The 144,179-nt window shown below is 41.5% G+C and overlaps 2 protein-coding genes, 1 long non-coding RNA gene and 1 pseudogene across 23 annotated transcripts in view; 2 read left to right on the plus strand and 2 right to left on the minus strand.

The window, feature by feature from the left end:
• On the plus strand, window positions 2,635-3,012 carry Gm7283 (predicted gene 7283; annotated as a pseudogene).
• On the plus strand, window positions 8,573-114,953 carry Rmdn2 (regulator of microtubule dynamics 2). Of its 19 annotated transcripts, XM_006524498.3 has the most exons (14): window positions 8,573-8,856; window positions 40,290-41,938; window positions 51,283-51,749; window positions 57,439-58,356; window positions 80,279-80,453; window positions 81,676-81,778; window positions 89,390-89,450; window positions 96,848-96,923; window positions 97,928-98,005; window positions 100,534-100,632; window positions 102,327-102,380; window positions 102,470-102,550; window positions 111,610-111,659; window positions 114,643-114,953. In XM_006524498.3, exons 3-14 carry the CDS (start codon window positions 51,298-51,300, stop codon window positions 114,668-114,670), a joined length of 2,175 nt encoding a protein of 724 aa, XP_006524561.1. In that variant the 5' UTR covers window positions 8,573-8,856; window positions 40,290-41,938; window positions 51,283-51,297; the 3' UTR covers window positions 114,671-114,953. The 19 variants fall into 19 exon arrangements, with proteins under 19 accessions (XP_006524561.1, XP_006524562.1, XP_006524560.1 ...); XM_006524499.3 differs by lacking the exons at window positions 8,573-8,856; window positions 40,290-41,938 and adding an exon at window positions 44,794-44,876; XM_006524497.1 differs by lacking the exons at window positions 8,573-8,856; window positions 40,290-41,938 and adding an exon at window positions 44,876-44,964.
• Window positions 82,514-97,859, minus strand: Gm33006. Of its 2 annotated transcripts, XR_876982.2 has the most exons (4): window positions 97,673-97,859; window positions 85,537-85,682; window positions 82,847-82,973; window positions 82,514-82,723 (listed from the first exon to the last, which is right to left on the minus strand). It is a non-coding gene; the product is annotated as a predicted gene, 33006 (long non-coding RNA). The 2 variants fall into 2 exon arrangements; XR_876981.3 differs by lacking the exon at window positions 85,537-85,682 and having other exon boundaries at window positions 97,673-97,729.
• A 21,963-nt stretch (window positions 114,954-136,916) lies between the features above and the next one.
• Window positions 136,917-144,179, minus strand: part of Cyp1b1 (cytochrome P450, family 1, subfamily b, polypeptide 1) — an 8,122-nt gene continuing 859 nt past the window's right edge. The window contains exons 2-4 of one of the 2 annotated variants that reach the window (NM_001364889.1): window positions 143,246-144,179; window positions 140,288-140,658; window positions 136,917-138,478 (exon numbers count right to left, since the gene is read on the minus strand). The exon at window positions 143,246-144,179 is cut by the window's right edge and continues 110 nt beyond it. In NM_001364889.1, the coding sequence (NP_001351818.1) occupies window positions 138,429-138,478; window positions 140,288-140,658; window positions 143,246-144,179 (1,355 nt within the window). In that variant the 3' untranslated portion in view covers window positions 136,917-138,428. Of the gene's footprint in view, window positions 140,659-143,245 lie in introns of both variants that reach the window. The other variant, NM_009994.2, reaches the window with a different exon arrangement.

Genomic DNA, 144,179 nt, shown 5'->3' on the forward strand with positions numbered 1-144,179 from the left:
TAATCTGACACCAGTAGACTGATATCAAGTAGGCAGCCAGCAAAAAAGGTCTGTCCTGATCCTTCTTGGCCTAGCATGAAGCACCCTTTCCTCTTGGGTAATCAGAGTCTGCAAGGAAGAGGAGAAAGAAAATTACCTTTCCAGATGTTATGACTTGCTTTAGAGGACAACAACCCCAATTCCTGTGACTTGATTTAGGCGAGAGGATTTGGAGACAGTAGAGCAGGAGAGAGTCATAGAGACTGTCCCTCTAAGTCTAAGGCCTCCTAGTGTCCTTCAGTAGTTTATAATCCTCATCATGCCAAAACACCATAACGAGAGGCACTGCTTTCTCAGCCCTAACACTCCTACGTGCCAGGTAGAAAGTGTTCTAGGTATGAATGGTAAAACAAAGAAAAAGAGAGAAAAGCCCACCACTGTGGCTTTTGGAGTCAGTGAGGGTACCCAAGTGGTAGCAAGGAATCTACCAAATAAGCTAATAAGAACTGCCATAGAAAAACAGCAAAGCTTAGATACCAAGAAGGACAGGCTCAGAATAATCTCTGTGGACCAATGAGCAAGGAGCTGATGACATGAGGGGGGCATGTTCTGGCAAGAATTCTCTCAGAAAGAGGGAGAAAGCATCAGGGTGCCCCATCACAGAGGTACATTTGGCTCAACAAACACCAAGAGGCAGTCCTTTCATTGTGAGTTGTCATATCTGAGAGTTTGTTTGTTTGTTTCCTTTAGGGTGCTCCATGATCCTACAACTTAAGGTACATGTAAGTGCTGGCCATGTCTGTGCATATAGACATACAGACATGATAGACAAACAGTCTGGTTTTACAGTGTGCCTCAGAACATGTAAAGAAAAGTAGCCAAAATAAAGTTGTCTGTGGCAAGGCCATTTCTATATTTATGACAATATGATTTATATTGTTTGAAAATATAACTGGATTTCCAGGCTGAACTGCAGGACCCTACTTAATATCTAAAGAGATGGACTGTGGGCATTTGTAACAGAATACACTGACAAACCAGTATATAGCATGAAGTTCTAAATTCCATTTTTGCTCAGACATTCTATTGCTCTAGGATATATTAAAGAGCAAAGGGAAAATACATTACCTGTATTAGGAGTTGAATGAGCCTTTGTGGGTTGACCTGGAGACCCAACACATACTTATAATATTCTCTCTGTAGGGAAAAAAATGAGTTCTGGGTTTGAAATGCTACACTTACAGACCATTTAGAAACCAAAGACTTCCTGTGGTGTCTCTGGTGGGAAAGGGCAGAGAGGGATTAAAGAGCAAAGTCCAGACCCTCTGAAGCTAGAGTATTAGTCGGGAAAGACTGATCATGACAGACAACCGAGACAGAGAGTCTTGGGAGAGCATTGCAACCTGAGCAGCCACTGCTATCCAAACATGTAGCAGGCAAAGCCCAGTTTGTGGAGTGCACTGTGGAACTTCTGTGGAAGTCAGCTGACAAAGATCTGTGAAGAAAGAGCCCCTCAAGTCCCAGGGTACTTTTCTCTTTCTAGGGTATATGCTCTTCTTCCTAGGTGGCCTGAAATGTGTCTGTCTCTAGGATTAATATTGTTGATAGCAGGAATGTAAAGTATGAAAAATCACATTTGAATAACAACATTGGTGACTCAAAATATGATTTGGTATCAAAGCACAAAGCTTGAAAACCAGGCATTGTTCATAGAGAAAACTGGTTGATTTTTTTTTCTTTTTTTTTTTTTTTCTGAGACAGGGTTTTTTCTCTGTGTAGCCCTGGCTGTCCTGGAACTCACTCTGTAGACCAGACTGGCCTTGAACTCAGAAATCCACCTGCCTCTGCCTCCCAAGTGCTGGGATTAAAGGCATGAGCCACCACCACTGCCCACCCTGGCTGAATTCTTTGATCTCCTTCTTTAACATCTGAAAAATTCAGACCTTACCAATAAATGCCTCTCTGGGAAGTAAGAAATGTGAGAGAAAAGATTTTCTCTTTAGCCAAAGGAAGTATCGGAAGAAGATAAAGAGGTGGAAATCCTTAGACAGGAAGCGTCCTTCTTCTCCACTCAACCCAGGCATGCATTGTGTAGGTATGTATGTGCGTATGTGCATGTGCATCTGTGTGTGTGTGTGTGTGTGTGTGTGTGTGTGTGTGTGTGTGTTTGTCTGTGTCTGTGACTTTGTGTGTATGTTCTCTCTCTCTCTCTCTCTCTCTCTCTCTCTCTCTCTCTCTCTCTCTCTCTCTCTGTGTGTGTGTGTGTGTGTGTGTTTCTGTGTATCTGTGACTTTGTGTGTGTGTTTCACTATGTGTGTCTGTGTGTTTTTGTCTGTGTCTGTGTCTTTCTGTGTGTGTGTGTGTGTGTGTTTCTGTGTCTGTGTGTTTGTCTGTGTCTGTGTCTTTGTGTGTATGATTGGGTCTATGGCAGGGGGCAGGGGTCCTGTGTCAATAGCCATTGCTCATGTTAACACCAATGGCCATGTGGATGTCAGGCTATTCTTCATCACCCTCATGTCTCCAGTCCTACCTCTCTTCATAAAACACAAACTGTGAGTTCTGCACTGAGCGGACCTGCCCTGTGATGTCAGGGGGCCCCAAATATGAGTACCGGTGGCAGGATGACCTCGGTGCATGAACCTGCTTAAGGTATGGTCCAGATCTGCAAGAAGATCCTGTGCCGCCTCTTTTGGGTCTTTGTCCATGTCTACATTCATCACTTTGACCGCCTCATTGTGATGGGCGCAGAGGCTCACGTCAACACCTGCTACAAACACTTCTATTACTTTATCACGGAGATGAACCTCATAGACCACAAGGAGCTGGAGCCCTTGAAAGAGATGACAACCAGGATGTGTCACTAACAACCATCAAAATAACCATGCTGTGCTCTCTCCTGCCTTTGGAAGTTTTAGTAAATGCAATGTTGCCTTCTCTGATCCCTTCACAGAACTGGTTCTGACTGCTTGACTAAGAAGTACCCACACTTCCCGTGATATTTGATTTTAATAAAGTATCTGTTGGTGGAGGGAAAAAAATACTGAACTCTGGAAAGCATAGAACTTGCTCATTTCCTAGAATCCAATGTACTATCCAGTTGCTAAACAGAAATATATGCTCTGTGTCTTTTGTTGTTGTTGATGATGTTAGAAAGATAAAATGCACTGAATTTGAGTAGATTTTAATCAGATGTTGAAAATAGAAGTGATTGCAAAGAAACAAAATAGTTTCTCATACATATTTTACAAGTTGGTGAGACACGTCTGTTATTGAGAAAAGTGCTATCAACCAAGGATGTTTGAACTGTAAAGTGAACCCAAAAGGTTCTCTAAAGAAGCAACCTTAGTCCTAGACCCTGTAGTTATTTTCACGTATGTCTGATGCCTTTGGTACTTTAAATGATCACAGTGTTTTCAACAGTATTATCATGAAAGAACAAACACAAAGACTTGGCCTGTGCAATCGCGTGTCTCTACAGAGTTTTGCCATCAAAGATTCATCCATACGAAATGCAGAACAGAATCAATGTCTGTCTGCAGATGATAATTTATATATTCCATTGTAACGAGAGAAGAAATTACTAGACTCCTCAATTTTAAATTGAATTTTATAAATACTTACTACTTGAAATACTTCTTGAAATAGTGAGTATACATGGTTCACATTTGAGCATATGAATTAAGGAACCTGGGCTCCCTGTTCTCTGTTAGTTGAAATGCATGATAAACAAAGTTTGGAGTTCACTGACTTAGAAAATAAAAACACTGCAATATTTTAGTCTGTTGTGCTTTTTAAAGGTTTGAATTTTTTTGAAAGATTTACTTTTAATTTTTTATCTACGTGTGTGTGTGTGTGTGTGTGTGTGTGTGTGTGTGTGTGTGTGAGATCCTCTGTAACTGTGTTAGAGATGGCTATAATCCACACGAACTCTTAAGCTCCAGAAAATCAGGCAAGCTCTTAGCTGCTGATCTATCTCTGTACCCCCAATTTTAAAAAGTTTTATTCCCACCCTCTGTAAATTCTTTCTAATTATGTCCTTCCATATATGTATATACATATATACGAACAGAGAATGTTGATAATTCAAACCATGGAACATGATTCCTCATGGCAAATTAATAAAGTAGTTCCTGGTTGTGATTTAGTTTGCCATACAGTTAACTTTTGAGAAAATGTGTAAATTGATCTCATATGTTTTGCTCACTAACAACAGAATAGTCATCCTGAGTTTTATTCAATTAGGCATGAACCAAAGACCCTCTCAGGGCCCCATGAACTTGAAGTCTTGCACTGTGAATCCTGAAATGAACTAATTGTCACGAGCTGGTTATCAAGGGCCTTTCTACCAATGGCTCCCAGTCAGTGTTCCCAAAGCTCTGCCCTTCCAAGATGCTCTTCATCCCACTTCACGGTCCTGCCTTTACTGAACAATCTTACATTTTCAGCTTTAACGTAAGACCTACTTTTGAAAAAAGTTAGAAACTGCCTTCCCTTACTCCCATTTGCGTTGCCCCTCAGTGCTCCTTTGGTTTAGTGTTATTTGCCAACCCACAAAGGCAGCTCCTTTCTCACAGGAACATGCTTTACCCAGCTCTTTCTATATCCGTGCCACATCACGGTGTTCCCTGACCCACCATGCCTCCACTTGGTTCTTCATATTTCCTGGATTCCCTCCAATAACATCTTTGTTCCTTTCCACCCGCTTAAGGCCAGAAGCTCCCTGGTTCTCTGTACCTGCTGTAGACTCCAAGATTGTGTGCCCAAAGTAGCTGACTAATAAAGTTGTGTTGATGTGAATTACCTAAGAGTTTGGAAGTCAAATACAAGGCTCCATTAGGCCTCTGTACCGTCAGAAATGCACTCCAATAGTAACACTGACATACTAAATAAGCAAATAGCCTCGTCTCCTAAAGACTCCTCCTCTCTGATCTCTTCTTCTCTGCTACTGTCCATTGTTCCTGCTGCTCTGTTCCACTTGGATTGCTACACAATCTAGCAAGTAAAAGATTTAAGTCCAACCCAGCAGAGAACCTTAGAGCCAACCCAGCCCTACACCCCAGCTAAGATACCGGCATGGCCACCCTTGCTGAGCTCCTAACTGTATCTTGCAATCTTCTGCCTCAGAGTACACAACAAGAATACACAGAGAGCCTTGTGAGGATGGGGTTAGACCATAGAGACAGATATTTCCTGAGATCTTAATTAGCCAGCATGGCCATTCAGATTGTATGTCTACATAGGACTGGAATGCTGCCTAAGCAAGGCCTGGGAAAAGAAGGGTAAGACACAGCCCACAGGGATTAGCTTGGAGCTCACAATTTGGAAAGCAAACCAGATTACTGCGAAACAGCTCATGGGTAGTGAGACCTTCCTTCGGGGGACTAAGTTGTACATTATCCAGCAGACCTAGGCTATGTCCATCATTGTATCATAACCGAAGAACAGAAGAATTTGAAACTCAAGCCCATACAAATGAGCTCACGCCATCTTTCCTTCTACATCCCGTTCAGTACTTGTATTCTTGGCTCTGTGCTGGCCTGGTGTTTTAACATGGCTAGATGTTTTGCAGTTTCCAAGGAACTTTATCATGCACAATCAGATTTTGATTCTCAAAATGCCCTGTGCCAAGCAATGATTCGTGTACACATCATACAAAGAAATTGGGAAAACTCAGAGAAATTCTGCAACAAGCCCACACGCCTTTAGAAGATAGATCCTCACACTGTCACACTTTAAGTCCATGTGACCCACTAAATGATGTTGTATTTTAGTGTCCTTTGACTGGAGGCAGTGCTCTGCTTTGTTTGACTTAATTGGGAGCAGCCTTGGGAAGCTTAATTGTTCCTATATGTTCTGAAGCAAGAAGGTGGCCATCTGCTAGGCTGAAGATGGAGCTGAAAAATAAATCTAAGATCCCAGGAGCTTGCTGCTGATTGGTCCATAAAACATGTACCTACTTGCAACTGTTAAAGAAAATGGTGAGAATCCATTTTGCTTTTGTCATAGGAACCTACTGGCTTTTCTGAGTGGAAACCCAACAGACACATCCAGTTCTTTGCTTCTTTGACAACAGGTTAAAAACAAATTCAGACCCTAGCAGCAGAAAATTTTCCTTTGAATATGTGCCTATAACAAGAGAGAACAGTTAGAATCAAACATCTAGTCAACAGAGAAAAGGAAGGTCCTAGGACTGGGAAAGAAAGCAGAAGAGAGGAAGCATCTTGCTCTGCCTCGCACAGAAAGGCATAGACCACGGAATGCTTGCTGAACTCCTTAGAGGATGCTGTGATGGAGGGAAATTCCTTCAGAATCAAACTGACTGGTTGGGGGCAGTGAGTGTGGATTCTTGTCTCTAGTCTTGTTTGTAAACTTTTTCTGTCTGCCAACACTTTCAGACAGATTATTTCTAATAAGGGTCTCATACTTGTTGGGGAAAAAACTAAAAGGGTCCCTGGAGTCTCTGGGTGGGTGATGTGGCCTGAAACCAAGTGTGCAAAATAAAAGGAGCAGGAATCAGGATTTGGGGTTATTTGCTGATGGAGCAGGATTAGGGATGAAGGGTGGAAGAAAGAAGATATGAGGTGGCAGAATGTTGGGTGCAATGGTGCAAGATCTCTCAAGACTCTATGATGTCATTACTTCTAGAGATGGTTGAAAAGTCGTAGAACCTCACAAGGTGCTTAGGTTTATCCAGCTCAAGGGAGACAAAACGGCATCTATGAGTGCAAGGATGGGTGGGATGCTGTCTCATCAGGGAGATCCCGTATCCCTGAAAGGCAAGCATGTCTCTTTGACATCTACATCCCACAGTTAATGACTTAAGGCAGTTTTGGGGAGGAGATTGTATCAGGCATCTTTTCTGTCCTTCCCTGTTCTGCTCCAAAGAACAGATTTGGACACTGTGGTCTTTGGAGGTTCCCCAGGTGGTCTGTGGTTTGGTGGCCAAATGCAATGGGTAAGTTTTGTTCAAAGAGTATTTTCTACTTGAAATTCAAATTTTCTCTCCACAAAAGAAAACAGAAATGGAGACTTGAAAGTTACAACCACAAAGATAGCCACATACTAGGCAAACACTTCAAATGGTGACTGGAGTGGAGGGGAGGGCAGTGCAAGCAGAAACTTAGAGGTGGGTGGTCCAAGGGATTCCTTTAATGTGGTTGACAGTCTGAAGCCTCTACTTGGAATGAAGTTGAGCCAGACACCGGACAATCAAAGGGCAATCAGAGATCCGACCGCTCTAAGAGTCTCCAAAACAGGTATTTGTAACTAATATTCCAACTAAGAAAAACATCTCAACACTAAACAAGCAATTTCATTACTCCCCATAACTGAGGAATGTCCTGGCTATATCATCCTTATATCCAATTTTATTTCTAGGAGTATAAATACTTGGCTTTGAAGTTTTATGCCAAGTCATAATTTAGGGAGTGATTTGGGGAAAGACTTTCCAGAAAATCTGGTCTCAGAAAAGGTCTTTTTGAAAGATCTTCATTAATCTTCATCAGAGTACATGTTTCCTAACTTTAATATATATATATATATATGTATATATATATATATATATATATATATATATATATATATATATATATAGTCAAGCCATTGGTTCAGAACAAGACAAGAGTATAAAGCATTCATTCAGATTTCAAATATGTGGTGTTAACAGTTTAATGTTTTTGCATTTGTATTCTTTATTCTTTGGCAATGACATGCCTGTATAATATAGATTCATTTCATCTTCCCAAGTCATTAAAAAAAAAGAGATAAAAAGAAAGAAAAAAAGAAAATGAGTTTAACAAGCAGGGCATGAAGGGGAAGAAGACCATCAACAAAACTACGTAAAAACACAATTCCCGACCCCTCAGAACTGAGGTGTATGAGACCAAGCAGCAACAACCGAAGAACCTGAGGGAGAAGATACAGCCCAGAAACATCTTACAAGCCACCGACTCCGTACACTACAAACAAAACACGTGCCTGAAAGGAGAGGATCGTACTCTTCATGAAGACCCAGTTAAGTGCATTGAAAAATAGCTAATAAGACTCCAATCTGGTGGGGGAAGATGGCTTCCCTATGTGGCTGTCCACTTAGACACACAGATGACAGTAGACTGAAAAACAAGGCCCCGGAATGTGGCCACATTCTAATCTCTAGAACCCATGACTGCACTGCCTAAGGGATTCAGCAAATGCAGTTAGTTAAGACTTCTGAGATGAATTATTCAGGTAGGCCTCACACGATCATTAAGAGACCTTGTAGCAGAGGTCAGAAAACTCAGACTCAGACAGGAGAGAGGACAGCAGAAAGCAGAGGGCTGAAGTGATACGGTTAGATGGTGGAGGAGCTTGAGCCAAGAGCTCAGACAGCACCTGGAAACCGATCAAGCAAGGAAATTGGTTCTCCCGAGATGCTTCTAGAGGGAGGCTATTTTTGCCAATGCCTGGATTTTAGCCCAGCACACCCACTTCAATCTTCTGACCTTATGCACTGCGAAGGTAATAAAGCTGCATTTTAAGCCATTAAGTTTGTGTGATTTGTTACAGCCGTCACAGGAAACCATTACCATAGAAACCACCTTCTCCACAGCCCCTTTCCTCTGTGTTTCTGACTAGATGGTACCAGAAGAGGAACACAGACAGGATTCAAGATAGTGGAACCAGGGTTATTGTTCTCTGAAGCTCTATGAGAAGATGAGGTCCCATCGGGGATGGCCCTACCCTCCGCACTGTGTCTAGCTTTTCTTCTACTAGTCCCAGTGATGGACAGCAACCCATGGGAAGTGCTTGCCTGTGGACCGGAGAGGCAAAACTTCCTGTGGATTCCACACATACCCCACCCGCTAGACTCACTTCGGCTGTGGTCAATGGGATTCTGAGGTACCAAAGTTTTTTCTATCCTGTCTTCTTGAGATGAATAGTCAGACTTTCTTGAAGTGGTTGTATCAAGTTTGCAATGAGTATGTTTCCGTTATTGCATAATCTCAACAACACCTGGTATACACTGATTCTTAATTGTGCCCAGTCTGTAAGCTAGGTGCTGGTATCTCCTTATGACTTTAACTTGCATTTCCCTGGTGAGTAATGAGGTTGGCGTCTTTTAATAGTTAGTGATTGTCTAGTTTTCCTTGTTTGTGAGATAACATCATTACTCACTTCCCCTTTTCCTCATTGATTCATTGTTCTTTATATATTCTGTATGTCTGTCCTTCACCAATTAAACATATTTCAAATATTCCAGTGAATGGGTTGCCTTCCCAGAATCTTTAAAGAGAATGAATGGTTCTGTGGCCTGGGGATGTAGTTAGATGCAATCAGTGGTAAAGGGCTTGCCTAGCATACACAAAGCCCTGTGTTCAGTCTCTAGTGCTGGCAGGGAGGTTCCCCAAAGTTTAATATTGTCAAATTTATCATTCTCTTTTTTAAAAGATTAGTGCTTATCACCTCTCTCTCTCTCTCTCTCTCTCTCTCTCTCTCTATCTCTATCTCTCTCTCTCTCCCACACACTCCCACCACCTCAGCCAAAAGCAACTCTCTTGATCTCTTGCTCCAGCTCCTTACTCTCTCTTGCCCCATTCCCCTCCCTGCTCTCTCCACATGCTCATGATCAGCCTCTACTCCTCTTTTCTTCTCTCTCTCTCTCTCTCTCTCTCTCTCTCTCTCTCTCTCTCTCCCTCTCTCTCTCTCTCCTATCTCTGTTTCTACTAATCTCTGAATCCCCCTCCCAATGTCCTGAACAAAGTCTATTCTATACTTTATAAAAAAAAAAATTGTTTATGGCAGCATTTTTCCTACCAGGAAAGTAGGAACAGGGGTGGAGGCAAAAGTTGGAAATTTCCCAAATGTCTATCCACAGAAGAAATAAAATATGCAGGCTTATTAGAAGAAGACAACATACCACAAACAGGTTCCATGCGTGGATGAGTCTTGCAAAGATACTCTAAGTTAAAAAAATATATATTTATCAAAATTCAGTTACTCCGAGTTAAGTAATGTGTTTTAAAATATAATAGTAGAGGTGTTCATCTTGCAAGGAGAAAGAGGGGGCTATTCTCATAAAATGTTAGGATTGGAGTTACCTTCAGAGGAGACAGGAAATGGGGTGGGGTCTCTCAATACTGCTGCTACTCTGTCATTTGACCCAAGAGGTGTTTGCTCAGCTAGTTTTTTTTTTAATTCTTTGAAATTACCATGTGCTTTCAATAACCACTAATACCTGACCTATTTTTCCAATAAAACATGTTAAGAGGTATTTATTAGTCATCTCAGTATAAAAAGGTTTTGCATTCTCTAGGGAAAGCTGTTCTCATATCATATGTTAAAAGCTCAGACTCCAGACCCCACACACCCTGGAGAATTTGAAATGTTCAGGGCAGAGCTGGAGGATCCTCTACCTTTCTCTACAGCATCTCTCTAGAGTGCTCAGCCTTCAGCAGGAATCAGTGTGGTAAAATTCATGGCGCCCACTGCCCTCTTGTGGCCAGTTTTACTACCCACAGGGAGAAGAACAAGGGAACACACATCTGTCCTGGAGCAAGTGGTCTGGCTGGTTTGGGCTGTCTCCTAGGACTTGCTTAGCTAGGCTAGATACCAAAATGTGCCACCTAGAACCCACTAAATTGTTTTTTGTCAGAGTTCCAAGCTTGTTAGCCTGGCTTCTCTTCTGGAAGCATGCTTGCTTCCTTCTGACGATGATCACATCACAGATAGTAGACCCCATCTGCTCCAACGCTCCTACTGCTTGGCTCTCCCTGCCCAGGCAGATCCCACAGTTTAGATTCTGCCTCCCCTTCTGGATCCACCGCATACTGTCTCTCCACTAGCTGCTCTCTTTTTCTACCTAAACCAATATCGATGGCCTGATCAGCCACCTGGGCTGAGGCCCTCCTCTTCTGATCCTGTCCTTTGGAACCCGTGTAGGGAGGACTGCTAATCAGATGAAACTCAAATGCTGCAGAGAGACGATGCCCTCAGATAGAGCCAGCTCTGAATCCAGGACGATGTTGGACATGCTCACTCCTTACTGTCCGCCCTTCCCTCCCATACGCACCCCATTTTATAATTTCATTTTCATTCTTTCTCCCGACCCCCTGTCAGTTTTCAGTCCTAATGAGAAGCCCAGGATAGGCAGATTCACTGAGAAAGCTCACATAGTGGATATCACGTTAAGGAAATATTCAAACCAGATCTCACGGGCAGAGTCCGCATATGTAAGGTCTCCACACATTCACCTGCCTCTGTCCACAGCCCAGAGGCCACTTGAATTCTGAACTTAAACCCCTACTGTTATACCTGGGTATTGACTTCAGGTCAACTAGTCCCTGTAGTTCCTCCCCAAGAGGCCCTTAAAAGACAGTGTAGTATAATGATTCAAATTAGTTTTGTAATGAGAATTGAATTGGAATCTATGCTTGCTGATGAAAGACTAGATGGCCGTAGGCTCCCAATCGAACTGTTTATGAATCTCAGTCTCCTCATCTGGGAAACTGGAAGACTATTTTACTCCGAGATTGCGTTAAGGTAGAGATGAAACTCATGTTTATTGTATTTCACATACATAAGAGTAACCGAGTGAATATTGTTACCGCTCATTATGAAGTCTGGACCTTGTAGACCTCAGATGACTATATCTCATGGATAAAGTCCTTTGTAGATCTATACTTGTTCCCAATACTTTTCTGAGTAGTCAGCTCCCTGGGAACTCTCTTGGGAGGGCTCAGATTTGACACTGTGCTCCAATGTGATACCACTGAATACATTCTCCTTCAAGGCTGGCACAGTTCTGCCCTTGAGGCTAGGAACTGGCCTGGAGCCTACAAAGCTCAGTGCTTCTCCTAAGTCCTTATTGATCTTCAGCCGCCTATCAACCAGTGAGCAACACTCACCCTTCCTCTGCTGGATCCTGTCCTTCCTCAACCCCATCTTACTTTCCCCTGCCAAGATCATGACTGTCAACCCATCCATTCAGGGTTGCTCAGTCTGGACCAGAGAACACTACGTCTTCAGTGCTGAGAATTGAACCTGGAGTCTCACAAACATTAGGCAAGGGCTCGAACACGGAACTCTATTCCCAGCCCTACTTTTCTAACCAGGAGTCAGAGTGAGTGTCATCTGCTTTAAGCACGGTGATTTAATACCTCCAAGAAACTGGGCAGGCTGGAGGACTGTGGAGGATGCTACCCTACAGCTCATCACTTGGCCGTCAGTATTATTTCCCAGCTAAAGACAGTTAAGAATGTATTTAAAAACAAAACAAACAAACAAACTCCGTCTCCTACCATGAAAACAAAATAGAGACACCCCAAGACCTATGCTTCTATACTCCCTACTCAGAGACTCCAGAGAGCAAACCTTACCACCTCACCCTTGGGTACCATTACTTTTCCATATTATTTAACTTCCTCAAATCCAGCTGCCCCAAAAGCTCAAAGACTCCATCTTTCATCTTGTTGCATCCCTAAATACTTGCTCTTCTTTTGTCAGGATGTCGCATGAACTCAAGTTCTAGACAGCCCTTTCAGTCACTCATCTCTGAGAACCCCATGTATGTATGGTAGACATGCCAACAACTTCTGGTTCTGAACAACTTCTGTTCTCTTGTTATTCAACCTTTTGTTGCTCTGAAGAGCCCTACATAGATGGAGAAAGAGTTCCCTTTTCCTACAAGAATGGTCAGGTTCAGAGAAACAAGCCAACAGGCATGTGCTGTAGAGCTCTGTCAACAACTCCTCTGTGCTCTGTCAGAGTCAGCAGCCTCGGCCCCTGCCCTCAACTCTGCTTTCCTGACTTAGTGATCCCTCTGCCTCACTCCTCAGTCTCTGTGGTGAGGAACTCCTGACTCATGTTGGACTGTCTAGAGTCAACAGTTATAGAGCTGCTGAAATAGCCCATTCCTCGGGATGACAACATTGAGTCAAATTCATATCCCGAACGTTTGCTAGACTAATTGGTAAGGGTTTCTTAAATCCTCTCTCTGCGCTCCAGGACAAAGAGCTGGGAGCATTGCTGAGGACGTTGTGCTTTATGTTCAATGACAAAATAAAAACTCTTATCTATTTTTGGACAGTGATAATCAGACAGCCTGAGTTCTAGGCTAAGATCTGCTTCTCCTGGCCATATGACCTTGGTAAAAATTATGTTCTGAAAGTTTCCTACCTACCAACCAAGAGGGCTGGGTTGGATGACCTGCTTTGATAGGTTAATACCCTGCTCACCAGCATGCAAGAGGGTTGGACTTAGTCATTTGGTGTCACTGTCCCTTTGAGAAGGCCTCCAGTCATTCAGATAATACCATCCTCCTTATCCATCAGTAAGCCTTACTTGTTTAATACACAAACTCCATAAATGACTTGCTTAAGGACACAAAACGAGTCATTTTCAGAGGCCTAAACAGCGACTTATGCCTCCCTGCCATTTTCCTTCCATTAAGACAGGAGGACAGAAACGATTCCTGCCATATTCCCCCTCCACTAACATTGTTTATTGTTAAAACAGTGAGCAGGTCTTATGCCTGGGCGGTTCTTGTGCCTTGTGTCCTTACCTGAGCAAACAAAATAAAAGTTTCATGCGAGCAGTATAACAGACCTCAAACTTAACCAATCAGGAACTGCCATCTAAGCTCTGCTAGGGACTTCCTGCCTGACCATACCCAGATAAATCAAATGCCTGACTGCAGACAGTCAAGTGATCTCTCTTCTTTGTCTCCCAGTTCAGGGACTCTCTGAATCACTTCCCAACTCCCAACGCCTTTGATGTCCAAATACTCTCTGTGAAGTCTACTTAGTCTGAAGCTTTGAACAGAAGGCTTTTTTCCTCTATGTTAAGCTTCCCGTTAACTGAAATATTACATTTCAAAGGGAAGTATACTTAAATGCATGGACCATCATCATTCAACACTTGCTTTTAGCCTGCATGAGAGAACATTTACAAACTGAGAAACTATCGGCTCCTCCCTCCCCCCACTTTTAAAAAAAGGGGGGCTTTATTATCAAGACATGGCTAACAGACCATTTGGAGACTGGAGAGATAAATAGTATGTATCAGAGTTTTATTTAAGAATCAGTGTTTTCCATCCAAGACTTACTGGCTACCCCCCCCCCAAATTAATGTAGGCTCAGCCCTGAGTCACATTCTCAAGGCTACCTCCAGAAAAAACACTGAGAGCAAATGTCTTTTCTCAAGGCAACATTATCTTATCTTTGACTTTGTTTCCTTATTCAAGGAGAGATCAAATAGCCTGTGTACTGTTAGAAGCAACATAGTAATCATAACTTCCATATATCTTTGTGAAAAGAAATTTGAGATTTTCTAAGAGCTCTGCCCAGGAAGTTTTTTCTTATTGTGCTTAATTACATCACCGTAATTTTCATTCACAGGGCCAGTTTGTCTGGGAAAGTCCTGAATACCCTATCCAGGTAGAAGAAGACCCAAAGGTTCCCCTAAGCCCCTGTGGATGGAGTAGAGGAACATGGGCTGTAGACGGGTAGAAAGGGCTAGAAACCAGAATATGCATGTGGTTGGGACAGAAAAGGAATGTCTAGACCTTGAAACTGAAAGTCACAGAGCTGACCACAAACATGAGCAGTTGAAGCCAGAACGTAAGCCTACAGACAGGAACAGAAGTAAGGACTGGTGGGCAGAAAACCCCGAGTCATTAGAAGCAGATGAGCACACAGCACGATGCTTAACCCTCCTGAAGGGCTCTCAACTCACTCTCAGGGCAGGACAGAAAGTGAAAGGGCGAAAAGAGTAATCCAGACTCAACTGTTAACACAACTGTCTTAGGGTTTTTCTGCTGTGAACAGACACCATAACGGAGACAGCTCTTATGAGGACATTTAATTGGGGCTTGCTTACAGCTTCAGAGGTTCAATCCATTATCACCAAGGTGGGAATATGGCATGCATGGTGCAGGAGGAATTGAGAGTTCTATATCTTCATCTGAAAGCTGCTAACAGAATACTGGCTTCTAGGCAGCTAGGATGAGGGTCTTAAAGCCCACACCTACAGTGACACATCTACTCCAACAGGGTCATACCTTCTAATAGTGTCACTCCCCGGGCAGAGCATATACAGAGCATCACACCAATAGAGAGAGGCTGCAAAACTGCAAACCCTGAGCTATTTCTAATGGTTATTTAATATCCTCTATTGTTTACTATGACATTTGCTTAAAAATTAATAAAGATGCACAGTGACAGCTGTATATATTAATAGCTGGATACTGATATTATTCTAAAGGCTCATCTTGTGCTACAGGAAGTATTTTGTTTTGTTGAAGGATGTTTTGGTATGTCTCTAAGGCTAAAATAAAAACATAGTAATCTAGCTTTGATAAAAATCAAAGCACAGTATCCGTAGTGATATAGAGGGCAGATTGGTCATCCCATATATGCCTCTTTAGCATAAGGCTCGTTAGAGCTGATGGTAAGAAGACACCCCTGCCTATTCTCCTTCTGGCTAAGGGTAGGGCACTGATTTACAACCAAAAGATGTTCTACTTCCCTCCCACTGGTCCTGACAGCAGTTAACCACTGAAGACAGCCTCAGTCCCTCCTTCTGGGCAGGTACCAGAGGAACCCACAGAAGTGAGCTTTACTAAATTGCCTTCATCTGCCTTCCCATAATTGCCTGCTTCTAGAGATAGAAGTCATTTTGTTATAGGTGGGTAAGGGTCTGTGGCTAGTGTTTCCAAGTTCTTGGCCTCTTAATCAAAGAAGTTAAATAAAGGCTAAAAGGTTCGTAAAGGTAGCAAGGAAACTCCATTCAAAGGGAAGCAACAGTACAGAGCAAGAAGGAAGGAATACAGTCAAGATTGACAGATGGCCCCACGTGAGCAAAGGTGCACAATGGGCCATGATAACCATCTGGGAACTCATCTCCTGATCTAGTCACCCACTGTATTAACTTCTTGTGTCATTCTTGTATAAAATACCTGATAAGAACAAAAATAAGAAAGAAACTCTATTTGGCTCACAGTTCGAGGCTACAGTCCATCACAGTGGGTGGTCAAGGTGGCAGGAGCTTGAGGCAGCTGTCCCCAGGGCATTGTCAGTAAGCAAGTAGACACATAAGCTTGTACTGTTTGCTTTCACCCTTCTATTCAGTTTGGGACCTCGGGCCATGGACTTGCACCTCCATTTAAGTGTGGGTACTCCTAATTCAGGTAACCTAGTCTAGACAGTCCTTCACAGATATGCCCAAAGGCTTGTTTCCATGGTGACTCTAAGTTCCATCAACTTGACAAAATTAACCATCATATTCGTTAAAGACTCAACGTCCCAACATCATCACACTGGGTTAGAACTTTAACATATGGGGGCTGGTGAGATGGTTCTGTGAATTAAAGTCACTTAGCACCAAGCCTGACAAACTGATCCAATTCCCAGGACCCATGTGTTGGAAGGACCAAACTATCCCCACAAATTATCCTCTCACCTATACATACACATCATAGCATTCATATGTGTACACACACACACACATACACACACATACACACAAATAAGCTTTTAAAAAACTAAAGAACTTCAACATATATATGAGGCATAAACACATAATCAACTTTCAATGCTCTGACTTGGGAGATTTTAAAAATTAAAGTTCCTTATTCAAAAAAAAAAAAAAAAGCATGCTATGCCCCAGTGCCTTTCCCTACAGCATTATCAAGAATGCTTTGTCCAATGGCCTTAGCATCCTAACCCTCAAGCGCTGATCTCTGGAAGAGCTGTCTCAACAGCTTACTCTTTTCTCCATCACTCTTTCCACTAATCCACTTCTCTAACCTTGCTAAAAGGCTCTTCGAGCCACAAAGTTTTAACACAAACCACAAACTGTATGAGAATTTCTACTTCAAAGAGTATAAAATAAAAATATCTTGCATACACCTTCCTATCTAGATAGTCAACATATAAAAATAAGCGTTAGACTGAAACTAAAAGTCAGGTTGATATTACTGGCCATAATATCGCTTTAAAAACCCCTCAGTGCAAGAGGTCTCTTGATGCAGTTGCTATTAATGTGTTAAAATATTGCATGAAATGTAGGGGGAGGAGCTGATGCTAAAATCTGTTTCTCTAATTGGTTCTTGATTTGGTCGATAAAGAAGGAGAAAGTCAATTGCTGGGCGAAAGGAAAAAGATGGGACTTCCAGGTCCCAGGAGGAGGAAGAGCAGATGCAGGAAGAGAGGATGTCTTCAGAGCAGGCTTTGGAATGAGAAGAATGCCATAATCACGTAAGGCCCCCGGGCAACCAGAATTGGTAGCCTCCATTACCTGAGAACGGCTCGTATAGGTTAGCTGATAAGTCTGGGTCTAGAGGTTTCTGTGCCCAGAAATTGTGTTACCTGGAAAGTTTGGTTTTTTTTGTTTTTTGTTTTGTTTTGTTTTGTTTTGTTTTGTTTTGTTTTGTTTTGTAACATTTTTTTATTAGGTATTTTCCTCGTTTACATTTCCAATGCTATCCCAAAAGTCCCCCATCCCACCCCCACAATGAAGTGGTCTAGTGTTTTTCTTCCAAGGAGCTAAGGTGTGTAGGAGAAAGAGAGAAGACAGATCAGCTGGTGGCGGCTTGAAGAAGCTAGCTATGAGGAATAAAGAAAAGCCAAAAAAAAAAAAAAAATGACTGGTGGAGTTCAGACAGCAGCTCCCAGTTCCCAGGTTGAGGGATGGTTGCGTTCAATCTGGAGCTAAACCAGGAGTGTGGATGGAGCTCCTGGGAAGGTAGTAATGTGTTTTTTGGCTTTTTTGGTTTTTTTGTTTTGTTTTGTTTTGTTTTGTTTTGAGTCCTAACTTTGGACTTTTCTTTTCTTTCTTTCCTTCTTTTTTTTATTAGACATTTTCTTTATTTACATTTCAAATGCTATCCTGAAAGTTCCCTATACCCTCCCCACCAACCCTGCTCTGCTACCCACCCACTCCCACCTCTTGGTCCTAGCATTCCCCTGTACTGGAGCATATAAAGTTTGCAAGACCAAGGGGCCTCTCAAATGATGGCCGACTAGGCCATCTTCTGCTACATATGCAGCTAGAGACACGAGCTGTGGGAGTACTGGTTAGTTCATATTGTTCCACCTATAGGGTTGCAGACCCCTTCAGCTCCTTGGGTACTTTCTCTAGCTCCTCCATTGGGGGCCCTGTGTTCCATCCATTAGCTGACTGTGAGCATCCACTTCTCTGTTTGCCAGTCACTGGCGTAGCTTCACACAAGACAGCTGTATCAGGGTCCTTTCAGCAAAAACTTGCTGGAGTATGCAATAGCATCTGCATTTAGTGGCTGTTTATGGGATGGATCCCCAGGTGGGGTAGTCTCTGGATGGTCCATCCTTTCATCTTAGCTCCAAACTTTGTCTCTGTAACTCCTTCCATGCGTGTTTTGTTCCCTGTTCTAAGGAGGAATGAAGTATCCACACATTGGTCTTCCTTCTTCTTGATTTTCTTGTGTTTTGCAGATTGTATCTTGGGTATTCTAAGTTTCTGGGCTAATATCCACTTATCAGTGAGTGCATATCAAGTGATTTATTTTGTGATTGGGTTACCTCACTCAGGATGATATCCTCCGGATACATCCATTTGCCCAAGAATTTCATAAATTCATTGTTTTTAATAGCTGAGTAGGTAGGTGTGTTTTTTAAAATTACACTCAACAATGAAAGTTGAAAGCCATTATTGTAAAATGATAACACATTCTTTGTATACTTTCAACTCATTATTATTTATATCAGAGATCCACATCTGTATGGATCTTGTTCATCCCACTTGAGGTTGCCAACTCCCATTTGGTCAGTGTGCAGATGTTGTTGGCTAATTAACCCAAACCATCCCCAACTGCCTCACTCATTTTGCTGAGAGACCAAATCTTTTGGATTCAGACTCCATCTTAGAGAACCAGACCTGAGACTGAACTCGAGTTAACTAACAAACTGACACCCAGCACCAGTTTCCAGGTTAGTCCTCAGCAAATCTGCACCTCCATGTTACAAGCCTGCCCCTGACACTTCACTTCTTCACAACCGCCCACCGGGAGAAAAGCAGATGTTAAGTTTATGGTTTGGTTTCCAGCACCAGACATAATAGCACCCAATCAGATGTATACCAGGCTAGATACCCCATTCTTGCCTCTATAAATGCTTGCCTGAAACTGGGCTTGGTGCCCCCTCCCGTTCTGCATCAGAGCCAGTGGTATGGCCTAAGTTCAGCTTGAATAGAGACACTAATGCAATCACACTGGAATCAGCTCCTGGGGGATCTTTCGGGATTAATGCTTCCTGGACCAACGTTGCTACCCTTGAGGTCAGAAAGGCAGATGCCTGGTTCCCGAGCTTCTCTTGTGCTGCAAATGGCTAGACATCCTACTTCTGACCAAAATGTTGGAGGCATAAATGTTATGTTATCTTCTGAGGCATTTTCTCTTTTTTGACAACCGGCCCCACATTCCTTCTCCCTGTTGTTTGAGTAAAACAAGCAATAGACAAAAGGCCAACAAAGAAATATTATAGAAGGAAGCAATCTGTCCTGTAGCATCTCTTACCGACCCTGGAGCTTGCACATGTGGCTAGACCAGCTGGCCAACAAGCCCCAGGGATGTATCTGCCTCTTCTCCCATCTCAGTGCTTGGATTATAGGCATGTGTCCCCATGCTCAGCTTTCTAAATTTTAACTTAACCTTTAACACAGGTGCTAAGGATAAAACTCAGGTCTCATGTTTGCACAGCAACAACTTTACCTACAGAACCACATCCCCAACCCATCTTGCCTCTTTTTCAATTAATTTGTTTTAATTCATTGAAAATATTCCTTGTTGATATGTCATGGTGTTAATTTTCTCCTCCAGATAAAAAATGTTCAGAGTTCATCCATTTTGAGAGCATACGGTCAAACAAAGTTAACAGACAGAAAAAGTAACCTCTTCCCTCTCAACCTTGGCCATTCTTAAGAAACCCATTCCTTCCAGCATTGTTAGATAGCTAACTTGATACTAATGGGCTTAGGGGACCTGGAAACTAGATTCCTTCCATCATAGTCAACAGCCTATAGAAAGGAGAACTGGAATGACAAGATTTTAATTACTCAGAAGACTGTGGCTGAGTCATATTTCTGCCTCTGGAGGGACATGTGGATCCCAGACTACCCGGAAGGCTGTTAATGGATAACCTTCTAAACAGGATCTATGGAACCCTAAACTGCATAAGATTATTATTATAGAGCAGGAGGCTTTCTGATGAGGAACAATGAAAAACCATTTTATGACATGCATCACTGAGATAGTCTTGGAAAAGTCATTTCCATCAGACCTATTTAAATCACTCAAAATGGACAAAGATCCTAAGGTGAGGTTATTGTCTCTCTATATAATAGAATACTGTATATAGCCTATGGGAGATATAGACTAAGGCAATGGTCTCTCTTTTCACCTCTTAAGAATGTATGCTCCTTTGCTCTGCAGTAGACTGTGCATTGTTTCTCTCCTGCTCTGTACATTTTTTGTGTGTGTGTCATATGGATTCTTTTACAGAGGTCACAAAGGAAGAAAGAGAAAGGAGTCTGGAGGAGGACCCTGGTGACATCTTTGGTGTTTCTATTTAGCTCTACTGGGTTTCTTTCATCTTCGCCATGAGAGGGTATAGACGACTCCTTGCCGTGTCAGGAACATAGTCTCCTCTGTTCCTCTATAATCGGGAGCTCCCTTGAGACATGCACAGTACCAGGCTGTGGGATCACCTCCACTCGCCTAGGTTTTGAGACTACATGTCCTGGGTCACTTTTTCTTGCTCAAATTATACTCTGCTTCCTGCTCCCTCTGTACTAACTGAAATACAGTTTTCAGGAAGAGATGACTGTGCTTATGAAGCCTTTTTCAAATATACCTTGTCGTGGTGGTCTTATCCAATTTGATTACTAGTGTAAAACTTAATCGGAAGGCTGCATGTTGTTATTTACCATAACCGTTTTGCCTGTACTTTCTCCTTTCAGGTACACAGTATGTACATTCCTATGTGTCTCTGGCTTAGAATTTGATTCACTGTTGTCATATAGTGAGATAAGTTCATTTTCTACATAGGACTGAGGAGGTGATGCCAGACCCTAATAGGGGCTTCCTTTGTTTTGAGTCACTTGTTTTGCATGGTGTACCAGAAGGAGAATTTGGATCCCCTTATGACAGTTATCCTGCAGTACATTTCCAGTAAGATCTGTGTGCAGCTCCTTCTCCTAGATAGTTCGTTCTGAGAGTTAGTTCAACCTCTCCATATCCTTGTAGGAGGTAATGTTCCTGCGCCATGGGTCACAGAGAAAAGTGGAAAGAACACATGGAGAACTTGGCTCCCACCAGCAAAAGTAATGCATGCTGTTCTTGATATCTAGCCTGGAGAGTAAACTGGGTTCACTCAATGGTGGTTTCATAAGGCTCAAGAAATGACAGATTTTCTATAGGCTCCTTATATTCTTCCTCTTCTATATGAATAACTCCCTCTTCAATTCTTCCTGATTTACCTCTTGGTATATTCTTTATATTGAGGTCAGATTTTATCCCTAACTTTAAAAATAAACCATGTGACCTCAGGACAGGAGAGAATAATTGGTCTGGAAAAGGAACTGTCAGTTACAACCAGGTTTATTGTGGGAATGACTGGGCAAATGGTTAATAACACCCTATGTCCCAACTTCCTTTGCCTTAAGAGAAGGCCCAGAAATTAGATCAAGCAACAATAGTTCTCAAAACTGATATAGAACTCCTCATTTAAGAGACTGTGCCTTCTCTGATCCCCCTCCTGATAAGTCAGAAGTGGCATCTTCAGCCATTGCCACCTATGAATTAGGCCCAGCATCTCCATATTCCTTTCTAACACTTGGACATGTCTCCTTCAAGAAGTTGATAGGAACTTGAAGCTATTGAGCCCAACAGCCATTATTCAAGAATATAAGCAAATCAAGTAGAACTCACATAGCTTCTCTGATAATTATGAGAAATATGAAGAGTTTTAGGTTTTTTTTTCACATCCCTCACAGAATTTTGAAGGATGCCACTGCTAGTATGGGGCAGACACTACCTCTGTGAAAAAGGGTGTGACTCAGGTCTAGACTATTTGTATATATAGTGCATACACACACACACACACACACACACACTATAAACCCTAAGTATTCCCAATAGGACCTGAAATAATACCAGCAAATTCCATGATAGGGAATTACAACACCCAATTCAGGATGAGAGTGGGCTATTGAAGTCTCCCACTATTATTGTGTGAGGTGCAATATGTGCTTTGAGCTTTAGTAAAGTTTCTTTTATGAATGTGGGTGTCCTTTCATTTGGAGTATAGATATTCAGAATTGAGAGATCTTCTTAGTAGATTTTTCCTTTGATGAGTAGGAAGTGTCCTTCCTTATCTTTTTTGATAACTTTTGGTTTAAAGTCGATTTTATTTGATATTAGAATAGCCACTCCAGCTTTTTTCTTGAGACCATTTGCTTGGAAAATTGTTTTCCAGCCCTTTACTCTGAGGTAATGTCTGTCTTTGACACTGAGGTGTGTTTCATGTATGCAACAAAATGTTGGGTCCTCATCTAGAAACTGCCATATCTGGGGATCCATCCCATAATCAGCTTCCAAACGCTGACACCATGGCATACACTAGCAAGATTTTGCTGAAAGGACCCAGATACAGCTGTCTCTTGTGAGGCTATGACGGGGCCTAGCAAACACAGAAGTGGATGCTCACAGTCAGCTATTGGATGGATCGCAGGGCCCCCAATGGAGAAGCTAGAGAAAGTAACCAAGGAGCTAAAGGGATCCGCAACCCTATAGGTGGAACAATATGAACTAACCAGTACCCCCCAGAGCTTGTGTCTCTAGCTGCATATGTACCAGAAGATGGACTAGTCAGCCATCAGTGGAAAGAGAGGCCCATTGGTCGTGCAAACTTTATATGCTTCAGTACAGGGGAACGCCAGGGCCAAGGAGTGGGAGTGGGAGGGTGGGGGTGTGGGTGGAGGAGCGTGTGGGGGACTTTTGGGATAGCATTGGAAATGTAAATGAAATAAATACATAATTAAAAAAAAAGTTGGGTCCTGTTTACATATCCAGTCTGTTAGTGTATGTCTTTTTATTGGAGAATTGAGTCCATTGATGTTAAGAGATATTAAGGAATAGTGATTGTTCCTTCCTGTTATTTTTGATGTTATTAGGTTTGTGTAGCTATCCTCTTTTGGGTTTGTTGAAAGAAGATTACTTTCTTGCTTTTTCTAGGGTGTAGTTTTCCTCCTTGTGTTGGCATTTTCCATCTATTATCTTTTGTAGGGCTGGATTTTGTGTGAATTTGTTTTGTCATGGAATATCTTGGTTTCTCCATCTATGGTGATTGAGGAGGTTTTGCTGGGTATAGTAGCCTGGGCTGGCATTTATGTTCTCTTAGGATCTGTATAACAACCTCCCAGGATCGTCTAGCTTTCATAGTCTCTGGTGAGAAGTCTGGTGTAATTCTGATAGGTCTGCCTTTATATGTTATATGTTACTTTACCTTTTTCCCTTACTGCTTTTAATATTCTTTGTTTTATGCATTTGGTGTTTTAATTATTATGTGACAGGAGCACTTTCTTTTCTGGTCCAATCTATTTGGAGTTCTGTAGTCTTCTTGTATGTTCATGGGCATCTCTTTCTTTAGGTTAGGGAAGTTTTCTTCTATAATTTTCTGAAGATATTTACTGGCCCTTTAAGTTGGGAATCTTCACTCTCTTCTATACCTATTATCCTTAGGTTTGGTCTTCTCATTGTGTCCTGGATTTCCTGGATGTTATGGGTTAGGAGCTTTTTGCATTTTTCATTTTCTTTGACTATTATGACAATGGTATCTTCTGCATCTAAGATTCTCAATTCTATCTTTTGTATTCTCTTGGGGTGATGCTTTCATCTATGACTCCTGATCTCTTGCCTAGGTTTTCTATCTCCAGGGTTGTCTCCCTTTGTGATTTCTTTGTTTATATTTCCATTTTTAGATCCTGGATGGTTTTGTTCAATTCCTTCACCTGTTTGGTTGTGTTTTCCTGCAATTCTTTAAGGGATTTTTGTGTTTCCTCTTTACAGGCTTCTAACTGTTTACCTGTGTTCTCCTGTATTTCTTTAAGGGAATTGTTTATGTCCTTCTTAAAGCCCTTTATCATCATCATGAGATGTGATTTTTAAATCATAATCTTGCTCTTCTGCTGTGTTGAGGTATCCAGAGCTCACTGTGGTGGGAGAACTCATTTCTGATAATGCCAAGTAGCCTTCGTTTCTGTTGCTTATGTTCTTGCCCTTGCCTCTCGCCATCTGGTTATCTGTGGTGTTAGCTGGTCTTGTTGTCTCTGACTGTGGCTTGTCCCTCCTGCAAGCCTGTGTGTCACTACTCTTGGGAGACCAGTTCTCTCCAGGAAAAATTTGGGTATGGAAGCTGTGGCACAGGGTCAGTTCTGGGGTGCAGATGGAAACTTGAAATATCCTGTCCCCTGCTGTTCATTGTTTCCTGTGTCCTGATGGCTCTGGGTGGTCCCTCTTGGGCCAGGAATTTGAGCATAAGTTGTGGTCTTACCTGTGCTCACAGGTGTGTGGGCACTCCTGGGGAACCAGCTCTCTCCCAATGGTATTTGAGTATGGAACTGCTGTGGCACAGGATCAGCTCCCAGAGCATTCAGAAACCAGAAAGATCCTGTCCCAGGCTGCTCCTTTGTTCCTGTGTCCTGAGGGCTCCCAGGGAGATCCCTCAGAACAGAAGTGGTGGTCTTACCTGTGCTCACAGGCATGCCCACATTCCTGGGAGACCATCTCTCTCCTGGCAGAGTTTAGGTATGGATTGCTATGGCACAGCATCAGCTCCTGGTGCAGACAGAAACCAGAAGCAGGGCAAACAATTCTTTGGCCAATCAAATTCAAGTTCTGCAGACCCTTCTAACACCCATCACTATAAAACAGGTTAGTATTGACTTTACATTCCCAGATACAGCTTTATGACTAAGCCTCTGTTTGTAATGACAAAATTTTCCTTTTCTGGGAACAAAAACAACAGAGTCCTCTTGACTCCAGCCTCCAACTTCAGAGGTACCACACCAAACAGGCTTTCTAAATTGTATGTTACTAAACATCAAGGTACAGTCCTGGAAGTCCTCACCCTGGCTTTGGGTCAAGCCCATTATTAACCTGCTTTTGATAATTATCAAAACAGCCTGACCTGGGGGCCCAAGAATGGCTCAATTGCACAAGGACAATAGCAGTTATAGAAGAACCTCATGAATTAATTCTGGGTTCTCCTTGTTCGTTCTTCATACTAAATAACCCCTGTTAGAGTCCAAAGGATCCATTGATTTAGAGATGTTCTTCTTATATTTTACCAAGCTGTGTTACTTAACAGTGCTGAGCTATCTTTATATTGATGGTATAACATCAACACTGATACTTGATTGCCTACTTCCAACAGAGAACACTCAGGGGAAGATCATTCACAATTACCCCCATATGATTAATTTTGTTCATTATAGTAAAGAAGACTTACAAGATAAGGATGTTTTTTTTTTGATAAATCAAATGTATTTGGCTCACTGGTGGCCATTCCTATGTGAAAGCTGGGGGACATGAGATGTTTCTCTTAAGAGCATGCTAGATACCTATTCTCTGCCTCCCCAAACCTCAAAACAGCTGGTTGAGTTCATAGTCTTAACTCATGCTTTGAAACTTTGCCAGGGGAAATTGTATACGATATATACCAACCCTAAGTATGTCATCCCAGTACTGTCCACACTGCCACAATCTGGCAAGAGAGACATCGCCTTAATGTTGACATCATTTCCATCAGAGGTAGGCCTCTGGCTCTAGCCTCATTGAAAGCAATACATTTACCAGCTGCAACAGCAAGAGTTCATTGTAGGTGCCAAGAAACAGAGACACATAAGGAAATAAGGGAATAGATACAACAGCAAAGTAAATCTCCTGGTTCAGTCATGTGTTACATTAATTCCCATCTCATCTCGCTTGTCCAATGTATACACCAAAAGAAATTACCTGGGCCTTAACCTAAGGGTGGAAATAAGAACCAGATGGGTGACTTCAATCAGAAAACCCTTCTCCTTTCCCAATCTACTGAAAACCAGTAAGAGATTACATGATTTCTGCTGTCTAAGCCAATGCCAATTGTACGAAATGTGTAAACAGGTGTTCTGTAGCAAAGAACTTTATACAACCGATCAGATTTCAAAACCAGTGCTCTCTGTGCAGTTAATAATCCCTAAGAATCTAAAATGTTCCTCTGTTGCTGGCTCCAGTCCACCATACGCTGGTGAAGATTAGCAAAGTTTATATATAAGTGCTGCTTTGTCAGATTTAAATCCAGGTCTTTACTGATACTCACATGTAAGAGGCATTCTCTATAGCGTCTGAAATCCCTGTTTCCTGACTTAATTTGGGGGGTCTCAACTCTTAACCATGGGGTGGGGGTTAGCAGCTAGTTAGATAGGACAGGACAGAGAGACCTGAAAGCTGAACTCCCTACCTCCTAGTCAGAAGCCTGTAGAGCAAAGGACTGGAACAACAGGTTTATAGAAACTGAGTGGCATTGCTAGCTCTAGATGGTATGTTATTTTGTGCTTCCCAGAGGGCTACTACTGGATCACTATAAACTTGAGTTCCATGGTGCCCTAAACCGCATAGGATTATTGTAGACCAGGAGGATTTCTGGCAAAAAAACAAAAGACATACCGTCTTACGGGTAGGTCTCACCAAGGAGCCTGTAAGCATCAGTCCAAATAGATTCACTGATCACCTGGACAGGACAGAGAGGTTTTTTTAAAGTTGTTTGTTACAGAGAACCTAAACATAGTCCACAATATACACAGAGGAATAGCAACAGGTAACCACAACATACCAGTGAGAGAGTACAATATGGTAGCTTCTTGCTTCCGTCTCACTGGACTGGGGAGCACGGAGAGGAAAAGAAAAAGGATAACACTGAAGTGGCTGCTTAAGGGTTCTTTGGAAAGTCAGTTCTATGGTTATTGTTAGGGCAAACACGTGAAGGAATGTTTAGCTGAAGCAGATGTAGGAGAAAAGATGTTCTGTTAAAACAAACTTATGAAAGAACATGTGATGGAAGATTCCTTGTTAACAATACACACACACGTATGTATGTATGTATGTATGTATGTATGTATGTATGTATATTGTTAACAGCAGACATCATAGTCTTCCTCAGAGTTCTGAGGTACTGTGGTAAGCACATGGTAGGTGTTTGATGGCAATCACAGGTCATTAGATTTGAAACAAACTTGTTTAAGTCATGTGCATCACTCTTCATCCCTATACTCCATGAAGGTCCCAGGAATCACATTATCCAATATAAAATTTTTCATAAAAAAAAATCAGAGCGTGTCATACGAATGATATTCTGTAGGATGGGTATGGGTTTCCAACTCTTTCTCACCAGCATAAGAAAATGCCTGACTAAAAACAGTTTAAGATGGGGAGGATTTGTATGGCCCATCGTTTCACTGGTTTGCTCAGTTCTTGGCTTTGTTGATTCCGGGTATATGGTAAGACAGAATATCATGGTTGCAGGGCTGTGTGTAGAATCTTCTTCACTTGATGGTGGACTAGAGGCAGACACAGGGAGAGAGTGCCCCAAGATGGCACGTCCCTGAGAACCACGCTACATCCTATCTGCTAAGATGTCCACTACCCTAGAAAGTGTGCCACCAGCTGAGTGCCAAGCATGCAAACCATGAGTATTTGGGAGACATTCAAACCATAACACTGTGACTCTAAATGTGAGGATGACTTAAAATAAGAGATTAAAATAAACTTCAGCAGTTATGTTACCTCGTCTCCTTTTAAGCTGCTAGGATGTGTTTTATTGATATTGGCAATGATCAACATTTTAAGCCAGGTAGTCCGTGCCTTGTACAATGGCTTCCCTAGACATCAGAATTTGTTCAGCCACATGCTTGACCTCTAGTTGCTCATATTAGTAGACCTCTTCTGTTATGATAAATATATATACCTCTAGAAATTGTGAAATGTTCTTAGGGGCAAGAGGAAAAATTGCCACTGGGTTAAGAATCACACTTAAGGTTTATTAAAGCTTCAATCATAGTCGGGGATAATAAAAAACAATTTCTACTACTACATGGGATTTTGTTTTGCTTTGTTAGTTTACTCAACAACTAATTACTCCACAAATACTACACACAATATTCAGTATACATGTGGAGAACACACTGAGGAGACAGAGGGCTTGTTCTCAGGAGCTTCCCTTATACGGGGAGCCAAATGAAAGAGACAAGTATGCAGCGGATCACCAGCAGAGGAGGAAGTCCAGGGACAGGAAGATAAGAGGGAGGTAAGAGCAGACTGGACACATCTGTCACAGAGTCCAGCCTTCAGTGAGTCAGAGGACTACCATGGGCAAAAAGAAAAGAGGTTCCAGATCTCTCTTGGCAAGTTGGTGGAAGATTTCATAGTATTTTCATATGGTGGATTTTAATAATCTCAATGCATCAAGTGTGTTCCTTTTTCTTCCTATACAATTGATACATTTATCTTAGTCATTGTCATAAAGTTCTAAACAATGTTGTGAAAGAAAAGAAAATCAATATTCTATTTCTATGATGTCAAAAGATGCCCCGTCATTCTGAAGTCCGATATGATGTTAAAGAAAAATTTTAGTTTTCAGGAAAAGAATAATTTATGCCAAGTTAAGTTCTAGCTCTCGGGCAGGGAAGAGCAAACACAGGCATTGAGGTCAGGGTTCACAACAGCACAGTGTGTGATTTGTCTGGAATGCTCTGCAGGCAGGAATTTCCTTGTCATCCCTAGAGGTAGCAAAGCATGAGGCAGGGGACATGCCTATGTTGTGACACTAATTAAACATAAATCATTGAGAGGCTTAATCTCAGCTCAACTTAACTTCCCCCCACCCACCTCATTTTTTTTTCTTCTCAGTTCATTAAACTTGAAATAATACACAATTAGTCTTCTGACACCTACCACAAGATAAATTAATCCTCAGACAGCTGAGTTAAGCACGACGTGAAAAGTTAAATAAAAGGGAGTGTCCCCGAGGATCAGGGCGAGATATTTCACATCTTAAAGTCCAGACAACTGTTCAGAGAGTTATAGGCTCTGGCTTCACTTCTCTGCACATTTTTTTTTTCTTTTCTGGTCTGAGCCATAAGCTGTCTCAGGGAGGAAAAATTTTAACAGTTGGATTTTTGGATGGGGAAAGCAATAATATAACGTTTGAGAATTCTATCTTTTTTTTAATTAATCCATTGCATGTTTAGTTGAGTGCTATGTGACATTTCAACACATCCTGTGATGATCTCATAAGGGTAATTTGCATACTCATCAATGTGTGACTTGTTTTTGAGTCACTGTGACTATCCTGGGATTACTGTGGCTGTGATGAAACACCATGACCAAAGGCAACTTAGGGAGGAGAGGGTTCACTTTGCTCACACTTCTATATAACAGCTCACCATCAAAAGAATTAAGGAAAGAAATTCATAGACAGAAGGAACCTGGAGGCAGGAGTTGATGCAGAGGCCATGGAGGGGTGCATGGCTTGCTCAGCTTGTTTTCTTATAGAACTCAGGACCACCAGCCCAGGGATGGCACCACCCACAGTGGGTGGGGCTCTCCCTACTATTCATTAATTTTTTAAAAATGCCTTACAGCCAGATCTTTTTAAAAATTAATATTTTATTTATTTACATTTCAAATGTTATTCCCTTTCCTGGTCATTCCCTCTGCAAAACCCCTATCCTATCCCCCTTAACCTGGCTCTATGAGGATGCCCCCCACCCACCTACCCACTTTCACCTCACTGCCCTAGCATTCCTCTACACTGGGGCATCGAGCCTTCACAGGAACAAGGGCCTCCCCTCCCATTGATGCCAGATAAGGCCCCTTCAGCTCCTTCAGTCCTTCCCCTAACTCCTCCACTGGGGTCCCTGTGCTCAAGCCTGATGGTTGGCTGCTTGCATCCGCATCTGTGTTGGTCAGGATCTGGCAGAGCCTCTCAGGAGACAGCTGTATCAGTAATAGTGTCTGGATTTGGTGTCTGCATTGGAATAGATGCCCAGATGGGGCAGTCTCTGTTACAGCCAAATCTATGGAGGTATTTTCTCCACTGAGATTCCCTCCTTGCTGATGACTCTAGATTGAGTCAGGCTGATGCCAAACTAGCCAGTATAGTGACCAAATATCTCATAGTAAGATGTTCTGGAAGGAAAGTTTTTTTCTGGCTCATGGTTTCACAGGGATTTCAGTCCTTCACGGCAGGCAAGGCAAGCAGAGTTCATGACAGTGGGAGTATATGGTGGACACCAGCTCACGTGGCATGAGCCAGGAAGCTGGGGGAGCAAGGAAGGGCCAGGAGCTGAGTCATCAAAGGCCTCTCCTTCTCGGCCAGCTATGCCCCACTTCTCAAAGGCTCTGCGGCATCCTAACAGCTACCAGCCAGGAACATAGGCTTGAGGGAATAACTTTAAATTCAAACTATAACAATCATTTCGAATATTTGTACCTTAATGATTTTTTCCTTTAAATAGTGTTTTAAAATAAAAACAGACTGTCAAGAAAAAAAAACCTGTTCGTTCACATTAAAATGAAATTTGTAGTAGCTTTATTTGTGACTCAAAAAAGTAGAAATAAATAAAGAAACAAAATCTATTGTATCTACAGCAAAAAAAAAGAAGTACTAAGAAACTAATATATGCTGTGAGAAAGATTAACCTTGAAATTTTTGTTAGATGAGGAAAGCCAGACACAATAAAAATTTTCCCTAAATAGATGATATAACGTTTTATGGTTAATTTTTTATTCATTTGGGATTCTTAGGGGCTATAAACAGGCAATAGGTTTTCTAATAAAGTTAATCAATTAGACCATCACTGTCTCCTGACTGTTTCTCCTTGGTTACTAAATGCTGTGTGTACCTGGGTCTCTATTGGGGTTTTGTCTCTGTCATTAATTAATTCTGTGATTCCCCACACTGGCACTGTGCTGTTAGAGTATTTTATAGTAAAATTGAATAACCAGGAGAGGTAATTGATCTTACTGTCATTATTCAGACTTTTCCCGATTTCTCATGAATGTTTATTCTTCTACTTGAATATTAAAATCAAGTCTCAAAAAAGACCTGATTTGGGTAGAAATCTTGTGAATTCGTGTATGCAAACACAGTATCTCTTAAATAGTAACTCTTTGAGTGCAAGAACACAGTGCGACTTTTCATTTAGTCCAGCCTCTTTTTTTATGCCTGTGAGTGGGGTTTTTTATCTTTTTTTTTTTTTCATGTAGATCTTGAACATTTCTAACATGGTAATGAGACACTATGGTGCAATGTTTACAAGCAAGGGCTCTGGAGCCAGATTGTTCAAATATCACCTCCAGTATTGTCTGGCCACGTACATGACTGCACAAACTGCATCTCTCTAAATACTTGAGTTGTTAGTCTCCAAAATGGAGATGGTGGCTAGGGGACATGTCTCAGTCGGCAGAGTACTTGCTTGTCACATGCAAGACTCTGGGTTCAAACCCCAATTTCATTTTAATTATTTAAAATGTAAGTGGCATAATTTACATTACAGGATTGCTATGAGGATTAACCAGGCTGCCTGTGGAGATTCTAAAAGATTATTTATGGAATTGCTTTTTAAAGTGCTTAGTTCAAGCCAGGCATGGTGTAACACTGCACCCTGCACTTGGGAAGCTAGAGCAAAAGAGTCTTGGGTTCAAGGTCATTCTGAGCTACATAGTGAGGCCATCTCAAACAAACAAACAACCAAGACGAGGAAAGGAAGAGGAGGAGACCAGATCACTATAACCAATGTGATCATGACAACAAACAAAGTACCTTATAGCCATAACCAAAGGCTAGCCACCAACAGAAAAACTGTTGGTGAGCAGTTTTCAATTGCACAGTACTTGGAAAGCAATGCTCTCCCCTTTGTTCACTTATCCCTTTAACCCAGGAATTTCAGCTTTAAATATAATACCTGGAAGAGACACCGGAATGAACACAACATGGGATTTAATTTGTGGCGGGGCAGTGTGGAGAATTATGTTTTGTGCTGCATGCTGACAGAAGAGGCAGAAATTGTTCAGTTGTTTTTTCTCACTAAATCTTATCTGAAGGTAGGACACAGCACAGCTAGGACAATGCTGTGCCTGCTAAGGAATTGGAGTTCAGTCACTTAGCAAGGGAAGCAGATCTTTGGGGCTGCACAGTATTCTTGTTTGAACTGGACGTTCTTTGAGTTGTTTATAGAAAACAATAAGGATTAGCATGGATTAGCTGTGATCATGGAACTAGTTCATAAAACTATCGATGCTTCATGCTTCAGATCTGTCCCCAGACAGGGCATGATTTCATTTTTCCATTTATTTTTCTTGTTGTTGTGATTTAAAAAAAAAAAAAAAAAAAAAAAAAAAAAGTCTTGATAACAGCGACCTAAAGCAAAGGGTTTATTTTAGCTCTCTGTTTGAGGCTGCAGCCCATTGTGGCAGGGGAGTCAGGGTGGTAAGCACGTAAGGAGACAACTGGTCACATGACCTCTGTAGCCAAGAAACCGAGAACAGTGAAATGTCACGTTCAGCTAGTACTTTCCCTTTGTACAGTCCAGGTCAGGACTCAAGTCCAGAGCATGGCGCCTCTCTTCTTTAGGGTGGGTCTTCCAACCTAAATGAACCTTATCAAGATTATCTCTCTTTGGCCTGCCCAGAGGTTATTATAAATAATCCCTCATGGGTTTATCTCTTAGGTGATTTCAGATTCTGTGGAGTTGAGAATATTAACCATCACACTATCTCATAATACACTTGCACTGAATAATATTTTCATCGAAAATAATGAAGTGAGCCTACATAATATCTAGTAGTTCAGAGCCTAGTTAGACATTTCACAACAAAATACTTATGAGTTATCAAAAAAAGGTAGAAATGAAATTACATACGATACATTATTATGCATGTTTTATATGGCACATATAACACACATGCATACCTGTATATTCATGGGAAATACACAAACATGTGTATCACAAACCATATCTTACTTCTGGAGAATGAGATGGTCTAGAAAGGACAAGGCTTCCTTAATAAACCTCTGTGCTTCTAAGTTGGATTGTTAATGAAATGGCTTTAATTAGAATGCAAATGAGGTTGTCTTCAATTTTCAGTAATGCTTGACCTCATTAGAAATGGAAGCTACCCCAGAGCTTGTTCACTAAAGCTATTACATTGTAAAAGATAAATAATTTAATTTGCCAATCCCTCCAGTGAATAGTTGATTCAAATACTATTCATCAGAGAATGTCTACTGAGCAAAGTCTCTCAGATTTCCTTTAGTTATTAGAATATTAGCATTGGCGTGTCTAAGGATGATTAAGGTAAGTAATTGATACTGGGCTATATTAAGTTTGAATAAGAGCCCATTTGTCCCTCCTATACGAAGGACTAGCAATAGTCCCATAGGATAAAAACAAAGACATTAAGGTTTTATCAGGCACCAAACCAAGACTAGGAAGAGTTAGCTCAGGTAGTGACTTAGTGACTCAGCAATGCAAATAAACACAGTGGGGTCACGTTAGCAGGTGCAGAACCACAAAAGTGCAGCTAGGACGTGAAGCGCAGAGATGGGTTTATTGCCTATACCACAAAAGGAAATTGCGGGAACTGTTTCCAAAATGATGCCCTCTGAACAGCAGCAGCAGCATGGGGGTCTTATCGGAAATCCTATTCACACTCACACAAGGGCTGGCCATTCCAGCGTACTTGATTAAGAAGTACATTCTTAAACATGCTCACTTTTAATCTATAATTTAAGAAAAAAGCTTAGCTACATCTTGTGGCATGTTGATCGCAACATCATGAGGCACATGTTTAAAATACTGAAGTGAGGAACAGGAATGTAAGCAGGCTGAGTGTGATGGTTTGTATATTCTTGGACCAGGGAGTGGCACCATTTGAAGTTGTGGCCTTGTTGAAATAGGTGTGTCATTGTGGGTGTGGGCTTAATACTCTCACCCTAGTTGCCTGGAAGTCAGTCTTCCACTAGCAGCCTTTGGATGAAGATGTAGAACTCTCAGCTCTGCCTGTGCCATGCCTGCCTGGATGCTGCCATGCTCCCACCTTGATGATAATGGACTGAACCTTTAACTTGTAAGCCAGCCCCAATTAAATGTTTTTTTTTATAAGACTTGCCTTGGTCATGGTGTCTGTTCACAGCAGTCAAACTCTAAGACACTTAGCTTGAAAAACAAAAGTTCAGTTAAAGATGAAAAAAGTTTGAAGATGTAGCAACATAGGAGTTTGTCCCTAAAAGTGTCTGTCTTGCACAGTGGCTAACTGAATAGCTTCTTCTGATACCCATTTATCCACATATACATATAGAGTGAACTTATTTCCCTAAATGTCTATCAACTATGTTCCATTGAATTATCTTTTCTACTGCAAAGCGGATCCCCGAACTTCCAACACTGTGTGGAAATATATCCCTAGCACTTCAGTCTGCATTTAGTAGCTCTTCCTTAACCTATAGCAGACAGGACTTGCTCTCTTTCTCCAATCACATTCTCTTAACCTACACTTCTCCTTCCTGTTTTCTGCCATCAGAACACATAAGAGGGCATAAACAAGGCTTCCTCACGAGGTTGTGTGCCCTCTTTCCGATTGGTTGCGATGTTCCCTCCACTGGCACAGCTTGTGGGCAAAGTTGTCATTAAGGGCTCCCTTTCTTAGTCATTGGAACTGTTTCAAGTCATAGAATCACTGTAGCCTGGGCGTAGGTAGGCAAAGAGTACAAGTGACCCTGACTATATGGGCACAGTCAAAAATGGCTTCCTTGGGTAGTTTCAATCTCAACTACATCCCACTAGGACAAGATCACACCATTTTGTGATGCGAGTGCCTTTTCTGCTTCCCTGTAAAGGTGCTCAGAATGTCCGAAGCTTCCCACTGCACCTGCCATTGACTATAGACAACATCTTTAATATTTCCTGGGAGGGACTATGACTCTCTTCTTTATTCTGCTATTGCTGAAGAGCCAGGATGCTTTCTAGACTGAATGGCCTAATCAGAGCCTAATAATGATCCTTAACTCAAGTTGCTCTTCCACTGGAGAAGAAGAGGCCGTCTCCAGGGCTATTGTGAGTTACAGGTGATTCTCTTGGTGATGCCCCACCCATCGTCAAGGCCCTTGGGTATAGAATGCTGGTAAAACACCCAGCCACTTTACCAGGCTGCACTCTTCCAGAGGTTTCTTATTCCTGAAGAGGACCCAGAACCAAGGTGGAAAGAGGAGCACTGTCTCTTCACATGCACAGTGAAGAAGTGGTTTTCCATTTAGAGTAGAGATTACGTAGCATTTCTTGTTTTCCCCTAAGGAACTTATCACCAATCCCAGGAGAAACAAGAACAATCTCACTTGGCATTTTTATTCTTTCTGAGGGTTCATGAACCCTATCCTTTCCCTTTGTCTGCCCCATACCTTCTTCACGTATTGCCTCTAATTCTAACCCTGTGTATTCATCATGCTGTTGATTAATTCCATGGCATGCTAAATAAAAGACTTATTTATTTAGTATTCTGTGTTCTTAGAGATTGTCATTGTACATGTAAATAGCATCTGCACTCCTTATGTAATTTTTCTCTACATTTTGTTTCTTTCTACCATAATTCTCAAAAATAATTATCAATGTGATTTACTCCAATACTCTACCTAATACTCTCAGGACGACACTCATTTTCTGGTGTTCTGGATAATCAAAGAGCAAAGAGATACATTTCCTTGTAGAATATTTTCCAGCAACTCATACAATGAATGTGGCCCTTTCACATTTTAATTCATTATGAAATAGGTTTAAACACTGCCAAATTCTACCATTCTTCTATTCTCAGGATATGCTACAAGTGGTGCTTACCCTCGGGGAGGCTAATGTTAGAAACTGAGGCACCACCTTAAGTAAATTCTTATTTGCCAAGTGTTTGCCCAAGGGCAAAAGTGCCCTATTTGAACCTGCAAATGTACTGCCCAGTTGCTACAAGCTTTCTCTCGAAACTACAAATGTTCTCTCTCACTGTGGACAAGCAGGACTGTTCCCCCCTCAGGTTTCATGAGAAGAGTTCACAAGCCCTTCCATCCCCTACCAAACCTTTTGCTGTGTTTGCAGCACACTATAAATACTCCAAATATCACCTTAAAATGTTTGAAGTAAGTGACCTTCCCAGATCCTTTCAAAGTGCATGAACTTATAAACACACTTCAGACCCTTACAGCAAAGATATAAACAAACTGTAACTCCCAGAAAAGAACTGAAATAAACCTAATTTGGAAGAAACTTAAATCAATACTGGAAGATAATCAAAGGACTTTAGCAGCTGGTAAGGTCAAAGTAAAGGATATTTCCAAACCAACTTGGCATCTCTATAGGCAATCATTTATTAATGAAAGGTAACATTCTCATTTTTTAATAATATTTTAAGTTATTTGCCTTCTCAGTTAAATAAATAATGCACAGTGGAGGAACTGAAAATTAACTTCGCATTTTGTTCACCAAAACTTAACTGGCACTATTCTTTTTCTCTGTTCTCTCATTGACTGAGCTTGCTACCTTGAATATCAGAAATTAAATGGACGTCATCGGGCATTAATTCACAGCACTTCTTAAATTTCTTACCTGGTCCCAGTGTTTAACACTTTTCCATAAGATTAAATTTCATTTTAAGTTCTGGGAAGAACCTTCAAATCATGGAGCATTCTCATAGGCAAAAATTCCAAAATAAGGTTTTATTTCTCTCGATACTGCCTTTTAACTCCACTTCTCACAAAATACTAAAAATGCAAAAACAGGTCCACAATGATTCCTACAGATGGTGATGATGATGGTGATGGTGGTGGTGGTGGTGGTGGTGGTGGTGGTGGTGGTGGTGGTGGTGATGGTGATGGTGATGATATTTGGTCTGTTTCATTTAAGAAACTCTTTATCAACTACCACCTAGAAACATGTGAGGCTTCTGAAAGGGTGGCCCATGCAAAATCAACTGGAGAGTCTTTAAACTGAAAATTCTTGAGCTCCCTGTCAGAACTAAGAAACCAAAGGCATGGTGGTCAATGATCCTTGGCAATCAACAGTCAATTCAGAGCTGCTCTATTTACACTCAATGCCTCGTTTTTCAGTCTGCCATCTTAATTACAAACACCATCTAAAAGATTTAGTGGCCTGGTGAGGCAGAAGCGGTGGTGCTAAAGCACTTTTAAATACAAAATACATAAATCAGGGAGATTTTTAAACACTCGATAGCAAATTCTAATGAAAAAGTTACTGTGATAAACAGGACTCGCTTTACACCCGATTTTGGCTCTAATGTAAAGTCCAAAACTTTTGTTAAGTTTTAGAAGTTGATTTCTACCTTTTCAGCTTTTCTACAAGTTTGTTTCAAAATCAGCAGGTCTTTCTCCTCTGAAAGCCACTCTACCCACCCCATTAGACAAGTGTGTGTGTGTGTGTGTGTGTGTGTGAGAGAGAGAGAGAGAGAGAGAGAGAGAGAGAGAGAGAGAGAGAGAGAGACTGGGTTGGACAGATATGATAATCTTACCAGTTGTTGAGAGACCCACATGAAGACCAAGCTACATATCTGCTACATATGTGCATGAGGCCTAGTTCCTAGCCATGTATGTTCTTTGGTTGGTGGTTCAGTCTCTGAGAGGCCTCAAGGGCCCTGGATAGTGACGCTGTTGGTCTTCACGTTGAGTTCCTATCCCCTCATGGGCCCTCAATCCTTCCTCCAACTCTTCCATATAAGTCCCCAAACATTGGACAGAGCCATTGCTTGGCTGTGGGTCTCTGCATCTGTTTCAATCAGCTGCTTGGTAGAGCCTCTCAGGACAGTTATGCTCGGCTCCTCCCTGCAAGCATAATAAAGTATCATTAATAGTGTCAGGGATTGGTGCTTTCCCATGAATGGGTCTCAAGGTGGGGGGGGGGGTTATTATTCGTTAGCCATGCCCCCAGTCTCTGCTCCATCTTTGTCCCTGCATTTATTGTAGACAGGATAAATTTGGGATCAAGAGTTTTGTGAGTGGGTTGGTGTCCTTATCGTTCCACTGAGGTCCCTGCCTGACTACAAGAGGTTACTTCTTGAAGTTCCATATCTCCACGGCTATAAGGCTCAGGCAGGTCTCCCTCATTGACTCCTGAGAACCTCTCACCCCCACCAGCTGCAGATTTACATTCGTTCTCCTAGCCCTCTGTTCTGTCTCTCCCTACACCTGATCCTGAACCCGGTTTCTCCTTCCTATCCCCCTCCCACACAGTTTCCTCCCTCCATCTGTGTCCTATGACTATTTTATTCCTCCTTCTAGGTGAGATTCAAGCATCCTTACTTGGGCCTTACTTTTTGTTTAGTCTCTTTGGGTCTGTGGAGCGTAGCATGGGTATCCTGTATTTTATGGCTAATATCCACTTATAAGTGAGTATATAACATGCATGTCCTTTTGGAACTGGGTTACCTCACTCAGAATATTCTCAAGGTCCATCCATTTGCCTGCAGAATTCATGATGTCTTGGTTTTTAATGGTTGAGTAGTATTTTTTTTTTTAGATATTTTCTTTATATACATTTCAAATGCTATCCCGAAAATTCCCTATATCCTCCCCCAACCCTGCTCCCCTACCCACCCACTCCCACTTCTTGGCCCTGGCGTTCCCCTGTACTGGGGCATATAAAGTTTGCAATACCAAGGGGCCTCTCTTCCCAGTGATGGTTGACTAGGCCATCTTCTGCTACATATGCAGCTAGAGATACGAGCTCTGGGGGTACTGGTTAGTTCATATTGTTGTTCCATCTATAGGGTTGCAGACCCCTTCAGCTCCTTAGGTGCTTTCTCTAGCTGGTTGAGTAGTATTCTGCTGTGTACCACATCTTTTTAATCCATTCTGCAATTGAGGGACATCTAGGTTGTTTGAAGTTTCTGACTATTACAAATAAAGCGGCTATGAACATAGTTGAGAAAGTGTCCCTGTGGCATAGTAGGGCATCTTTTGGGTATATGGCCAGAAGTAGTATAGAAGGGTCATGAAGTAGAACTATTCCCACTTTTCTGAGAATCCGACAAATTGATTTCCAGAGTGGTTGTATAAGTTTGCACTCCCACCAGCAATGGAGAGGTGTACCCCTTGCTCCGAATCCTTGCCAGCATCTGCTATCATTTGAGTTTTTGATTTTCACCATTCTGACAGGTATCAGATGGGTCATTTCTTTAAGTGCTTCTCAGCAGTCCGAGATTCCTCTGTCCAGAATTCTGTTTAGCCCTGTACCCCTTTTTAATGGGGTTGTTTGGATTGGTGATGTCTAGTTTCCTGAGTTCTTTCTATACTTTGTATGTAAGCCCTCTGTCATCAGTAGGGTTGGTGATGGTCCTTTCCCCATCTGAAGGCTGCTGTTTTACCTATCAATTGGTTCTTTCATTCAAGGGGTAGTATTACCAACTATCAACAATTAGGATAGAAAAATTAGTTTGATAAAATTATTTAAAACTTAAAAACTTAAGAACTTCTAGCATACTCTGTCAAAGTTGGGGAATTCTTTAACAGCCCTACCTGAGCATCATTTAATTCAGTGTCCACGTTGGTGCTATTTTTGCTGTTAAAGTATCTGATTCTATGATGTTACACATTAATCAACAGATCTTTGTGCTATTGGTATACAGAAGTCAGGAGTGCTGAGAAACATTCTAAAACATAAAATTCTCCTATGGTAATTCTCTGGCCCAAAAAGTCAATAGAACTGATATTGAGAAATTTTGTTCCAAAAAGATCAAAGCCACTTGCTTGGGGCATGAGGAGGCCTTTGCCCTGCACAGTTGAGAACAGTTGAGAGCTACTTTAGTGGTTTCTGTGAGAGATGTGGGGGAGGGCGGGCAGTGAATAAAGACTGAGAGAGAAAGCTTTCCAAGTTTTAATCATTAAGGATGTTAAACCAAGTTATTGCTCAAGATGGGAGGCATGACCAGTGGAAATTTTGATAATGTGGGGTAGCAAAGCATTTTAATTAAATGAAATTTTCAGTTTTCACTTAGATGTATGATGCCATTGACAAGACAACCCAAGCCATAGTAAGGTGGTATGTATTGATCATTTCTGCATCTTAAAGGAGGGAAAATTGTTATATTTAATTTATAATTGTAAATGTTTAGCAAAGGAAAGTACTAAAGTCTAAGTGTCTAAAACACACTTGCTTCATAAGGACTCACTGTGTTTCTAAATGTAAATATCCAAATTCTCTTCCTGCTCCAGGACTTACACTTCCTGCTCTAGGAGTGACTGGCTGGCTATCCACTGTGTATAAAGGTTCTCGAAGCTTACAAGTGAAGGGGTAACTGTGACGACATTCCTATGCGAACCAGCTTCCTTTTTATTTTTGAGGAGGACTGAGGCTGCTTTCCCGAATGTGAGAAAGTCAAAGCACCACCTGGCACAATGAGTTTCTTTGCTCGAATTCTGGCAGAACCTGTGGCCGGTACAAGGAAGACTTAGGTCTGCACTAGCTGGTAAGGAGATACCACAAAGGCAGAGTGCATATCTCTTAACCTTGGTCACTGGAGAGTAATCGACTGCTACATAGCTGGCAGGGGAAGGACTGCCAATGCCAAAACACACAGATGAGTGCTCCCTGACATCAGTACTCAGCTGGAATACAACCCCAAGCCAGGATGCACGTTACCGCATAGATTGTAAAGGATCGTATGGGCTTATTTCGGAAAATGACCATCACTTGAGGCATAATTTTCATAATTTATATCTCCTGTTCTAAACAAACAAACTAAAATTGTATTGGGTTGGAATACACGAGAACTGTGGCTTTATGGGACAGAACTTCTTCTGAAATTGTTGCACTCGTAGGCTTCAGTTTTCATCTTTTTCTAGATTCACATCTCTGGGTGAGAGTCCAAATAAGTATATTAATTATAATGTTAGAAATGAAATTTTATAAATTAAAAAGGCTTTTAACTTTATTATTCAAAAAAGTCTTGAAAATAAAAAACATTACACAACTGATACTAGCCAGATCCAAAGTCTATACGTCTCAGTAAATTTCTATACACTTAGAATGCTCATCCTGATGCTGCGGGGCTTCACACGTGGCCTTTACTGACTCACTGCCTAACATACTTTTATGCACTTATCCACCACCAACACCAAAAACTCCATGACAGAGAACTGGAAAACCAATTAGTTTTATATCCTTTCTCATAATTCATTCCCCATTACCCGCATTCAGTCCTTCTGCCTCCCCTAATATTTAGTCTTTCTTGTTCTCTCTTCTGCCTGTTGTACCGTACAAGGTTTAACAGTGGCTGGTTAATTAACGAGTCCCAATTGTAACCTTAGAGAGTAAATCTGTTCTAATGATTGATTTACATAGCAAAAATGCCCCCCCCCATCTCCTGAACAATTTCTTGTAGAAAATCTGCTCCTACCGGGTAAATCACATTTCTTTGCAAAAACTGAGGTCGGGGGAGCTATGAAAACAGCGAGGGCCAACTGCTTTGCAGCAGAATGTTGACCAACCTCTTCTTTAATCAAGACTTAATTAAAAAAAATCTTCTGTCTACTCACTGCAAGTAAACATCTTCAGTCCCATGTACTGCTACCACTACTTTGTCTCATTCATCTTCAGTTGTATTTGATTCTGGTCAAAGGATGAACTGACCTCGGTTTGTCAAGGACACCCGTCCACAGAGACTCTCACAAGGACACCCTGAGTCATTATCTCTCCCGTTGAAAGAATGGAGGGGCTGAGTTACTCTTTTTAGAATCCCTTTAATTATTCTTTAGAGTTCTCTGAAGAACTCATGCAAGGACATGGCTAAAAGACTCTTCTGCAATTTCTGAAGAAACTTCATAGAATAACCTAGAAAAACTCCTGACAGCCACCAAGTAAGGTTGGTATTGATCAAACAAGGTATTGTTTAGGGCTTTCCTGGAACTTTTTCATTGAACAAAAGCATTTTTTCCATGTGAAAATTGAAAGTTTCTAATAAGAATTAAATATATTAATAAGGTAGTTATATTTTTAACAAATTGACTCAGTTTTCAATTGTTTAAGTAATGTATGTATGTATGTGTATATGTGTTTAAGTATGTATGTACATGTATATGTGTGTATGTGTACATAGATTGGAAACTTGTCACTCATTCTTATTTAAAATGCTATTTTGTAATCTTTTCATTACCAGAATAGTGGACAACCATTTTGCTATATTTAAGTAAATAATAATTTCTTGAATTCATCTATTAACCTTATGAAAATATTTAAGAACTGTAACCTTGTACATATTTAACAAACTATTATCTTGAAGTTCCCATTTAACCAAAGTTATAGTTTTTGGAATTTCTCTCTTGAAATTTCTTAGTGTTTTATAGATCTCTAAAAAAATTGAAAACAACTATTTAATTGGACACTTACATTTTTCCTTTTTTCTCCATATCTCACTCCTAATGGACTCTAAACATGATGAGCATGACAATTTTACATCCTGTTGCTAAGCCTGTATGGTTACCCCTCAGGAACCAAGTGTTCAGAGTTAAGAGTTCAGTTCCTCTTCCAACAAAAGCATTGAGGGCTGGACCTTAATTAGCTGAAGTGGGTAAGGAATACAGACTCCATCATGATAGGCCTGCTGAGAACAGCTGAGGGAGGCTGAGTCCAGTGTTCGATCAAAGGTGGCCTATCCAGTGGGGCTTACGTGGGGTAAAGAGGAAAGCTTTTCAAAGATTGGCTTGATTTTACCTCTAGAGCTGGTGGTGTGGCTTGGACATACTTTTCCCCCTTTCAAGATTTCAGTGTCATCACCAGTAATGTTATTTATCTCACTAGATTTTTTATAAGAGGACAGAATAAGAGAGCACATTTAAAGAATTAAGCCAGAGGAGCTTGAGAGACAGTTCAGCCCTTAAGAGCACTGGCTACTCTTCGATTGAACCCAGAGCCAATTCCCAGCATCCACCTGGTTGCTCACAACCACCTGTATATCCAGCTCCAGGTGACCCAACCCCCTCTTCTAGCCTGTGTAGACAAGGCACACACACTGTACACAAACACGCACGCAGGCAAAACATCCATAAACATAAAATAAAAATCAATAAATCTTTAAAAGAATGAAGCCAGAGAACTGGGAATAAGACTCATCAGACCCTTTCCCTTTCTGCGGAACATTTCCTTCAAGCTCTCTGAGAAATGCGGGTGAGTTTGCTGTTTGGAAACAGGAGTTGGAGACTTCATAACTGAACTGAAGGACTGACAGTTCAGCACTGTTCACAATGAAGTTGAGACTAAAAAACTTTATAGGTGAATGGGAAAAAATCATGGAATGTGGGTTCTAATAGTTGACTGCTATCAATCCTTGAGTTTTACAATAAAATTCCTATCAAATTCTTGACAAAAGGAAAAGTGATTCAGGCCAAGGAAACAGACAGGACACTTAATTGTCTTCAAACCAAACAGTTTGTTTCCCTCAATGGATGTCACAGGTGATTAAGGAATTAGAACTCAGAAACACAAAAGGCACAGGCAAGCAGTAATTATGTCGTAGGGACCAGCGTAGGCTGAAAGCAGCAGGAGGTTTAGACTTCCTTAAACTATTTTTTGTTTGTTTGTTTGTTTTTTGTTTTTTCCAAGACAGGGTTTCTCTGTGAAGCCCTGGCTGTCCTGGAACTCACTCTGTAGACCAGGCTGGCCTCGATCCGCCTGCCTCTGCCTCCCAAGTGCTGGGATTAAAGGCGTGCGCCGCCACGCCCGGCTACTTCCTTAAACTCTTTATCCTTTCATGCATAAACTTTTTTTTTTTTTAATTATATGTAAGTACACTGTAGCTGTCCTCAGACACTCCAGAAGAGGGAGTCAGATCTCATTACGGATGGTTGTGAGCCACCATGTGGTTGCTGGGATTTGAACTTCGGACCTTCGGAAGAGCAGTCGAGTGCTCTTACCTGCTGAGCCATCTCACCAGCCCTCGTGCATAAACTTTTAAAGCACAAATGAACCCCGAGGGACAAGGAATGTGTCCAATAGCTTCTCAAGGGAAAGAGATCAAGGTTGGTGGATTTACCAAGACTAGTATAACCCAGTATGAAAGGAACACCATGTAAGAAGAGATGCCGGGTGGTTTGTTTACAGAGGAGAATGACTAGAGACCGGTCCTGTGAGGGTGTGCTGGGCCATGTCTCCAGCTCCAGCATGCTGTGCTTTTAGTAAAATGGCAGAAGCTAGGTTGTAATAAACTTGATTTCACACTAGGAAGTAAAAATTCTATAATGTGAAATTGTTTTCTTCAATTTCCTTCAGTAAAGAATAGTATATTGTACAATCAATCAACCCTGATTCTTTTTACAGCGGTTTGGTTCTTATGTTTTTGATAAACAGGGGTGCATCCATTTTTAATTCTATTCAGTTCATTGATGGGAACTTTAGTAATTAAGACTGTTCTCAGCCGGGCAGTGGTGACGCACGCCTTTAGTCCCAGCACTTGGGAGGCAGAGGCAGGCGGATTTCTGAGTTCCAGGCCAGCCTTGTCTACAGAGTGAGTTCCAGGACAACCAGGGCTATATAGAGAAACCCTATATTGACCCTCCCCCCAAAAGACTGTTCTCATCAAGTCAAAAGTTTAAGTCAACCATGCTCCAAGTGAGAGCTTTACAGAGGGGCATTTAAGCAGTTTTTTAAAAGTTTGACAGAATTATCATTACACAATCTGCAGAGCGTGATGCTGTGCAAACCTTCAACACCAGCCACCTGAATCCAAGAAGACTGGTTTTGAACTGAAAGCAACTCAAAACAGCAGGGGACAAAGAGGCTGGGAATTTGGTTCATAGAACATCAAAGTGAGTTGAAGTCAGGAAAACCAGATGATGGTGCAAGAAGTCTGCGTTTGACTGAAGGAAGGTTAAAAGTTGTGCCGTGGGGGTGGAGGTGAGCTAAGGGCGGGGAGGCCTTGGAAGCCATCGGTGGCAGGGATGGCCCAGTGGATGCGCCGGGTGGAGGGGGGCAGTTGCCTCCGAGGCGGCCTGCGGGGCGCTCTGCGGGGCTCAGCTTTCCGGGTCGAGAGAAGCAGGCCCGGAGCCCGGGGCTGAGCAGTGCTGGCGGCCGGAGGAGGCGGGAGCCCCGGGCCGCTAGCGGCTCCTCCCCCGGCGCCTCCGTTATCTGGGTCAGACACGAAGGCCACCACGCAGGACCTTGGGACCCGCAGGCTGCACAGGGTTCCACTCGGCCATCCTCTCCTGGCTCGCCCGCTCGCCCGCGGGTCCCGGTTCCCTGGCTCCAGCCCCAGAGAAGCCTGCGCAACGACTCCGGGTGCGTACCTAGCCAGGGAAGGGGTACCTGGGCGGGCTGGGCTCGGCAGCCCGGGTCCGACGGGCGGTGGGGCGTGTGGAAGAAGGCGGCGGCACTTCCGGCGGCTGCTCCACTTCCGGGTCGCGGCCTGCCGCCTGGTGACCTGGGGCTGCGGGCACTCCTGGCACCATCCTAGAGGAGCCTGCGCCCTGGAGAGGTGGCTTCCTGACCCCCGAGCCCAGGCGACCACCGGAGGCGGGCACCGCGCCTCTGCTCCTGCCTCAGGCTCGCGCCAACCTTGTTCTCTTTGCGTGCCCCCCAACTAAAAAAGAAAAAAATTTTGATTGTCTGCCCTTTTTTATACAAACATGGAAACTAGACTAACAGCACTACTACTAACATTTGCAAATAAGTTGAATACTAAAAGGCTCCAAATTTAAATTATAGATGAGGAAATGCATGAAAGTCTGATGGAGTGTTAGAATTCAATGGTAAAGTACTTGCATCGCTGAATACATGATAGCCCCAAGAACTCCGTCCGAATGTTGCCTTCCGAAGCTTGAAACTTAAAGCTGATTTGTAAGGCATGTTGCTTGACCCTCTTGGTCGTTTTCGTTCCTCTTGTTTATGGGTTCGAGCTCTTTATGCCTTCCCCTTATCCCAAGGACCAGCTGATGAATTCGTATGAATGTTTCTTAGGAGCTCGTTCTAAACATTCAAGTTACTTTAAGAACATTAATGTCTAGAGGTAAAACTAAGACATGAACGCAATGTTTTCTTTTAAAAGCATTGTGTGTCCTAGTTCCCTTGGAAGTCAACATTTCATTGTTTCACTAGGTGACTCGCTGCTAATAACCTTTGGTTGTGTACTGTATTAATTTTAGGTCATTTATGCAAACATAATAGCTATCCTTTTTCATCGTAAGTGATTTATAACTGGAAGTTTGTAAACTAATAATGTTTTGCTTCCAAAATGCAAACTTGCATCTTAAAATGAGTTGTAAAGTCTGCTCAATAAATTTTAGTTGCCTTATCTGTACTCAGGACAAGAGTATACTACTATAGTCAAGAGTCTAAAAACAATTTAAGTAATTTTATACAACCTTTTAAAGTACACCGTAGGCAAGCAGATTCTGATTTCCAACTTTTATAGTTTTCCTTGTTCATCCGTGTCATATTTCCGATTATTGACACAAAAGCACACTCCAAGTTACTTCTTGTTTGTGCCTTACTATTTTTATTCAGGGTTTTCAAGTCACTGACATAGAAGCACATAGAAGCATAAATTCACACACTCTGACCTATATGTTTCTAGTGGTGAGATTTTTTTTTAAACAAATGCCATATCTAGTGAGTCTATTCTTTGTTAATGTTCATGGTTTTGACGCCTTAGTTCACCTCTAACCATCTCTGCTCTGTCAGCATTCTGTCTGTCCTTGCTTGATGCTTTCTCATTCTGCATGCCGCTGGCTAGATGTCTCTAGGATTTACGAAACAGGAAGCCAGAGGTAACCTTTCTCACTTCTTGAATCTGATAACCCTCTGGGTAGATTACAGCAGTTTGTCTGAAAAATAATAATGGCACTATTGTCTTGAACTACTTCAAAGAGATCATTTGGAGCCGGTGTAGAACCCCAAAAAAGGTAAAAGTTTGGCTGCTTCTCATGTGTTTAAACCTGATTCTGTCTTGGGGATAAGGTCTTTCTCCTGGTGGATTTTTACTTCTGTTTATTTACTTATTAAATGAAAAAAAAAAAAAAAACCTTTCAGATCTTTCAGATGTGTGTGTGTGTGTGTGTGTGTGTGTGTGTGTGTGTGTTTCATAATGTAAAGTTCAAGGCTGGCCTACTAGGACTGGATCAAAGAATTAAATCAGCATAAGAAAATTCCTTATGGTAGACTTCTTTTGTTTTGTTTTTTGTTTCTGTTTTTTGTTTTTGTTTTTCTAGACAGGGTTTCTCTGTGTAGCCCTGGCCATCCTGGAACTCACTCTGTAGACCAGGCTGGCCTCAAACTCAGAAATACGCCTGCCTCTGCCTCCCAAGTGCAGGGATTAAAGGCGTGTGCCACCACTGCTCGGCCATGGTAGACTTCAAGATGGGCGTGTGGGCATTCTTCATTAAGGGTGGGATGGGGCTGGGGATAGAGAGAGAGAAGGCAGGTACAGAATGGGTGTTGTTGGAGCTCTAATGCTGGTTCTGATATATGCTAAGCAAGAACTGTACTTTTGAACTGTTCCCAGCCCTAGTATTTTATTAATCAATAAAAAGCAGAAACAAAAACCAGCCTTAAGATGATCAAGTTTGCTGCGTGATTGGCCTGTAATATAGATGCGTGTCATAGTGTGTGGTACCTTTTTTTATTTCTATTGCTTTTTGTGGTAATCTATCGAGGTAATTTAGTTTTATGCACTAGTTTAATGTTTATGGGGCCAAACAACAGTACTTATTATCAACAGCCTCATCTGTTGCAGATGCATTGGATTCTGCTATCGATGGGTTTCATGGGTGAGTGAGGGGAGCAGCTGGTTAGATGTACAGTTCCCAGATATATCAATTAGTTCAGAGGATATCTGGGTTTAAAAGAGAAAAAAGAAAAAGAAAGGAAAAACTGACAAATGCTCTTCCATCAGACAGGCCAGATTAAGCACCAGGGTCCTCCCTGGGACTGTTGTAAGAGAGAGATTTTCAATCAGTCTCTTAGAGATAATAGTCATCAAAATCTGAGCTAAGTCCTTACTTTTTTTTTTAATGAGGTGGGACATCCAAATTGGAAAGTAACTGTTGTCTATGCATATAGTTTAATATTGTAAGAATCTGGGTTTTTTTTAACTTTTATTTATTTACTTAGTGGTGTGTGTGTGTGTGTGTGTGTGTGCGCGCGCGCGTGCGCGCGCGCGCGCGCACTCGCGCAATAGCACAACTTGCAGGAATTGTCTTTTTCCTTCCACTGTGGGGGAATGAGGATTGATCTCGGGTAGTTGAGCTTGAGAGCAAATGCCTTTGCCCCTCCACTACAATAAGAATCTGAAAAGAAACATTCCTTTAAGCAGCCCTTGGAACTAGATTCCTGCTGCTTTCTGTTTGTCGCCCTCTTCCATAGGTCACTTAAATCATTATGTTTAGTTGGCCATGTAGTATACAGAAACAACAATGCCTTGCTCGAATGTGGAGAATAGTACGGTGCTCGCTGTGGGGCGCACGATTTCAGGGATGCAGCCTAACTCAGGAGTTATGTCCATCTAGTATTTGCGCCCCAGCTTCCACTCCTGGCCGTTTTGGACAAGAAACAATCAAAGAGAACTTTGATAAGCTCCTACATTCACCCACTTAGCCTGAATCTCTGCTGAAGTAATCTGCCTGTTCTTTTGTTACTGTCAAAGAGTGGTTTGTGCTCCGGCTGAAGGTCAGCCTTGTGCTCATGCGCTGGAGACCATCTCCTTGGCCTTCTTATTTGGATCTGTACAATTCTGTACTGTTGCGGATTTGTACAATTCTGCACTGTTGCTTCAACCTTATCAGCTTTGCATTTTAATTAAACTTTCATATTGGAAAATCATATTTTCCTTGATCTTTTGAGACCATGTTTCTATATAACCGGCATCTTTTCTCCCACTTGTTTTGTATTTAGCCATCCCTCAGGCCAGCCTGCCTTCCTTTGGTGAGTGAATATCTTTATTACTCCATTGTTTTCCACCCACCCCACCTCAAAACACACACACACACACACACACACACACACACACACACACACACACACAGGTTTATTGATACCTTTATGGTTTTCTGTTCCTTTCTTAGGACTCTCCCATACTTTGGACTTTGCCCCTTGCTTTCTAGCCTGTTATAAACCTATCGTGTGTGGTTGCCACTTTGGCTTCAATAGCAATTAGTTTACAAGTGAATTTTAAAATGAGAAAACTCGATTTCATGTTTGTCCGTCTATGCCACCACTGGTGTGTGGTGCCCTCCGTGCATGTTCACGGCTACTGTGCTGCTTGAAGAACTTGCTTAGCATTTCTTTTAGCACTTACTTGGTAATAATAGTCTCTGCTTTTGTTAAACAATAAAACCCCAGGCTTTTTTGTTTTGTTTCGTTTTGTTTTTGTCTTGTTTTTACCTTTAATGTTGAAAGATATTCACTGGGTATACAAATTTCAGCTGATAGGTTCCCCATCCCCAACACCCCTCCCAGCATGTTAAAGACACCACTACTTCATTTTTCTTGTTTAAATGGCTCCTTCATCATAAGCCGTGATAAGCCTTCTCCTTCCTCCCTATTCCCACTCCTCCCTCCTCCTTCTGGCTCTCTTCCCCACTCCACCCTCCATCCTTATCAACAGAATACTAGTCCACTCTGGTTTCTCACTGTTTGACTTCGTTGGCTTCTCTTTAATTTAGGACTCGTTTGCTCCCCCTTCTTCCATTCTACGCTCCTGTCCATCTTGGATGTTCTTGATGTCTACTGTCCTGGTCGTTAGCGTTAGCGTCTCCCCATCGTGCTGCATCCGGGGGTGACTTTTACTGCTGTGTCTTCCCGTGCACTACTCTTTGTCCTCCTGTGGTGTTATCATTACTGTCAATTTTACTTCATAAAGCCTTTTTCCCAGATATCTTAGTTTTCATTTCTAGAAATTCCAAACAGTCTGACTTAAAACTTTCTTTTTTCTCCCCTCATCACGTGTATCCTTATCATGAATATATTTGTACATTTATAATATGGCAACATTTTAACTTATTCACAATAATTGGCGAATGCTTTAAATGATTGTTTTAAGGCCTTTGTTTGCTGATTCGATTGCCTCTGGTCTGCTTCTGTGCAAGTCTGATGAATTCTGGCTAGGTATGGGACATTCTGGCTGTATATTGTTGAACATTGTTCAATTCTGCATTTTTTTCTGCTAATTTACAGTATTGGACACTTTTATCTTTGACACTTAAATCACTTGTGAATCAATGTAATAGTTTGGTGGCTTCTTTTTAAATTTTTAATCCATTTTGGATGGAGTGTAAATGGCATTAACTCTGAGGTTCCTTTGAGCTCTCTGCTGAAAGCCTCACAGAGACTGGAAGCCTGCTTGGCATCTCAGCTCCATGTGATCCTTGGGACCATTTTAACTGACACCTTCCAGGTAGTTTTTCATTCTCATGAAGTTATTCTTTACCAGCCCCCGTGGAGTCTGTGTTTTCCCGACATCCTTGTCTCACCCTCTGCATGCTGGCACATACATTCTAGATACTCTACTTCCCGTAGACCCTAAAATTATCCCTTTAGTCGAGTGAGACTGCCTACCTGTTTGCTTGTTCTCTTTTCTTTTTTCTTCTTTCATAGTCTAGAAGTTACTTCCAACTGTGATCCAGGAGTCCCTACAGGGATTATTTCTTTCTGATCAGGATAATAGAAAGCAGTGCTTCGATAATATGTTCCAAAGGTGGATAGCTTACAGCTATTTCAACCACCTTACTAGTAAACTTTAACACAAATAAATACATCTAATAGACAAAATTGAAGTGGAACCAAGTTTGGGAAGTTCTAGGTATATTCATATACTCATGTGCTAAGGAAGACCCTCCCCTTACCCTTACCAGTGAACTAAGCCCAGGAAACCTCACATGTTAACTACACACAGAATAGCAGAGAAGACCAGGAAATCTAGAATTCTTAACGCATTTTTCCAAGCTGGTGATACTTTTGCTTCTGTTTCTCAAGCCCTTTAAAGTATAACTAAAGAGCAAGCTTCAGGTTGACTATAGAGAGATACTAAAATCAGAATTAAAGTCCGTATTGAAGTAGACTCCTGTAATAGTCCTAATAATGCGATTTGGCTTGTGATTTGTCACATTTTTTATGACAAAGGTTTAATATTGCTTTTATTGACTGGAAAAGTGTCTTTTTTTTTTTCCTGGACAGAGAAACAAAATTCATTTCCATTCTCCCTTTTTTTTTTTTTAATTTTAGAAATAAAAGCCCAGAATGCCCCATTCCACAAACAAAGAGCTAATCCTTGGCATCATGGCGGGGACTGCTGGGATCAGCTTGCTGGCCTTCTGGTACCACAAGGTCCTCAAGCCAAGGACGACCATGAACTTCCCTAAGCTTCTTTCTCTGGGTAAGAAATTTGGTTCACTAACTCTGCCAGAGGAAAGCCACAGTGCGCAAGGAGCATCGGTGGTCTTTCAAAGGAGGCAACTCCAGATCCTGGAAAAGCTAAACGAGCTACTGACCAACATGGAAGAACTGAAGGAGGAAATCAGATTCCTTAAAGAGACAATTCCAAAGCTGGAGGAATGTATACAAGATGAATTCGGAGGGAAGGTGACAGTTCATAAGATCAGTCCTCAGCACAGAGCGAGAAAAAAGAAGGGGACAACCGTTCAACGCTCAGCAACAAGTAACAGCTCAGAGGAGGCAGAAAGTGAAGGGGGGTAAGTGGCCTCAGTGTTTCCCATGGCGAACTGGTTATGTCTCACATTATTGCTCTTATATAGATAGATAGGCACAGTCATTTGCTCTGCTATTAAAAGAAAATGAAAGGAATGTTTGTGTTCCTTTTTTTCTTTTATATATGTAATATTTTAATATATTATATTTTTAGTTTATATAATATATAATTATATTTACTATATTGTATTATTAAATTATATATATTTCCTTGTAATATATACACATGTACATACATATACATATATATATGTATATAATGACATCCTGTTGAAAAGACAGTTATTGTTTTCCAGAATAGATAACTTATTTTATAATTTGGTTATTATAAATAACTAGTAGCATCCTGTAAGAGTTGGGAAGACATCATCATTTGACAAGATGGGCAACCTATTGTATAATGTGGGTACTATGTGACTTTTATTAACAACGCCCTAGACCAATGTGGTGCAATAGAACTTCCTGTGACGTTAGGCGTTGGCTGCCTCTGTGCTGCCCAGCACTGTAGCCGCGAGCCATGTGTAAGTCTTACTTCAAGTGTGGGCTGTACACCTGGGGAAAGGAACTTTTAAATTTAGCTCATTGTAATTATAATTTTATTTCATGTAGTTAAATGTACCACTTGGAAGTAGTAGCTACTGGATTTTATTGCCGGTCTAGAGGATATAGATGTGATTCCGTTTCATCTCTACATGGGTTAATATCCTGAATCCTAACCCTGAGAACAAATATTCCCTTAGTCCAGAAACAAATACTCTGAGAATTTACAACATTGACCCTGGGTAGGGTTTTTGAAGAACAAAATAGCCAGGGGTTTTGGTTTGTTTGTTTTTAAGGCTCTGTTCTGAATGTGATACGGTCTGGCATCCTTGAGCGTAGGGACCTTGTTTGCTTCATGACACTTCTGTGCCTTCACAGAGTAGGGGCCAATGAGAGTTTCTTAGCTGGACGGGTGATCCACACACTTTCTGTGGATGTGGGAGGTGGCATCTGAAGGAAGAAGTCAAAGAGTACGGATGACGTAGCTCATTGGTCAAGTGTCAGCCATTAGTGCTCAGTCCAGGATTGTTATGTATCCGTTTGTATGCTGGTGGAATGACCGTGAAGTTTTGTGGTAGGGAAAAGCCTAAGAACTTGGTGTTCCTGCACAGTAACAAAATGTCCTAGACTAGTTTTAAAATAGGCAAGTAAGATAGATGTTTAGAGAGCACCTAAGATCCACTGGAAAGTGTAAATCAGAATAGAGACCCAGGAATTTTCATGAGTATGGGTAAGAAACACTTAGTTCTCTAATAGTGAACAGAAATCTTCTACACCGCCATGGGACATCTCTGAGAGGTACAGAAGACCAAGCAGATGCCTACCCTGACTGCGTGGAAATCTGGGGCAGTCTTTCACTGGGAACGCTGGGTAAGGTTTGAGCAGTCTCCTCACAGACAGGACACGTTGGAGCTATAGTCTGAGAGGAGACCTGGAAGCTGGTGCAAGAGTGCATGCAGTTTAAAGTGGTGAGTGGCCTATACTCCTAAAACCCTGCCTGCTTGCTCAGGAAATGCTAACATTCTGGAAAGAGAAGAAGCCCTCCTCCAGCTCAGGACAGATAAAAGGAAGATAATTACAAACTCTAAACATTGAGGTAAGAATGAAAGAAATAGGAGTTCAAAGAAGATTTGGGAAAATTATGAATGACAGCTGGCATGAATATATCAAAACTAAGACACAGGCACTGAAACCGTACCTCTTCTAGCTTGATCATGGTTGGTTTTGTTAGCAATAACTATAATACAGTCCTAGTAACAGACTAGACTGGTAAACACACGAGACTAAGTAAATGGGAGGAACCCTTTCCTACCTAACGCTGCTTTAGAACAGTTTTTAAGCAAAATAATAATAATAATAATAATAATACTTTTAATTTAGTTTTTAATGAGATACAAAAATATGTACTGTCTCTGTAGATAAATATCTGTAAGATAGTCACCTCCCTAAGCCTTCTCTCTCCCTTTGGAACTTGCCTGATCTCAACTAGCTTCCCACAGGGGACTCTCTCGCCACCACAAGTATTTCAGAGACCCCAGGAAGAAACCAGTAAGTACAGGCATATACCAACCTTTAGATTGTACTAACTCAGGGATAACAAAATCAAGTCTGCTGAGAGCTTACCGGCTTGCATCAGTTTACTGGAGAATCCTTTAACTTTGATCTCTGTGAGATGAAATGCAGACCTTGCCTTTGTAGGGTGGGGTGTTTGTTGTTGGTTTTGGCATTTCTATCTTAAGTTTATTGACTTCTGTCAGGTCAGTTTGGTGTTGAAATTCATGTCTAGGCTTCTAGGCAAACAGACGCTGACTATAATGATGATTTTGTATCCCTCAAAGTTGTTATAGTTGGAAAATGATTTTTTTCAGCTCTACTAACAATGTGACGTTGGAATTGAGATCTTTTCTTTAGGAGGTGCCCCTTGCCTTCATCTGCGTGCAGGCCTTGACAGTTCCCCTGTCTCCTCTGGGTGCTTGTGTTCCTATATACATGGAATAACTGGGATTTTGTTCCTAAAAATTACAGAAGTAACATTTTGTGATGCATTGGGGTTTTTTTTTTGTAGCCGTTTATTCATTTTTTTTTCTGTTTTGAGGCTGTCTCGTGTTGATATATGTAAACGAGTTCTTTTGAAATGTGGTCCTGCATCCCATTGGTACAGTATTGCTCTCTCTTGTTGGTGAATATTTGGAGCATCATTTGTGTGCTCCTATAAATAATGCCTCGGTGACTACCCTTAGAATTCCTTAGACACGTGTGGGGTTTTAAAGCATGTGTTTGAAGTGCTGACTTAGAGGCCACATGTATCGGTTATATGTATACTAATAAATGTTTAAAATACCCCCAGTTCACAAACCTGTATCTATGAGAAGGCTCATTGTCCTGTATTAACACTTATAGCGTCGGATTTTAAACTTCAGTCAAATTTATGAAGATGAAATGTTAACAAATAATTTTCTGATTTGTATTCCCCTGAACCTTCATTATATTGAGCATATTGCCATACATTTTTGGTTTGTAAATAAATCTCTTTCATGATGGGGGAAGGGAAAAAGAAAGAGAAAGAGAGAGAAGGGCTAGGAGAGAGAAACTGAACTTGGTGAAGTCCCTCATATTCACTGACTGTGTCTACTCCATGCCAGGCACTGTCTAAACTCTAGAGACACAACTGAGAACAAAACAGTCCTGTAACTTCAACCAGTTTTCTTTAAGATGAAGTAGGATGTTGAAGAGGAACGCTCTCGGGCATTTTAGCCAGAACCCCCCAAAGGTGAAGGACCACACAAAACATTTTAAGGGCGTAGCGTTGGTGTAATTAGGTGCTTCCTTGACCTACGTGGCAAGGACAAGGACTTGCTAAGAGACTGAAGGCGTTGCCCAGGAGAGCCAGTGCTCACTGTCTGCAGCTGTGAAAGGAGACTGGTGCAGAGCAGAGAAGTTCTGCCATTGTTGACCCCATTGCAGTATGTTTGCAAAGCCCAGATCCTGGAGGAATGGGTGTTGTTGCTAAAGCACCTGTGCAGTGTGGGCAGAGAAAAGAGTAGCATGCATAGCCTTCTGGAGCCAGTGTTACTGGAGTGGGTGGAAGCGAACTCGAGCAAGCCAGCAAAGGACCTGAGAACTGTTGGAACAAGTGTGTGTTCAGGTGAGAGAACAGAGCAGAACTACCCCAGCCCAGAGCAGACCAGCAGAGGACTGGGGAACCAAGGAAGAGTAAGCTTTCAGGAGCAGCAGTGGGGACGTCTGCTTTCATCCATCTGACACAAGCATGCATCCTGGTTCAGCTTTAACTACATACATGACATCAGTTTCCCAAACCTGAATGCTTTTCTTACAGTGTAGGTAAAGGTCAGTATGATGGCTCAGAGGGTAAAGGCCTTTGCCACACAAGCCTGACAACCCGTGTCCAACCCCTGGGACCCAAGGTGGAAAGAGACAACCAACTCCCAGAGGTTGTCCTGTGACCTCTACCTACATGCCATGACTTCATGGTATGGACACCCCACCCCCAGACAAACATTCAATAACAAATAAAACTATGTTAATTAAAATGTGGTTAATAGTGTGTGCCGTGTTGTTTTAAGTTTTAATTGAGATGACACAGAGCGATGCTTTGTACCCTGTCTAGTCTGTGGTGAGTTCTGCAGAATATCAGTGTTTTATCAGTTCGAAGGGAACAGACAGGTCTGAGGGTGCAGTTTAGTGTTTGTGAGGCACCTGCCTACCAATTGCAAGCCTATGGACTGCATCCCAGCACCGTGACGCCAGGGAGGAGGGGAGAAAAGGGTTAAATGTATCAGATGCACTAAAAAGTGGTCAGGAAATTTCTGCAAAGACTTAGGAAGTAGAGAGAGAGATCCAGAGTCTGTCTCACCTCCAGCTTTCCCACTGGAGTGTGAAAATAGCTACAGACAATTAGTCCATGGCCGTGACCCGCAAAAACAGGTGCTGCTTTTTAAGTGTTTCCTCCCTGATTTACATACTTTCAGTACAAATTCTTTAAGAGTCACTTTACCACTTCACTGGATATAAAGGCATCGGGAAGAGAACATTCAAGTGGAAGAAGGGAGGATTAGGAGACCAGGAATGTAGAAGATGGCTGGAGAGAGGCTGTCCCGAGGAAAGAACTGGCAGAAAACCCACGATCTCCTTCACTTAACTGCAATTTTAGCTCTTAATTTGTCAGCTGACTCCCTGAACGTAATGAAATCAGAACACACACTCCGTAGCCACAGAGCTTGCAGCTGTTCAGGAAGGCGAGCCACAGAACGATTTTATTCTAGAGCAACGTCAGTGGGTTCTAGAGTCTCTGTCCTTCCATTCTGGGTTGTTGCCACGGCAACTCCACACACAGCTTCAGTATTCAGTCTTCTGACCTGTTCCACCTACACAGGGCATTTTACGTCTTATGAATGATGGCCTAGAAGGGAAAGACTTAACTCTGGATTAAATTCAGTATGGGAAAATGCTTAAGGTATGCCTTAAAGACAAAGCAAAATAAAGCAAAACGCACTTCACGTGGTGCACATTTTGCGTGCTAAAGAATGTTAGAAGTAGCCAGAAGCCCAGGTAGTGTTGCCTTTAGTTTCCCACAGTAGCTGGAGATCTCTGTGTTTAGTTGAAGCGTCTTCCCATCGCAGATAGACATTTGCTTCACCCATGGCAGATACGTTAAAATGGAGTCAATGGAATATAGGTTTGTTTTAGTTAATTCCCTTCAAATGGAAGTTTAATAGTCTCAGAGAGATACTGTGGTGTGTCTGGGGGCGGCCGGGGGGCGGGGAGGGGGGTAACTCTCTGGGGACCTGTTATGCCTGATGTCATTTTATGTTTCTCTTTATTTTTCTTCCTGCCTACATCCCTGATTTTATCACTCTCCCAACCCCTGAGCTTTAACAGAGTGGGTGGGCTCTTGGGAGGAGATAATCTACCTTTCTGTGCATTCTTTTGGATACATCTGTGTGGCCACTAAACTTAGCCACACCATTTTCAAATTAGCTGTTGTTTCCCATTGGTATGGTAGATATTATTCTTTAGAAAGTTTGCTAGGTCTCCATTCAGCTCCTGTTTGCTTTTTCTTCTTCATCCCCATCCCCACCCCCACTCCCACCCCCACCCCCGCTTTCACTCTAGCTGCTGGAAAAAGGACCAGTGCTTCCAACCAAATCATGACGATCCAGTTACTCCACAACGCATGCATCATGGATCCTCTCGTGCGTTACAAACAAAAGTGGCTCTGGGTCTTATAACATGTCGTCCTTCTTCAACATATAAGATAGGTAGAAAATCCTCGTCCTCCTCAAGTTCAACTACACACTTATGTCCGTGTAAAGGAAGACATAGTTTACTGCGGAGATTCCGAAAGAGGAAACAACAGGGAAGTAGAGTTAACTTTGATTCTCAGGAAGACTTAACCTCCAGTGCCGCGAATTCTTCAGATCAGTTCACTTTGCGTAAATCTCGAAAATATTTTTCTTCCCGCAAGCTGAGTGTAGTTTCCTGCCACAGGAATAGCGTTACCTATGAAACTCCACGAGGTAGTCTGTCTCATGAAAACGAAATTCAAGGCTTTTCTAAAAAGTCAACTAGCACAGATGCTCCAAAACGAATAAGCTTCTCTGATCCCGAACATGGCGATAGATACTTTGCAAATCTGGAAACAAAACCCGGTTCTTCAGGCCACTGGAGTTTTGAGAGAACGCCTTACCCACTAACTCTAACAACGTCTCTCTTCTCTCTTCCGACTGTTATTTCTTCTTCCAGTCAAGTAAATGTGTCTGGTGCTGATAACCAAGAGCATGGCCAGCTAAATAAGGTTTCGGAGGATGCCCTTCATCACAGGTCTCAGAGTCTGAGTGGAAATTACTCTCCAGCTGGTTTGGAACAGCATCCGTCTTCTGCCAGCTTCCTCCAAGATGAACTTTCTTCACTGTACCAAACTATCGGTAGCTTGACTGTTGAAGTTACCTCAGGCTCCTTTGAAGAAGAAAGCTTTGCCACCCCATCTCTAGATGAAGATATACCTTCACCTATTGAAACGGATGAAATAAGGTCATCTCAGATTTTCCTTTCTCTGAGAAGGGCAGCTCAAATTGGAAAATTTCCCAACAATCACTCTCCAAAGACGATAGAAACTAGTATTCAGCTCTCTTGAAACCCGTTCTTACGCAGATCTGCTATAGTGCAGGGGGAAAGATTTCTATATGGCGGGTTTAAATGTAATAGTGTGGTTTTGAAAGTTTGTAGACATTATTAGAATGTAGAAGCCAAAGATGATTTCATGTTCCAAAGATTGGCTAGTCTTGGATTTCTAAATTTATAAATTTCATAAAGTATTGTGGTTTGAAAATGACACCAAGTTTTTCTGTGTAAATTACCTGAATGTCATGCATCCTTAGAGTACAGTGCCTCCTTTGCTTCTGATTCCTAGAGATGGTAATATAATGTATATAATCTATAGAGTTATCACGGTTGACTCATACATTTTCATTTGTATCAGTGAGTACTTATCATATTCTCACTCACAGTTTTCATTAACACAAGAATTAAACAGTGATGTAATAGAAAATGTAGATTATTTAGTACCCAGATTTTTAATTTACATTATTTGGGGAATCCATATGTGGTGCATGCCTGGTATGTGTGGGGAGGCCAGATGTCAACCACTAGGAGATAATTGTCTCTACCATGTAGGTCCCAGATGTCAAATTCACATCATCAGGCTCAGTGGCCAGTACCTTTATCTATTGAGTCATCTCAATAGCCCATAACCCAGAAATCTTGCTTAATAACTTAATTATATACTTATGTTTGCACAAATCTAGGAACTTAAGGAATCATGAAATCAAATAAAAAGCATGTATAATTGGCCTCTCAAAGCTATATTTTAAAAATATTATTCTTAATCTTTTCCAGTAGGCAAAAGTTATTTAAGTACTCTCAAAAAAAAAAAAAGAGTAGAAAGATAACAAATGTAAGCAACCAAAAAACACTTTAGACTATGTTCTTAAAAGAATAGTTACGTTATTTTCAGTTATTTATCATATTCAAATGAAACCCTACTTCCCACCATTAGGCTCTAATGTTATTTTTACATGCAAGGCTTTCTATTCATCTTAAGAGATGTCATTACTTGCGAAGAACATGAAAGGTACTGTTGTAAGCATTTTGAGGTGTGTAGTTCAGAAACATTAAGTGTCCACACTGGCACCACCTCATCCCCACAGCACTCTCCAGATAGGAAAACTGAAGCCCGATCCCCAGTAAGGGATAACTCTCTAGTTCCTTTCTCCCCCATTTCCCTGGCTACTAGCCTTTTACCTTCTATGATTTTGACTGGCTCGTCTAAGTCGAATTGTTAGTATTTGTCTTTTCCGACTGTCTCACTTCACTTAGGATTATGTTGCCAAAGGTTTGTGTAGCATGTATCAAAGCATTTCTCATTTTATAAGGCTAAAGAACACCCCATTTTATGTGGGAGTCGCATCTCACCTAGCCATTCATCTGTCAGTGGAGAACTTTGATTTCTTCTCTGTTTGAACTCGTGAATAATTCTACTATGAACATGGGTGTGAATGCCTCTTGGAGACACTACTTTTCAGTATCTTAATTAGCATGTATCAATTTTACATAATAATGGGTTTCATTGAGACATTTTTATGCATGTAAACGAAGCATTTCAGTCCTATACCCTCACCTTCTCATTTCCCTCTCATCTCTCTGGTCCCTTTTTCTCAACTGGCTCCCCAAGTCTATTTCATGTCCTTTTATTCCAATGACTCAATGGGTTTTGTTATGGTTAGTATAGGAAAATGAGGAAGATCTCCTTCCAGGAGCATGGATACGTTACCAGTGGCTATCCCACTGAAGGAAATATTGACAATATATAAATCCTCAGAGACGGAAGGGGCCTCAAGAACTTTTCCTACTCTGTGACAAGATATTGGCAGGCCTACAGTACAGGCACGGGGCTAGTAGAGGTCTTGTGTAGCTTCTGTAAATTCGAGCGTACAACAGCCTGCTAAGCCTGATAGTCAGCATGCCACCCCATACAGACCACTCTCCAGCACTTACATTCTTCCCACCCCGTTTGTGATATTTCCAGAACTTTCAGAATGTAATAGTCACCCCACTTATTAGTGAGCAGTCAGCAGTCACTTATTCTCAACACAGGATCAGCTGTGGGTCTCTGAAGTTACTGCTCATAAGCATGGCTATTCAGAGGGTAGTTGGGCAGCCGTGTCATGTCCAGGGAGCAAAATGGCAATAGTAGACTAAGGACTGTGGTCTCCCCAGCCATAGGCTCTTTAGCTGGCTTTATAGTACCAGATGTGAATTCCCTCCTATGTTAGAGAGCAGGTTGATTACCCTCCTAATGGATTTGCTGTCATTATTACACTAGTGGGTATATCTTGCCTGGAGAGTAGTTATTATTGCACTGAAGAGTGCATAGCAGAGTAAAATTCTGAGTGGCACTTGTCTCCCTGCATCTGCACTTCCCAGCAATCTGAGGGGTAGCCAGGCCAGAAGAAGGTCCCAGCTCAGTCCCAGAATGAGTTCTCTGCCACAAGGATGAGGGCATGTGACAGGACCTTACTTTACATTGTTTTTGAGTCTCTACCAAAATGTCTAGATCCTAGTGTAACCTGATTTTTAATTTTTTTAAAGGAACTATCTTAGTGTTTTCTGCAATAGCTGCACTAATTTTGCATTCATACCAGAAAGGCATGGGATTTCTTTATTTCCTTAATTTATCAGCATCTATTTGTCCTGTTTTATTTATTTGTAAAGTGACATTTCATTTAAGTTTGATCATCTTTTGATGTGATTTCCTTTGGAGAAAATTTATTCACATCCCTTGCTCTTTAAAAAAAATCAGATTATCCATTTTGTTGTTGTTGCTCTTTTAGGGCAACCTTATGTATTAGGGTATTAACCCCCTATCAGAGATATCAGTTGCAAATATTTCCTACACATGTCTGGGCTGAATTCTTACTTTTCTAGTTGTGTTCTTTATACACAGAAGGTTTATATTTTGGTATAATCCTGACCTAGTCATCTACTTTAATATTTGTCTTTCATTACCTATCCATTGGGTATTGTATCCAAGAAATTATTAATTCACTGACATGAGGATATTGTCTTATGTTTCCTCCTAAGGGTTGTATAGCTTAGTTTTGCAGTTAGGTCTTGGTATGTTTGGGTAGTATTTTTTTGGCTATGATGCTGATTAAGGATCTCAGGATACAATATTTTAAAGATGTGTTTACCAGTTTCTTTGTGTATGAAGCCTAGCTAGTTACATGGGTACTTACTTTGGACCTCACGGTTGTAGAGCAAGCTGGTTGTCCTAACTGCTGGTCATCACTCTAGCACCAAAGGACATATTATCAAAACTGATGCTTTGCATGCAGAAATACAGTTTTCCCAACATTACTTGTTAAGGATACTGTTCTTTCTTCATCATTATGGTCTTGGTATATGCCTAGTCGTAGAGTAGCTGTGTTATACAGTAGTCCTAACTTTAATTTGAGGAAACTTCAAACTGATTTGCCTAATGTCGGTATGAATTTGTGCTTCACCAGCAATGAATAAACTCCACTGTCCCACATCCTCTCCAGACTTCATTCAGGTTTCTTGATGACAGCCACTTTGACTGGGGTGGAATGGTATCTGAAAGGAACTTTAATTTGCATTTCTTGGATGGCTAGGGATGCTGAGCATTCTTTAAATAAGAAATTAGGTGACAAGGAAGGACAAAATTCAGGCACGACAAATGATCACTCAAGAGGATATAAAACTGATTGTTTCCTAGTTTCAGCTAGGTCACGGTGTCATGATTTTTTTTCTTTTTTTCTTTTTCTTTTCTTTGTGTGTGTGTGTGTGTGTGTGTGTGTGTGTGCTGCATAGATGCATACAAATATAGTTGATAGTAAAGTGCAAGGCAGTATGGGATTCTCCATGGCTTCAGCACAGCTCTTCAGCTGTGCAGGAGCCACTGAGGCACAGAATCGAGCCAAGGCAACTGTGCTGGAGTGGCCGTCTCATCCTAGTTCTGGGATGGTTTTATTTGAGCTCATTATAATCAGTGGCTTTATTTTAAAAGGATTAAAAGTAACATAGACTTGGACCCTTGACCATATACTTGATGTGTGTGTTTCCTCCTGGTCTCTGTTCTGTTCTGCTGGTGTGAGAAGTGTCCTTTTACGCTTATATCACAGTGCTTTGATTCTATTGTCTTGTGGTAAATTTGAAATGAGAAATGTGAGATCTCCAACATCATTCATTTTTTTCAAGATTGTTTTGGCCACCAGGTGTTCCTTGAGATTTCAAATGAATTTCAGGACAGATTTCTATATTCTACCAGACTATTATTGATATTTTGAGGTGGATCGCATTGAATCAATAGACTATTTTGGAGTAGTCTTGGCATCTTAATACTAAACCTATAAATATGAGAAATTTCTTTTCTTTTTTTATACTCTTTCAACAATATGTTATAAGGATACATATCACCAAGCACAGTAGTTCACGCCTATAATTCCACCTACTTGGGAAACTGAGGCAGGAGGATCACTTGAGTAGGAGTTTGGGATCATGGTGCAAATCAGCTGTTGACACTAAGTTCAACATCAATGTGATGACTTCCTATGAGTGACTTCCCTAAGGACGGGACAAACCCAAGTCAGAAACCGAGCAGATCAAACTCTTAGGACGGAAGTCATTAAACTGCCTAAATTAATCTTTACTTTATTCTTTGAGATGCTATTAGAAATAGAATCCGTTTTTATATATTGTTTACCTTTTATGTAGATCATTACCAATGCATAGGACAGATGAGTCTTGTTTGTTATATCTTCAGCTTTGCTGCATGCATTTGTTAGAGACTATAGTGTGTGTGTGTGTGTGTGTGTATGCCTCTGTGTATGTATGTGCCCTTGTATACACGTGTGCATGTGTGTGAGCATGTATGTATATGTACATGTGTGTATATGTATATTATGATATGTGTGCATGTGTATATGTACTTGTGTGTGTGCGTGAGTGTATGTGCATGTGTTACATGCTTACGTGTGTGTGTGTGTGTGTGTGTGTGTGTGTGTGTGTGTGTGTGTAATATTTGGGTTTTGTTTGTTCCCTACATATAAATCATATTAGCTGTGAAAAGAAGATAACTTTTCTTCTTCCATTTCCATTTGAATCCCTTTATTTCTTCTTGTTGCCTAGTTGCTCTGGGTAGGACTTTACGTGGTATATTGAACTGACCTTGTGAAAGCAGGCAGTTTCATCCTCACTAACTGGTCTTCAGGAAAAGTTCTCCATCTTTCACCTCTGGGCATGTTACCATTGTGCTTCTCATGTGTAGCCTTTGGTACATTGAAGCAATTTTCTTCCACTTTTATCATAAAACACTAAATTTTGCCAAGTACTTTTTTTCTTTGCAAATGAAAATGATACTTTGAAAATGATACTGTTTTTTTATTTGCATTCTATTGCTATAGTATATATTATGCTGATTTATTTTCATGTATTAAGTTATCCTAGCATCCAAGATAATAATGGGCTACTCTGTCATGGGCTATAGTCTTTTGTAATATGTAGTTAAATCCTGTTTGCTGGTACTTGAAAATGTTTGCCTAAATATTCATCAGAGATGATAATGGTCTATAGTTTTCATTTCTGGTAGTATCTTTGTCTGATGTTTCTATCAGAGCAATGCTGATCACATAGACTACATCTGAGTTGTTTTGCTCATTTCAATTGTTGGGGCAGTGGAGAGGGTTCAAGAATACTGCTCTTAATTGTGTTTTAAATGTGTGGTATAGCTGGGCCTAGTTAAACATGCTTTTAATCCCATAACTCAGGAGGTAGAGATTTTATTAAGGCCAGCCTGGACTATGTAGTGAGTTTCAGATCAACTGGGGATGCACAGTGAGACCATGTCTCAAACAAAACAAAGAATTTGGTAGCATTCACGGAAGCCATCTGGCCCTAGCCTTTAGACTTGCTGGGAATTCTGATTGCTAATTCACAATCTCCTTGCTTGGTTTAAATGTTAAGAGTTTCTGTGTCTTCCTGATTCAGTCTAGCACTTGCATGTTTTGAGAAATTTTCCCATTTCATAAATTTTCTATGTTTTTCTGATTCAGTCTAGTACTTGTGAGTTTTGAGAAATGTGCCCACTTCATCTTCGTTATTTAGTGTGTTCACATCAATTCTGCTTACAATCCTATTCCTATAACACCAGAAGTAATATCTATTTCATTTTAGTTGAATTTCCCTTTTGTTTTCTGTCAGTCAAAGACTTACAAATTTTGCTGATCTTTCTAAAGAACACATTCTTTTTCTGTTGATTTTTTTTCTATCATTTTTCTAGTCTCTCTTGTTTATTTCCATTCTAATCCCTATTGGGTGTTTGTTTGTTTTTTGGGGTTTTGGGTTTTGGAGTTTTTTGTGAGTTGAGTTTGTTCTAATTTCTCATGGTGTACATTTAGATTGTTTTTCGGACCTTCTTTATTAATGTAAGAATTTGTAGCTATAAATCTCCTTTTATCTCTGCTGTGTTCATGGAATTTGGTGTGCTTTCATTTGCATTCAACTTGACATCTTGTAGTGGCCCTTATAGTTTCACATTTGGCCTACTGGTGGTCTGATATGGAATGAGGAGAAAGCTCAGTCAGTGCAGTGCTTGCCACACTAACCTGAGGGCCCGGCACCCATGTGAGGAGCTTGTGGTGAGCCCACACTTGTAACCCAGCACTGGCAAAGCAGAGACAGAGAGTCCCTTGGGAGCTTGCTAGGCATTGGCCTATTCTAATCAGTGAGCCCTAAGTAACAGTGGAGACCTCTCTCAACACAACGAGGTACGCCAGCAAGATGACTCCATGGGTAAAAGCTCATGCCACAAGCTTAATCACCCTGAGTCTGAGCTCCACAGCGCTTTCCTCTGACCTCCTCACCATGCTGTGGTGTAAGGGTACCACATATACATATACATATACATATACATATACATATACATATACATATACATATACATATACATATACATATACATATACTATACAATAGCTATAATGAATAAACTAAAAAAATCCTGAGGAATGACATCCAAGTCTGTCTTTTGGGCTCCACATGTATGTATATATTACACATGACCCAGATACATATGTATGTACATGCACACATGCACCTGGATATACATGTATGCACATACACATATGCACCTGGATACCGTGAATACACCCTGCCCCACCTACACAAAGAACATAATGTTAAATTTCTAAATACCCTTGGATTTTCAGTCTTCTTTCTGTTGGTTTCTGATTTCATCCTACTGTGGTCAGAAAGAGGGTCTGTTGCAGGTATGATGGTGATGCAGTTGTACGAATCCCAAGAGACAGAAAAGATAATTTATACATTGCCAATATTTCCAAATTCATTGAGACCTATTTTGTGGTGTAACCTATGATTTGTCTTAGGAATGTTTATCCCGAGAAGTGTGGAGTCTGTTGTTGTAGAGGCCTTATTTGGCTCGTGGTCTACAGTCATGTATACATCATTTTCCAATCAGTTTTCTTCCTGATATGCTATTGTTTCATTCCTTACTAAAAGTAGGACATGAAGGCTGGGGATGTCGCTTGATGGCAGAGCATTTGCATGATGTGTGTGGTGCTCTGGTTTCAGTAGCTAAAGAAGAGACTCTGCAGGACACTGACATTCTTTTTACTACTGGTCTGTTACTTTCCCCTTCAATTCTGTCAAATTTGCTTTATATATTCAGAGGCCGTGATGTCTGGTGCATAGATCCTTATTATTGTTATTTATTCTTAATAAATTGATCATTTTCCTATATATTGATATCTGGTGCATAGATCCTTATTATTGTTATTTATTCTTAATAAATTGATCATTTTCCTATATATTGTTATCTTTTTAAATTATTTATTTTTGAGATTATAATGTGGTTACATAATTTCCCCCTTCCCATGCCTCCCTCCATATCCTTCTATATATTTCTCCTTGCGTTCCTTCAAATTCATGGCCTCTTTTTTCATTAATTGTTGTCATATGCATATATGTGTATGTATGTATATATACATATACATGTATCTATTCCTAAATATAACCTGCTAAGTACATATAGTGTTACTTGCATGTATGTTTCAGGAGTGGCCATTTGGCGTTCAATAATCCCTAAGCATGGCTATGTGTCCCCCTCTCAGCTCAGCATTCCTTAGCTGCCTGTGGTTCTTTGTGTAGGGCTGAGGCCTCATGGTCTTTCCCCATCTACTTTGTCCGTTGTTGTCCTTGGCTAGCTTATGTTTAGATAGTCATGTCAGTGAGACCTTATAGGTACAGCAAATTCTCTAGTCCTCTGGCTCTCCCAGTCTTTTCAGTCCTTCTGCAACATTCCCTCGGCCTTATGTACGAGAGTTGTTTCGTAGATGTATCCATTGGGCAGTAGTAGCACTCATATCTTCCTGGTAACCAACAGCTTCTAATTAGAATTAAGTTCTATTCAACAAAAGGGAAACCATGCCTAATATTGCAAGCCATTCCAGCTACCCAGGGCTAGTGAAGTCATGGATCTTAGATCTTCTCTTGGAGACAAACCTACCACCATCACTTTACTAAGCCAGCATAACCCCTAACTACACTCTAAATTGTGTCCTTATACCCACAGATAGGTATAAGCCTCACCCCTCATCAAGGAATCATCTTGTCATAGATGGAGACCATCATAAAAAACCATAACTAATCAAAATGCAGAGTTAAATAACTCAGCCCCAGTGTTGTTTGGCATTTGTCACAGATTTTGACTTTACATCTATTGGTGAAGTTACTTTTAGCCTATTTTAGTCACCATTTACATAGAGTATCTTTTTCCATCTTTGGCCTTTAGCCTGTTTTATCTTTAGAGTTTTGTAAGCATCATATAATTGGACCTTGAATTTTTAAAATCTATTTTACATATATATGTATATATAGTTTGTTTTGGTACAATAATTACAAATAGGAAAGAAATTATTGGTGCTATTTTATTATTTTCCTGTGTGTTATAGTATCTTTTGCCACTCATTTCTTCAATTAATTCTTTTCTTTGTGTTAAAATTGTATGTTTTGTGATATGTTCTTATTTCTTTTTCAATAGATTCTTTGGAAGGTTCTTTGTGGTTTCCAATAAAAACAAAAAAGATGCAACAATTGATTTTCAACTGTTCTAAATTTCAATTACCTGCAAAAATTCTATTCCTTTTTAACTCCCCTGTTTTATGTTGTTGTCACAATTTACACCTGTACTATATATTAATATTAATAATTAATTAATATATTTTCATAATTAATTAATTTATTTATATATTAATATATTTTCATACTTTTATAATTTTTAAAAATCATGAATAATAAGTAGAGTTTCAAAACAGAATTTTGATAATACTGGGTTTAGTATTTATTTATGTATTTACCGTTACTAAAAGAACTTAACATTCTTTAATGTTGTGGTTGTTGTTGTTGTTGTTGTTTTGAGGCAGTCCTCTGTAGCATAGACTGTCAGGTATGACCTTGAGCTGTGTTGTCTAGGATCTTCCTGCCTCTGCCTCCACTGCATTACTGGGATGTGTTGCCACACCCAGTTTACATGGGACAGGAAACTGAACCCAGGGCTCCATGAGAGGAAGGCAACCACTGTACCAACTAAAACCACATCCCCAGCCTGAGAAACTTAAACTTCGTTTGCTTCAGATTATTTGTGTGAAACCAGTCTAAAGGACTCCTTTTAGGGTTTCTTGTAGAGCAATATTAAACTTGGCTTTTTTTTTCTGTAAGTATTTCGTTTCTCCGTTACTTTTGAAGGGCCATTTTTGCTGGTTGGAGAATTATGTTGTTATTCCTTTCTTTCTTATGGTATTAAAATGCATCACCTCGGTGCTGACTGGTCAACAAGGCTTCTGCTGCGAAGTCTGCTAAAGGTGACAGCCCGTGACATGTGCTGAGCTTCTTTTGACACTTCCTTTATTTTTTTTAAAAAAATTGATTGGTTGATTGATTGATTGATTGATTGATTTAATGTATATGAGTACACTATAGCTGTACAGATGGTTGTGAGCCATCATGTGGTTGATGGGAATTGAACTCAGGACCTCTGCTTGCTCAGGCCCTGCTCACTCAGGCCCGAAGATTTATTTATTGTTGTATGTAAGTACACTGTAGCTGTCTTCAGACACACCAGAAGAGGGCATCAGATCTCATTACAGAGGTTGTGAGCCACCATGTAGTTGCTGGGATTTGAACTCAGGACTGCTAGAAGAGCATTCAGTGCTCTTAACTGCTGAGCCATCTGACCAGCCCCCTTTTGCCATTTCCTCTCTTTCTTTCTTTCTTTCTTTCTTTCTTTCTTTCTTTCTTTCTTTCTCTCTCTCTCTCTCTCTCTCTCTCTCTCTCTCTCTCTCTCTCTCTCTCTCCCTTCCTTCCTTCCTTCCTTCCTTCCTTTCTTTCTTTCTTTTAAAATCACTTTATATCACAATCATAGCCCCCTCCCTCCTCAGTCCCACCCTCACAAATCCCTGCTCCCATTACCCTCTCCTCTCTTCTCCTCAGAGGTGAGCCTCTTTGGGTACCACAGCACCCTAAAGCTTATAGGCCCAGCAGGTGTAGGCACAGCCTCTCCAACTGAGGCCCAACCAGGCAGTCCAAGTAGGAGGGAAAGGGATCCAAAGTCAGGGAACAGAGACTTAACCCCAGATCCACTTGTTAAGGGAAACACATGAGCACCAAGGTGCTCATTTGCTGCAGATATGCAGGAAATCTAGGTCCAGCCCCTATGTGCTCCCTGGTTGGTGGCCCGGGCTCTGTGAGCCCCCATGGTCCCAGGTTAGTTGACTCTTTGGATCTTTTTGTGGTGTCCTTGACCCCTCAGACTCTGATCTCTGTCTGGTGTTTGACTGTGATTCTCTGCATGTGCCTCTATCTACTGCTGAGTGAAGCCTTTCAGGAGACTGTTATGCTAGGTCCCTGTCTGTAAGCATAGCAGAGTATCATTAATAGTGTTAGGGGTTGGTTCTTTCACATGGAATGAGTCCCAAGTTGGGCCAGCCATTAGTTGGTTGTTCCTTCAGTCTGCTCTGTTTTTATCCCTGCACATCTTGAAGGCATGACAACTTTTGGGTTGAAGGTTTTGTGAGTAGATTGATGTCCCCCTCTCTCCTCTGGAAATCCTGCTTGGCCATTTCAGTCTCTATATCCCCCACTGGTGGGAATCTAAGCTAGAGGGCCCCACCATAGACTCTCCATATCCTCTCCCACCCTGGGCCTCCAGCTAGTCACCAGTTATCCCCTCCCCAATTTCCATTCTCATTCCCAGGCCTCTCTCATCACCACTCCCCCGTTACCCACACACCTGATCTCTTTCCCTGTTCCTCTCTTCAGCCCCTCTCCAGCTCAGTTTCCTCTTCCCATCCACTTCCAGTGACTATTTAGTTTCCCCTTCTGAGTGAGATTGGTGCATCCTCTCTTTGGGACCTCCTTATTACCCAGTTTCTTTGTGGATTGTACCATGGTTATCCTGTACTTTATGTCTAATATCCACATAGAAATGAGTACAAACCATACCTGTCTTCCTGGCTCACCTCACTCGGGATACTATTCTCAAGTTTCATCCATTTGCCTGCAAATTTCATGATGTCTTTGTTTTTAATAGTTGAATACATTCTGTAGATGTACCACATTTTCTTTCTCTATTCTTCAGTTGAGGGTTGTTTCCAGTTTCTTACAATTAAAGCTGTTAGGAACATAGTTGAGTGTGTGTCCTTGTGGTATAGTGGGGCATTTTTTGGGTATATGCCCAGGAGTGGTATAGTTGGGTCTTGAGATAGAGCTATTCCTAGTTTTCTGAGAAACTGCCAAATTGATTTCCAGAGTGGTTGTCTAAGTTTGCAGTCCCACCAGCAATAGAGGGGGTGTTCCCCTCGCTCCACATCCTCACCAGTGTGGGCTGTTGCTTGAGTTTCTGATATTAGCCATTCTGATGGTGTGAGGTGAAATCTCAGGGTCATTTTAATTTTCATTTCCCTGATGACTAAGGATGTTGAACATTTCTTTAAGATCTTCTCGGCCATCTGAGATTCCTCTGTTGAGTATTCTCTGTTTAGCTCTGTGCCCAGTGTTTTAATTGGGTTAGTTGGGTAGTTGGTGTCCAACTTCTTGAGTTCATTGTAAATTTTGTCCTCTGACAGATGTAGGGTTGGTGAAGATCCTTTTCTAGTCTGTAGGCTGTCTGTCTTTTGTCCTATTGTCTGTCTTTTGTCCTATTGACAGTGTCCTTTGCCTTACAGAAGCTTTTCAGTTTCATGAGGTCCCATTTATCAATTGTTGATCTTAGAGCCTAAGCTACTGGTGTTCTGTTCAGGAAAATGTCTCCTGTACCAATGAGTTCAAGGTGCTCCCCACTTTCTATTCTATTAGATTTAGTGTATCAAATTTTATGTCGAAGTCTTTGATCCACTTGAACTTTAGTGTTGTGCAGAGTGAGGGATAAGGATATGTTTGTGCTCTTCTGCATGCTGACATCCATCCAGTTAGACCAGCACCATTTATTGAAGGTGCTTTCTTTCTTTTTTTTTTTTCCTATTGAATGATTTTCACTTCTTTGTCAAAAATCATGTGTCCATAGGTGTGTGGGTTTACTTCAGGGTCATCAGTTCAATTCCATTGATCAACCTGTGTGCTCCTATACCAATACCATGCAATTTTTATCACTATTGCTCTGCAGTACAGCTTGAGGTCAGGGATGGTGATCCCGTCAAGAACGTTTTTTTATTGTTCAGGATTGTTTCAGCTGTCCTGTTTTCCCCTCATATGAAGTGGAGAATTGCTCGTTCTGTCTATCGGCAGCTTAAGTGTAAGGTGCCTGGGTGGCTCGCTTTGGGTTTATTCTACATGGAGTCAACTGAGCTTTCTGTGTATTTGTCCTTCAGATCTGAAGTTTTGACATGATCTTTTCAAGTAACCCTACTGTCCCCTCTTGTCTTCTCCCAGTGCCCTCGTCATCTGTCATCTGTATTTGATCAACATAATGGCGTCTCCCACGCCCTTCAGATTTCATCTATTTTCTTTTTTTTTTTTTTCCATTTTTTATTAGGTATTTAACTCATTTACATTTCCAATGCTATACCAAAAGTCCCCCATATCCACCCACCCCCACTCCCCTGCCCACCCACTCCCCCTTTTTGGCCCTGGTATTCCCCTGTACTGGGGCATATAAAGTTTGCAAGTCCAATGGGCCTCTCTTTCCAGTGATGGCCGACTAGGCCATCTTTTGATATATATGCAGCTAGAGTCAAGAGCTCCGGGGTACTGGTTAGCTCATAATGTTGTTCCACCTATAGGGTTGCAGATCCCTTTAGCTCCTTGGCTACTTTCTCTAGCTCCTCCATTGGGAGCCCTATGATCCATCCATTAGCTGACTGTGAGCATCCACTTCTGTGTTTGCTGGGCCCCGGCATAGTCTCACAAGAGACAGCTACATCTGCGTCCTTTCAATAAAATCTTGCTAGTGTATGCAATGGTGTCAGCGTTTGGATGCTGATTATGGGGTGGATCCCTGGCTATGGCAGTCTCTACATGGTCCATCCTTTCATCTCAGCTCCAAACTCCGTCTCTGTAACTCCTTCCATGGGTGTTTTGTTCCCAAATCTAAGGAGGGGCATAGTGTCCACACTTCAGTCTTCATTCTCCTTGAGTTTCATGTGTTTAGCAAATTATATCTTATATCTTGGGTATCCTAGGTTTGGGGCTAATATCCACTTATCAGTGAATACATATTGTGTGAGTTTCTTTGTGAATGTGTTACCTCACTCAGGATGATGCCCTCCAGGTCCATCCATTTGGCTAGGAATTTCATAAATTCATTCTTTTTAATAGCTGAGTAGTACTCCATTGTGTAGATGTACCACATTTTCTGTATCCATTCCTCTGTTGAGGGGCATCTGGGTTCCTTCCAGCTTCTGGCTATTATAAATAAGGCTGCTATGAACATAGTGGAGCATGTGTCCTTCTTACCAGTTGGGGCATCTTCTGGATATATGCCCAGGAGAGGTATTGCTGGATCCTCCGGTAGTACTATGTCCAGTTTTCTGAGGAACCGCCAGACTGATTTCCAGAGTGGTTGTACAAGCCTGCACTCCCACCAACAATGGAGGAGTGTTCCTCTTTCTCCACATCCTCGCCAGCATCTGCTGTCACCTGAATTTTTGATCTTAGCCATTCTGACTGGTGTGAGGTGGAATCTCAGGGTTGTTTTGATTTGCATTTTCCTGATGATTAAGGATGTTGAACATTTTTTCAAGTGCTTCTCTGCCATTCGGTATTCCTCAGGTGAGAATTCTTTGTTCAGTTCTGAGCCCCATTTTTTAATGGGGTTATTTGATTTTCTGAAGTCCACCTTCTTGAGTTCTTTATATATGTTGGATATTAGTCCCCTATCTGATTTAGGATAGGTAAAGATCCTTTCCCAATCTGTTGGTGGTCTTTTTGTCTTATTGACGGTGTCTTTTGCCTTGCAGAAACTTTGGAGTTTCATTAGGTCCCATTTGTCGATTCTCGATCTTACAGCACAAGCCATTGCTGTTCTGTTCAGGAATTTTTCCCCTGTGCCCATATCTTCAAGGCTTTTCCCCACTTTCTCCTCTATAAGTTTCAGTGTCTCTGGTTTTATGTGAAGTTCCTTGATCCACTTAGATTTGACCTTAGTACAAGGAGATAAGTATGGATCGATTCGCATTCTTCTACACGATAACAACCAGTTGTGCCAGCACCAATTGTTGAAAATGCTGTCTTTCTTCCACTGGATGGTTTTAGCTCCCTTGTCGAAGATCAAGTGACCATAGGTGTGTGGGTTCATTTCTGGATCTTCAATTCTATTCCATTGGTCTACTTGTCTGTCTCTATACCAGTACCATGCAGTTTTTATCACAATTGCTCTGTAGTAAAGCTTTAGGTCTGGCATGGTGATTCCGCCAGAAGTTCTTTTATCCTTGAGAAGACTTTTTGCTATCCTAGGTTTTTTGTTATTCCAGACAAATTTGCAAATTGCTCCTTCCAATTCGTTGAAGAATTGAGTTGGAATTTTGATGGGGATTGCATTGAATCTGTAGATTGCTTTTGGCAAGATAGCCATTTTTACAATGTTGATCCTGCCAATCCATGAGCATGGGAGATCTTTCCATCTTCTGAGATCTTCTTTAATTTCTTTCTTCAGAGATTTGAAGTTTTTATCATACAGATCTTTCACCTCCTTAGTTAGAGTCACGCCAAGATATTTTATATTATTTGTGACTATTGAGAAGGGTGTTGTTTCCCTAATTTCTTTCTCAGCCTGTTTATTCTTTGTATAGAGAAAGGCCATTGACTTGTTTGAGTTTATTTTATATCCAGCTACTTCACCGAAGCTGTTTATCAGGTTTAGGAGTTCTCTGGTAGAATTTTTAGGGTCACTTATATATACTATCATATCATCTGCAAAAAGTGATATTTTGACTTCCTCTTTTCCAATTTGTATCCCCTTGATCTCCTTTTGTTGTCGAATTGCTCTGGCTAATACTTCAAGTACTATGTTGAAAAGGTAGGGAGAAAGTGGGCAGCCTTGTCTAGTCCCTGATTTTAGTGGGATTGCTTCCAGCTTCTCTCCATTTACTTTGATGTTGGCTACTGGTTTGCTGTAGATTGCTTTTATCATGTTTAGGTATGGGCCTTGAATTCCTGATCTTTCCAAAACTTTTATCATGAATGGGTGTTGGATCTTGTCAAATGCTTTTTCTGCATCTAACGAGATGATCATGTGGTTTTTGTCTTTGAGTTTGTTTATATAATGGATTACATTGATGGATTTTCGTATATTAAACCATCCCTGCATCCCTGGAATAAAACCTACTTGGTCAGGATGGATGATTGCTTTAATGTGTTCTTGGATTCGGTTAGCGAGAATTTTATTGAGGATTTTTGCATCGATATTCATAAGAGAAATTGGTCTGAAGTTCTCTATCTTTGTTGGATCTTTCTGTGGTTTAGGTATCAGAGTAATAGTGGCTTCATAAAATGAGTTGGGTAGAGTACCTTCTACTTCTATTTTGTGAAATAGTTTGTGCAGAATTGGAATTAGATCTTCTTTGAAGGTCTGATAGAACTCTGCACTAAACCCATCTGGTCCTGGGCTTTTTTTGGTTGGGAGACTATTAATAACTGCTTCTATTTCTTTAGGTGATATGGGACTGTTTAGATGGTCAACTTGATCCTGATTCAACTTTGGTACCTGGTATCTGTCCAGAAATTTGTCCATTTCGTCCAGGTTTTCCAGTTTTGTTGAGTATAGCCTTTTGTAGAAGGATCTGATGGTGTTTTGGATTTCTTCAGGATCTGTTGTTATGTCTCCCTTTTCATTTCTGATTTTGTTAATTAGGATTTTGTCCCTGTGCCCTTTAGTGAGTCTAGCTAAGGGTTTATCTATCTTGTTGATTTTCTCAAAGAACCAACTCCTCGTTTGGTTAATTCTTTGAATAGTTCTTCTTGTTTCCACTTGGTTGATTTCACCCCTGAGTTTGATTATTTCCTGCCGTCTACTCCTCTTGGGTGAATTTGCTTCCTTTTTTTCTAGGGCTTTTAGATGTGTTGTCAAGCTGCTAGTATGTGCTGTCTCCCGTTTCTTCTTGGAGGCACTCAGCGCTATGAGTTTCCCTCTTAGAAATGCTTTCATTGTGTCCCATAGGTTTGGGTACGTTGTGGCTTCATTTTCATTAAACTCTAAAAAGTCTTTAATTTCTTTCTTTATTCCTTCCTTGACCAAGGTATCATTGAGAAGAGTGTTATTCAGTTTCCACGTGAATGTTGGCTTTCCATTATTTATGTTGTTATTGAAGATCAGTCTTAGGCTATGGTGGTCTGATAGGATACATGGGACAATTTCAATATTTTTGTATCTATTGAGGCCTGTTTTGTGACCAATTATATGGTCAATTTTGGAGAAGGTCCCGTGAGGTGCTGAGAAGAAGGTATATCCTTTTGTTTTAGGATAAAATGTTCTGTAGATATCTGTCAGGTCCATTTGTTTCATAACTTCTGTTAGTTTCACTGTGTCCCTGTTTAGTTTCTGTTTCCACGATCTGTCCTTTGAAGAAAGTGGTGTGTTGAAGTCTCCCACTATTATTGTGTGAGGTGCAATGTATGCTTTGAGCTTTACTAAAGTGTCTCTAATGAATGTGGCTGCCCTTGCATTTGGAGCGTAGATATTCAGAATTGAGAGTTCCTCTTGGAGGATTTTACCTTTGATGAGTATGAAGTGTCCCTCCTTGTCTTTTTTGATAACTTTGGGTTGGAAGTCGATTTTATCCGATATTAAAATGGCTACTCCAGCTTGTTTCTTCAGTCCATTTGCTTGGAAAATTGTTTTCCAGCCTTTCACTCTGAGGTAGTGTCTGTCTTTTTCCCTGAGATGGGTTTCCTGTAAGCAGCAGAATGTTGGGTCCTGTTTGTGTAGCCAGTCTGTTAGTCTATGTCTTTTTATTGGGGAATTGAGTCCATTGATATTAAGAGATATTAAGGAAAAGTAATTGTTGCTCCCTTTTATTTTTGTTGTTAGAGTTGGCATTCTGTTCTTGTGGCTGTCTTCTTTTTGGTTTGTTGAATGATTACTTTCTTGGTTGTTCTAGGGCGTGATTTCCGTCCTTGTATTGCTTCTTTTCTGTTATTATCCTTTGAAGGGCTGGATTCGTGGAAAGATATTGTGTGAACTTGGTTTTGTCGTGGAATACTTTGGTTTCTCCATCTATGGTAATTGAGAGTTTGGCCGGGTATAGTAGCTTGGGCTGGCATTTGTGTTCTCTTAGTGTCTGTATAACATCTGTCCAGGCTCTTCTGGCTTTCATAGTCTCTGGTGAAAAGTCTGGTGTAATTCTGATAGGCCTTCCTTTATATGTTACTTGACCTTTCTCCCTTACTGCTTTTAATATTCTATCTTTATTTAGTGCATTTGTTGTTCTGATTATTATGTGTCGGGAGGAATTTCTTTTCTGGTCCAGTCTATTTGGAGTTCTGTATGCTTCTTGTATGATCATGGGCATCTCTTTTTTCATGTTTGGGAAGTTTTCTTCTATTATTTTGTTGAAGATATTAGCTGGCCCTTTAAGTTGAAAATCTTCATTCTCATCAATTCCTATTATCCGTAGGTTTGGTCTTCTCATTGTGTCCTGGATTACCTGGATGTTTTGAGTTAGGATCCTTTTGCATTTTGTATTTTCTTTGACTGTTGTGTCGATGTTCTCTATGGAATCTTCTGCACCTGAGATTCTCTCTTCCATTTCTTGTATTCTGTTGCTGATGCTCGCATCTATGGTTCCAGATCTCTTTCCTAGGGTTTCTATCTCCAGCGTTGCCTCGCTTTGGGTTTTCTTTATTGTGTCTACTTCCCCTTTTAGTTCTAGTATGGTTTTGTTCATTTCCATCACCTGTTTGGCTGTGTTTTCCTGCTTTTCTTTAAGAGCCTGTAACTCTTTAGCAGTGCTCTCCTGTAAATCTTTAAGTGACTTATGAAAGTCCTTCTTGATGTCCTCTATCATCATCATGAGAAATGTTTTTAAATCTGGGTCTAGATTTTCGGTTGTGTTGGGGTGCCCAGGACTAGGTGGGGTGGGAGTGCTGCGTTCTGATGATGGTGAGTGGTCTTGATTTCTGTTAGTAGGATTCTTACGTTTGCCTTTCGCCATCTGGTAATCTCTGAAGCTAGCTGTTTTAGTTGTCACTGTTAAGAGCTTGTTCTTCAGGTGACTCTGTTAGCCTCTATGAGCAGACCTGGAGGGTAGCACTCTCCTTAGTTTCAGTGGGCAGAGTATTCTCTGCAGGCAAGCTCTCTTCTTGCAAGGCAGGTACCCAGATATCTGGTGTTCGAACCAGACTCCTGGCAGAAGTTGTGTTCCACTCACTAGAGGTCTTAGGATCACGTGTGGAATCCTGTGTGGGCCCTTGCGGGTGTCAGGCGACTCAGCTGGCAAGGTAGCCGGGGCTCGAGTGGAGTGGAAGGGGTTTGTGCCCCAGATCAAGCCCGGGTAGCCTGCTTCCCTATGTACCGCAGTCTCAAGTTCCACGCGATTGGATTGGGGTAGGCGCTGTGTTCCACTCACCAGAGGTCTTAGGGTCCCGTGGGGAGTCCCGTGTGGGCCCTTGCGGGTGTTGGGCAAGACTCTGCTGGCAAGGTAGCCCGGGGCTCGAGTCTCGAGTCGAGCGGAAGGGACTTGTGCCCCAGATCAGGCCCGGGTAGCCTGCTTCCCTATGTACCGCAGTCTCAAGTTCCGCGCGATTGGATTGGGGCAGGCACTGTGATCCACTCACCAGAGGTCTTAGGGTCCCGTGGGGAGTCCCGTGTGGACCCTTGCGGGTGTTGGGCAAGACTCTGCTGGCAAGGTAGCCCGGGGCTCGAGTCTCGAGTCGAGCGGAAGGGACTTGTGCCCCAGATCAGGCCCGGGTAGCCTGCTTCCCTATGTACCGCAGTCTCAAGTTCCGCGCGATTGGATTGGGGCAGGCACTGTGGTCCACTCACCAGAGGTCTTAGGGTCCCGTGGGGAGTCCCGTGTGGACCCTTGCGGGTGTTGGGCAAGACTCTGCTGGCAAGGTAGCCCGGGGCTCGAGTCTCGAGTCGAGCGGAAGGGACTTGTCAGATTTCGTCTATTTTCATTCATTCTTTATTCTTTTTATTCCTCACAACATTTTCAAAGTGAACATCTTCAGGTCTGCCTGTTGCTCGCTTCCAGCAGATTTCAGTCCCTCTATCACAGTCTCAGCCCCACAACCTGTGTTTGGTTCTTTTTCCTAATGTGCGTTTCTTTGTGGATACTTGGTTTGTTTCTTGTGTGATTTTCTTCTTTTATCCTTTTTATTCTTTCATTCTTTCCTTAGCTCTTTGATTAAATTTAAGGCTATTGTCTTAAAATCCAAGCTTTAGCTTCTGTGTTTGGAGATGTGTTCTTGTCCTTTAAATTAACTACTTGTCACCATCTCCTTATATGCTCACGGGTTTGGTTGAAGATTGAGAATTTGAAAGAACACCCATGTCTGTGAACTGGCTCCATGTTTCAGAAGACCCTCAGTGGTCAGCTGAAGTTCGGGGTCTTTTCAAGTCTTTTGGAGCATGTATTTCTTACAGGTCTATGTGCTTATGGACTTGCAGGTTTTCCACTTCTTACCATTCACGAAACCTTCATTCTTCTGAAAGTCTTCTTGGAGGCTTAAACATTCTGTTTTATTCCTCTGCCCACTGCCCTCATCCCTAGGTACCCCTGAGTCCACAGTCTCCTTGTTACAGCCTTGTGCCACATTACTGCTTTCACCATCTTTCAACCTTTCCTAGCCCAAAGTTCCAAAGTCCTCCCATTGTCTCCCCCAAAACACATGTTCAGGTCTGTCACAGAAATAGTCCGCTCTCTGGTACCAATTTCTGTCTTAAAGTTTTTATTGCTGTGATAAAACACCATACCCATACCCAGCTTGGAGAGGAAAGAGTTTATTTGGCTTACGCTTCCGTGTCACAGTCTGTCATCGGGAAGGGAGTCAGAGGAAAAACCTGGAATGGAGAGCTGATGCAGAAGCCACTTAAGTGCTGCTTGCTCTCCATGCTTGCTCTCCATGCTTGCTCTCCATGCTTGCTCTCCATGCTTGCTCAGCCTGCTTTCTAATACCATCCAGGATGACCAGCCCAGGGATGGCACCAACACCCACAATGAGCTTGGCCTCCCCATGTCTATCGTCACCGAGAGAACAATTCACAGGCCATTCTGGAGGGACTATTTCTCAACTGATGTTCCCTCCTCAAATGACTCTGGCTTGTCAAGTTAACATAAAAGTAGCCAGCATACATAGGTAGTATTAATTTTTAAAAACTAAAACAGTGGGAGCAACAAAAATGGCTCAGTCAGAAAACTGCTGGCCACACTAACATGAGTTCAGATCCCCAGCACCCAGTGTAAATGCTAGCACAGCCATCTATAATCCCAGCTCTGAAGGACTGGAGGCAGGTAGGTCTCAGGCACCCTCTGTTACAGCCGGTGTAGCTACTAGGTGAGCCTCATGTGAAATAATCCACACTGTCTCAAAAAAACAAGGTGGAGAGTGACTAAGGGAAATTCGTGGTGTCAGTGTCTGGCCTCCACATACCATTCATGTGCACCCCATTGTACATGTGCACATGTATACATACACCACACACACACACACAAGTTAGAACATCATGTTCAACTATAGAAGAATACCTGAACATGTGCTAATATTATACACATACACATTTTTGAGTGCCTGCTGAATTCCTCCAGCTTGCTGTGATCTATAACAGCATCTAATGAATGCACTCTGGCTACTTAGTTCTTCTGTTAGTGAACCGTATGTACCACTAAGAAGCATGCATTCTAGTGGAGCTGATTCTGAAACTGTAGCTGATGAACACATGCGGTGTGGTTATTATTAATTGCATGTTAAAGAGAATATGTGCTACGAAGGAAAAAAATGTATGCAGAACAAGAAAAGGAAGAAAGATTTAGGATTGTAGAATTGGGTAGAAAGATCTGGGTGGACCACACGAAGAAAGGTGCATTGCTGCAGATGTTAGCCAAGAGTAGAGGTTACGTCTAGGGGAAAGAACATTCTATCAGAGAGAGAGCAGCTAAAGGCCTTGAGGCTGAAGGGGCCGGTGACTGAGAAGATTGGTCAGAAACTAAGTCACAGAACTATCAGGGTTGGCATGTGCTTGTAATTGCCCAAGTCCTTGTAAGCAGTCAGCTCTTGAAAGGCCAAGAGCTGACTGCTTACAAGGTATAACAATGGGTGCTGTGACATTTTCTAGCACAGAGTGGAATAATTCGACTTGAATTTTCAAAGGATTGCTCTGATCATTATGTGTAAGTCTAAAGGGAGTTGGTGGTTGTTTCTGCCATCGTAGGTATATTACAGCTAACACGGACACAGAAGAACAGAACTTCCCGTTCCCCAAGGCTCTTAACACACACATAGAGGAGCTAAAGTTGGATGTCCTCCTTCAGAAGGCAGACCATTTGCGGACAAATGAGTCTCACAAAATGGAGAGTTTTGAGCTACTCTGTGACCACAAGGAGAAGGTAAGAGCTGTGTGGCAGCGGTATGTTCACACAGTTTGAAATTTTTATTAAAGTACCACCCTGCTCTTACTGAAACTACAGCACTGTGTTGCAATTCATAGGGAGAGAATAAGGATGCACTTTTATAAAATGAGTAACTGATTAAAATTGCATTTGAGTTAATTGGGTTTATCTAAGGTCCCCAAAATAGAAACCAACCTGATACAGATTTACTCTGATTTTGTTAACTTGGATACTTAATATGTGTTTTGTAACATGAAGAATAAAACATTATACCTAGGCATAATGTTTTCTCTGGAAAGAATAAGAGGCTTTTTAGGTTTTCTTTTGTTTTTGTTTTTTAAGACAGGATTTCTCTTATGTGTCCTGGCTGTCCTAGGACCCGATCTGTGGACCAGCTGACCCACAGAGTTCCGTCCTCCTCTGTCTCCCAGGTGCTGGGATTAAAGGCATGTGCCACCACACCAGGCTACGTTTCCTGTGTTGCTTTCAATGTAGTATTAGTATCTAAAGCTATTTCTATCAGTAGTCATTCTGCAGTGTTTAATATTGGACTTGAGTTCATTAGTCTCACTATCACTACTGAAAGAAAGGATATAAGGGCTCATGAGAGCTCGGGGAGATATAAAGTGTCTTTTTTGCCCATAAGCAATATAAGCCTAACCTTGGCCAAAAGAAGGTTTAGCAACTTCAATACACTGTGTAAAACCTGTGAACCCAAGCTGATCAACACATGATATACAAATATCCTAAAAATCAGACTATAGCCTATGAAGATATGCAAGGATTATCTGTCAATAAAAGTTTTTAAAACTTTTAAAGTATCTACAATTATAATTGAATCATTTAGGTAAAAATTGTAATGTCTCTTTGAGTATATGTACTTCAATTTACAGACACTACTTAATGCTCAGTAAGCTATTTATTATGCTGATAGTAGATAACTTACAAAGGATAATAGGAGAGGATACCTGGTCCAGGGGGAATATGTAATTATATCTGTATAATATTAAATGATTTAAGATCCAAATGTAACACTATATTTGGCCATATTTCTTAGCCATAAATATTTGGATTTAAAATGTTAAATATCTATAGTATAAATTCAGTCATCTATAAATACCATTGTACTTGCCTAAATTTTTTAAGGTACAATGAAAGCAATTATGGTCAGCCTGGACAAATGACTGCATTAATCTAGTGTGCAATGCTCTCTTTCCAGTTTAGTGAAGAAACTGAGTTTCTGTGGCGCCTGGCCCGAGCCTATGGAGACATGTATGATCTATCCACAAGTACACAAGAAAAGAAGCATTATGCTAATATTGGTAAGTAATTCGTCAGCACTGGGTGTTCTCAGGTGGCATTGTTCTCCACAATCAGCCATCAGTGGGTTTAATACAAGCAAAATCATCTAAGTTAAAGACTCAATCCATTTCAATATACTCTGATAATGAAAAACTGTACACAGCCTCAGAACAAAATGGTCTTCTGGGACTAAAGTGTATGTTCCTTTAAAGCAACTGAGCTAATAATATTAAAGCAGGGAACTGGAGAAACAAAACAAAACAAAGCCCTGATTTCACTTTTTGAGTTTATGATATCACAGGAAGCTAAAACACCTGTGCTAGCATTTGAGGTGCAACAATAAGCCACGGAGTGTTGTGGCCTCCAGCTGTACTATCAGTTACACTCACAACTCACTTCCTATGGCATGGTAGGCCAGGAACACATAAAAATAACCTCTCGATTGTCAGGGATTTCCAAAAGGCAATACCTTAAACTGCCATGTATACATTTTGCATACATTTGAAATTTTCCACCATCACAATAAAAACCAAGGAGACTGTCAAATTATTGCTGTTGGTTGTTGTGTTTATGTTTCATTGGATGTCAGAATGCTTTCTTGTCAACGCTCCTGTATGTCCATCTCTCTGAGCCTCAGGTTTTATTCTCCTTTCTTCCAAAGCTTTCTCTTTTCCCAGCTTTTCCATGATAGTATAGGCTATACAGAGAAACTCTGTCTCAAAAACCAAAAAAAACCAACCCCCCCCCAAAAAAAAAGAAAAAAGAAGGAAATAGCAAATAAGAACTCCTCCCACTCTAGTCTGGCATCTTTATTTCCAAGAAGGACAAATGGTTAGAATCTGCAGTAGTCTTTGGTAGTCTTCTGGAGATTCCCTTGCTAAGTGTCCTCTCCACTTAACTATTTCCTTTCTGGAAAGCAGTTTTCTGTAGCAATCCAACTATAAGGCACTATCCATGGGGGAGCTCTAGAAAAGAGATTAATTTCAAGAAAAAGAAAGTTTCAACCAGAGCCTGAAAGGATTTATATTCATATCTGCTGGGGTGGGAGGAATTAAACCATATTGATGTGCAATGTGTTTGACACTCACCAGCAGTAATGTATCTTTCTCGAGCACTCCTCTTGCGTCTTCTGTTAGCAGACGGGACCAAGAGCACAAAATACAGGAGGGAAGCCTCTGAGTTTGTTGGGAAGGTGATGCATTTCTATAATAATATCTAAAGGGACAAATAGAAATGGGGAGTTGTTTTCAGACTACAGGGTGTTAAGTTTGTATAAAGAAAATGAGGAGTCGATAGCAGGAGCTAGAGGTTCATGTAGGGAAATCTTCTTATGGAGATAACAGTTCCCACAGGTAAAATTCTCTAGACTCTGTTTTTAAATTGAACGAGAGCTCAAGTGAGATGTTCTTCCAGCTTTAAGTATTAACCTGATGAAACTTAGAGTTGTCTGAGAAGGGATCTCAGCAGAGGGATTTACTAGATCAGATTTGTGAGCATGACTGTGGGGATTGTCCTGGTTGATAATTGATGTAAGAGGGCCCAGCCCACTGTGGGTGGGACCAATCCCTGGGCAGATAGTTCCAGACTGAAGAAGAAAGGTAGATAAGCATGGACCTGCAAACAAGCCGTCAGGTGGCATTCCTCCATGGTTTGGTTTCTGCTGCTCTTCCTTGGCTGTGGGTAAGTTCTTTGTTTAGAAGGAGTGTGTGGAATGGCAAACAGGCTTGCACCTGAGTCCCTGCTTGAGTTTCTGCTGTGACTTTCCCCAATGACAGTCTATGATGAGTCCTCCTCAGTCCCTTTTGGTCATGGTTATTTGTCACAGTGACAGAATGAAGCTGGAACATGAGTTGATATATGAGACAGAGAAATAGGAAAACAGGATGGAGATCTAGCGGCCAGAGTGCCGCATGGGGTTAAAATGAGATTTATCCTTAAGAAGAAAATTTACCATGTCACAAGAAGAAGAGGGCACCATTTTCATTCATACAGAAGGAATGTATTCAAATACTGAAGTAAAGCAAAAAGGATCACTTTTAATTGTACACTTAAGAAATTACCTCACCATGTTAGTGTTCTGGGAACAGTGCTAAAATGAAGTGTGGCAAGAAAGGGTGAGGAGAGGTGCAAGAAGGGACCCGTGAGTGTGACAGTGCCACACTAGAGAAATGACTGTATAAAGGACCAATGACTAACCATCATAGTTCAGTTCTCCAGTAAGTATTATTTGGGGGCTTCTACCTCACCTTAGATCATTTAGTTCCCAAATTAAAACACACACACACACACAAAATCTTTATATTTATAATAAGCCTTTAAGCATTAGAGCTGGGCATCTATCAACCCCTTATGCTAGTTTGTTTACTTCTCTGTCAGTAACCTCAAGATTTCACTTGCCATGTCCCACCTTTGCTGCTCCTGCTCCAACAGGCCATGCACTCTTGACTCACCTGCCCCATGGCGCCTTCCTCCTTCCTCCTCTTCACCCTCTCCTCTGGTCTCTCCTCAGACCCCAATCCCAGGAACTGAAGCCCCACCCACCTCTCCTGCCCAGCTATAGGCGTCTTTATCAACTAATGGTTTTAAATTAACAAGCAAGGTTTGCAATACAAAAGGTTGCATACCTGAGAATTCAGTCATCTTGAGGCAGCTAGACCTTGGGATTCAGAATTTAGCATTACAATACATAGCAACTCACCAAACCTCCGCATTTCCCCCTTTTGTCTAAATAACAATAAACAACTTAGAGTGGAACAATTATAAAACAATAATGACAATTATTAGGAAAGAGTTAAATTTAAAAGCCTATCTGTTTATATTTGGCAATTTAGATTCTATCATCTGTCCTATCTTGGTGAGTTTAGAGTTTTAGATCTAAATCATTTTCTATCCTAATTTGTATTAACATCCTAAAATCATCTTCTTAGACTTGGTACATCTTTTTTTTTTTTTTTTTTTTTTTAAGGAGGAGAATCTAAATATTCTTTTTTTTATTACATATTTTCCTCAATTACATTTCCAATGCTATCCCAAAAGTCCCCCATACCCTCCCCCCCCCATTTCCCTACCCACTCATTCCCATTTTTTTTTGGCCCTGGCATTCCCCTGTACTGGGGCATATACAGTTTGAGTGACCAATGGGCCTCTCTTTCCAGTGATGGCAGACTAGGCCATCTTTTGATACATATGCAGCTAGAGACAAGAGCTCCAGGGTACTGGTTAGTTCATAATGTTGTTCCACCTATAGGGTTGCAGATCCCTTTAGCTCCTTGGGTACTTTCTCTAGCTCCTCCATTGGGAGCCCTGTGATCCATCCAATAGCTGACTGTGAGCATCCACTTCTGTGTTTGCTAGGCCCCAGCATAGTCTCGCAAGAGACAGCTACATCTGGGTCCTTTCAATAAAATCTTGCTAGTGTGTGCAATGGTGTCCGCGTTTGGAAGCTGATTATGGGGTGGATCCCTGGATATGGCAGTCTCTAGATGGTCCATCCTTTCGTCTCAGCTCCAGGTACATCTTCTTAAATCCTAAACATCTTAAACTTATGTTAAGACTATGACTATCTAGTCTCCAACCCCATCAGAGACCTGAGAAGGAATAAATATTACTTTAGTATGTAGGAAGTGCAGGGTCACAGCTTCCAAAAATTATAGAAATGACAGAGCCTGTTGACTGCCTGGACAGTCCCCAATATTTTCTAAAACATTGGAGCATCGTCTTCAGCCTTCTGGCCCAGAAAATCTGACAGGCCTTTTGTGAAACAGGAATTATGATGGACCTGTTTATCCTGTCTTAGAAGAGCTTGGCAGTTGAGTTCCTTGTGTCTGTCCTTCTTGGGCAGCATTCTGCCTGCAGATGAACTCAGGCAATTTTCTTTGCTGTGATTGAAGCGACTCCATATGGGGGTTCTTCAATGCTCATCATCTTTGAAAATGAAAAATGAGGTGCTCTCAGACATGTCTCAATGTCAAAGGGACCTTAAATTAATAAAAAAAACATTTTAAATTACATATTCTACGGGTACCTGAGATTTTTGATAACTATCTATCTATTCATAGCATATCTAAACAACATGGCCATGACAACTTACTAGAGGCAGGGAAACAATACCTGCCTCTAGTTATCTAATTGTCTGATCAACCCAGGATGCATATTTCTGTGATAATCCAGACTTGTATCTCACATGGCCAGTAACTTGCATTTCTCAACCATCCCTAACAGTTTGCAGTAGCAGCTATTAAAAGGACTGGGATTAAACCTTGTATTTTTAAATGAATTGCATAGGCATAATACATATACAAGAGTTGAAGCATACATACCTTATGTTATAACAAAACTAACCTTAAATTTTGTATCAATATACAAAGACTTACAACACTGAAAACCTTACGTCTGTATCAATATCTGAACATATCCATATCAATGTAAACAAAAATAACCTCACTTGAGAATCGCAATAGCTCTAAGTTGAAGAATAGATTCAGTAATCTACCCTTTTATTCTATTATTTCTATATGATAATTCTGTTTCCCCCTTTTTCTTCTCAATCCACTTCCCTTTATCTAAGAAAGAAAGAAGGATAGAGAAAAGGAAAGCTAGAAATCCCTGAGTCTAAGCTCTGTATTTTGTTTCCTTTGTCCAAGACCATAACTATTTGTAACCATCCCCTTAAACGACAATATACCTAAAACTCATAAAATGATCAAAACTGCCCACCCCATCCTAACGAAATGGGGCCATGATCTCCTGAAATTACTTCCTGCTGACTTGAGGCAAAGAATTCTTTTGTGGGTGGGGAAGGGCAAAGGAAATTGGGAAAATGTTTAAGTCAAAAGAAAGTAGCTGGCATCATGTGTTGTCCAATCTCTATGCACTGAGAAAGTTCAGGCTCAAGTGAAGTCCTGGCTGGATCAGTCTGTAAGGTTGGACAAACCAAGGTCCTCTGGAGTCAGCAGCCCTCCCTGAGGCTGTTTAGAAAGCAAGTCTCACACAATGTGGGGCAGGATCAATTGTCCCAGCATCCTCCAGGGTTGACCTCATTAGTGCTGTTTCCTCCATTGTCATTTTCTGAAAACATAATTCCTCATAAGTAATACATAGCTCAGTACCAACAATTCATGGAATGTGCAAGGTGCATAGTTTAGCCAAAGATGACCTTCTACTCTCCATCTGAGAGATGACAGACATCTGTCTTTCTTTCTGAACTAGTTGATTACATGACCAAACTGTAAGATAAGATTCCATTCATGCCATCTGAAAGGATGGTATGTAATAATAAGTCATGAAAAGTCTGTAGCCAGCAAGATTTAACACTATTCCAGCTAAGCTGAAGTTCCAGTTGAAGTCAGTCTCAGAGTTGTTTCAATAGAGGGCTTAGCATTGTACATTACTGGTTCATTTAGTTCTTTTGATTTTCTTCTTTCTTTCTACAGCCAAGATTTTCAGGAGGTCTCCCACTCTCAAGTCTGATTTTTATCAGTTTGGATGAAATCCAAAGCCTTTCCCCACCTTTTATGTTAACACAAATACAAAATCTCTCTCCAATATAACATATCTCTTGTTTAACAGTTAGAAGTCATCATTAGTATAGAGGGACCCAATCTAGCAGCCCTGTTTTTATCCAGGTCCACTCCATTTTGTCCATTTTGACCTCTCACAAAGAAATGTGCAACATCACCATTGCCACTGAGCATATAACCCTTTTCATTTTGATAATTCAAAACAAGATTGTATGGAGTCCAAATATCCTCCTCTACAATGGCATACATTTATTATTTCTTATTGAGAAAGGTTTTCTCTGTGTAGCCTGGGGTGACTCAGATTCGTTCCGTAGATCAGACTAACCTCAAACTCACAAGGAACCTATCTGTCTCTGTCTTTGTTTCCCACGTATGGGAATCAAAGCATGGATTTATTTATTTAGTACCTTCGTACCCTTGAAAACATTTATGTTGGTTTTTGTCTCCTTCTCTGTCCTTTGGAAGTTACCTTTTGTGTGGCTATACCTATCCCTCCCATTTTCCTCTTTTAATTGAACATTCTTCCCGGTGTTCAACTCTATTTCAACTGCTTTCAGGCAGAGTGTGCCTGCTCAGAGATCTTGGCCTGGGTTGTGTATTTCACACTAGGCTGAGCTGCTGTCAATCCTCCCGGGGGAGTCTTCCGAGGAGATACTTTCCACATGTTCAGGGTAGCATGACACCCTTCCTCAAAAGGGGTAGCAAGCCCCGGTCTGTGCCGGTTTAAACTAGTCAGTCTGTCAGTGTGTCCTGTTGGATAAAATGATGGGGTATCACGTTTAGACCTCAATTGACATTAATCCCGTATCTTTTTACATTTAAAACAATATCACATCGACTCCAGGACGTGTATGTTCATTTGATTTATTTATCTCCTCTGACAAAACACATTTGTATTCTGTGTTGCCAAGTTGATAATTAGCATGCAATACAGTTAGTAAGCTTAACAGTATTATGTTTGTTCTGTCCAGTGGTCTTAGGATTCCTTAGTTGGACGCTTTTCTTCTTCTGGAAAGATAAAAGCAAAGAGCCTTGTCCTAACCCTAATTCTGGGTCTTACATTGACTAGCAAAATAGATCTTCCCTGGGGGGTGCGGGGCGGGGGTCCTTTTTGGCAACAGAAAAAGCATTATCTTTTAAATTGAAATTATAACCCTTATGTGGATAAATATGCCTACATTACCCTTTCTCTTTATATAAAATTAAGACTGACATGCATTCATCTTTTAGCTTACTAAGGACATTTCTACTTATTTTTAAGCAAAAACTTAGATAGTACCTTTGAGGAAAAACAGTGTGTCACTTTGGACCTTAGACTGTCTTTCGAAATCAGCTTTATCTTATCAGCAGGGAGTCCCACTCTGACTTCACTGTGTAGACCACGATGGTCTAAAACCTACAGAGATCTGCCGCCTGACTCTGTCTGCTGTGTGCTGGGATTAAAGGCATATGCCACAGCCATCCTGCTCAAATATTTCACCTCAATTTCAAATCATTATAACTCTTTAATTCATAAAACAACAAATTTGAACTGTACTGACATTATGAATTTACTTAAAATCTTTTTAAAAATCTCCTATGTTTTAGTAATGCCAAATAATCAAAATCTCCTTGTTGATAAACTGAGGATAATAATTTAAGGGCTCCATTTATTCCCTGAACCCATTCTTGTCGTGACTGAGCAGGCCAGCTCCCTGGCCGGTCCCCGCCCTCACACACGCTGTGCTCTCTTGACATTGCTCTAATTGATCAGGTTACCTGATTATGGATTTGCTGTGTAGTGAGGACTTTGGGCCCTGGAAGTCATGGACCAGCTCTAATGTGATGTCTTATCCCCAAATGTTCACACAATACAGTAGCTAATAAGCATTCAGCACGTGATGTTTGAATTGATTACAAGCACCGTGCTTGGAAGCTGGTAAAACGTAGATCAAGAACCCGACTCCCAGAGGAAGCAACTGACCCTGGGCTGAATGACCTCATCTGACAAGCACAAGGGGAACAAACACTTTCCACCTCAGGACCCGACTTAGGAGCCACTGTCTTGACTGGAGACTCTACTTCCTACCCACTCCTATAATGACACTAAACTTCTGTCTCTCTGTCTTTCAGGAAAAACTTTAGGAGAGAGAGCTATTACCAGAGCGCCCATGAATGGACACTGCCATCTGTGGTAAGCATGCGGGGTCCCCGCAGCCCTACCTCCCCAGTATGCATGCCTCTCTCCACACCGCAGGGTGTCCCTTTTTTAAAATTAGATATTTTCTTTATTTACATTTCAAATTTTATCCCCTTTTTTGGTTTCACCTCCGAACCTCAGTCCCCTCCCTCTTCGTCCTGCTCACCAACCCACCCACTTCTGCTTCCTAGTCCTGGCATTCCCCTACACTGGGGCACAGGACCAAGGGCCTCTCCTCCCACTGATGACCAACAAGGCCATCCTCTGCTACATATGCGGCTGGAGCCATGGGTCCCTCCATGTGTACTCCTTTAGCCCTGGGAGCTCTGAGGGTACTGGCTGGTTCATACTGTTGTTCCTCCTATGGGGCAGCAAACCCCTTCAGCTCCATGGGTACTTTCTCTAGCTCTTCCATTGGGAACTCTGTGCTCAGTCCAATGGTTGGCTGAGAGCATCCACTTCTGTATTTGTCAGGCACTAGCAGAGACTCTCAGGAGACAGCTATATCAGGCTCCTGACAGCAAGATCTTGTTGGCATCTATAATAGTGTCTTGGTTTGGTGGTTGTATATGGGATGGATCCCCAGGTGGGGCAGTCTATGGATGGTCATTCCTTCAGTCTCTGCTCCATACATTGTAACTCCTCCCATGAGTATTTTGTTCCCCCTTCTGAGAAGGACTGAAGCATCCACACTTGATCTTCCTTCTTGAGTTTCGTGTGTTTTGCAAATTGTATCTTGGATATTCTGAGCTTCTGGGCTAATATCCACTCATCAGTGAGTGCATATCATGTGTGTTCTTTTATGATTGGGTTGCCTCACTCAGGATGATATTTTCTAGTTCCGTCCATTTGCCTAAGAATTTCATAAATTTAACACATTGCTGCACTGAACTGACCAGCCACGGTTCCTCGCTCGCTCGCAGAAAAAGACAGTGGGTAGTGTCATGGTTACATTTGTTCTCACATATTTCTCCTTAGATTATGCTCTAAATTTGAGTAGTTCCTGAGAACCTAACAAGTCTCATGCCTTTGAGGATAAACTATAATTAAATCTAATTAGATATAGGTTTTTGAAAACATATACTAAAGTTATGACATGTTTCTGAGCAAAATGTGGCACCGGTGTTCCAAAGATTGGAAGTGAGGGGTCATTTTCTTTAACCTGATGAGTAACAGGAAACAAATTCCACAGGTCAAGGGAAATCCAGTCTGTGACTTAGGATCACCAAACCGGGGACAAACTTGGGTGACATAGGATGGGGAACTTTGGAGCAAAGGAGGAAAGCCACTTCCTGGTTCTGGCTGGTTGCTTTGTTTTTTTGGGGGTTTTTTTGTTTGTTTGTTCCCCCCCCCCAAAGGGATGTGTCCTCCTTCTACACTGAAAAAAAGCAAAGAAAAATATATTGTTCTAAATTATCCTTCCTTTTATTTGTTGGTCAGTTTTATATTTTTAGATTCCTAGTTGTTGCCACCACCTCAGGCTTTGTTTCTCTCCCAGGCTAAATGAGCACACAGTTACCCTAGATACAGCAGAAAATTAACTTATGGTCATTTCTTGAATGTAGGTGTCTTAGTTGGGGTTTTACTGCTGTGGACAGACACCATGACCAAGGCTACCCTTATAAGGACAACATTTAATTTGGGGCTGGCTTAAAGTTTCAGAGGTTCAGTCCATTATCGTCAAGGTGGGAGCATGGCAGGGTCCAGGCAGGCATGGTGCAGGAGGAGCTGAGAGGTCTACATCTTCATCTGAAGGCTGCTAGCAGATTACTGGCTTCCAGGCAGCTAGTGTGAAAGAGTCTTAAAGCCACTGCCCACTTGACACGCTTCGACCAGCAAGAGCACACCTCCAAATAGTGCCACTCCCTGTGCCAAGCATATTCAAACCACCATAGTAGCTTTTCATAAATTTACCCTCTCCGGGGCTATTTTGTTTCTTTAGGGACATCCCTAGGCAAAATCTATCTAAAACAGCTATCTTTTCGCTGTTCCCAAGATTCCTAACAGCAAAGCTGTCTGTTTATTCTGTCATCAGCAGGGGGCGCTCCATTCACAAGGACTTGCTTTAACTTTCTGAACAAAATCCAGTAGTTTTTGTGTACTCCAACTTCTAAGAGACACATGCCAAAATGTGAAGTGAGCTTAAGGAGCTAGAACATGTGACTTGGTCTTCGGCACGGCATACATTGGTGGAAGCCCCCTGAAGAGGCTACTTCAGAGTGGGAAGGCAGCTCACACTTTGGTGCTTCAGTTAAGGCCGGAGGAGGGGGCAACTGAGAGGTGAACTCGCTGGTACAGACTTAAAAGATCACTGCAATGTGTAGGCGTCTTGGATTTTATATCTCTCCTTAGCTTGCCTAGATCATCTTGTATACTTTAAAACTGGCATGCGTGATAAAGCACTTGTGTTCCTTCACTTTGAGGAGTACTTGAAACGAGTTTGTACTGAGAACGCTATCCTCTCTCTTCATCTTTGAAACTGGGTGCCTGGGACCTGGTCAGCAAGATCAGGGTGCAAGCAAACACTCGTGTTTCCCCTTTAACTGACTTCCTCTTCTCCTCCCTACGCCTCCTTCCGAGGCCTTCCTCTCACTTCTGCTCCCTCTTCTTCCTCTTGGCCTTTCTCTGCTCTTCCGTCTGTCCAGCAGTCCTCTGGACCCATGAGCAATCACATGAGAAATATACACTGTCTTCAGTGAGGCCCTTTATCAATGTGAGTTCTGAGTTTTCACAGAGAATATCGGATCTTCTCTGCCGGCTCTGTAGTACCTGAGCCCTGGCTTGCTACAGTAGTCAGCACTTAGTCCCCCTCAGTATGTTGCCTACCCTGCCTTCCCTTAACCTCCTCCACTCCCTCTTTCCATTTTTGTTGTGAATCTAATACCTTGATTATGACAACAGGACTTAATTCGCAGAATAAGTTAAATCATCACAAAGTAATGATCCAATTATTTCGTGTAATTTTTTTTTAAATTCACTATCAATTTTTTAAAATGTTAAGATCAATTCAACTGATGGAAATTTGATAAATTTTAATGTCAGTTTAACATTCACTCTCAAAATGTATTCTGTCTACTCAATAGAAAGCCCTTCAATCAATCAAATATTAAAACTTATTGTGGTAATGAATGAAAGAGAATCTTAAGTTTTGACTTGTGAAATAACACGTGGATAAACTGATCTCATAGCTAGCCCTGTTGCATGTAATTTTAAAATGTATGCAGTTGCAGGGGCCGGCAACAGTCTCACCCAGCCCCCAACAGCTAACTTTGTCAAACCTCTAATGACCGAGCTGCAGCTATGTCTTTCTCCTATCCACCTGAGTGCAGCAGACAGCTTCAATATTTTAAAACCAGCCAACTGCTGGGCGGGCGAAGATTTTCTTATACCATCCTTCTTAGCTTCTGCAGCCACCATAGGCTACAAATTATCGGTCCCCAAGAGTTCCATGCTCCACAGCCTCATCCGAATTCCTCTCCCTCTCTCTCTCCTCCTCTTCTTCCTGGGACCCGGAAATCCCTCTTTATCCTTCACTCACCGATTAGCTTCTGCCATCTTTATCAACCAGTTAAAATGGGGAGAAGGTTCACATGGACTCACCAAAGTGTGTGACCAACTTCTCATCACGAAGAAGCAGAATTAGCATCAAAATACGAACAGCACCAGGGAGATCCACAGCACCTCACAGTGCTGAGGGAAAATCTTATTCTTCTGGAAGTCTTTCAGGGTAAATTAAGGCATTAATAAAACTTTTCTCATTCAGTCAACAAGAATGGCAAACTGTGCTGTGAAGGCTAAATCCACTCATCTGTTTTGCAAAACAAATATTCATTGGATAGCTGGGATTATAGGTCAACTTGGGAAAAACTTCCCAACTGTAACTTTAAGACTACAGAAGCATTCTGTAAGATTCTGTTGCCTTTATCATATCAACCTAAAATACTCTGGGGTCAAGATAATAAAATATATTTATAATATGTTGGCCAAATGGGTTTGGCTGTAGGTATAAATATATCTCTCATATGAGTCATGCTCTATTGTGCTCTACTGTTTATGACTTATAGCTACACTCCTTATAGCATATGAGTCACACAACAGTCTGTTTCTGTTGCCTAAATACAGAAGCAATGCTCTGTGTGTGTGTGTGTGTGTGTGTGTGTGTGTGTGTGTGTTGATTAGGAAGCAGAGCCACACAATGAGTGGAAAAGCAGAAACTAGAACTTAGCTGTTGTGTTCTGATGTTTTCAGCCCTCCTTCTATTCCAAGAGGCTGCCTCTGATCCCTACTGTGTGCACAGTGATCCTCTGATCCCTACTGTGTGCACAGTGTTAGTGCTGAATCACAAATAGGCAAGAAGTGAGTAGGGTTGTGTTGAAGCTATATGACTGTCCCTTTTAATAGTATATTCAATATCAATGCAAACATATACGTGTGTGTGTGTGTGTGTGTGTGTGTGTGTGTGTGTGTGTGTACACATTATATATGAGCAAGTCTTATGAAAGCAGCAGTACCTCAAATAACCTCTAGATGGAGGTAATTCACCGTCATGTAAAGTGGCTTAGGCAGGATTCCCGTCAGACTTGAGTTTGGGAAATAAAATATTAAATTACATTTTAAAATGAGCACTATAAAAATAATATACACATATCATAACTAGAGTTGACTAGAAGAAAGGAGGTGATGAGCCTTTGGGGGAAAGCGAACAAGTGACCTTGGAGTTTATGGCACAGAGGAAAGCAAGTAATGTTTTAGACTCAAGACAGATTTCAGAACAGATTATACTTGTCCTAAGTCCCTAGGGGTACATTATGTGAAAGAGTACAAGTACTTCCTATAATGTTTATAGTTCATGGAATTCCTTTGCCTTTTCTCTTCACTCATAGTAACTTAGAAGGACTGAAAATACTCCATAGTCTAGAAGTCTTCGGAAGGAATGATGCAGCCGAATTTTAGCATTTCAAAAATATTGAATTGTTGCATAAACAGTCAACTTAGGCCTTTGTTTGTTAAAGACATAGGGTAAATAATAATAGGAAATACGAGGCTCCATTGGTAAATTCTATCACATATTTAAGGAAAGAACACACCACGTTTCTGCCAGCTCTTCCAGAGCCTCTGTGTAGCCCCGCACCACTGTATGCCTTCTGGCCAGCATCTCTCGTGGCTATAGGTATAGAACTTGTTTCAAAATGTAGTAGCAAACTGAACCGCAACGATGTAGGAAAAGCATACACAGTGGCCGTGTGGATTCTTTCCTGGGCTTTTGAGAAGCCTGTTTGACATGTAAAAGTCAGCTAGTTAGTTCATTAATAAACTGAAGAGGGAGAAAGATCATATGCTGACATCAATAGATACAGAAAAGCACAGTGGACAGACAATTATTATTCGTGGAAAGTAAAACAAACAAAACCTCTCAAAAACCAGAAGAGTGGGAACTGCCTCCGCTTAGCAGAGAACAAACCCCAGAGGAGCCATGGCTAGCATCATTGCTGATGTAAGAGGGTGGCTCTCCTGCCGCATATGCATGGGAGATAAGGCAGGGTAGGTGTGTTCCTCACACCATGGCTCTCCTGGTTCTTCTGAGAATTCTGGTGAATGCACAGAAGAATGTGAGAGAGACGGACAAGAAGGAAAAACCTTGACTCCTTGCTGAAGATGTGACAGCCTTTACACCCCTAGAATTTAGTCAGCAACGCAAGGTTGCAGGATACCAAATTAATGTACAACACCCAGTCAATTTAATATACTAGGGATATGTAATTGAAATTTAAAATTAAAATACATTGCCATTTGCAGTAACATGCACCCAAACTCAAATATTTAGGGTTTAAAATACATATAAAATATGTACAAGATCTCTATGAGACAAACTGCAAACTCTAATAGTGATATGGAGAACTATGTAAATGGAGAGCCAGTTCGTGCTGTGGGTTCATAGCCCCAGAATTGCCAAGATGTCAGTTTTCTCAGTATAATCCAGAAATTTGATACATCACCAGCAAAAATCCTGTCAACTTATGTGATATCATGAACACCGTTTATATGGAGAAACAAAAACCCCAAGTCAGAGTTGGAGGAGGGAGCAAGGCTGAGGAGCAACACTTCATGACTTAAAGGCTGTGTGCACTAACCCAGGTACAGCAGTGATCCTGGGACCTTAGGCAACAAGCACAAATTCCCAGAGTGGGATCAGAGTGCTCTGAAACAGTGCTCATTTAATATCCAACCTCTGGGTTCAGAGGAGCAAACTCCATTCTCGTTTAAAGCGTTTGATCAGTGATCTGCCTGGCTCTAAGTTCTCAGGTCATTTCCAATAGGCTGGCTTGATTGTTCTTCCTCCCTCTACGGTGGTGGGTTCCATTGGCTGTAAAGAGAACAGTCACAGCTGAAAGGGGAGTTTCACTGATTGCAAGTGAGTGACTTTTGGCTCTTGTTTTTTGTCTCCCATGTAACAATAATAATGTTACTGTTCCAATTTAAGAAATTACCCAATCATTTTTGTACTTGGAAGGTATACGCACTCAGAGAAGCGATCACGATAGCACTCAAAACCATATGCCGGAGCTCAGTTTTTAAAACAATATAAGACTATCACACTCTTTGCATAGTTAAATGTGTGCATTTTGTGTCAGGCAGCAGCATCCTGATGTCCTCTAGAGACTTGCACAGACAGAAACAGGTGTGAAAAACAATGTATCCTCAACTTTTAGAGTAGATAAGCCAGTTGCTGAAGAAACACTGTGTCTAATCTACAGTCAAATAACCATTTCTGTAAAGGGTTGTATGGGGGGGGGGGGAGAATCAGTCATTCTTGGGTGGATGTACCCTTGTACTAATGCATTGTTTCCAGGAGGAATGGAGAAAAATGAGACTTTTTCTTGAAGCAAGTTGTAATTATCCTCAGTTTTAGTTGATTTTAATCATGATTGTGTTTTTCAATGACATATAAGGAGGCCAGGAAATTTTTGAAGCAGCCATGGTCTTTAACTACTGGTTTTCATATGCTTTTATGGTTATAAATGTGTTAACACTTTGTTATCTAATTTAGTGCATGGTTCGGCTTTTTCTGAGAGCCCAGCATCTGGCGTTGGCTATGAGTTCCTACTGCCAAGCTTTGTTCAAATCACGTCACATTCCGTGGCTTGTTTTCTCTCACCTTGTGTAGGGCATGGACAATGTTCCTATGCCCAGTTAGCTCCTAAAGAAGCTGAGTTCACATTAATGTCAAATATCTACTTGTAGGGCCCTTGCATCTCTGTTATTGCGTCTATAAAACATTAACTAAGTCTTTAGAGACATATTTTAAATGTTAAGCGATAGTAGCGTTTGATGAAAAATTGACCTGACAGCCACTGCTTGTTTTTTTTTTCTATCTCTCTCTCTCTTTCCAGGTATGCAGTTTTGTGTGGTTATGTATCTGAGTTTGAGGGCTTGCAAAACAAAATTAACTGTGGACATCTATTCAAGGTACAGCTTCCTCTCACTAACCGCCATGAGATTATTCAGCATGTTGAACACTAGGGGTTTATTCTGATGTTTGAACAACAGAAAATGAAATAGTTAATGCTGTAAGAAAAGCAATCAAACCATTTGGGGGTGGGGAGGGTAAATATTATCCAAGATGGCACACAATAGTGCCCACATAGATGAGTGTTGGCCTTTTTTCCCTCCAAAGGTGGACGATTAGCCCTTCGGTCATGAGCTCACTGACATAAAACATGACTGAGATAAGTAATCATTGTTCTCTCCTCGAAGTGCTCCTCGGCCTTGTCAGTGCTGCTCCCTTTGATTCACTCATTCTTCATGTAGTGGTGACCCCCAGCCATAAAATCCTTCCGTCATCGCTACTTCATAACTGCCATTTTGCTACTGTCATTAACTGTAATGTAAATATCTGAGATCAGCCTATCTGTTGGGGGTCATGACCCACAAGTTGAGAACCACTACCTGCCTTCGCGGCAGGCAATGAAAAACAAAAGGTCTGGCCTAAAGCTTAAAGTTACCACGGTGACGAACAAAATAGGCAACTTGCCTACATAACCATGTACTCTTGCTGTTAGTTTTCATAACCCACTAACTAATCTGACTCAGTAACTGTGGTGGAAGAAAACGGCTCTTCCCTGAGTCCCAGCTTCCGGTTCTCACCCTGACAGTGCTGGAGGGGGTCTGGGGTGGGTGTGGATCCCTGGCCTCCCCAGAGCTGCTGGTTTCCTTACCTAAGTCCTGCTCCGTGCCATCTGATATGCGTGGACGTGCGCTCGTTTCGCCGAGGCGCTGAGCACACTTACTCAAGCATGGCCTCCTCAGGGCCCAGTCACAGCTTCAGTTCCACGGGCACGGGATGTGGTGACTGATTGCTGAGATATAATTGTGTTCACATTGTCAGACAACTGAGTTCCCTGGGCTTTGTCAAGGCTCCGTTTAGCCGTATCTGAAACTAGATGACTTTTCTGTGAATTTTTTTTTTCCAGAAGCATCTAGAAATAGCCATCCAGCTTTTGCCTGAAGAACCCTTATTATATTACCTCAAGGGAAGGTACTGTTATACAGTAAGTTACTGTCTTTGCTTAGAACCCTTACTTGAATACCATGTGGACACTAGATACGTTTTCAACAGCTTTCTCCCTCTATCATGATTTTACCTATTGCACACTAGAGAGAGCATTGTAAAGTTAGTTTTTAGTGTATGACATATGTTTTGAAATTGAATATTAATTTTAAATTATATATTATCATTTATTAGCTTACATTTTGTGTATTATATTTGTGTGTGTGTGTGTGTGTGTGTGTGTGTGTGTGTGTGTGTATGTGCAGTTCTTATCTTTCCATGGAACGGCAGAAGTCATACTTTGGGCTTTCTCAGGTTGAGATCAGCTATCACACATGTTTTGTGTACAAATGTACCAATCATGGTTCTTTGGGAAGATCTATTTTTATTATCAGCATTATTGAGCATAAATTATGTGTTTAGTTATTGGCCTGAAAATGACTTTGGTTTCGGCTGTAAAATACCTTTTCCCCCTCTTCCATTTCTTTTTAAAATTTCAGTCTGCTAAAGACCAAACACAGAACCACCTTCCACTTCTAGGCAAGCACTTCACCACTAATCTGCAGTCCCCAGACATTTCAGACATGATAGCAGGCAGGGTTCCTCCAAGGGACTTAACTTGATGGGATATTAGACATTGAAACAGCTCAAATGTGGGCAGCTGGTCAGCCGAAGGCCCAGTGTCTTAAATAATACATTAGTTTACAGAATGAGAAATATGTCTAAAGAGGTGCGTGAGAAAGGTGCAGGGCAACTAGCTACAATTTGTAAGTAAAGAAATTAGAGCAAGTAAAAGCAGGAACCGTCTCATTAGGGGACTAGGGAGAAGAAAGAGGCTCTCTTTATTGGAGACCACTGTATGCCATGTGTGCATTTTATGAGTTATATTTCTTAAAAATAAAATATAATTTAATATGAGCTATAAAAATATAAATGCATTTAATCGGTTTTAAAGTACAATTATTTCTAGAGCTACAGGGCATAGCTATGCAAAAATAAAAGCTTAATTAACTGTGAAAGAATTTGTAACTTAATACACTCCTAATACCAGACTCAAAACTATAAAATAAAAACTGACCAAAATATGCATATATTTGCAAACTGAAAAAATCCTCGTAGACTTCACATGCTTCTTGATGGGATGGGGTGGGCATGTATGTATACATGTGTGTGCATGATGGGGTGGGGTGGGCATGTATGTATACATGTGTGTGCATGTACTTACGGGGCCAGAGGGTGACATCAGATGTCTTCCTCAGTAACTCAGCACCTTACCTTTTGAGGCAGGATCTCTCTCTGAGTCTGGAGCTCACCAATTCTACTAGACTGTCTGGGCAGCAGCGTTCAGGAATGTCTTGTCCATCCAAACCCTCACCCGATGCTGAGCTCACACACACAGTGCTGAGCTCACACAGTGCTGAGCTCACAGGCAACGGCTCTGTCCCTTACCTTTTACTTGAGTGCTGGCCATGGAGCACAGGTTCTTCTGTTTGCACAGCAAACCATCTTCCCAGCCCCTAGCCTGCCTTTATATATATATATATATCATGTGTAAAGCACTTAATAAGCATATCAAATTCCACATTTAATAATGTTTTTGAATGACTGAACTTCAATTATGCCATCAACCAGATTAAAGCAATGTTTGGTTAAAAAAAAATCACAAAAGGAAAAAAGTGGTGTGATACATTTTTTACAAAGCTTTAAAAAACAAACTTGAGCAAATAAATAAAATTGTATAGAAATGCACAGTTTTGTGAGCTCCAAGGACTAAGCCCAGAGCCTTGTGCATCCCTGGCAAGTGCACACAACGACCTGCATCCCTAGCTCCACAGGTTCTGTTTCGGTTGTTTGTTTTCTTTCATGTTTTGCTTGTTGGTTTTGGGGGTTTTGTTTTGTTCTCTTTCTTTTTCTTTTTCTTTTTCTCTTTTTACCTAAACATTTAAAAGTAGGCTGAGAAGATATTTGATTTCACTGAGAGGATATGCATCTCATCAATGCCTTTGAATAGCATTTCTGAAATATGATACATGCCCAATATTCATATTTGTGGGCAATAAAGCAAACGGCAATGTGAACTTGAATTTGATTGCTGTTTTCATTATCTGAGCAACTCGTACCTGCATGCTTTGTTCAGATTAACCCTATCCCTCCCTCTCCACTCTCTCTTCTAACCTTCCTACCCCTCTTCCTCCCAACTTCAAATGCTCCTTTTCTTTAAACCCACTGAGTCCCCTTAGTGCTGCCTGTGTGTGCGTGGGTGTCAGGCCATCCTCAGAGCCTCTCAGGGGCCTAAGTAGTGAAGAAGTCTTCTCAGCCCTCTGAACTCCCTCTAGACTAAGACTCGTGTTACTTATCCTTATCTGAGAAAGCACTGACTCGGAGGATAGCATGAAGTAGGCACGAGTAGCAGCGGCAGGCTGTGTGTTTATCAACATCTGTTGTATGTATATACATATATGCTTGCACATGTAACTAACATGAGAGACATCACTCATTTCTAAGAGTGATATTCCTTTGTATATGTAGGTCTCAAGACTCAGCTGGATTGAGAAAAAAATGGCTGCTACTCTGTTCGGAGAAATACCATATTCAACGGTTCATGAAGCTTTGCACAACTTCCTTAAGGTATGTTTGTCTGTCACGTGTAATTGCTTTGCTGACAAAACTTTGAACAATTAAATGCAGTATTGCACATATCTAAGCATGTAGTATACCTACCCACTAAATTAACTTTCTAGTCACCTGGTCTCTGCCTTACTCTGAAACCACTAAACAATGCTTCCTGTCAGCTCCCAAACCTGACCCACATGGGATTTCCAGCTTCCAGCTGGTGACGTCAGTTATTTTGTTGTTTGAAGAGGAGGATGAAGAAGAACATGAGTAGAGGTTATCTGGATGAGGTTTTCTCAGAGCTAAGACAAGTACAGAACATAGAAGGGGGCAGTTGAACAATTAGTCTGAGTCATTCTTGGAGTGGCTCAAGATTCTTGCCAAATGAGGAATGTTGAGCCGGAAGTAATTACAGAGGAGAAATACCTGGTCAGCCAGAGCCTGTCAGCACTGTGGGTGGCTCCCCTGACTCTTTTACCCCACAGGCTCAATAGCACATCCAGACCTCTAGCCAGGGCTGAAATAACTACTTCCTCTGATCTATTCCTCTATCTGTACTCCATGTTCACCTGTCAATCTTAGACTCTCCCACAGACATAGTCACACGCATATACAAGTGTGTTCCTTGACAGTGAAAGTTGAGAACAAATTAAAAAGTCTGATGGAAAAGTACTTAATGAGAGTATATCTGTACTTTGAAATACAGCTTTTAGGAACAATACAGTAGATCTACACATGCTGACATGAAGATTCATCTGTGGCTCCAGGAAGAGAAAAAGTATAGAAAAAAAAACTTCATTATAGGTGTTATTTTTTAAAATGATAATTACTTCTATTTCTGTATCCACTCATCTGATAGGATGAGTGTCGATGGCGTTACTCCTGGAGAATGGAAAGCTGAGAATAAAATAAGAAAAGGGAAACCTGCCTTTTCAGACTTTGTAAATAACTGAATCCCTAAAGTTTTTTTTTGTTTGTTTGTTTGTTTAAAGTCTTCCCTTAAGTTCTACATCCCTCAGGGCTGGGGACTGGAGTCTGGATGGAAGCCTACATGCCTGGCTACCTCGGCAAAGAAAGACTGACTTGGGTCCTTAGAAGAGCTCTAGTTTAGTACCCTATTTGTACAGTAATTCTTTCCCTGAGAGATTAGGAACTATGTGTGAATGAGTCGAGGTGGGCACACTAATAGTGCCTTCTGCTTGGACCAACTCTCTTTGGCTCCTGTCATTCCTTTAAAGCACTGCATGGAATGGACTTCAGGGGTTATGAAAGTCATGTGACTTGCTCATAAGCAACCAAGTCTTAATCTAATAGAAGATGCTTGCCACGCCCTTCTCTTGTTTCTCTAAGCAGACGAGGAACGTGTAGGCCCTGTCTCCATGAGAGTGTGTTGCCAGCTGTTTTTGTTCTAAAGAAAAATGAGGGCAGATAGGACAATAAAAAGGAAGGCAATGACTGCGTATGAACTAATCTAGTTGCTGTGGACGCTTGGTGGCCATAATGGAGATGGCAATACACGGTAATAGCTTTCTCCAAAGGCTGTTTCTATATGAAAATACTTAAGCCAAGAAAGATAATCAAACATGAAACAAGTCTTGGGGCAGTTTGGTTACTAGGTCTGATTTGTTAAAATGTGTCCCTTTTCATTATGACTGGTTATTATTATCCCATAGCCCTGTTATCCTCTTGTGTGCTTTCTCTTAATCCAGACTGAAGAACTGCAACCTGGTTATTCCATGTCCAACTATATGTATACAGCCAAGGTAAGGCAGAGAACTGCTTAGAGATAACTCTGAGCGCATTGCAGTAAATATGGGTTGCTCTTCATATAAATGTTTCTTTTCATTTCTAGTGTTATGTTGAACTTGGGGAACCTCAGGAGGCTTGTAAATTCTGTAACTTGGCATTGCTACTGCCTGTTGTCACCAAAGAGGTAAGTCGAGGCAGTGAGAAAGTGTGGGGCACTTACCAGTATTGAGGTTCAGTGATGAACAACCAGAGTTTTCCTTATCAGTTACTACGTGAATTTATTATTCTAGCTTTATTAGAGTATATTTAATATAAGATACATACATATATTTTTAAAGATTTAATTATTTATGAGTACACTGTTGCTGTCCTCAGACAAACCAGAACAGGGCATTGGATTCCATGACAGATGATTCTGAGCTACCATGTGGTTGCTGTGAATTGAACTCCGGACCTTCTGGAAGAGCAGTCAGTGCTCTTAATCTCTGAGGCACCTCTCTTTGACTGCTTAAAGACACAGAAATCTTTGATTCCTATATGCATTGTAAGACAATTACCACAACCAAGTTAATGGATACTTGCCTCACCACACACCACTGTTTTCATGGGTGAAACCACCAAAGAGTGCTCTCTTTTCTATTCCGTGTTTGATGGGGCATTACTAACTATTGTCAACATGCTGGGCATTAGCTTTCCAGAACTTACTCATAGATGAAGCTTTTACTCTTTAATCACTTTAAAGGACTGGGAAGATCCTGGTAATCACGGCTATTCTCTTCTCCTATGGGGAAATGTTCTTTTTTGTTTTCTCTGACTCCCCACTCTTTCCTGTCCTCACTCTCATGCACACAGATATGTGTGCCAGGCATAAATGGTTATGAATTTTTCTACTGAATGGGGGAGGAATGAGTCGCTGCTTGATGATGGGTTGAACTAACCTATCTGTTTAAAAGGATTTCTTTAGCCTTCCAGGCATCCAGGATCAGGGCTGTCGAGTAAAGTCTCAGACAAGGCAGGTAGGTCTAGAGAAGAAAGTTGAGGAATTAGGAGTGTTTCTTTGAGGGTAAGATCCATGACTGGCCTCTATGTGTGAAGGGGTTTGTTCATGAAACCCAAATGGCTTGTTCTCCAATGTGCACTAGCTTTTTTTTTTTTTTTTTTTTTTTTACGGATTTTCCTCCATTACATTTCCAATGCTATCCCAAAAGTCCCCCATATCCTCCCGCCCACTTCCCTACCCACCCATTCCCATTTTTTTGGCCCTGGCGTTCCCCTGTACTGGGGCATATTAAGTTTGCAAGTCCAATGGGCCTCTCTTTCCAGTGATGGCCAACTAGGCCATCTTTTGATACATATGCAGCTAGAGTCAAGAGCTCCGGGGTACTGGTTAGTTCATACTGTTGTTCCACCTATAGGGTTGCAGATCCCTTTAGTTCCTTGGGTACTTTCTCTAGCTCCTCCATTGGGAGCCCTGTGATCCATCCAATAGCTGACTGTGAGCATCTACTTCTGTGCTTGCTGGGCCCCGGTATAGTCTCACAAGAGACAGCTCGATCTGGGTCCTTTCAGCAAAATCTTGCTAGTGTATGCAATGGTGTCAGCGTTTGGAAGCTGATTATGGGGTGGATCCCTGGATATGGCAGTCTCTAGATGGTCCATCCTTTTGTCACAGCTCCAAACTTTGTCTCTGTAACTTCTTCCATGGGTGTTTTGTTCCCAATTCTAAGAAGGGGCACAGTGTCCACACTTTGGTCTTTATTCTTCTAGAGTTTCATGTGTTTAGCAAATTGTACCTTATATCTTGGGTATCCTAAGTTTTGGGCTAATATCCACTTATCAGTGAGTACATATTGTGTGAGTTCCTTTGTGATTGGGTTACCTCACTCAGGATGATGCCCTCCAGGTCCATCCATTTGCCTAGAAATTTCATAAATTCATTCTTTTTAATAGCTGAGTAGTACTCCATTGTGTAAATGTACCACATTTTCTGTATCCATTCCTCTGTTGAGGGGCATCTGGGTTCCTTCCAGCTTCTGGCTATTATAAATAAGGCTGCTATGAACATAGTGGAGCATGTGTCCTTCATACCGGTTGGGACATCTTCTTGATATATGCCCAGGAGAGGTATTGTGGGATCCTCCGGTAGTACTATGTCCAATTTTCTAAGGAACCGCCAGACTGATTTCCAGAGTGGTTGTACAAGCTTGCAATCCCACCAACAATGGAGAAGTGTTCCTCTTTCTCCACATCCTCGCCAGCATCTGCTGTCACCTGAATTTTTGATCTTAGCCATTCTGACTGGTGTGAGGTGGAATCTCAGGGTTGTTTTGATTTGCATTTCCCTGATGATTAAGGATGTTGAACATTTTTTCAGGTGCTTCTCTGCCATTCGGTATTCCTCGGGTGAGAATTCTTTGTTCACTTCTGAGCCCCATTTTTTAATGGGGTTATTTGATTTTCTGGAGTCCACCTTCTTGAGTTCTTTATATATATTGGATATTAGTCCCCTATCTGATTTAGGATAGGTAAAGATCCTTTCCCAATCTGTTGGTGGTCTTTTTGTCTTATTGATGGTATCTTTTGCCTTGCAGAAACTTTGCAGTTTCATGAGGTCCCATTTATCAATTCTCGATCTTACAGCGCAAGCCATTGCTGTTCTATTCAGGAATTTTTCCCCTATGCCCATATCCTCGAGGCTTTTCCCCACTTTCTCCTCTATAAGTTTCAATGTCTCTGGTTTTATGTGAAGTTCCTTGATCCACTTAGATTTGACCTTAGTTCAAGGAGATAGGAATGGATCCATTCACATTCTTCTACATGATAACAACCAGTTGTGCCAGCACCATTTGTTGAAAATGCTGTCTTTCGTCCACTGGATGGTTTTAGCTCCCTTGTCAAAGATCAAGTGACCATAGGTGTGTGGGTTCATTTCTGGGTCTTCAATTCTATTCCATTGGTCTACTTGTCTGTCAGTATACCAGTACCATGCAGTTTTTATCACAATTGCTCTGTAGTGAAGCTTTAGGTCAGGCATGGTGATTCCACCAGAGGTTCTTTTATCCTTTAGAAGAGTTTTTGCTATCCTAGGTTTTTTGTTATTCCAGATGAATTTGCAGATTGCTCTTTCTAATTCGTTGAAGAATTGAGTTGGAATTTTGATGGGGATTGCATTGAATCTGTAGATTGCTTTTGGCTAGATAGCCATTTGTACAATGTTGATCCCGCCAATCCATGAGCATGAGAGATCTTTCCATCTTCTGAGATCTTTAATTTCTTTCTTCAGAGACTTGAAGTTTTTATCATACAGATCTTTCACTTCCTTAGTTAGAGTCACGCCAAGATATTTTATATTATTTGTGACTATTGAGAAGGGTGTTGTTTCCCTAATTTCTTTCTCAGCCTGTTTATTCTTTGTGTAGAGAAAGGCCATTGACTTGTTTGAGTTAATTTTATATCCTGCTACCTCACCGAAGCAGTTTATCAGTTTTAGGAGTTCTCTGGTGGAATTTTTAGGGTCATTTATATATACTATCATATCATCTGCAAAAAGTGATATTTTGACTTCCTCTTTTCCAATTTGTATCCCCTTGATCTCCTTTTGTTGTCTAATTGCTCTGGCTAGGACTTCAAGTACAATGTTGAATAAGTATGGAGAGAGTGGACAGCCTTGTCTAGTCCCTGATTTTATTGGGATTGCTTCCAGCTTCTCACCATTTACTTTGATGTTGGATACTGGGTTGCTGTAGATTGCTTTTATCATGGTTAGGTATGGGCCTTGAATTCCTGATCTTTCCAAGACTTTCATCATGAATGGGTATTGGATCTTGTCGAATGCTTTTTCCGCATCTAACGAGATGATCATGTGGTTTTTGTCTTTGAGTTTGTTTATATACTGGATTACGTTGATGGATTTCTGTATATTAAACCATCACTGCATCCCTGGAATAAAACCTACTTGGTCAGGATGGATGATTGCTTTAATGTGTTCTTGGATTCGGTTAGTGAGAACTTTATTGAGGATTTTTGCATCGATATTCATAAGGGAAATTGGTCTTAAGTTCTCTATCTTTGTTGGATCTTTCTGTGGTTTAGGTATCAGAATGATTGTGGCTTCATAGAATGAGTTGGGTAGAGTTCCTTCTACTTCTATTTTGTGGAATAGTTTGTGCAGAACTGGAATTAGATCTTCTTTGAAGGTCTGGTAGAACTCTGCACTAAACCCATCTGGTCCTGGGCTTTTTTTGGCTGGGAGACTATTAATGACTGTTTCTATTTCTTTAGGGGATATGGGACTGTTTAGATCATTAATTTGATCCTGATTTAACTTTGGTACCTGGTATCTGTCTAGAAATTTGTCCATTTCGTCCAGGTTTTCCAGTTTTGTTGAGTATAGCCTTTTGTAGAAGGATCTGATGGTGTTTTGGATTTCTCCAGGATCTGTTGTTATGTCTCCATTTTCTATTCTGATTTTGTTAATTAAGATGTTGTCCCTGTGCCCTCTAGTGAGTCTAGCTAAGGGTTTATCTATCTTGTTGATTTTCTCAAAGAACCAACTCCTCGTTTGGTTAATTCTTTGAATAGTTCTTCTTGTTTCCACTTGATTGATTTCACCCCTGAGTTTGATTATTTCCTGCCGTCTACTCCTCTTGGGTGAATTTTCTTCCTTTTTTTTCTAGAGCTTTTAGATGTGTTGTCAAGCTGCTAGTGTGTATCACTTGGATTTTGTGTGTCCATTAAAGTTTTAAAAGTTGTACAATCTCTGTAGAATAACTTGTCACTAGGAGATCACACAAACCTTTAAGGCAGACACAAATCATGAACTATCACTTAGCACACCCTGGTGCCTACTGTGTATAAAACTGCAGGAAGACACTTGGGAGGCAGACGCATGTGAATTTCTGAGTTTGAGGCCAGCCTGGTCTTCAAAGTGAGTTCCAGGACAGCCAGGGCTACACAGAGAAACCCTGTCTCGAGAAAACAGAAAACAAAACAAAACAAAACAAAACTGGAGGAAGAGCCTGGGGAGATGTCTCAGTGGATAAAGTGCTTAGTGTACAACCAGGAGGACCTGAATTCAGAGCCCCAGCACCACAGTCAACATAACACTCAGCACGCCATGCCTGGAATCCCAGCACTGGGTGGGAGAAATGAGTATGCTCAGGGCTTTCTAGCTAGCCATCTAGCCGGTGCGCAAGTACCAGGTACAGTGAGACACTGCCCTAAAATAAACAAGGTAAAGAGTGATAGAGGAAGACACCCAAGATCAGCCTCTGGCCTACACACACACACACACACACACACACACACACACACACCAGACTTATGCACACAGATAATAAACATATATACATGCATAAGTATAACAAACATATACATATATACACATATAACAAACATATACATGTATAGATAAAGCAAATATATACAAATGCACATATAAAACACACATGCATGCTTACAAAGGAAAAAGTTGATCAGTCAGGAAAATAAGAAAACTATGAGACTGCCCAGTTAAAAACACATAGATATCTATAGAACATTTCATCCTAAACAAAAAGAATATACCTTCTTTTCAGCAACTCACAGTACCTTCTCCAAAACTAATTATATAGTCACAAAAGAGGCCTCAACAGATAAAAGAAGATGAAATAACCCCATGCATCCTATCAGATCACCATGGACTAAGGCTGATCTTCAATAGCAACAAAAACAACAGAAAGCCCACATACACATGGAAGCTGGACAACACCCTACTCAATGATAACTTGGTCAAGGAAAGCAGTCTAAGAGGAAAACTCATAGCTTTGAGTGCCTCCAAAAAGAAACTGGAGAGAGCATACACTAGCAGCTTGACAGCACACCTGAAAGCTCTAGAACAAAAAGAAGCAAGCACACCCAAGAGGAGTAGACAGCAGGAAATAATCAAACTCAGAGCTGAAATCAATCAAGTAGAAACAGAACTATACAAAGAATCAAGAAAACCAGGAACTGGTTCTTTGAGAAAATCAACAAGATAGACAAACCCTTAGCCAGACTAACCAGAGGGCACAGGGACAGTATCCAAATTAACAAAATCAGAAATGAAAAGAGAGACATAACAACAGAAACTGAGGAAATTAAAAAAAAAATCATCAGATCCTATGGCCAAGGCTGATATTCAGCAAAACTGGAAAATTCAGATAAAATGAACAATTTATTAGACAGATACCAAATGCCAAAGTTAAACAGAATCAGATAAACCATCTATACAGTTGCATAACCCTAAAGAAATAGAAACAGTCATTAAAAGTCTCCCAACCAAAAAAAGCACAGGACTAGATGGGTTTAGTGCAGACTTCTGTCAGACCTTAAAAGAAGACCTAATACCAATGCTCTTCAAACTATCCCACAAAATAGAAACAGAAGGAACACTACCCAATTCATCCTATGAAGCCACAGTTACACTGCATATTCTCCCTTGGAGAGGGAACGGTTTCTGTCTAATCAGGAACATGTCACAATTTCCTTTCATAGAGGACTTCATAAGAGATTTTTTTTTCTACTTCTACCATGTTTAATGTTCCAAATAGATTTTTAAAACTGGTTAAGTGCATATTACTTTTAGCTTTAGAGGGTGTCATGTATATTTAAGAGGCATTTAACTATTATAAATTATTTTATGACATAAAAATGTCAATACTTGGGGGGAGGGTATAGGGGGACTTTTGGGATAGCATTGGAAATGTAAATGAAGAAAATACCTAATTTTTAAAAAGTCAATACTGAGTTGTATATTTTAAAATAAATTTTATTAGTTTAATAAAAACAAAAACACATTGACTCTCCAAGGGGTTGCCATATTCAGGCTCTAGGACAGAAGTGAGCATAACTATCCACAACCATGATACTAAGTGATAACAATGTGTATTACGTTTTATTGCGCTTTTGAGACTTTGTTAGTTAAGAAGACACTCCTGTGTTGTGTCTTGTATCGTATTTAGTAACTCAGAATTCTGGAAATGCTATGGTTTCAGGCATTCCTCAGCGTTATCATTCCAGCCTGTGTGCCTGTGAGTCACTGTCTATATTCTGGATGAATAGAAATAAGTAAATGTTTTTCTGCTCCAACCATTGTCACCCTCGGTTCTCAAAGGAAAAGAAATGCCTTGGGGAAAGCAGCCTTCTGTGCTGTGGTATTGGATATAAAAAGTAAAACATGCCTCTTACATGTCTCGGTTTGTACTGTAATGATCATAAACCCAAGGAGCCTCTAACTTGAGAGAACACACAGCGCATATCTAGATACTGGTGTCTCAAGATTCAGAGAACAGGGTGCTAAGAGGTGCGAGGAACTTACTACAGAGACTTCAAAGGGAGAAATCATTTTTTTCTAGCAGAGACCAGGACATACCAGAGATAAAGTTTGAAATATCTGTATAATGTGTAAGTGTGAGAAGAGGATATATCAGGTCATGAATACAAGCACAGAATGAGAAAGCAAAGATATTAGCTGGAAAGGAGGGAATGCATGATGGCACAGTCACTGAAATAAGACTGAAAGGGGAAGTAAATAAGATCTGCCTAGGAACTTCGTGCCTAGAGCCAACTGGACCCCACGGGGCCCTTTCACGGCCACCTGGGCAGAGCATGGTTCTGCTATGTCTCCTGGATGTCTGGTCCCCCAAATTCCTATGTCTTCCAGCAGACACCTAAGATCCCTTGTCAAGGAAGCTTCTCTTATTTTCCCTTCAGACCATATCGGAAAATAGTGACTGTATAGTTATTTGTATGATTATTCTATACAAATGTCTTATCTCATTTGCCACTGTATTCCTAGTGCCAAATAAAAGCACTCATATTAGCATATTAGCACTCCGGAAGCTTTGGTTTGAAAAACCAGCGCTCTCATTCACAAAGAGACGAATCATGTCTGCAGGACTACAGGCAATGAGAGGAATGAATGTAGCTTCAAGCTCTAAACATTATGACAATAGTTTTATAAGAAAAAAAATGAACATGAACAAAACCTCACCATGTTTTTTTTTATTTTTCTAGTCTTCATTTGTATTATTAAATTGTTTTTTAAATTGTGTGTATGGCTAGAAACTCAGTTTCCTCTTAGTCAAGAATATAAGATAAAGTGATTTATACCTATAACCACCTGCCGCTAGGTTTGCTGAGTCTGAAATAGATCCAGTTAGTGAGTTTGTAACCAGTTTATTCACTGCTACGCTATTGCAGTGAAGACGCCTCCCCTCTGTTCCCTGCCCTGCCTGTGACCTTCATAGCATCCTTCAGTGCTGTGGCAATTGTAGCAGCTTCTTTCCATTACAGTTATTTTGTAGCTGTGTCTATTGTCTCTCACCAGAACGTTCTAAACTCATCACACATCCAGTTGCTACTGAGACTGTCAGCCATTTCCTCCCTAAAGCCCAAATGAACGTGCATCAACATGTTTACCTTGCAAGAATTTGAAACTACAGTATTTTCATTATTTATGTGAGCATCTCTTCACTTTAAGGAGCTAATCACAGATCCTAAGAAACAGTTTTTAAAACAGAAAATTAAAGGAATTCCTATGTTTAAGGCAGTCTACAATGACTGCTGAATGAAATAATTACTTCATCAGTAGCCTCACCGCTGTTTGCCTAAAGACAGCGTTCAAGTTCAGCAGCCTGGCATGTACTGAAAAGACTCATGTGGAAGAGAAATTATAATACTTTGATTTGCTGTGAAGACGGCACTAACCTTTCTTTTAAATTGTTATGTTTCCAGACGACAATCACTCATAGGAGAGTAATCTCAGTATAAACTACTTGATAAAGTCAATAATGAAATATATATAACATTTAGGGAATATAATGTGATATATATATTATATATATGATATATATATATTATATATATGATATATATATAATCTACATATGTGTGGCTCTTCCTGGGTAATCTCAGGCAACTTCAAATCCTGCAGCTTACGCTATGGCTTCTTCGCACCTCTTAGAAAGGGAGACAGCACCACTGCTAAGACACTGGTAGAACCAATGTGTCCGCCTGTGGAGGAGACTGTCCCCTCCTGACTCCCACTCCAGAGTTCATGGAGAAGCAGCACCTTGCACATCTGCATCCTGTGTGCCCTAAGGAAAATACAGTCTGTTTGCGATAGCCTTTCAAGAGCAATACCTACATCCAAGACTAGTTAATTTCAAAGGTCTTAGAGTGCATGTGTGACACCTCATTGTACCATTTGGATTTTCTTTACAGGACAAGGATGCCCATAAAGAGGTGAAGAAAATGATCAGTTCTTTGAAGAGGTAAATAAAAGACCTTATTCTTCAGCAAACCCAATACCGTCTTCTAGAATTTAACAGATTGTACTTTTATAATGCCTTTCTCCTTAATGTAGAGATTATGTACTCTCATTTGATTTGAAGGTCTAGCCTTGCCTTCTAGACCCACTGCACTATGAGACAAATCATGTTCTTTGGAGGCAGTACTTACTCTGATGTTAGTATGTAACGATCTCTGGACATGTATACTTCTTTGTTTATTCATGTCAATATACTACAGACTTTAGAATGTTTGTGTAACCAATACGTAATCTAATAAAATGCACCCTAGCAAATTGTTATTGTTTCACTAGACATTATAAAATGATTAATTCATGGTGAAAATGTAAACAATGGGCAGAATTGCTAGAAAAAAAGAAGAACAAGAGAAAAAAAAGCACAGCAAGCGATCAGGCATGCAAATAGAGCTGCAATAAAAATACTGTTCCACTGTCAAACTTGGAAGGGTTTTTTCCTCTTTTTAGGAAGTAGCTAATTTTAGCAGTATTACTATAAGATAAATGTATTCATATGTTGATAGTGTGAGGGTGTTTTTGCTGCAATCCTCTGGTTAAAATATATCTAAAGCCCCCCCCCAAAATATTAAGTCAAATCCTGCAGTGTCTCATCATAGAAATAATCCTAAAGAGAAAGCACAGGATATTGATATGAATTCCAACAAGAAAACAGTCGATCATGCTCAAGTTCCACTACAGTAGAAATATTTTAATATTAAAAATATATATGCTCAATATGGTGGCACACGCATAAATACCATCTCTTGGGAACAGGAGGAGGTATGATCATGGGTCCTAAGCCAGCCTGGGTTAAAAAGCAAGAGCCTGTCTCAAAAAAATGTATGATATGATATGATATGATATGATATGATATGGTATGATGTGGTATGATACGGGGAAAAGCAGGAAGATCATAAGTCCTACATAGACTAAATAGCAAGACTAGACCAGTGTGGGGTGGGAGGTGGGGGGAGAGAGTGTGTGTGTGTTATATGGCAATGTTTGTGAACAAAACAAAATGGTATATAAATGTAAAATCAGATTGTGAAAATATGCCAGAAAATTATTAGTAGAGAATAAACTAAAATAATGAGTTTTATTTCTGTGAGTATGTCTTTTACTTGCTTTTCCAAATTTTTAGTAATAAACTAACACAACTTTTAAAAATCAAGCTTAGTCATCAGTGATTGGTAAAGATATCAGTGGTACCCTTCAACCACCCTAGAAATCAAAGTAAAACTTGAATCTTGTTTGCTCTCCCCAACACACACACACACACACACACACACACACACACACACACACGAGGTGGAAACTTAAGGGTTCTTTGGAGAGTCAGTTGAGTTGGATGGTGTTTTGCTGGGGCAAACATGTGAAGGAATGTTTTCCTGAAGTGGACACAGGTGAAAGACTAAGGCAGACTTGTGAAGGAACATTTCACTGAAACAGACACAGGAGAGAAGACGTTCTGCTAAAGCAAGCATGTGAAAGGACACGTGATGAAGGATTCTCTGCTAACAACACGCATGTGTTGGTCTGCCTTACACTGCTTAGTTGAGCTCCATTTGTCAGGACTCCATGGACTCCAGCTGATCGGATGCACATGCCGAAGCAAGGCACGTGGTGAAGGACACATAATCTTTGGAGGGTATAAATAGGACTCAACGGAGTGATGGAGACAGAACTTAGCTTGCTTGTGGGTCTCAAGTCTTCACTGATCTTTGCTTCCCTGAGAAGCACAGCTAAGAACTTCTGGTGTTCCTGGTAGTCCCTCCTGCTGATTCAAGCCTAGGCTAAGGCCTGGCTGTCTCTGCTAGGTCATGTCACTGCTGTTGCAGTACAGGGGAATGCCAGGACAAGGAAGCGGGAGTGGGTAGGTTGGGGAGCAGTGCTTGGGAAGGGTATAAGGGGGTTTGGGGATAACATTTGAAATGTAAATGAAGAAAATATCTAATAAAAATGCCTTAAAATAAAAATATAAAGAATAAAAATTTAAAAAGTAGGCATTGAAAAAATTCACTCAAAACTCCTAAGCCCTCACTTAGAGATGCCAGTTACTTAGATGGGACAGTCTCTTCTCTCTTATCTAGAGGCCAGTTGAGGTACCAAACCAATCATTTTCCTCTACAGATGGTCTACAGGCTAGATGGGGGAGAAAGCAAGCAGGTCGCCTCCTGCCCTTTGCTGGGTCTACAGTGCTATTGATAGTGACTGACGATCTCTAAAAAGCTTAAAAAGTAATAAATAATACTAGTAATAATATGCAAGTTGAGGCAGGCTATTCCAGCTAGCAATAAATGGCACAGTGTTATCACATCATAGGCACCATGGAAACAGCTCCACAGACAGCTCCTTCCAACAGAAAGCTAAAGTTTAGTGGCTGCCTCTAAGGAATATGAGAAAGAAAGAGAAACAGTGTCCTTACAGGTAGAAGGGACTTGAGACTCTAGCCATAAGATGAAATGTTTACTAATTTCAACAAAGTTTCTGTTTGGTCCCTGCCATCACCACATCTCCAGTGGGCAGGTTGGGAGCCACTGGTCAGATAATTCGTGTGATAGTTTATGGATTAGTCCTTGGTCCCATAGCAGTGTTACACTCCTCCTTCAGTCCTTAGAGTATTGGCAATTTCTGGCCCATGTGGCAGTTCCTCTCATAGAGTGTTAATGGAGAAAAGTCCCCAACCCCACCCCACCATAGTCACACCTCGTAAAATTACCAGTAAACCCAGGATGTCTGTGTCCCACACTCTCTGGAGCACCTGCATCTAGTGTGTTGCTGTCGGTACCAAACCATGTGAGCGAGATGACACATGTGATAGGACCAACCCGAAGGTCTATGGGTTTTTTTGGGGGGAGTTGTTTGTTTGTTTGTGTTATTTTTTGCCTTGTAACAGCTATTTTTCCTGTGCAGCCTACTGCATTACATATAGAATATTATATCCCCTCCAGGAAATTCCATACAAGTTCTTCTGTGTGAATACTAATTTCCTGCGGTTGCTTCACTCACCATTCAAGATACCTGACCTTGGAAAAAACAGATCATGGTCAGCATGCAGGTGTTGAGTCCAGACTAACAGGACCCCTTCCACGTAAAGATGAAGGACACAGAGTCTGACTTTTCAGGAGACTTCGTGTACAATGCTGGACCAAGGGAGTTCTAATCCAGAACTTGGAGTCTCTCCCGAAGATACAAATCAAGACTGTATGTTACAATTTCTCATAACACATGAGAGAAATAAACACAGTGTTCTGACATCTTAGTGCTTTTATGTCACTTAGTTTGTGTTGTTAGCTCTCCTCCTGCAGGACACATGGCCTTCGCTGTAATAAAAATGGAGTCATGTCAGTTGAGCCCCTCCCCACTTATAGCACAAGTTTTTTATTTTGTAATGTGTTTATACATTTGAATTGGTTAAAGCTGAACAGGACCATCAATATATCTTCTATACCAAACTTTCCATTTTAAATAAATAGCTTAAGCTCTGGTATAAGAGGAACATAGCGCCAGAGCATCCCACTGGCCAAGCCAGGCCTGGGATGCTGACCTTGACCTTGGAATCTCATGTATTCTCAAATCCACTTGGAACCGAGGGCTGTTTCCATGTTGTTACTGGAGTCCAGCGTACCTAACGGAATGGGCGCTCTGGGAACAGTAACTTGCATGATGATTAATGGTTGCTCTCGTGTTGTTTTTCCTGTATCAACTTATTTTACCCACCATTGGATCTCAACCCCACTCCTCATATTGTGGTGACTCTCCCCCCACACCCCCCAAATCGTGAAATTATTATGTCGCTACTTCAGAACTGTAGTTTTGCTATGTTAGGAGTTGTAATGTAACTATCTGATATACAAGATATCTGACAGGTGATCTCCAAGGGGGTCACGACCGACCCACAGGCTGAGAACCACTATCACACACCAACCCTATGCCGAAAGGGCATTTCATTTTATGCTGTTTATATCATGGATGCCAGAATACAAGATATAAACCACCATGTCCTGAACTGGAGACCAGAAGCAGGGAATGCTCCAGGGTCCATGTTGAGCCACTGCCTTCTCCTGTCAAGTAAATGGGGCAGAGGGGGGATGGGTGGAAGTAGAGCAAGGAGCAAATGATAGAAAGTAGCAAGAAAACCCTAAAACCGGAAGGAAGGGGAAAGAAGGGTGGGAGAATAAGAAGAAAGTAAAGAAAGATACTTACTATATAAGCTATGGGATTGTTTTTAGTGTTCTATCATAGATTCCTGACAACCTATTGCATAATCTTCTAATGTTAATTTTTCGCACCTTTGCCCCCTCCCCTAGATAAGAGGAGAAGAGGATGGGGAGGCTTAGATTGAGCAACACGGCCTAGTTTGTCTCGGTGTCGTATAGGAAGAGCCTCGTTGTAGACTTTGTAGCTCATTAATTGTGATGAACAAGACTGGCTTCTTCCCCCAAGACAAGGTAGACTTCAATTATCATCTTCATGTTCTGTGATCTCAGCTCTCCCAGCATGCATTTTGCTTTAGGTTCCTGTGGCCAAGTCACTAAGGATGATTTTTTAAAAAATAGCCTTATTGAGATATTATTAACCTACAAATAATTACACATATTTGGACTCACATCCTTTGACAAATTTTGACATATGCGTATGCCCATGAAGTCTCTCGCGCAACCAAGAACATTTCTATAACCTCAAACTCTAGTCCACGCCCTTTAGAGTCTTCCCCATCTTCCTCTGCCCCTTGTTCTCTGCTGCAGCCACACACAACGGCTGACCCACTTGCTGTTGCTGTAGACTGAGCCCTTGCATAAAATACAGCTCAGAAGTAGAAAAGAAATGAGCTGCTGCATGTTACACCAACGGGTGGAGCTCAAGATAATCAATGCTTAAAGAAGTCAGAAAGAGGTCCACTCTGTATGCTTACATACAATTCTACAGTGTTCGATGTACAGCGATGCCTCCTAGCATAATGGAAGCCAGCCAGAGCAAAGGAAGTCCCGCCCTGTCAAATCCTGTCCCTGTCCCTGTCCCTGTCCCTGTCCCTGTGTTGTTTGTCTTCATCATTGCCACCTCTCTTCAGTTCAAGATTGATTTCTGTCTTGTGACCAAAATGTGTAGTCCTTAGCAATGAGCTCTTACCATGGTGAATGGGCAGCAGCACTGGCCTCTGGGGCCTGAGTGGTCACTACAGGAGATGCCCCATACCTACCATCTAGATTCATGTTTAATAACTCATCTCTGAGAATAGCAATGTCCTCCCATGCAGGGGTTCTTCCAAATGCCTTTTTTTAAATCATAACATAGACTTTTAGGGCTTTTCCTTCCTCTGAGTGTCTCGTATACCACCGTTTTCCACTTTCATTCAAGGAAAATAATTTTTACTTTCTGTTTTGATGTCTTCTTTAACATGGGAGTCATGTGGAAGCTGTGTACCTGTCATCTCAAGCATCACATCCCCTAGGCTATGCAGGAAGCCCCGTGCACACACCATCCTCCTTGGCTCTCCAGGCCTTCCTCCTGAAGCTTTCCCCTTGGGAGGGGAATGAAGCAAAGAATGACACTGATGCCAACATTGTGTTGTCTTCCCAGTGTTGCCCACTGCTTAAAGGCCGGTTCAACTGTCCCACATGTCCTTCCAACAGATCTCCAGAATTGTCTCACTGAGCATACACTGTCTGCATGCCAGACAGACTGGATTGGTCATTACTCAAAAGCTTTCCAGTACTCATCTGGCCAACTGCTTGCTTTTATTCCCTGTGTGAATAAATGCCCCATGACTGCCCATTGAAGTCAAAGTCTAGCTCCTCGATGAAAGGTCCTCATCAAAACCTCGTGACCTGTGTCATCAGGTGTGATCTCACCCACCTCAAATGCCAGAACACTTTTCTGAACCTTCTTTCAGTCCAACCAACATCAGTGAGGTGAAACAGAAGTCCTGTGTCATTTACCTTCACAGTGCCTATCCATGTGTGCTCATTTAACATTTGTGAAACAACAACAAAAAAAAGCCAACATCCTAAAATGGAAGGTTGAGAGCCACTGCCATCCTTGGCTGTGGTGTGGCAGGGGAGGGGCAGAGAGCGGGCATAGAGGGAGAAGCAAAAGGGTGGGGGCATAGTAGATGCTAACAAGGCAGAGGCTAAGCAAGAGGCAGCAAGGCTGATGTGGTGTGAAGACCAGTTTTTAACATATCATCAAATAATGTAGTGAAATTGTTTAGCCCCTGGGATAGGTTAAGAAAAGGATCATGGAACAAAAGTTAGACAAGATGATGACATATACCTGGTTCATTCAAGTAGAAAACAGGATCCAGGGGCCTGGTTTCCAACACTGTTTTGGACAGCACTAAAATAAACCATATTGAAGCCATATATTCAACTTCAAAATTTCAAATGACTTAGAATTAATGTCCTTGGGGGCTAACTCCATTTCCCTTTACTTTGTTTCTGCTTTCTAAAAGTTAAAGCAGTTAAAAATAAAAGGCAAAGAATTCATTCTTGAAATTTGTAGAATTGTTAACTTAGCCAAGACTGTAACAAGTGTCTCCCATGGGAGAGGAAGGGTCTATGGAGGTGGTTCACTGGAAAGGAAAACAGTAACTTAAGAGGAATTTCGAAAAATAGAGCTTGGTAGCCATATGAGATAAATTCCCGGGAAGGTGCCTAACTCTTAGGGACCTTCTCTTACTTGTCCCTGAGAGTAGTGATTTTCCATGAGATGTTTCTATTATACATCGTGTCCCTTTTTAAATTTGCATCAACATGTACAGTTTCACTGCTACAGGACTGTAATTTATACTTCATAACACGCTTGAGATATGTTTTGTCTAATGCTTGCAAATCCCTCCCTGAACATACCATGGATTGGCCGGAGAAACTTCGGAGCAAGGGAGCAGTTCATCTGAGTTCCCTGAAACACGCTTGACTGAGTTTTGTTAGCACCCCAATTCTTCACACAGAACAACTTGCTTGTGTACAGCCATTCCACAGTGTCTCTTGACTTTCCTCCAGGTCACCAGGATGGATGTGGTTTCAGAATGGAACCTTGCAGGAAGCACAGGGCCTGTGAGGAATGTAGTGACCATAAATAGCTACCCCTCTGTTTAAGGTCCTGTCCAAGAGAGAGCTGATGAACTGGGTCATTTCCTACACGGATCATCCTACAAAGTATCGGTGCACCACAGTGGCTCTGCCTGAGACTCACTCAATGTTTTAATAGTGGTTTTGGGGACCAGCTGCCTACCGCAGACCAGGACCTAAAGGAGTTCTTTCAAGTGAAGGCTAGCTCCGATTTTCTCAAAATACAAAAGCTGTCTCGTTTTTACACTAAATGTACTGAGCTGTAGATTACATATAAGAAAACGCTGATAACTTACTTGTATCATTTGTAAAGTTCCTCTTGCCCTTTCCCATTTAGGGCCCCATCCACCTCCATCCCAGCCCCATTTAACACCTGATCTGCCTTCTGGCACTTGGGTTCACTGTTTTCTAGCACTCCACAAAAGTGGAATCCCATGTAGATTCCTAAACATGGCTCTTTGGCTGAGCGTGTTTTGAAATTCATATATGACATAGAGACATGTAATTTTCAAGTTCATTTCAGAGGCATCTCCAGCTTGAAAACAAATTTGTTTCACCTGTGTAGGTTGACTTGAGGCTTGGAATTATGAAAAGCTGACTTGAATTTTCACACACAGGTCTTTCTGCAGATTGGTTGGTTGGTTGGTTGGTTGGGTTTTTTTGCAGATGTGTTTTTGTTAAGAAGAAAAGACTGGGAATGGTGGTGGTGTTTCTCATAACTAGTATGTATTAATATCATAAGGCGTCACAAGACTACTTTTCAAACAGTTGTACCACTTCCTGGTAGCTGCACATGCTCACCAGCTCTTGGTGTCCTCCATCTTGAATTTCACACATCCAAGCAGGTGTGTCTCCATGTCCTTTTGTAGACACATTGCTGGCTGCTGATGTTGAAAGCCTCCCCCATACCTTTAAGTATCTTCTTCCTTAACTCTGTTATACTGACTAGTTCAATGTCTCTAACTGATTAATTCTACTTTTTAAAGTTGAGCTTGCCCTTATCCTTTTGAGAGATTCAGTCTAAGATAAAATTTGTTCCACATTTCAGAGCAGTCATTGCATGGCAACCCAAGATTTCATCCCTATAACATTATGTGATTCCTCCCTTAACCGCCTGCCCTTGTTGACAGTGGAAAACAATCCTCGTCTGGCCTGGGTCTGATCTCTGTGAAACAGTCAGCACATTGTTTTAAGTTTTTCACTGCGTCTATTAACTTTAAAAGAACACACGTCTTGGTTCAACAAAAAATGCATAAATCCAGATAAAAGAAATTTTTAATGAGATGTTTATCCCTCCAGCTCTTTTTTTTCTTTTGATGATGATGATGAATAGTGACATTTCTTTTGATGATGATGAAGAATAGTGACGTTTCTTTACTTTTCAGAATCTTCTTGGGATGCTCTGGAAAGGGTGCAGGCAGGAAGCCATCACTGTGCTGAAGTTAGGCAGTGGGTCTTTATGAGGTCTGGGTGCCTCCCACCCTTTGCCTGCTCTGCCTGGAGATATGTCACCTCCTTCCCCACCACTGCCAAAAAGAGCCTATTTCAGCCAGCATACTTAACTTGTGCTAGACATGATGCACAAAGACTGGACCCACGCTAGACTCCCAACCCTACACCCCTAACAACACCTTAGCTTGGTGCTAAACTGCAAGGGTGGTGAGTTCTGGCAAGCTTAGTTCTAGGATCTTTCTTGAAACTGTCCCAGATAGAGGAAGCTAAGGCATGAAAATCAGACTTTTTCAGGGAAGAACTTTGGGTTTCCAGTAATCGATTCTCAACAGACCTTCTACCAATCAATAGATAACCAATAGCCATAAATTATCAAAAACCACTCAAGATCCCAAAAGATATCCTGTATTGTCAAAGGAAGATTAAATTACAGGTGATAGTTAAAATATTTTTATTAGATATTTTCTTCATTTACATTTCAAATGCTATTCCCCTTTCCTAGTTTCCTCACCAAAAATCCCCTATACCTTCCCTGCTCCCCCTGCTCCCCAAACCACCCACTCCTACTTCCTGGCCCTGGCATTCCCCTATACTGGGGCATATAATCTTCGCAAGACCGAGGGCCTCTTCTCCCATTGATGGCTGACTAGGCCATCCTCTGCTACATATGCAACTAGAGACACAAGCTCTGGGGGAGTACTGGTTAGTTGTTCCTCCTATAGGGTTGCAGACCCCTTCAGCTCCTTGGGTACTTTCTCTAGCTCCTTCATTGGGGACCCTGTGTTCCATCCAATAGATGACTGTGAGCATCACTTCTGTATTTGCCAGGCATTGGCATACCCTCACAGGAGACAGCTATATCATATTTAATATGCTGATATGCTGTAATTCTATTAAAATTCTCTAAACTCACATCCTCCAAACTTCCTTTGGTTTTGCTTGCTTTGGTTCGGTTTTTGTTTTTTGAGTGTTTATTTTGGTTTTTTTGGGGGGGGTGCTTATTTTGTTTTGTTTTTGAGCCAAGGTCACACAGTTCAAGCTGGCCTTAGCTCATAGTGCTCTTGTCTAGATCTCCTGATCTTTTATGGATACATGCTACTATACTCAGCTGCCAAATGACTTTAATTTGCATTTTACTTATCATCATCATCATTGTTATTACTATGTTTAAATGCAGATATCTGTATGCCATGGTGTGTGTGTGTGTGTGTGTGTGTGTGTGTGTGTGTGTGTGACAACTTTGTGGAACTGGTTCTCTCTTTCCGGTTTCACATGGATTCCAGGAATTAAACTTAAGTCTTTGGATTTTGCAGTGTCAGAACATGGTCTAGGACCAGACTCCTGTAAGGAGAATTCTGAGAGCTTGGGAGTACACTGCAAGAAAACAAGTCTTGTGAGCTCAGTCTCTTCAAACCACAGACTTGTTCTGGCAATGTGTTTTCGTGCTCCTCCCAGGAGTAGCAGATAGGAGAGAGTTTGCTTCAGGTTATCACTATGGCTTACAGGTAGTATTAAATGTGTAAACTGTTCTTTATATGCCTCTATGGGAAAACATGCTTTTGCCATGTGCTGCTTGTTCTTGTCATTGTATACTTCTTGAACTCAAGAGAACTTTACCCATATGACTGTTCTTACCCTCTCAGGGTATAATTTGTCTGAAGCCCTGAATAAAGTTGGCTGCTCATCAGATCTTCATCTGCCTCATTTATTGTCTCCTTTCTCCCAGATCCAACCACCTTTGGAGTGGTGACAGTGCATCATAAGCCAGCTCACTGGCCCTCCATCTAGTGATGTTAAATTTAAAACATTAACATTCCCTAGTGCATTTAGACTCCTTTATTTATAAGTTTCAAATATTAATACCATACTAAAATGTTCATAAGAAAATATACCCAAAAATATAACATCTTATTAGGGGGCAGAAAGATAACGCAATGGGGAAAATGTTTGCTAGGCAAGCATGAGGAACTGAGTTCAAAGCTCCAGTCCTCAGGTAAAAATCCAAGCATGGCAGTACACACCTATGATTCTTGCACTAGGGGGAAAGAGAGAACTTGGATCTCTAAGATCTCTGCCCAGCCTGCCTGGAAGAGTTTAGGTTTGGTAGAGACCTTGCTTTAAGACACATGGAAAGCAAGGGGAAGACCCCTAATATTGGCCTCTGGCCTCCTACTGCATATGAACACTTACCCACACATACATCACACACACACACACACACACACACACACACACACACACACAGGAGCAAATGAAAGAGACAACATCTTATAGGATAAGATAACCAGATTTTTATGTTAAAAATTTCTTAATGAGAAAATAGTTATTTTCTTGCTAAAACCCACCAAGCTTAAGAACCAAATGTTGACAAGCACTTACAGTGAAGTCAGGACAGCACAAAAGTACTGTCACTACTGTTATTAAACAATGTCCTAGAGAAATTTGCCCTCATGAGCAAAACAACTAATGAGGTCGAAGACAACATTATAGAGAACACAATACATACCATTCTTATACTGGTAAACGTTAACTACAAAGCTATTTTCTGCTATGAAAGGATTAATTAATAGTGCAAAACAATAGTAACCATCACCAATATACAGCAACCAACTAGAGGATAGCCTGGAGAATAAATGCTCATTTTTCATAACCTAAACAAAATCAAATACCTTAGAATAAACAATAAGCCAGCAAAAGCTGAAGGACCCCAAAGGTTTTAACAACCGTAAAGACTTGCAACATTTGGTAAGATAGAGGGTGTTCTAAAATCACCAAATGCTCTTCATGTAGAGACTGCATGCCCTGTGCTTTCTATACAAGGGCTGACCAAAACTGTTTTTGTTTTGCATTCCAGGAAGAAAACTGACAAGAAGAATGGTAAAAGCCACTGACAATGTCAAGTAGAGGAATGTGGCAAGCTACAGAGACTAAAAAAAAAATAAATAAATAAAAGTGTAAAACTGTAGTCCTCAAAGACACACAGTGAGTGCATAGATAAGTTGGCGAGATAGGATAAAAAAAAAAACCTGTCTCTGTATGTATATATTCAAATGCCGTGCTAGTTTAACATATGGTAAGAGTGACATGTAAAAGGATTATTCAAAGAGTGAGGTCTTTGAGGGTTGGCGTGAGGTAGAAGAGAGCTGGAACAAGGTATATCATTTTAAAGCAACTGGCTGAGGTCTTGTTTATTCAGCAAGCCGGTAGTACCTCACACTCCCCCTATCACGACGATACTCCTACGTCTGCTGATGGGCAGTAGTTGTGCCTTCCTCGACACATTCCAAGCTGTTCCATGTCTGTTCCCTGACACAGCAACAATGACCTGTTATGAGCATACACAAGACAGTAGCTGATCAACGGAGGAGACAGGTGCATATAGTAACTTTGAACACAGCGGCATAAAAATGCCAGCTAGGAAGAAGATCAAGACTTGAGAGAAATGAGGATGGAGGTGGGGGGTGAGGAGAATAGCCTAGCTTGCCACACTCATGGGAACCTTCTAGGTATGGCTCGAACCGCCAACATACCAGTGCTAGAGAATGACAGAGATCTCTTGCAGAGATGCTCTGTGTATCATCAGAGAGGAACACATCATCCCTGAAGTAGCTCAACACCAAGGACCCATAAGCATGGTTCTACATGGTCTCCAGCAAGCCTTGTGCCTGATGCATCCAGCTCACGGGGTTTATGTGACATTTAAGTGACAAATGGAAGTATACTTTTCAAGCCCGGTAGGTGCCCAAGCAGTGAGCCTTATGGTGACGGGCACTCACTTTAGTCTACCCTTTACTTCCACAAGAGCCCTGGGTGACTTGAACCAGACAGACCCAATAGAAGTTTCCATAGGTTCTGTTAATGAAAGTTAAGGCTGGGAGCCATAGACTGGTCAGCATCTCTGTATCTCTGTGATGCCCTGTGCAAGCACGGGGGGCGGGGGGAGGGGGTGAGCAGCTTTGCCTGCAAGCCTTCTACTCCGTTTGCATTCATGTTAGCAGACAGTGATGACAGACACAGAGCTCAACCAGAACTGGAAGCAGTGAGGATGGTCCTGGATATAGAACTCACACTGAAGCCCTGCTCTCTTGCGCTGACATGTGGAATACCGTTGATTCTCAACCCCTCTGGGGGCTCAAAAGACTCTTTCACAGGGGTGGCCTAAAACACAGAGATTTACATCATTATTCATACCAGTAGAAAAATTACAGTTATGAAGTATCACCAAAAATAATTTTATGGTTGGAGGGTAGGTCACCAAATGTGAGTGATTGTATTTAAGGGTTGTAGTGTTGGGAAGGTTGAGAGCTGCTGCATTAGCGGGTCTGGTAACACCAGAGGAAACAAATTCTTAGGTTCCTGCTAGGGAAAATAGGGACGGGGTGAGCAGTACTGAGCTGGCTGGCAATCACAGGGTTCTCTGCTGAAGTCTACTGAGATAAGCAGCCCACTGAGAATGGTACTGAACTGACGGGTTCAAGGATAACCAAGCCTGCCTAGGGTTTGTCTATTTTGGGCTGGGGAGTAAGGATCAAGAGCATAGAACATAAGAACAAGTCTCCTTTATCACTAGAGTACATCGATCTAGAAATATGGGCTTTCGGGGAAAGGCAGCATGGTATAGAAGAGAAAGAAGCACATTACATTGGAGCCTGATTCAAATCCAGACCTCGTACGTGATGCCTGCACGAACTTGGATAGGAGACTTGTAAGCTCTCTAAACAAGGGGATCCAAACCTCCACCATGAATGATTTTGTTAAAGGGATAAGTAGATGTGCATAGCATAATTGGCACCTTGAAATGGGTTAGATCTTCCCAGCGTTTCTCCCAGGGGGACACACATTCCTCTGGTTCCCTATACCATCCACAGATGCCCCCCCACACTTGCTTTCTATGTCCACACCCCTGATTCCCTGCTCAAGTGACTCACAAATAAGAACTTAGCAAAACACATTGACTGTTCCCCCAGATCTTGCTTGTTTAATAGATGTCTTCAGAAACAGTCAGCAACGGGCTCCCTGCCCAGTGTCTCAGAAGGGCTTGGTAACACCACAGGGCCCCCATGCAAGGCTCAGGAGAGGAGCCCTCTGCTCAGTCTCACACACCAACACTCAGTAACGGGCTCCCTGCCCAGGATCTCAGAAGGGCTTGGTAACACTACAGGGCTTCATGCAAGGCTCAGGAAAAGAGCTGCCCATCAACTCTCTCTCACCGATGCCCAGGGAACGGGCTGCACACTCCCTAGCTGGTAAGTTGATATCAGTTTATCACAGAGTCTCAGAACACTTTTTAGTGTGAACTCTCAGCTTCCCATCAGCTATGAGGAACTCCCAATAGTACTTTGTACACTCTGGCTCTTCTAATCCCCATGGGCTATGATCCCATTGTCTAGATGATTAAAAACAAATTGAGGTTAGACAAGTCACGCTAACTGCCAGAGCTAGAGACCACCAACGCCAAGAGTCGTGAGCTGATAATTTGGCATGAGCTGGTGAGAGAAAACTGTGGAGATGAGTGTGCAGTGCTTGGCAGAGTCTGTAGGCCTGGCAGGACCTGTGGAACCTGGCATTCGCTCTCTTTACTCACAGGCCTGGCCCTCAGGACCCTCGTCAGTACCCGCCTTCCCAATTTTCAACAACACTTAAGTCTCCTCATTTCTCCCTTCCCTTTCTCCCATTCTTTGTCCATCTAGACTTTGGAAGCCTCCATTTTAGCCCACAGAAATCTGAAGCCTGGACAGGGACTTTCCACTGGCTGGCCTCTGCCTTGGACATAGGAGCTCTTGGAGGAGGCCAACCCAGGGTCTCCGAGACACAAGGGCTCCAGCCCAGAGCAGATTCTGCTCAGTGTGATTTTTCCTGTGTACAACACTTGGACTTTGCTCTCTTTAGGGTGTTTTTGGGTTTTCCCAACAATCTAATAAGCTGAGTGTTGCTGATTTAGTTATCTTTGTGTTTAGGGGAGAGGGCCAAAGGGAAACTTGATATTCGTTGTGGAGTGAGATCTTTTCTGGGTAACTCTGAAATGTCTCCTATATGGTTCATGGCTGGTTACCTCTGTCTTCATCCCAACCGTTGGAGTTGGCTGTGCCTTTTAGCAAGTACCTCAGCATTTGGGACCAGGTTGTGTTCTTTTATCTTCTGAGGTAGACAATAGCCACATGGGAAACAGCTCTCCAGTGCTTTGCATCCAAAGCATCCAGAATAAAATCTGCCACAGAGCAGGCACCAGGGAATCGGCCTAGAAAGTGGGCTGATTATAAAAAGCATGTATCACAAACATGGGCTTGGAACTGGCAGATGCTGGTGATGGGGAGGGGCAGAGATGCCTTGGTCTAGTCAGACTTGATCATAGACTCCCCGGCTGGGGGCCACAGTGTTACCTCTTAGCACCGCAGAACAATGATACCCCAATAGGGTTTCCTCCACTTGCTCATAGCAAAATATTTTACATGATGACTCTCCTTTAGAGTTTTGTTTTGGGGGGCTTTGGGTTTTGGTTCTGTTGTTTTGTTTTGTTTTGTTTCATTTTGTTTTAGCTATCGTTCTCTTGATTATCCTGTAGGCTGAGCCTATATTGTATAGTTTTCTTTTATAATTTTTAAATTGTATAATTTTTTTACCTGGAGTGTGGCCTCTCTTGGTGAATGTTCCATGTGGAAAGTGTACTGTGCTGTATTGTGTAGAGTGGCCCACAAACGTCAACTAGACCCAGAGCATTGCTAGAACAGCTGTGCTCTTCTGTATCAACACTGAGTCTCTAATTGCTTTATCTATCTGTTACTAAAAGTGGGGATATATATATGTATGTATGTATATATATATATATATATATATATAGAGAGAGAGAGAGAGAGAGAGAGAGAGAGAACACAGGTGTGCACTCAAAGAGGCCAAAGACCAATGTGATGACTTGCTGGGGTTATAGATGAGTGCTTCCATGTCCATTTTTACATGGGTGCTAGAGATTTAGTGAGCATTCCTAATCACTAAGCCTTAAAATACTACTTAAAAGAACTATAAATGACTTCTCCTTGATGTATTTGAGACTATTGTTAGATTCATATACATATTCTTGGATATTTACCCTTTCACAAATATGTCTATCTTCATCTGAGTATTAACTACCTTTTGGTATTTCTAAATTTAATGTATCCGTTGGAGATTTCTTTTAACCCGTGTTAGCATGATACACCTGCCTCTGGGACTTTACTTTTAAACTATATTTAACATTGACATAGGGCCAGATACACTGGTGCATGCCTTTAATCCTAACACTTAAGAGGCAGAGGCAGGCCTGTGAGTTTGAGGCTAGCCTGGTCTACAGAGGGAGTTCTAAGACAGTCAGAGCTACATAGTGAGATCCTGTATTGAAAATTTTTGACATAGGTCAGGTTTTTTTTAATTCATTTTTTTGTTGCTATTACAGATCACCCACATTTTCACATTTAAGATAACAGCTGTCATAGATGAATACATATCAACTATGTTCATGGTGTATGTTCATTGCATCCTATATATTTCTGTCATCTCTCTGAGTATATTACTATATAATATTTTCTTACATGTTACCTAGTTTTCCATAAAGTTCCATGTCAATGATGTCACAGTATAGAAGCAACAAACAAAATCCAAGTCTTATTATAGTATGAAGTTGTATTCTGGTTGTTTGCTTTGGCTGGTGATTTACAGACATTTGTATAGAAAAAAAGAGTTTGGCATAATACAGTCCCTTTATAAAGCTCTGACTCATTCTATAGATTTTGAAGATGTAAATCTTCAGTTTCATTCTTTGAGATAGTACAGTACATTTGTCAGTAATATCCATTTTGACAAATGTTACGTTTACATAACTCCACATGCTAATGGATTTGAAGAGGAAGAACCTACTACACATCTAAGTCTACTTTTGAGAGAAAAGATACGTAAGTGGCAGTGTGTTGTCGTGGGAGATGCTTGTGCATTTACATAATTGTAAGTATAATTACACTTAATTACAGACCTTTTGAGTATTTTCTCCATATATGATTTTTAAAAAAAAAATCCTTGTCAGAAAAAAATAATAACAGGAGTTGAACCAAGCATCGATCTGATGTCTCATGAATGTAATCCTAGAATTTGAGAGGTTGAGGCAGGAGGATTGAATGAGTTCAAGGACAGTCTACATGAAGGAGGAAAGGAGAAGGTCGCATGGATGCCTGGGGACCCAAGCCTGGTCCACAGTGTTTTCCGGGCTTCCTGTGAGCCTCTAAGTATCCTCTGAGAGGGCAGTTTGCAGGCTGTGGACCAGACGGCTTCATTCTCAGTTCTGTGGTCCACACGTTTCTCTTATAGGTTGAATTTCCAAATCTCCATTGGCAAACTAGGCTTACACGTCTTGTTTGCTTGCTTTTCCAGCCTCTAGGCCTAAAGTTCCCAATTAATAATTATTACTCCAGCTGTGGAAGTGGGTGTTTTGTTCCCTGCTTCTCCACAGCGACCACTGAGCTAAAGTTTTAGCATGCATCATTTACTTGAATACTTGTAGCACTCTAGAAACTTGAGGCTTATAAAGTTCATTGTCCCCAGGAGTAAAAACTCACTTTAAAAGGTTAAACTTAACAGCAAATTCACACATTTTCATAACATGGAAAAAACTGGATTTGAAAACTGGAGCTTAAGTCCATGCTACACAAGCCCTATGAAGTTTGGTATCGCGTCCTGATACATCAGAGGTCTTGTCTTCCCCCTTCCCCAGGGCTTTCCTCAGACAAACATTTCATGCTCCGTTTCTTCTCTCCCTGTTAAATCAGAACGTGCATGTCCCTAATATAACCCATTAAAATATACCTCAACGACGAATCTATTCTGTAGACCCATACAGCCCCAACTTTTAAAATGTTCTTTTCACATTCCCAAGAAAGCAAGTCATGTACTGTATGACAATTAGCCTTAGGCCTCTAACATTTTTCAAGAGCCTTGAAAAGTCTATGGGACCTATACCCAAGACTCTGTTAGCAAGTAGGAAGAATGATGGGTGTTGAATAAGTACCCACAATACCTGCCACACCCCTTTAGCCCATATAGATGCATACACGAATCCCCCACCACACCCAGACCAACCCTAAGCACATCCAAGTCACTCACCCTGAAGCTATTTCCTGAGCACCATAAGGTGGCAGCATTGCAGTGTCCATTGGGATTCTAGAATTATGTCACCAAGGGATTCTCCAGGGCTGTCCACAACCCTCCTACCATCATTCTCACCTCAACATTATATCTCTCTGATAAACTGCTAATTGTCTACTTCAGCTCAGCTCAAATGACATCATGACACCTCTTTTTTAGACTCTCTCTCTCTCTCTCTTCCCCCTCCCTCCTTCCCTTCCTCCCCACCCCCCCTCCACCCCCCACACTGGATTTGAAACACCCTCTCTCTGTTTTTTGAAACGAGGCCCTGGCTATCCTGGAACTCACTCTGTAGACCAGGCTGGCCTAGAACTCAGAAATCCACCTGCCTCTGCCTCCCAAGTGCTGGGATTAAAGGCATGAGCCACCACTGCCCAACTTGTTATAGCCTCTCTTAAGTGTCCTCTCCCCACAAGCTCTTGGTATTTCTTGGTCATTGTTCCCAAAGCTCTTAATCCATATCTCTCTTCAAACACTCATCAAACCCTGTTAGGGATGTTTAAATACATTTCTTCCAATAGAAAAGGCATCTCTGAGTGAGTGTATTTGCTTGTTTATATGACATTCCGTTTCTTAACACTTTATAATAACACCTAGAAACATAAGTTAGATGTTGAATAAGTAATGGGCTGGATGAACCTCACTGTATATAAAATTATATTCTAATTATGTAAAGTATATTGAAAACAGTAAGAACACATGAGAATTTTCCAAAGTACAATTCAGAGTACCCCTTGTGATTAGACTAGCTTTTTCAGTTAGACTGACGTATGGAACATATTTGATGGATGCCATCAAATGTCTTAGGTTACATGCAAAAAATGTTGAAGCTATAGCCCACCACAGAAGCTATAAAATCATGGAGTCCATAGAACACCAAGAATTATTTCTCCTAGTTTCAATGTCAGGTCTATTAACTGGCCTCTCCCCATCACACACTCTCTCGACTACTCTCCAAAGCCCCCGCTCAGTTTCTACAAGTAACATCAACTATTGTAGATTTAAAGAGATGACTTTGAATTCTCTCCCCATAGAGAAATGAAAAAGTCTGTGAAAGTTACAGAGTTGATCACTAGTCAATAAACAATATGCCAAGTCATTACCTTGTACCCCATTATATCTATAAAATTGTTTGTTGGTTAAAAAATAGAATAAAGTAATGATTTAGCCCTAAAAATATCAAAAGGTCAGAATCAAGAAGAAAATAGGCCTTTAAAACCTCAAGCCACAAACCTTACTTCAGCTCAACTCATTGCTATTATGTCACTGACAGTTTTCAAGAGCCTTAAAAAGTCTACACAGCCTATACCCAAGACTCTATTAGCAAGTCGGAAGAATGGTGGGTGTTGGATAAATACCCACAATACCTGCGCATGGGTCTGAATGCTGCCCTCTAGTAGTTGGGTTCCTCAGTTTCTGATACAAAGCCAACATTTTCAAAGAGACTGAAATATTGCCTTTGTGGAAAGCGTAATTGACATATTTTTTGTTCCCTGGTGCCTCCTTCGGGGATCTTGGCTTAGGGGGTGGGGGGGGGCGGGTGTTGTATCTCTCTCTCAGGCAGCCTCAGCTTGCCTGGGTGCTAACACAACTCCAAGGCCAGCCAAGACTCAGGCAGAAACAATCACATGGAAGTGCTGTGCCAACCAAAACATACTTCCCAGCATGCAAAGGTTGTTATCCTTATTAGTCAGTGCCCTGAGAAGTTGATCGTGTAGACCAAGGTTGACAAGATTTTTCTGTAAAAGGTCAGATACTAAATATTTTAGGCATTGCAAGCCATGTGGTATCTGTCATAGCTACTGAACTCTGCCATTGTACCATGAAAGCAGCCGTGAGCAATAAGAGAACAAATTAATGTGGCTGTGTTCCAGCTAGTTTCATTCACGGAAATAAAAATTTGAATTTCATAAAAACGTTCTTGTGTCGTGAAATACTATTCATCTCTTGATTTCTTTCAACCATCTAAAAATGTAAAATGACTCCCAGCTTGAAAGCTGTATAAACACAGGTGGTGGGCCACATTAGGTTCATGGACCATAGTTTGTTGACCTCTGATGTGATTTCAGATGTGTGCTAGCCCGTGGAGCTGCCATATCAGAGGAATGACTCAGGAAAGCATACAACTTATGATGGCAGTATTTGAGAGACTTTAGTTCTTGCAAATTCAATTTAAACATAACTACGATTGCTTCATATCTTGTTCTTTTGACCTGAGTCTGTTTTCCACCAGGGGTATTGACTTGTCCCCCTATGGGTGAAGGCCAGATCAGGATGAGTTGACCATATGGACTAGGAGAAGGGGTGGAGGTTCCCAGAGTAGAGCATCCCAAGTCGACGAGAAACCACATTCAACTGCTCATTATCCTTCCATAAGTTTTTAGGTCAAGGCTTCATGCTTAGTCCTGCAAGAAGAAGCCATCGTAGAGACATCATTCCTGGGATGGCAGTTCTCAGTCTGTTGGGGATTGAGGAGTGAGGGGGGAGGGGGGAGATTGGAAGGATGATCATACAAACTCTGGTGAGCACATTTGTTTTCTCAAGCTCTGTTCTAGTGGGGGAATCAGACATACAAATTTACACTCTGAGGAGTGGGAACTAGACACAGACCACAAACCCAAAACAAAATCATGTTGACTTTAGGCTGTCTTGAGATACATGCTGGGATTGGCCCACAGAGACAGAATAGAGCAGGGGTGGGGTTTTGAAAGAGCCTGGAAGAGGGAACCAATAGGTGTTAAACGGGGAGCTTGGGAGCAGATTCACTGAGGTGAGATCGACACTCCAGTCAGACAGTAGCAGACAGTAGAAAGAACTCGGTGTGCTCTGCAAAGCCAGGGGCAAGTCTACATAATGGTCCAACCCCCAACACACTGTCGCAAAGAAAATGAGCTCTAAGATGTGTCTGGGGAAGACAAACAGGCAGTTGGTTTCTGATAGCAACTTCTCCATAGATCTTCTTAGAGCCACTGCCGGAGGTTTGAAGTTAGAAGAGGAGGGCGAGCTTACCTTGTTTGTATAGCAACTGGTTCCTGGATGCCACACTGCAGAACACAATGAGTTATCATCCCCTTTCTTCTACTGCTTCGTCCATCGTCCCCCAGGCTACCTTTAGGTGTTAAGGCCAAACTCAGACTCAGAGCAGCAGGATTTCCTGTGGGTCTGTGGAATCTGAGGAAAGAGCCTAGGGAGATGGTATGAGAACAAAGGTGGCCCTTTAGCCTGACCGTATCAGCTCAGCAGTGACACAGGAGCCAAGGGAACAGAATGGATGGCCTCAGAAGGGAGAGGAACACCCTGAACTTCCTCAGCACAGCCTTCCCTGAGGCCTCGGTGAGCTAGATGTAGCCTGATGCCTGGTGTCCCAGGGAACTGTGTGGGTGAAACAAAAAAAAAAAAAAGTAAACCTCCATACAGAAAAAGAGAAACCTCCACACAGGCTGCTGACCAGCAGAGGACCTGTGCTCTCCCATACAGTCTCACCCCAAGCAACTCAGTCTCTGCACACCAGGTGGGATTTGGTGGCAGTCTTTATCAGCCATACGTAATAAATGTGTTCATATGGCACAGAGACAGAGTGTTGAGTATTCCAGAAAAAAAAAAGATTCACAGTCAGTCTGGAGGCGTTCAGTACATACAGCGTTAAGCAATCCCACAGATCATTAGAACACACTTTTTGTCTGTTTTTGTTTGATTTTTGTCTCAGAGAGAGGGTCTGGAGCAGTGGAGGCGATCCTCAAACTCACTGTGTGTAGAGAATAGCCTCTGGACAATCCTAATAGACTCCTACCTCTGTTTCTGAGGGTTAGGATTACAGCATGTACCAGGATCCACCGTAACATATACTTTTAAAAGCATTGTTGAAAAGGACATTAGCTCCTGAAGCCTGCTGTCTGAATTTTCCTCCCTAGAATGAGCCAGTGAAGTCAGGGAATGGTCTGGACCACGCCAATGCCATTTGGCAAAAACAGAAGCCAAGACAGATTAAGGATTTGCCCACAACATCTGTCATAGGGCGTGCTCACACAATTTTACTTCAAATTACCCAGATTTTAAGTGACTATGAAATCAACTTAATGGGTGTAGCCAGCCCTTTTGTTACTGCTGTGGGTGATTAGTGTGCTGTCTGCTGACTCCCTGTCTGCATTTCCTTCATGAGGACAACTTAGGATGAAGCTGACATCGTCAATGTTTGCCCCTTGCTGTTGCCTCCTGCAGAGCCTTCCCTAAGTATTCATTGTAAACAAGCCCCCAACATGCAAACACACACAACTGATCACACCATATACATACTCATACACACATACACATACCACACACACACATGTATACACATGCCCATACTACACACACACACCACTCTGTTTATTGATTGTATCACAAACTTACTGGAAATGTTATGTTTACGTCCACCCACCCATTCATTCCACTAAGATTATTGGCTCCATGAGCTCAGAGCCTGGGGTTCCCTGTATATACCCCTGCCAATAACAGTGCAAGGTTTGTACACAATTAACACCCTAATGGAATTAAAAATATTTCTTTGACTTGTGGAAGGTTCTACTCCAAAGGCCATTTCCTATTGAACTTGGAGAATCTGTCATAAGCACACACACACACACATACACACAAATACACACCATCCAAATAGCAAGGATGTCAACACAGGCCTTGGCCCCTCTTCACCAACCTGGGCGGGACCTCCCCTCTCAGAGTGTCCATCTTGTTGCTTAGGCAAGAAATAGTAGCCATGCACTCTGGAAACCTACATCAAGTCCTTGGAAGCTCACTTACGCCAACAACCCCTTAAAACTTTTTAACTTTTGTTTTCATCATAATAAAATTATATGGCCATGTAACTATTTCCATAATGAAGAATCAAATCTACCCTTCTCCATCAGTAAACTTATTGCAAGAAATCATATTGATAACCTTTCCATGCTTTTGGGGGTTGTTTGTTTGTTTGTTTGTTTTTGTTTTTGCTTGTTTATTTGTTTGTTTGTTTATTATCTTTTGAGACAGGGTTTCTAGGTAGCCCTGGCTGTCCTGGAACTCACCTGTAGATGAGGCTGGCCTTGAACTCAGAGATCTGCCTGCCTCTGACTCCTAAGTGCTGGGATTAAAGACATGCTCCACCACAAGCAACTGGGACTGACTTTTTTTTTTTTTAACCAATGTTAACTCTTTGACAATCATCTAGAAGCTGTGTTTATGCACAGTTATTCAGTTTTATTGCTGAGTCCTATCCTAGTGTATGGCTGTACCACATTCACCTTAGCTAATCACCTTTGAAAGAAATGTCATTTGGAGTTTGGATGAATTATGAATAGAGCCACCATAAACACTTAGGAAATAGGTACTTATTTCCTCACTGTAGGAGAATGCCTTGGAATCGGGTCACACTGTATCATTTTGTGTTCCCCTCGGCACTGGGTGAGAATCCTGGGAGCTTCACACAGCCCCAGGGCTTACTAATGCCAACTTGCTTGCTAAATAAATAAATAAATAAATAAATAAATGAAACCACTAGAGTGTATCTGCAATAGTATGTCCCCTGAAAGAAAGGAAACTGCTGTGACTGAAGATCACAGTCTCAATGGCTGACAAACCACCTTCTATTCCCAATCATAGGCCAGTTGGGAAGAGATGAACAGTACCAAGGCACAGCTTTCAGGGACCATCCAGACGAGCACACTTCTAAGTTATTTTCTATATTACCCCCATAAGACTGCCATACTAGAGTGTGCTCAAGCTTATTTTAGTACTCTAATCCAAAACTGTTTAGTAGTCCTGCCTTCTATTTCTTACTCTCTTACCTGAAACAAGCTAAAAAAAACAGTAGTACCATTTCTTCTTAAAGTTTGTGCTTGTCTTGTCAGGTAAAGGAGTTTGAAACATAAACTGATGCTTAGAGATTGCATAGATTTCTCCTGTGTTTTGGTGTGTGTGCCTGTATGTGCATCATCACTGGCATGGGCGTATTTGGAGGTCAGAGGACAGCATTGGGATCTCTTCAGTCACTGCTCCATCTTACTTTTTGAGACAGGATCTCTCACGGAAGCCAGAGCTCACTGTTCCAGCTGCTCTGGCCTTCGAGCCCTGGACTTCTCCTGTGTCTCTCCCCCGTGCCAGGGTTACAGATGGGCACGGCCACACCTGGCTTTTGTGTGAGTGTTAGGATCCAAATGCAGGACTTCGTGCTTGCACTTTGCATAGTGAGCCATCCCTTACCCCCCAAATAGTTTAATCCAAAATACAACAGAATTGTTTTTGTATCTGAATATATTTAGTTTTCCTTCTTTTTCCTCTTCTCTCACGGGTGACTAAGACACCCAAGCCATACAGCAAAGTTTCACTGAACTTGAATAAGAGAGGGCTAAAAGCCAGTTAGTTTCTGGAACACATATGCAAAAAGGTGGAGTGTCCCCAGAACAGCCTTTCTGAGCTTCCAGGGAGTTCATCTGGCTGATGCCCAGAGCTGCCTTCACGCCCACCTGCATCAAGCCTGAACTCTATTCGATGAATTGGGTTTACTCTCTCCCACTTCCTGTCCCCAAACAAAAAACTTGATCCCATGGAGGTTTTAGGCTTTTTCCCACCAAGAAATTATTTCTCTTACTTGTCCTTAACGGATATGACCATTTTCCAAGAACCTTTTATCATTTCTCTGAAAAATGAGTGTCTATTCTTCAAGCCCAACTCACAGCCATCCCTTTGGCTGCTGAACTGATGTTCCCAGCCAAAGTATCAGTGGCATGAAGCGCTGCCTTGGCTTTCCTGCTTGTTTTCCTGCTTTTCTAATAACAGGAGTGGTTGTCTGGAAGAAGTGAGGATCTCTGGCATTGCAGGGCCCTGACGCCTATGTGTGCAGAAGTGAGGCCCAGGCTATGGGTCCTGTGACACTGTGTCACTTACCAAATAAACAGGGCCTCAGAAAACCATTTCCACATCGTGCATGGGAGACGTTTCTCATCTGTCCTGTTCTACTGGGCACCAGCTACTCTTACTAATCAAGCTACACAAATCCTAACAATAAATGAACTGCACGCTCAAAGAAAGGACCAGCATGCTGTGGGTGGAGATCATCGTAGCCTGCATTTTCAGATAGAGCAGAAATGTTAGGTCCCGCATGGTAAGAATTCAATCCAGTCTTTCAGAGTTACAAGTTTAACTCTTTGTTGGTCTTTGTAAGTTTAGTAATGTAAAGACCATGAATTTGCTGGAAAACTGGATGATGAAAAACTATTGAATTAAGAAACTGGAAAAAGTAAAAGAGAAAACAGGCTAGAGTATGGGATGACCCAAGAAAATGTTTGTAATGCATTTTCTCTCTTTTCTTTTTAAACATTAGAGAGTAATGCACTGGTATCTAACAATGTTGAAGGCAGGTACACACCACATTGTGGTGTGAAAGCTGGATTAATACATGTAGGGACTGCTGGAACTGTATACCACAGTGTTTCAATGCAAGACACATGATCACAGTAGAAATAAATGACCAATTAGACTGTATTTCCTGTAACATAAAAAAAAAGAAATTTCATAGGATTATGACATTGGGTTTTATTGTTTAGGTAACAATGTTTCATGAGAGATAATGAAGACAGAACATTTTAAATTTTGGTATATCAAAGGTAGAAGCTACATGTTAGTTAATTCTGTGTACGGAGGATCTGTGTGCACTGTATCAGCTATATACATGTTAAGAACATATATGACAAAGTACAATAACACAAGAAGCAGCTAAATGGGGAGTTATTCCTGGGTTATTATCACCTGGTAACATACACCTTTTACCATACAATTGTGTCACAGCGAAAAGCATACTAATTAGCATACATGGTGATCTATCTGCTTAATGTAGTACAGCCCTGGTGGGAATGCATAAGAGTGTGCTAATATTTCACAGGTCAAGGCTAAGTTCTGGGGCATGAATTCTTGTGATTAATCCATCAAACACACCTGAGGCATCTGTTTTTGTTTTGGGGGGAAAAGCAACGTTCTGACACAGTCCAAGCTATACTGTACAGATGAGGCATTTAATGAGACATGCTTTTGCCGCACTGATCTGAAGTAGATACTCTGAGGAACATGGTGAGCAGCAAAAGAAGTCCCTCTGTGGCAGAAACAAAAGCAGGCTTTCTGACTAAGCCTGTAATCTATTCGAGCTTCCAAATATGACAATTATTACTCTTTCCTGGCTTGTACCCTTCTTCCTTTCACTAGGTTCTAAATATAATAAACAAAGTAGCCCCCTCTACTTTCTCCTTTGCTGAAAGCATCAGATGAAAATGACCCCTACATTCACAAAACATCCGGGTCTGGTTGGTTTAATAAGGAGTCCAGACTGATACATGAAGACTTTCACTATTGTAAATTTCTCATAGTAAAAGGGCCATGGAAGCTCAAATCACCGTCCCAGCCTTACTAAGGCGCATGCTTTTAAAATGTCTGAAAAACTTAAAAATTATTGCATAGAGTTAATTTTTGTTGAAATTAAGGCCTTTAAAATACTGACACAACCTGCGTATCACATTCAAGGGGTTCTGTTGTGGAGAAATTTAAATAAGGTTTACATTGTAATTTTTTATAATTCAACTTGCAACCACAAAATAGATGGGGGAGATAGGAGGAAAGGGCCAGGGCTCCAGCCACTCTTAAGAGACACTTGAAGGTAAAGCCTGCCACTCAAAACTCCTTTTGTCTAAACATTCATGCCTCAAATTTTATACTTCAGGAAACTAATTTGGAGTGAATGGGGACCATCTAGACTTCTCTCTTCTCCTCATGCTTTCTCTGTCTTGCAGCCTCTGCACACAGAGACTATCGCACTCCCCTTCCTTTGTAATTTTGATAGGAAAATTCCAAGAAGCCTAATGAAACAGAGCCAGCAGTAAGCTCTCTGAGTGCTGAGGGCTTCTTTTGTTCAGGCTAATCGAAATGAAAACAGAAATGGGAAACCCCCCACGGGCCCTGTCCCCACTTTTCCACCCATCCAACGCTTCTCAAAGGGCTTTCGGATTGTTTACATAATCGGAATACATGTATTTCTAACCTCTCTCAGCTTCCAGGAAGTGGCTGCTCATCGTGGTGTGCCATCCTAAATAAAAGAAACTGATTTTAGGCATCTCTGCTGTCTCAAGAAGCAGTTGTTAAACAACCTCCCAAGACAATCTTCAGATTCTGACTTTAAAAACAAAAACAAAAGACACACAGACTTTAATACTCAACTTAAAAAACAACTACAACAACAATAGTAAGAACTCGGAAAAAGAAACTACCAATTACTGGTTGTAGTGAGCCTCCTATCATATGGTCTCTAATGAACACCCAGAACATTCATGGCCTTTATTTACTTATCATTTATTTATTTTTACATTTGGCATTTGTTCTTAGGCAAAGGTTAGGTTTCTCACCTTCTGCGAGATAATGATCACATTTTCTCTAGCTTCAACTGGAACGAAATAATCAAGATGGATTTTAAACTAATTTAAAAATCGAAGCAAACCAAGAATTTGTAAGCTTAACATATTAATGGGGTCAATTCCAAAAGAACCATCCATGTTGTAACTACAATTACCAGATCAGAACATATTTCGCTGGTTTAGTTTTGAGATTTGTCCCTTGTATGAACTATAAATAAGAAAAGACTGTTCTGTTACTCAGTTCCCTGATGTCAAAACGGATTGATTTAGTCAGGCTCGTTTCCTGGAATTGGGCAAATTTCACTCAACTGATTATACTTTTTGGTTTGCAATATGACATAAGAAATATATTATTCAAGTGTTTTCCTGATTGAATAGTTAATATTCATATGATGTTTATGAGCAGTTAGGTAAATTTTTATATGCATTGAATACTATTTGGGAACACTGGGTTCCTTTTTTAGTTTATCAGACTTATTACTGAAACCAGTTCATTACAATCCCAAACTTGAAACCGTAAGCTAGCCCAGCAAATCTTTTTCTCCCTTATAACTGGAATACTTCATCTGAGCACCCAAATGAGGTTCGGCTTTAACTTATAAACATTTTTTACCACCTAAACAATTTACCTTTAAATTCGCTAATCTCTAAAACCTACTGCAGTTGTTAAATCAGCCATAAATTCTTAGGGGACAACTGACTTTATGGTCCATTCTAAAGTGGGAGGCCCATCAACAGGCAGGCAGAAAGCCTCATCCAGGGCTATAAAGGAGTTGAAGCATTTTTCCAAGCAAGCTGTCTCTTGGTAGGAGGACTTCTGGTCTTTACATTTTACACTGAAATCACATGTCTTTGAATCTTGGGTATATCCTAAGCCTTTGCTTACTGCAGTTTCCTATGGGGTCAATTTCTGCACATAGAAGTTCCCTCACAAATCTACCCAAAAAGGCAGAATTACTGAAATACTTTCTTAGATAGTTGTGCATACATGTTGATATGTGTGCATGTGTTTAGCTGAAAAACCCAAAAAACAACAGGCTCCAAATTCCTTGGGCCCTTTTGCTCTTCAATTCCAAAATACTTCCAGGAACTCCAGCACAGGTCCAAGAGGAGCCATGAATTGGTGAGCATGCCCCACCTTCAGACCACTTGGTTTCCATTCACTGCTGAGAGCTGAGGCCAAAAATGAAGCTGGGGGAAAAAATCTATTTCCTCCCCAGTTAATGAGATAGGTATTCCTTAAACATTCCAGCTCCCTCCGGCCTCTCACTTGCAGCCTTCCTCAGTTTGCAGCTTTTTAACAGCATTATCCAGGAGTTCCATCGACTCTCTGAGAGACACATGGATTCTAAACGACTTGGGCTTAATGGTCAGGCCATAACTGAAACTCATGTTTGAGGACTCATTTTGGTTAGCCTTGAAATTGCACTGATGAGCGAGGATGGAGATGAAGAGAAACAGAAGCATCTTAGACAGTTCCTCACCGATGCACCTCCGTTTGCCCACTGAGAATATCATCACACTGCTGGCTAGCGCCTTGTTAATGAAGCCGTCCTTGTCCAGGAAGCGGGCTGGATCAAAGTCCTCTGGGTTAGGCCACTTGGCTGGGTCATGATTCACAGACCACTGGTTAACAAAAACGACCGTATTCTTGGGGATGTAGTAACCTAAAACAAAGGTGTTGGCGGTGGTGGCGTGTGGAATGGTGACAGGCAAAAAGCTGGAGAATCGCATTGATTCATAAAGAAAAGCCATGACATATGGCAGGTTGGGCTGGTCACTCATGCAGGGCAGGCGGTCCCTCCCCACAACCTGGTCCAACTCAGCCTGCACGCGGGCCTGAACATCCGGGTATCTGTTTTGATTTTAGTATGAAAGGAGGAACAGAGGGAGGGAGGGAGGGAGGGAGGGAGAGAGAGAGAGAGAGAGAGAGAGAGAGAGAGAGAGAGAGAGAGAGAGAGAAAATCAGTTCATCTTTCCTTAGCAGCACACTGCACTTCTATTTTAATTCCACAAAGTATCTAGGTCTGTGACTGAATTACAATTTCTGAAAGAAAGTCTAAAACAGGTTACTAATTTCTCACACTCGGTACTACAAGTTAAACAATAATAATTTTATTTTTCTGTGATAAGCCTCTTGTAGTCTAGGATTTATCTTCCATTGTGAGAAAATAAAACTCTCCAGTTTTTAATAGTCTAAAAATGCACAAGAGTATACCTTTTAGACACCCAGGAAAATATTTGCCTATCTTTTAAAACCTACAGACCTAACAAATGGACTTACAGCTAGATGTTCACATACACACTTTAACATGTTCATTTTATATCAGTGTAGTTATAAAATATATTTTCAATGTTTTATAAAGAAATCTACAAAGGCAAAAGGGCCCTGGACCCACAGAAATTAAAATGCCACCCTGAAAGCAAATTATTTTTCTTCTCTCATATCCTTAGGCAATTCCTTGTTTCTATTTTATAAAGTACTATTGGTCTCTGGATAGATGACGCTACGCATGTCCTAAACTCACAAAGCAGAGCCCCAGCTTGTAAGATGAGGGACCCATTATAGGTCTGCACTGCTTTTGCTAGGAACGGGGACAATTCTTTTGGAACTCAAAATCTTCCTGCGCAGCAAACTCTATAAAGGCAATTCCTTAACCTCTCATTTTTAAATCCAATATTATATACCTAGAAATCTATTTTCAGAAAATAGCTTAAAAGGGATAATGATGTTTAATCATAGCAATGCTCAAAACTCACAATGCAGCCAAAACCTGCATTAATTAATGTTAAACCTGATTATATTAATGTATATAACTAGAACAGGGTATTATATAGCCATCAAAATTGCTAAAATCTGTGCTGGAGAGATGCCCCAGTGTTTAAGGCGTACCAGTGGCGACTGCATCAATAAAATGTGTATCTAAACAGGCATCGTAATTTGCCCACTCTGGTTACATAGCCTTTTCAGGAAAAGGAAAAATAATGTCACCTTTATTTCATTGAAAGTGACCCTGAAATGGTTTTATTTCTTTGGAACACATGGAGAACAACTTATACAGCTCAATAATTTTTTTTTTCTTTTTTCAAAGAGTACTCGCTTATCTTGGGATGTGAAAGACCTGACAATACATTCTAGGAAGACCTTTTTCCTAATCTTGGGTTCAATGCCCTTTAAGAGAATTTCTGCCCCCTCATCTCACTAGTCCCAATATGTTTCCACGATTTGACTTTAATATTGAAAAGCTATTTTAAATATACGTTACTTTTAAAATGAGAAAGCAGATCTAAGGGAATACGAATTGTGTGAATTCTAATAGGAACCAGATCCTGTGTGACAAATTCAAAGGTGAGCGCATCTTCAGCACTTCTTAGGGCAGTGGTTCTCACCCTCCCTAATGCTGCAACCCTCGTGTTTTGGTGACCCTCCCCCCCAATCATAACATTATTTCCGTGGCTACTTCAAAATTGTAATTTTGCTACTGTTATGAATTGTAATGAATCTGTGTTTTCCTGTGGTTTTAGGCGACATGGGTCGAGTGACCCACCGGTTGAGAACCGCTGTCTTATTCTCTAGGAAAACAAGTAGTGCTTCTAGATAAAATACAGGGTAAATCTGCATTTTAGGTAAATAATAGGTAATTGTCAAATTCCCATAAAGGATTCATTTACTTAAACCACCTGAGTGCGAGGAGGAGGTGGGGACGCTGCTTAATCCTGATGTTCAGCCTTGCGCTATAGAGGTCTGATCCCTGGCCCAGAGATCAAGACTCCCACCAGCACCTAGACTCCTCTCTAGAGGATGATGGCACGCCACAGAATTGACGCCACCTGCTTATTTTGTGGTGGAACCGCCTCAGGGTAAACCTTATTCTTAGGTTGTCCTCTGGGAACACAGACCTCTGCTGGCTTCCTTAGCCTGGTAACAGAACCCTGCCCGAAGTTGGAAGTAGGGCCCACAGCCTCCCTGGGACCCGCTGTGCGCTGTGTTTAGTTACTGCATTCCCCTTAAACTTGGAACCGGTCCAATTTTGCTTCTATTGAGCCACGGAAGGCTCAAAGCTGATAGGCCAGCACAGTAAAATTCTTGTTTGTTTGTTTGTTTGTTTGTTTGCTTGTTTGTTTGGTTGGTTTTTTTTTTTTTTTTTTTTTTTTTGTGGGGAAGGACTCTTAATACATTTGTTCCCTATCACGGGGAAGGGGGGATAGGGAGTGGGGCGCAACATCAGAGATGCTGGAAAGTCCTGGCAACACTTATAGAGGGGGAGCACATGTCTTGGCCTGCCCAGTTGAACCCGGCCTTATCTTACCTGAGATCTCAGTTTCGAGGAATTGGGGGTTGGGGGGCGACGCAGCGCGAAACCTCAAACCCTGCGCCCAGAGGCACTCCTTTTTTCAAAGGAGGAAAAGAAGGACTGACCCAGCCCTCCCGGAGGCTTTACCTGGTAAAGAGGATGAGCAGCCACAGCAGCGCGGTGGAAAGGGTGTCCTGGCTGGCTCCGAAGATGTCCGTAATAGTGGCAGGCACATCCTCCAAGTCCAGCCCGGAGGAATCGTCGCCAGGGGCCCCAGACGCTTTCTTTTCGGCAGAGAGGATGAAGGCGTCCGTCATGTCTCGAGGAGCAGCCCCGGGCACCAGGCTTTCGCGGTGCCTCAGGAACTTGTCCAGAACGAAGTTGCTGAAGTTGCGGTTGAGCTGCTCGAACTTGCGGAAGGTGGTGCGCACCGGGTTGGGAAATAGCTGCAGCCAGGGCAGCACATCCACCAGGCTGCCCGCACCCACTGTGCGCCCGAACTCCTCATTGTGGCTGAGCAGCTCTAGGAACTCCGCATCGTCGTGGTTGTACCGACAGCCGAAGCACACAGCGCTCATGACGTTGGCCACCGCCACAATGACCGGCTGCGTTGGATCGAGGAAGGCGCCGCCCGCACAGCGCCGCACCAGCACTGCCACCAATTCTCGAGCCTCTGCCAGCGCGTGGCCCTCGAGAAGACCGCGACTGCGCGGGTGGCGCGTGGAGAAAGCACGCATCGTGCTATAGGCCGAGCGTCGCTGCGTCTTCCAGTGCTCAGAGTAGTGACCGAACGCCAGACTGCGGCCACCAGACACCACACGGAAAGAGGCGAAGGGCGGCCGGTCCGCGAAGATGCTGCCCTGCTGCACCAGGGCCTGGTGGATGGCACTCTCTCCATTCAGCACCACCACGGGACAGCTGCCCAGACGGATCTGGAAAACGTCGCCATAGCGCCTTGCAAGGCGAGCGAAGTACAAGTGCGACGCCTGGCCAACAGCCGCCGCGTTTCCGATCAGTGGCCAAGGAAAGGGACCTGGGGGCGAGGACCACGGTTTCCGTTGCCACTGTCGCAGCAGCCACT

Source organism: Mus musculus, chromosome 17 (genome assembly GCF_000001635.26).
Source record: "Mus musculus strain C57BL/6J chromosome 17, GRCm38.p6 C57BL/6J".
NCBI lineage: Eukaryota > Metazoa > Chordata > Mammalia > Rodentia > Muridae > Mus > Mus musculus.

Excerpts from the sequence above, each read along its gene's own strand:
- Rmdn2 (XM_006524498.3), top strand. The coding sequence starts at position 51,298 with ATGCCCCATTCCACAAACAAAGAGCTAATCCTTGGCATCATGGCGGGG. Across the intron at positions 80,454-81,675 it reads TCTGTGACCACAAGGAGAAG|TTTAGTGAAGAAACTGAGTT; the intron begins GTAAGAGCTGTG and ends CTCTCTTTCCAG. Across the intron at positions 89,451-96,847 it reads AATGGACACTGCCATCTGTG|GTATGCAGTTTTGTGTGGTT; the intron begins GTAAGCATGCGG and ends CTCTCTTTCCAG.